The sequence below is a fragment of the Bos indicus x Bos taurus genome, chromosome 21 (assembly GCF_003369695.1).
Source record: "Bos indicus x Bos taurus breed Angus x Brahman F1 hybrid chromosome 21, Bos_hybrid_MaternalHap_v2.0, whole genome shotgun sequence".
NCBI lineage: Eukaryota > Metazoa > Chordata > Mammalia > Artiodactyla > Bovidae > Bos > Bos indicus x Bos taurus.
This window is the reverse complement of record NC_040096.1, coordinates 60,118,134-60,241,991: the sequence shown is the minus strand read 5'-3', so window position 1 is coordinate 60,241,991 and position 123,858 is coordinate 60,118,134. Positions and strand designations below refer to the sequence as shown.

At 50.3% G+C, this 123,858-nt stretch overlaps 1 protein-coding gene across 2 annotated transcripts; it reads left to right on the top strand.

The window, feature by feature from the left end:
* The first annotated feature begins 10,739 nt into the window (after positions 1-10,739).
* On the top strand, positions 10,740-117,705 carry SYNE3 (spectrin repeat containing nuclear envelope family member 3). Of its 2 annotated transcripts, XM_027520926.1 has the most exons (18): positions 10,740-10,837; positions 57,918-58,075; positions 63,636-63,808; positions 65,077-65,386; positions 73,936-74,097; positions 76,267-76,614; positions 79,445-79,581; positions 81,809-81,983; positions 86,922-87,104; positions 88,218-88,361; positions 89,219-89,353; positions 91,493-91,654; positions 91,804-91,976; positions 92,412-92,544; positions 94,683-94,844; positions 99,349-99,498; positions 101,300-101,338; positions 115,297-117,705. In XM_027520926.1, exons 2-18 carry the CDS (start codon positions 57,932-57,934, stop codon positions 115,495-115,497), a joined length of 2,931 nt encoding a protein of 976 aa, XP_027376727.1. In that variant the 5' UTR covers positions 10,740-10,837; positions 57,918-57,931; the 3' UTR covers positions 115,498-117,705. The 2 variants fall into 2 exon arrangements, with proteins under 2 accessions (XP_027376727.1, XP_027376728.1); XM_027520927.1 differs by lacking the exon at positions 94,683-94,844.
* Positions 117,706-123,858: the final 6,153 nt, after the last annotated feature.

Sequence of the window (123,858 nt, the reverse complement as noted above, 5' to 3'; positions counted from 1 at the left end):
GTGAAGGTCACCCGTGTAAGCCACATCCCACACTTTGAAGGCTGGGTTGGTGTCCTCTGGTGACTGGCTGGATGTGGGGAGGGGGCTGGGAAGAAGAGGCGGGACTCAGGCTTACCCCCAGGTTCTACCTTAGCCCTGGAGCTCCTCCTGGCTAGAGAACAAGAGGAACAGAGGAAGAAGGGTTGGAGGAGTGAGGCACAAGTACTTGCAGACATTCTATGTCTGAGGAGTCTGAGGGGCATCTATCTAAGTCATTAGGTTATATCTGAAATACCGGGGGAAATTACTCAGATGATTGCCCCGGAAGGTCTGGATCTGATAATCAAAGAGATCTGGGGACTTCCCTGGTGGTCCAGTGGCTACCAGACTCCGCGCTCCCGATGCAGGGGGTCCAGGTTCCCCTGGGGACCTAGATCTTACACGCTGCAGCTGAGAGTTCACACCCCGCAACTAAGAAGTCTTGCATGCCACAACAAAGATCAGGATCCTGAGTGCTGCAACCAGGACTCAGTGCAGCCAAAGTAAGATATTACAAAGAGAAAGATTTGGGCAGAGAGAGCAAGAGAAAGGGGAAAACCAGCGATGCAAGCTGGGAGATGTATGCTGTTAGGGAAGGATAGGCCTGAAGACTAGAAAAGAGGCCAGAGGTGAAACAAGCTTCCTTCCAGGAGAGAGGCCCCATCAGGGCGGTCAGAGCGACAAGAGAGGCCAGGTAAGAACCTAGTGTCCCCTGGGTTTGGCAATGGAGGTAAGTGTGACTGTGGGCTGAGCCATGGCGGGGCAGGGGGGCGGTGCGCGTGTTCCCCGACCTTGGGCAGCTCCCCAACCTCTGAGTCTCTGGAACACGAAGGAACCAAGCCAGGGAATTTCTAGAGTCTTCTGGCTGCTATTTGTGTCTGTGCACCTGTGTGTCAGGCTGTCTTAGAGTCTGTAAACTGAGCAGACAGGGTCTCGGCCTTTGCCCAGATTCACCAGTGACACAAATATTTCAGCTTGGATGATGAAACAGCCTTGATTGCTGAAGCCGGTGAACTAACGCCACTGGCGCTGCACCAGCAGGACCTGTAAATACCCAAGGACACAGGGTGTGTGCGCTGCTCTCTCTCCTGCCCGTTTACAGGGGCTGCTTCTGTCCCCCGAGTCCGGCTTTTGTAGAGCCAGGAGGTGTGCTTGGTGCCCCTTGCCGTTTTTCTCTGCAGACCATCTCGACAGCAGTAAAAAAAATTGAGTATTAAAGCTCTTTTAAGATCGTAGGCCAGGTGCTGGGCCTCATGCAGAGCAAGGACTTGAGGTGGTTGGTTTGAAAAGTGTTCGTTCAGCATGTGTCTGGGGCCAGTTCACAGCAGGATTCTAACATTTGATGGAAAGAGGCTTCTGCGGTGAAATGACCTTCACGGCTGGGAAAACATCAAGAGTTGTCATCAAGAGCAACAGGTTTCTTACAGGCATGTGGACCTGTTTGACCCAAGCCTCTGTCAGTCCAGGAGAGGGGCCAGCTGTGCCCCAGATGTGGGCTTCCCCCAGTAGAGCCCAGCCCGCTTGCATGGTGCTGATGGGGGAGGGGCACAAATGCCTGGCTGCTCTGAGTCAGGTGCAGGCCCCCGCCGCCCCTGCCCCCGCCGCCCCTGCTTCCTGGGCATGCTGCCCATTACACTGCACCTCTAATACCACACGTTCAGGACAGCCAAGCCTGCCCAAAGCAAGGAGGGAACACTGCAGCAGAATTCAAAACCCTGTCTCCAGGAAGCAAAAACAAGAAAAGTTCTCTCTTCCTCCTTAGTGGAGATTCCTCCTTACCCACAGCTTCTTCCTGAGTCGGTCTCAGTCGTGAACTCTGATTGGCAAGGCTAGTCATGGGAGGATTCCATTTCCCATGACAGCACACACTTGCACAGAACCTCAAGTTCATAACACATTCCCATGGCCCTTATTCTCTGCAATCCTGAGGACAGCTCCTATGGGGAAGTCGGGACACAAAGCGGCCCCATTTTCTAGATGTGGAGACAGGGGAGGGGAGATGGCCCACCCTGGACCAGCCAGCCAGGGGATGCTGAGCCCGAGGTACCATGGCAGAAGATTTCCTTCCGTGAGCTTGCCCCTTTGCTATGCCTGCCCCCTCCCCACCCCTCTCCTTCTCCCTCCCTCTCCTGACCACCCCTGGGTTGGCAACACTGACATTCTCAAGGTTGCATTTAGGTTTCAAAACAAAACTGAACAAAGAAACCAGGTTCCTAGTGCTGTGCTGCCATTGTTCAGGCCAAAACAGTGAAGCTGGAAGGCTGAGCAGCAGTCAAGTCTGTTTACGAAGAGTAATCACACATCCCACCTGTTCAGCAACCAAGGAAATCGCTAAGCGTGGCTGTGACTTCCCTGGTACAGAGCGGTTCGGAGAACACAAAACCACAGTCATTATTAGAAATGATCTCAGCCAGCCCTGCGAGTTTCCCGGTACGTTTGAAGCTGAAGCTCTGATGTTTTTCTCACTGCAGCTAAGCAGTGTGACTGGAGGGTTTGGCCCTGCTGTTTGCACACGCTGATACACACACACACACATACACACACACACACACACACACACACAGAGCAGACCTCCAGGCTGGTTCTCTCCCTCTTGTAGCGCGTGCACTGTGCACAGGCTTTCTCTTCTGTTACTGAGGCTGGTGCTATTCTTTACAAAGTAATTTCTCATCAATAACGTGGACCCATAAGGAACTCATCACATTAGTGGGGCCAGAGCTGTAACATTTGGGGTTCAGTGTGGCTCTGTGTAAAAATATAACCTAAGAAACAGATTGGAATTCAATCATGACCAGAAAATGGCCCTCCACTATTGCTACCAGGCAGAGAGTAGGGGCAGTTATCCATAACAGTCGTGAGCTGAACCGTAAGAGTGGTTATTCATAACAGTACCTGGGTTGTAGCTCAGGGCAGCCTCATGACAGATGTGTTCCCTTGTTTGTAAAATTAGATAATAATAGCTACAGACTGGTTCCGAACAGGAAAAGGAGTACGTCAAAGCTGTATATTGTCACCCTGCTTATTTAACTTATATGCAGAGTACATCATGAGAAACACTGGGCTGGAAGAAGCACAAGCTGGAATCAAGATTGCCGGGAGAAATATCAATAACCTCAGATATGCAGATGACACCACTCTTATGGCAGAAAGTGAAGAAGAACTAAAGAGTCTCTTGATGAAAGTGAAAGAGGAGAGTGAAAAAGTTGGCTTAGAGCTCAACATTCAGAAAACTAAGATCATGGCATCTGGTCCCATCACTTCATGGTAAATAGATGGGGAAACAGTGGAAACAGTATCAGACTTTATTTTTCGGGGCTCCAAAATCACTGCAGATGGTGATTGCAGCCATGAAATTAAAAGACGCTTACTCCTTGGAAGGAAAGTTATGACCAAACTAGATAGCATATTCAAAAGCAGAGACATTACTTTGCCAACAAAGGTCCGTCTAGTCAAGGCTATGATTTTTCCTGTGGTCATGTATGGATATGAGAGTTGGACTGTGAAGAAAACTGAATGCCAAAGAATTGATGCTTTTGAACTGTGGTGTTGGAGAAGACTCTTGAGAGTCCCTTGGACTGCAAGGAGATCCAACCAGTCCATCCTAAAGGAGATCAGTCCTGGGTGTTCTTTGGAAGGACTGATGCTAAAGCTGAAACTCCAATACTTTGGCCACCTCATGCGAAGAGTTGACTCATTGGAAAAGACCCTGATGCTGGGAGGGATTGGGGGCAGGAGGAGAAGGGGACGACAGAGGATGAGATGTCTGGATGGCATCACTGACTAGATGGACATGAGTTTAAGTGAACTCCAGGAGTTGGTGATGGACAGGGAGGCCTGGCGTGCTGCAACACGACTGAGCGACTGAACTGACTGACTGATCTTAGTGAAGTGAAGTCGCTCAGTCGTGTCCGACTCTTTGCAACCCCATGGACTGTAGCCCACCAGGCTCCTCTGTCCATGGGATTTTCCAGGCAAGAGTGCTGGAGTGGATTGGCATTTCCTTCTCCAGGGGATCTTCCCAACCCAGGAATTGAACCCGGGTCTCCTGCATTGCAGGCAGACGCTTTACCATCTGAGCCACCAGGGAATCCCTGACTGACCTTGATGAGGACTAAATGAGTTAATATAGGTATAAAGGTTTAGGACAGTGCTTGGCACGTAGTAATCCCTTAATAAATGCTAAATATTGTTACTGTTCTCCATCATTCAAGATGTAACTCACATCTCACCTTATCCACAACGCCCGGGGCCCAAACACGCGACCTTCACTCTTCTCTCCTGTTTCTGGATTCTTGTAAGAGTCGACTCTGAACCCTGCCATCAAGCATCTGATCATGTGCAGTGCTGTCTTGTTATTTCAATGTTACTTCAGTGTTTCAGTTTTACTGTTGCTTCCACAATAGGTTGCAAATTCCTAATGTTAGGAACCATGTAGTTTGCTTTTGTTGAATTTCCGCAACTCACAGCCTGGTCCTGGGCAATTACTAGACACTTCAACGTCTTTGGAGTGTGTTCATCACTATAAATAAATGGGACAGAAATTGGTGGTGTGGTATTGTGTACAGGTACCATACCGGTTAAAACTTAAAAGTGTGAAGACTTACATTGACACAAAAAGCTGTACTAAATGTTCATATCTGCTTTATTCAAAATAGCCCCAAACTAGCTGGTAGGCTGCAGTCCATGGGGTCGCTAAGAGTTGGACACGACTGAGCGACTTCACTTTCACTTTTCACTTTCATGCATTGGAGAAGGAAATGGCAACCCACTCCAGTGTTCTTGCCTGGAGAATCCCAGGGATGGGGGAACCTGGTGGGCTGCCGTCTCTGGGGTTGCACAGAGTCGGACATGACTGAAGCGACTTAGCAGCAGCAGCAGCAGAGGCCACCTTGATGTCCTTCAACAGGTAAATGGTTAGATGAGCTATGGTCCATTTATACTATGGAAAAAGACTCAGCAATAAAGATATGTGGATTCTTAATACAGCAACAACCTGGATGAATCACCAGTGAATTATGCTGAGTGAAAATAGCCAGTTCCCAAAGATTACAGACTTTATGATTCCATTTGTATAACATCCTTGAAGTGGCAGAACTATAGAAATGAGAACAGGTTAGTGGTTGCCAGGGGTGAAGGAGGGGATGAGGGCAGGAGGCAGGAGCAGCAGGAAAGATCCTTGTGGTTATGGAGATGCTCTGCATCTTGATGTCAGTGTCAATATCCTAGTTGTGATATTGTATTAGCTACTTTCGCAAGATGTTGCCATTGCAGAAAACTCGGTAAAAGGTGCGGAGGACTTTCTCTGTATAATCTGTTACAATTGCATAATCCACAATTACCTCATGTAATTGTAAAAAAATAATAATAATAAAACCACTTAAGGTGTTCCTTAAGCAAAAAGCAGAGAGAGTAGATTGGCTTGCCCACTGATGAGAGAAATATGGCTGGGCTCTTTCAGAAGGATTTTATTTTGTTAAGAATAAAGTTTGTCCATTTTACCTTAACATGTTTATTTCTGTCATTACTTATGCTTTAGTGTAAGATAATAGTAGTCTTTAATAGCCATGCTAAATGGTATTATTATCCAGTACAATCAAGATGCATATTATTTGGGGACTTCCCTGGTGGTCCAGTGGTTGAGAATCCACTTTGCACTACAGGGGATGTGGGTTTGACCCCTGGTTGGGAAGCTAAGATCCCATATGCTGGGGAGCAGCTAAGTCCACACGCTGCAGCTGCCGAGCCCCAAGCTCCAGAATCCGCTTGTCACAACTCGAGAATCTGTGTGCCGCAACCAAAGAGCCCTCATGCTGCCACTAAGACCCAACACAGCCAAATAAATAAATCAGTTAAATTTGGAAAAAAAAAAAAAAGATTCACATCATTTTTTAAATTGAGAGGAGTAACTTAGAGATGATCTTTTCCAGTTCTCCCATTTCACAGAGTCAGAGACTCAGAAATGACCCATAGCTCAAAGTTACACAGCTACTGAACAGCATTTACAAGGGCTAGAACCCAGTCATCCCAGAATCCAGTCCTTGCTTCCAATACACGTTGTATTTTACTTTTATAAAAGCACCACAATTCGTGCATCTGGAAAAAGAGTCTGAATTACTTTGGTTCCCGAACTTAGTTATGGGGTGGCACAGCTGCCAGTGGGGAAGGCAGACTACTGGGAGAGATGAACAAACCGGGCTGGTGGGTCCGCTCACCCTACCAGCACACAGTAGGACTGGAGGGGAAAAGACAGACGAACACTCAGAGGAGTGGCAAAGGAGGAAACAAAGAAAGAAGCAGCTGCCAGCAGAGCCAGGGTGAGAACCAGCTTTCCACGCCCAGATGGGCACAGCTCTGATGAGGCATCCCAGAAATGGCTACCCCAGTGCAAGCTTTCCATCTATGCTTAGCCAGCAGCACTAATGTGAGTCCTCACTAAGGGGGAGGGGATGGAAAGGGATGGATCCCCCCAACCTAGAGATGAGACAAAGTGAAAGTGAAAGATGAAAGGAGCTCAGTTGTGTCGACTCTTTGAGACCCCATGGCCTATACAGTCCACGGAATTCTCCAGGCCAAAGGGAACATAAATCTCCAGAACACCAGTTACCACGCTTGGGACTGTATAGGTAGGGTCCGTCCTTCCTGTCCTCTTGCCTCAGTTTACCCACTCGCACACAAGGGTTTGGATTCGCCAGAAGACTCATTCCAGCTTTTGTTGTACTCTTTCTGTAGAGATTGACCACACAAACAACTAAGAATCACATGAAATAAGACTTGTACAGGATTGCTGTCGGAGTTAGTGAGCTGAGACAAATGTGAAACAAACCAGAATAACTTCTCCAGGCTTTTGAAATTGGCCCCTGCTTCTGGGTGTGCGGTGGTGGAGACGCTAACCACAGGGAAGAGACATGGCGGAAGAACAGTCAATATTTCACTCCTTGGGAGACCTTTTGAATGTGGCATAAATAACCCCCGCCACCAAATGAGTCAGAATTTCCAAAAGGCATCATTTTAGGGCCTCCATGTGGTTCCCTCTCTGAACTTCTGAAAGGCAGGCCCAGGGTGGGGCTTCCTGTACTCAACTCCAGAGACGGCACAGGGGCTCTCCCGTCGTCTTTGCCAGAATTTTCTTTCCAGATAAGCTTCACTCTTTTCTGTAGCAGTGGGTAATGCTGAAAAGACAAACGAGTTGAAGTTTTTATAGCCTTCCTACTTGCAAAACCCCCGTTCTCCTACATTGCTTACTCAACTTTTTCCTCTTCCATATGCACTGTTTGGAGTGGCCTAAGTTTGCCAGAGAATGAACAAGGAGGGTCTCATTTTTATGTCAGGCTTAAAGAAAGAAACAGGAGACTATCCTGAAAAGCACTAAGCCCCGTAAAGCTAAAGCTAATAATAATAATAAAACTAGTAACATCTGCATGGTATTTTGCAGTTTATAAAATATTTTAATCTCGTATGTTCTTGCCTATGAAATATTATTGCTATCCCCATTTAACAGATGGGACAAGAAGGTCCTACAAGGTTACTTGCTAAGGTTCCCTCAGTCAAGCAGCAGAACTAGGCCTGGGATTTGGTTCTTTCAGCTTTGGCTGGTGCTCTGTAGTGAGAGGGACAGCCTGTCTCTATACCACACTACCCTGTTCAGGCGACAGCCCCTTGGACACAGAATCCCTGCCCTGTGACCTCCTTCCGGGTGACTCATCCTTCTCCATGTTCCTGTGGACTAACATGTTGTAGTGCTCAGGAAATGTCTGATGAAAGGCTGAATAGGGAATCCCCTGGCAGTCCAGTGGTGAAGGTTCTGCACTTCCACTGCTGGGGGCCCAGGTTCAATCTCTTTCAGGAACTAAGATCCCACAAGCCATGTGGCTCAGAATACAAACAAAAAAAAGACTGAATAGCTGTCTACCGCGAACCATCCTGAGCCTATGGCCCCCAGAACAGTTCACGTGAGCTGGGTGCTCACAATACCAGGCACAAAACCATTCAAGAGAGCTTGCTATTATTAGACCCATTTAACAGAAAAGGAAACCAAGGTTGAGTAATGAGCTGAAAGTTGCACACTTGGGCAGTTTGGTACCAGAGCCTGAGCTTTTGGCTCCCCAGTGCAACAAACCCTCTCAGCCTCAACCTTTCAGGAGCGTTGTCAGAGCTGTCTTCATCCTCCTGGTGCAAATCACCTGACCTCTTTCCATCAGAGGAGAACTCATTAAACTTTTCATAACTTACCGAAAGGATCCTGGCAGAGATTTAACGAGGAGATACATGTGGAAGCACTGGGAAAGCAAAGCACATTATCCAGATGCCCAGGATTGTAATAATTGTTGAACGCTGTCTGTACCTTCAGCTAGACTGCTGTAACCCCAAAGCCTGTGGTAGCACCCCACAGGAGTCAGAGTGATAATAGGAAACTCAATTGGACATCTAGAACAATCAAAGGGCAAGGATGAAAGAGGCCCTTTGTGTGTATCTCCTCTGACCCTGTGAATAATTACAACTTAGTAAATGGGTTCTGAGTAGGAGGTGTGGCTGACACTCAGGCATTTAACTCAAGCTAGTTAACCCAGCCTTAACTCTTGAGCTTTGGCACTTGGAAAACAATTTGCCTTGCCCTCCATTTGGAAAATACACACACACACACACACACACACAAACTGGTCTTGCTTTACAATTTAATCTTAGGACACTGATTTCTACACTGATTTATTCAACAAACATTGATAGAGAGCCTACCAGCCTCACTAAGGAACCAAAAGAGGAACCACCCTCTGGGAAGCCTTAGATTTGGGACAGTTACTGTCACTTCATGGTAAATAGATGGGGAAACAATGGAAGCAATGGCAGACTTTATTTTCTTGGCCTCCAAAATCACTGCAGATGGTGACTGCAGCCATGAAATTAAAAGATGCTTACTCCTTGGAAGAAAAGCTATGACCAACCTAGACAGCATATTAAAAATTAGAGACATTACTTTGACTACAAAGGTCCGTATAAAGGTCCGTCTAGTCAAAGCTATAGTTTTCCCAGTAGTCATGTGCAGATGTGAGAGCTGGACAATAAAAAAGGCTGAGCGCCAAAGAACTGATGCCTTTGAACTGTGGTGCTGGAGAAGACTCTTGAGAGTTCCTTGGACAGCAAGGAGATCCAACCAGTCAATCCTAAAGAAAGAGTGAGTGAAGTCGCTCAGTTGTATCCGACTCTTTGCGACCCTGTGGACTGTAGCCTGCCAGGCTCCTCTGTCCATGGGATTTTCCAAGAAGAGTACTGGGGTGGGTTGCCATTTCTTTCTCCAGGGGATCTTCCTGACCCAGGGCTCGAACCAGGGTCTCCAACATTGCAGGCAGACTCTGAGCCACCAGGGAAGCCCTAATCCTAAAGGAAATCAATGCTGAATATTCATTGGAAGGACTGATGCTGAAGCTGAAGCTCTAATACTGTCGCCATCTGATTCAAAGAGCTGACTCATTGGAAAAGACCTTGATGCTGGGAAACATTGAAGGTGGGAGGAGAAGGGGACGAGAGAGGATGAGATGGTTGGATGGCATCACCAACTCAGTGGACATGAGTTTGAGCAAGCTCCCAGAGATAGCGAAGGACAGGGAAGCCTGGCCTGCTGCAGTCCATGGGGCCTCAAAGAGTAGGAGACGACTGAGGGACTGAACAACAACCATCTAACTCTTCATCTGCAGAATGGGCGCGGCCACACCTAAATTGTGAAGACTGGAGTCCACGTGGTATAAGGGTTCTGCAAGTTGTAAACTTCGTGTGAGTTGCTTTCATCCCCATTCAAAGGAAACGGAACCCCTCGTGCAAACTTCTAATTACTACTCTGACAAAGATCAGCGCTGGCGGGGCGGACGGTCCAAAGGCCTGCAAGTGCTGGGAGCACAAAGGCAAAGGCAGATAAGATTTAGAGGCTAAAGAGTTGGGAGTCCCTGGATCTGGGATTCGCAGAAGCGTCGGAGGAAGTGTCCGCTGGGGGCGGGGCGCACGGGGAGACCGAGGAGAGGCACATTCGTGGACCTGGGGTCTGTGGGAGGTCGATCACGGGTGGGATTCACATTCCTGGTAACTCAGCCCCCATCGCCTCCCCTCGGTATCCTGGGGTCCTCCTACCCGAGCCTGGGACGCGAACATCCCTGGCTTGGAGGCTCCGGGGACGGTGGAGTGGGAGGGGCCGGATGGGGCGCCCCCACCGTCAGGCTGGCTGATAGGTGTCACTTCCTCCTTGGATTTCGCGCCTCCGGGAGGGGGTGTCCCAGCCTTTGCCCCCACCTAGGCTCAGAGAGGACAAGACCCACCAGGCTCCCAACCCCCTCCCTAAGGCTAGGCACACAGAGGAATTCGGCAGATCGAACTTTACCCCCGGGGAGAGGCAGCTCCGCACCGTCTCTAAGGATGAGACCCAGGCGGAGGCAGGAGGGTGGCTGGGACTCAGGGCGGCTCCCGAGCCGGAGAGGGCAGCCCTGGGCGCGTGACCAGGGGTGAGAGTGGGGAGTCCTCATGACTGCGCTCTCTTCCCCCCTGCCCCCGGGGAAGGGGGTCTGCGAAGGCTCCCGCCGAGCTGAGGCCGGGCCCCGGGGCCCTCCGCCGAGCGCGCGGATCGCCGCACTCTTCTTTCTCGCCCGCCCAGCGGCCTCAGCTGGGCCCTGGGGGCGGCTCGCGTGGCGGGTCCGGAGGGGACTGGGCGGGGCGGGGGCGAGTGCCCGGGCCCCGCCCCGGCCCCGCCCCGCTCCGGAGCCGCCCGGGACGCAGGGAGGAGGAAGGTGGCTCGGCCCGGACTGCCCGCGGCGCCGCGCTCCTGCAAGCTCCCGTCCGGGTAAGTGGCGCGGGGCCGGGGGACCAGAACAGAGACCGGAGGGTCGGATCCTCAACACCCACCCTGGCCCAGCCCTGGCGCGCCCCCCCACCCCCCACCAACCCCACGCCAGGAATCGTGATCGCCGAAAGTCAAGGGGACCTGGAGAGGCGCGCCGGGGCGCGGGGGCGGGGGCCCTGGTGTGACAGCTGCGGGCGGGCGCGTATTTTTAGTTTAAACCCAACCGTTTCCTGCCGCCTGCGAAATCCCCGAACGTTTTCGCTCCCCGACCCTCCCCAAAGAAGCAGCCCGTAAGCCCCGGGCAGCACGTCCCCGCAGGGTCGGGCGCCGCCTCCAGTCTTCATTCTGCCTCCGCTTGGGGCAAGCGGACCTGTCACTGCGCCGCGTGTCCCCGACCCGGGCGGTGAACGCCGGCAGGAATACCCGCTCTCGGCCACCGCGAGCTCGCTCCGTAGTGCCTGCCTGAGATATCCCCGCACCCTCGGTGGGAAGGGGAAGTCGCACTCGCAGGCAAGACCGGTTTCATTCAGAATCTCCCGGGGCTGTGCAGCCCTGGGCAAGCCTCTCCGCCTCTCTGAGCCTCATCCCAGTATCTCTAAAGGCGGGGAGAGTGAGACCAGAAATCTCCTGTAGGGCCTGAAGGAGCCCCAGATGGTTGCAGATTCCTCTTAAGAATCTTCAGATTCCGAACAGCGGACCTGGTGGATATAGCCCTTTGGCCAACCCACTGGTAATGAGTGCCCTGCACAGCCCACTGACCTCCGCTCCAAAATTCTAAGGCGGGGATTACAACTCCGGTGGCGTGATCACGAATATCATTGTTTTACCACTTTGGCCCTGAAGCGCTGGCCCACTGCCCTGGGACCCTCTCCCAGGTTCCTCCTGGCACTAGTGATGGGCTTTTTACAGCCAAGGGCTGCCAGCTGGGGAGCCTGACATGCCCACAGGGGCATGCCACATTTCTTGGAATGAGGAAAAGAGGAGACAGTGGGAAAAGTGACTGTCCTCCTAGAAAAGGAGCATGTCACAAAATCGCTGCTTTTATGAGCCTGACGGCACAGCCTCCTTCAAACCTTAAGAGGAGAGGAAACGGGTCCAGAGAGAGCCAGTGATTTGCCCAGAGCCACACAGCCAAGAACAGAACTTAACTCTGCAAGGGTCCAGCTTCACCTCCTGCACAACTGGGGGGCAGCCAATGGCGCGATCAGTGATCAGGAGCTGGGAGGCAGAGCAGGGAGGTGCGCCGTGCAAACAGGCGGTTTTGCTCTGTTTCCTGGAACTGTGCCCCACGCGGGTCTCTCTGACACGTGTAGCTCTGTGCATTCCTCAGGCAGGACTGTGCTCAGGCAGACGGCCACAGCTGTGCCAAGCCCGCTGGCCCCCGGGCATCGTTTGCAGCCAGAGAGGCCCCTTGGAGGGCAGCTGGAGCGGGTGTGGGCCAGGAAGGCTTATTTCTGGAACTCATTCCTCTCTTGCTAGGGGTCCTGAGGATAGGCCCTGAGGATTCGCTGGTGGCTCAGAGGGGGAGTGGTGAGAATCTGGGCTCAGGTTTCTGCCTGGGGGTACAGGCTGGCCTCTAGCCCCTGCAGGCACCCTTCAGGGGAAGTTTGAGTTCCTTCCGTCTCCATGGGAACAAACCTCTAGCCCGGGTGCTTTGCATGTTCTGCCACAGCTGGGGACCTGTCCTTGTCTAGGTGGCCTCCGGATACAGAAACGGGGGCGGGGGCTTTTGGGGGATCATGGCTTGGCTGCGGGGTGACCTCCATTCTGGGGAGGCCAGAGCGGGCAGGCCCAGCGTCACCTCCAAAGCGGCTTGGAGCCCCTGGGAGCCCCGCGGGCAGAGGGGCCTCCTGTGTGGCTCAGATGTTAGAAATGAGGGTGGATGTGTCAGACTGGCTGGCCCAGCCCTGTGTTAACCTTTCCCCAGCTGTGTGACCGTGGAAACGTCACTTCACCTTTCAGAGCTTCAGTTTTCTTTGTTGAGAGGTGGGATGACCATAGCACCTGCTGAGAGAATTAAACGGGACTCGCCTTCAGGAGCGTTGTGTGGGATGTCAGACTCAGCCCCTGGGAGCAGGTGTCACAGTTCGGGGTGACAGCGGGGGTCTGGTTGGGACACCTGAGCGTCCTCCCCTCCTCAGTTCTGCCCTCTTCCCCTTTGCCTTGATGTCCCCATGTCTGTCAAATGGCGGGTGGCCTTGGATCACCTCCCTCTGAGCTCTTCCAGTCATGAAAGCTGGTCCTTGACCCGGGCGGAGAGATTAGAGAGGGGCCAGCCAGGCACTCCAGGGGACTCCCGGCTCAGGAAGCATTTCCCGTCTCTCATCTCCTAGGATTCTGACTGCAGGCCAGGCTGCCACTCCTGTACTACATCCCAGGCACAGATGAGGGGAGAGACTCCTCCAAGGCCAGGAGTGGTAGGGTCAGGATTTGAACTCAGGGTAGCCTCTTTTCTTTTTCTTTCTTTTTTTAATTGAAGTGTACCTGGTTTACAATGTTGTGTTAATTTCTGCTGCACAGCAAAGTGATTCAGTTATGCATATATATTCTTTTCCATTATGGTTTATCATGAAAGTGAAGTGGAAATGTTAGTTGCTCAATCGTGTCCAACTCTGCTCCAGAGACTTCCACTCCATCCCTTCCTAGGCCCCTCCCTTTGGCCACCACATGTCTTGAACCCAGGGCTTGATGCTCTTCACTCCAACCACACCGCCTGTCTCAGGACAATCTTATATGTTAATTATCGGGAGAACAGTATTGATGAGGCAGGATCCAGTTGCCATTAAGACTTTGGCATTTGCTGAAAGAAGTGGATTCCAAACCTTTTTTTTTTCCCCCCCTATAACATCTAAAAGTAGCCCAGCTGGATCACTGAGAGAAGAACCTGGGGGAGCCACTGGAAGTTAGGGAAGTCTGTAGCCACCCTCCCCACCTCTGCCCATCCCCCAAGGAATCTTTGCTTCAGGACTTCGGGATGAATTCCCTTGCAAAGAGCAGCTAGGAAGTACATGGGGGACAGTCCTGGCAGTGGAAGCCTTGGTTTTGTCATCTCTACAACAGAGTTAAGAGGTCCCAACACCTCCCTGTGGGATTGCTGGGAGGGTGAGTGAGACATCTGGGGACAGCGCTCAGCAGAATGCCCAGGATGGTGGGAACACGCCAGAAAGAGGCATTATCCTGGTTTTTATTAATGCTGATCCTCCTAATGTCATTGTAACAATGTAGTGTGGCCTGCATCTCTCGCTTGGATTTCTGGGCTGCAGATTTGGCAAAGGCAATCCTGCTGCTAAGTCGCTTCAGTCGTGTCCGACTCTGTGCGACCCCATAGATGGCAGCCCACCAGGCTTCCCCGTCCCTGGGATTCTCCAGGCAAGAACACTGGAGTGGGTTGCCATTTCCTTCTCCAATGCATGAAAGTGAAAAGTGAAAGTGATGTCGCTCAGTTGTGTCTGACTCCTAGCGACCCCATGGACTGCAGCCTACCAGGCTCCTCCGTCCATGGGATTTTCCAGGCAAGAGTACTGGAGTGGGGTGCCATTGCCTTCTCCAGGAAGGGAATCCTAGCATCCCCAAAATACTTTGAAAGACTTAGGGGAAAGGCAGAGAGCCGCTCAGGAAATTAGGAAGGTCAAAACACAAGCACCCTAACACGAGTTGTTTAGTGATATATATACATGAGATGTGAAATGATGGTAAAGAATCAAGAAAGTGATAACCTTGAATAAAAGTCAAGTATCATCTTGGTTGGGGGAGAGGAGATTGGGACTGAGAGGGTCATGGTAGAAGGGGGTGGTTACTAGGGAATTGACTTTGTAATTGCTTAGGAGGTATATTTCATGCACACCTCTCTATGGAGATAGTGTTTCACAGATTTAAGCAGGTTAAAAAAAAAAGGCAAGGGAATGATAACGCAAACAATCTTTGGTAGGAGGAGGGTACAGGATCAGTCGACTCCCTTCTCAGTGGGATTCCCTGTTTCTGTGGGCCTGTGGGCCTTTTCAAAAAATATTTCTGGGGCTTCCCTGGAGGTCCAGTAGTTAAGGCTCCTCGCTTCCACTGCAGGGGGTATGGGTTTGATCCCTGGTTAGGGACAAAGATCCTGCATGCTGTGTAGCCATAAATAAACTTTTTAAAATTTATGCTTCATCACTTACAAAATAAGAAAAACATTATATACGTATACAATGTGTATAATATACATACATTATATACATGTACAATGTGTACTATATATATTTATATATACACGATGTGTACAATATACATGTATCTAATATACATTATATACATATACAAGGGATTCTCTGGTTGCTCAGCTGGTAAAGAATCTGCCTGCAATGCAGGAGACCTCAGTTCGATCCCTGGGTTGGGAAGATCTCCTGGAGAAGGGAATGGCTATCCACTCCAGTATTCTGGCCTGGAGAATTCCATGGACTGTATTGTCAATGGGGTTGCAAAGAGTCGGACATGACTGAGCAACTTTCACTTTCATATATCAAATCATACATACAAATAAAATTAGAAGATAATATGGAGCATTTTCACAAAGCTATCTTAGAAAATCACTCTTCCCAGATTCAAATGTTATTCTGGCTGGATTAAAAAAAAAAAAAACCGACACAAATCCTGTTGTATAGCAGACACATGATTTCTCATTGAGGAGCAGTAACCTCCCTCTTCTGAAGCCATAACAAGAAAGTGACCTTAATGCTCTACATCTCAGATGATCAACAGGAATGTTTACAGCCCTGGCCTCACGAATTGTGCTTCTGAGTCAGAAAATCCTGACTCGTTTAGCCTGGCGGAACCTTAGGTGCTGTGGACCCATCTGCTGGTCTCACGGCCGAGGGAATGCGAGGCACATAGTTAGAGAAGACAGTTCGCTGCCACACCCGTGTGACTCTTATGAGGACACCACCCACCACACCTGTGCCGCTACGGCAAGGGCCACTGCCTCCTCCAGGCAGGGAAACCAGGAGGTTAATATAATATAACCAGGAGGTTATATCTGAGTTAAATTGATGTGATCATTTTAATTTTAAAAAGTCGGCAGAGAGCTACAACATGCGATGACCACAGCACTTCCAGGGCTTAGGTGGACAGGAGCATCATCAAAGGAAATTTACAAGCAGTGCCTTTCCTCCTAGAAGCCCTCTTAGGGCTCCCCTTACTCCTCCTGTTCTTCGCAGGGCGTGCTTGGTATATTTGTAAGTTACCAAAGCAATTTAGTGCCATGGATGTGGTGATTCCCATTTTTCAGATGGGGACATGTTCAGAGATGCTAACTGTCTTGCCTCAGATCACATAGCAGATGTGTGATGGGGCAGGAGTTTCACTCCAAGGGAGAACGAATGTGACTACCAGGAGACTTTTTAAAAATGTGCTGTGTATGAGCACGCCTTTCACTCCTCAGAAGCCAGAAGCCCCATGGCCCAGCCTTGTGGACCCAGATCCAGGGAGGCTCTGAATGCTGAAGGCGCTAACCAGCAGGCTCCCTGCTTTTCAGCCAGACTTGCTCTCTTTGTAACAGGGTGTGCTGAGAATGGGGGAAACCATCCCATCTTGGGACCTAGTGATTCCTGGCCACCTTCTCTCTGCCCAATTCAAAGATGTTCTTCTGTGTGCAGAGGTGTCTGTCCTGACCAACGGGACTCAAAGGGTGGGTGTCTCAGAACTGAAGCTTTAGGGGTTGGCTTTCCCTGGAGGGAGCCCTTGTGCCTGGACACATATGTTCACCTGGGCAGCGGGGACCTGGGGCCAGATCCCAGCACTGCTCTGTGTCCTGGGTCAGCCGGAGCTGGCCCGTGGGGCTGGTGATACCTCCCTGGAGGGCAGGGCTTTTGTGAGGACCTGATGAAAGAACTTGACACAAGGAAGGTAGCCTAGAGACTAGGAAACAAACCTTTACTGCACAGGCCTGGAGAGCTTGTGTGTGCAATGTTCAAGAAATATTTAGTAGCAACAGCTGCACTGGAGAATAAAAAAATGCCAGAACCAGCCAGAACCTGAGAGAAAATCTTATAGGAGCCCATCGTTTTACCTTTGGGGAAACTGAGTTGCCACTGCGTCTCCAGAAATGACTGGCCCAAGTGTCTTACACGCCTCAGGGCCCATCTGGGACCTGAGACGGTGTCTTCTGGCCCCTGGACCCATACCCTTTCCCCTACAACCAACCACCTTCCCTAAAAGTCTGCTTGGTGTAACACAGTTTAGGATGGTTGCACGGTGAAGATGGGGAGGCTGATCTTCTGGGTGGGTGGGGGTGGGTAGCGGGGCCCTGCCTCTGGTTGAACTTTTAAGTCAGGAGTTTAATGTGAGACCTGAAAAGGTCTGCGCGCCTCCCTAGTGACATTTGCTGAAATAATGCAACAGGACTGACTCACTGTGGGGGGCTGGGGGGGGCCTCTTTCCTTGTTATTACAAAGAGCTGGCCTGTCTGTGATGATGCGAAGAGCATGCCATTCACAGACCCACTTGACCTTCACCTGGGCCAGTCTCTGTTTCCTGCTCTTTAACTTTTAAAATGGGAGGTTGGAGTTAGAAGATCTCTAGGATGCCTTGACCCTGGAGTGGGAAGTGGCAACCCACTCCAGTATTCTTGCCTGGAAAGTCCCATGGACAGAGAAGCCTGGCGGCCTGCAGTCTGGGGTCACAAAGAGTCATACACGACTGAGCAAGGTGTCTTGAAGTTTGGATATTTCCTCTCATTCAGGAGCCACAGCCTCGAAGTAGGTGTTTGGGGACCTTCAGCCTGGCGGCTACAATCTGCCCCCTTTCTCCCACCAGGAGAGGCCAGGTCACTTAATCAGGTGATTCCCTGCTTATCTGCTTCCGATGAGCCCCTTGACCTAAGGATTAAGTCCCAGGCCTCCAGCCTACGGGCTGTTATTTCATGCTTTCCACCACTGGGCTACCTCCAGGTCCCAGGAGGTCCCATACCTATCCTCATCTTTCCCACCTCCAGACCTATGCTGTTACCTCTGCCCAGCTGTTACTTCCCCAGCGAACACCTGGCTAGATCTCACCTCCTCCGAAAAGCCATCCTCAACCATTCAGACAGGTTCTGTTTTCATGGTCTCATTACACTTTGCACGTGATAGATAATTTTCAGTTTTCATGTCTGATTCCCAACTAGCTTAGGACGTCCTTGAAGGCAGGGTCACAGGATTATTTATGCACACATCCCAGCCAGAGAGAGAGAGCATATTATTATTTAATGAAAAGTCTTTACACCACAAAATAAGATCTTACAAACTTGAGGGGAGCTGATGCTCACAGCACCCCTGAATGAAGTGGGCAGGGCACATCAGAGTAATTCCCAGGACACAGAAGAGAAAGGTGGGTTCCAGAGACGTGACCTGAGGCTGGGGAGAGAAGGTGTCACCCACCAGCTCCCTTTGCGGCCCTCCTCAGGGCACCATTTCCTTGATTGTTGTTGTTCAGTCGCCAAGTCATGTCCAACTCTTGGTGACCCCATGGACTGCAGCATGCCAGGCTTCCCTGCCCATCACCAACTCCCGGAATTTGCTCAAACTCATGTCCCTTGAGTCAGTGATGCCATCCAACCATCTCATCCGCTTGTCGTCCCTTTCTTCTCTTCCTGCCATCTCCTTGGAGAACAGTCGACTTGCCTGGCCTCTCTGGGGACTGGCCTTGAAACTCTGGGTACATCCCTTGGCTTCTCTGGGACACATACCTGCTGTTCATTGTCTGTACTCAGCATGCCCAGCGTTGCCCACTGGATCTTCCTTCCTGCTCCTCCCTCTGCCTAAAGAGTGCCTCCCCAGACCTTTCAGGGAGGCTGCTCCTTTTTTTCACGGAAATCTCATCTGACAGCCACACCCTCCAGGAGGCTGTTCTGCCCACCCAGTAAGCCTACCCAGGTCCCAGCCCCCACACCGCTCTGCCCTGTCTCCCTGTTTCTTTGTCTCTCTAGCACTTATCACTACCTGAAGTTATCTAAATTGTTTACTAAATTGTGGAGCTTGTCTTCTATCTCATCTAACTGAAAATGCCTGGAGGTGAGTTTTTTTCTGCCCTGAGAGCAGTCTGGTCATAATAGCAGCTCAACACACCTTTATGGAATGGAAGAATGAATGGATCAATGAATGAATGAAGGTCTAAGCTGATGGAGTGGACAGGGTACCCTGTAAGCTGCCTCGCCTGGTTGTCTGTCAGTTAGCATCTGGTTAGCTCTTACCCAGGGCTTGCCAGGTGGCATTAGTGGTAAAGAACCTGCCTGCCAATGCAGGACATACAGGTTCGATTCCTGGGACAGGAAGATCTGCTGGAGAAAGGCATGGCAACCCACTCCAGTATTCTTGCTTGGAAACTCCCATGGACAGAGGAGCATGGAGGGCTACAGTCCACAGGGTTGGAAAGAGTCAGACAGGACTGAAGTGACTCACCATGCACGCAGCCCTTCCTGGACTCTTCATTTTCTCTATTTTCTTAACAATTTCGTGACGTGTGCTCTGATAGTACCATTTACAATGAGGTTGACTCACCTGTCCTCAGCTAGCTAACAGTGGAGTTAGGAACTGAACTCATGTTATCTGATTCCAGGGTTCAGGCATCAGCCTTCATTGGCCTTTCCAGTCTGGGAGTGTGCACTGGGCAGGACGCGGTGAGTCAGACCCAGAGCTCAGGCCTCCTTACCAGGCTTCTAGTTCTTTCTCTGCAATTCCCAAAGGCTTTCACATTGCCAGGCCATTCCTCAAAGGAAACCCAACCTGAGTGGCCAGCGTCATAAGGGTCCAGGAATGCCCCGGGTTCCCCAGAGGTGGGGCGTGCCTTGGAACACCCTGCTCTGCCCACACCCTTTTCCAGCCTGGACCCAAGAGCTGTCAAGAACTTGGTGACCACAGCCGGCGGTTGTTGTAGGTTGGACGTGAGCCAGTTTGGGGTTGCCGGGTTAAATTCCTTTCCTCAGAACCAGGCAGCCATTGAGCCTGGTTTGCGTAACTTGCCTTTTTATCTGTTGATTTCAAACTCAACTTTGCTCAGAAGTAATTTTAGGACATGGATTTTTGAAGAAGTCCATTTTGTGGTGTCTTATCTCCACTTCCTTCTGGATAAAACCACCTGAAGGCCATATCTTTCCTTGGCGACATGCCCCCTTGAGGAGGGGAGGGGAGTCCCCGGAAGTTCCTCTACTTGTCCGCTGTTGGAAGCAGCTCCTGGCTGGAGCTGACGTTGGTTAAGGAGCCATAGAGGCACATGTTTGTGGCTGAGATCTGGGCCTTTCGGCCTGGAAGCCGCTCTCCTTGGGCACCCACGTCCCTTCAATTTGCCTGAGTGAGATGAACACATCCTTGGCCTGGGCGGGAGGAGTCTGGCTGGGGAGGTGTGTGCCTTAGATTGCCCCATTCCTGGGCCACGGCTCAGAGGGCGCAAAGCTCGGGGAGCTGGGAGGGGCCCATAGTGAGCCTTTCAATTTTGTCCCTTTGGGCCTCAGTTCCCTTCTCGGTTGGGCTTCCATGGCTCAGATGGTAAAGAATCTGCCTGCCAATTCAGGAGACGTGGGTTCAATCCTTGGGTTGAAAAGATCCCCTGGAGAAGGGAATGGCTACCCACTCCAGTATTCTTGTCTGGAGAGTCCCATGGACAGAGGAGCCTGGTGGGCTACAGTCCATGGGATCGCCAAGAGTCAAGACACAACTGGGCGACTAACACTGCCTTGTCTGTAAAGTGGGGGCACGAGTGCTACACTCCTAATTGTGCTTGGTATGTGTGAGCCTGTGTCATGAGCTGCAAAGGGATCCTAAATCAATGGTTTCACCCACAGAGCAAGGTGTCACCTGCCTTCCTATGCAATGGAGAGTTCTACTTTGCCTGATTTTTCTTCTGCTCCTTGCCCTGAGGTGTGGGGCCAGCAGCCTGGAATGATGGGATGAGACAGACCTGGGCTGGGATCCTAATCCTACCACCTGCAGTGTGGTCTTGTCAAGTCACATAAGCCCTGTGGGCCTGGCTAATTCGATGGTCCAAGGCGGCTGGTCATACCCTCCCTGCACAGCTGCTGTGAGGGCCTGACGTGGTCACAGCTGGACGAGGCATTCCCAGCGCCACGCTGGTGTTTAGTCCCAGTCCCAGACATTTCCTTCTCCAGACTCTCTGAGCACTCCCTGTTCCTCCGAGGTGCTCCCTTGCTGGGAGGTGACTTTGGTGACAGTGTGGGTCACTTGGAAGTGAGCTCGGCACTTCCACCTGCCTTCACCCTGGCACTGGGGCTCGTTGGATCTGGCACAGCTGCTGGTGAGTCAACCCAGGCTCAGGTGTTCTTGGCCATCCGTGGGTGCGTGAGTGGCTGGAGTGGACCCAGCCGAGGCTGTCTGCTTTGGAGGACTCGGGATGTACAGGGTGCAGACCGCATTCCTCAGTCTTTCATTTTCCCTCCCAAGGTCCCAGCCATTCCTAACAGCCAATGCAATCTTGTTCTTTCATAGAATTAACTATGGGAAAAAAATGTCAATGTCACCACTCCAGTTCCATTTGTCCTACTCCCAGCCCGACCTCGGGGTCCTTCTCAATACAGCACAGGGGCTCAAACTAGGTCAGAGCTCTGAGTTTGGATGTGGGAGGCAGGGGCTACCTGTAATTGACAGGATGCCTGTGGTGGCGCAAGTTCAGAGCACAGGGGATGTAATTCCCTTTTCCATCTTCCTTTTGACTTTTTCTTTTAATCTTTCTGATTATCCGATGTTCTTATAATCACCTGGATGCCACCTTAGGCTAATGGGTGACTCTCTGGACTTGGGGTTGCTTATCTGTATTTTGTAAAAGCTTCCCATGTGGTACTGTTGCACCAGAATGGTTGGGAAGCACTGGATTTTGTACGGAGACCATCTTGGTGTGGAGCTGGTCTGGCCTGACACCTCTCTGACACTTGTCCATCTGTCTCCATGCCCTGACTACCAGATAGAGTTATGTAAACAGTGTTTATATTCATTGCATTTATTCCTTTTGATGTTCTATAATGGCAATTGACTGTCACCCTGGCTTTCTATTTAAGGTAAAAATAAAAGGTCCCCTCTTGAAATAATTTTAAGTTTCAATGGGTTAAGCGTTTTACAAATGAATGAGAAAAATAATAGTTCAGGCATCCCCAGATGCAGCCCAAAGCATGGATGTGATGTGCAAATGGCCAAAATGTGTAAAAACATGGAACTAAATGACTTCCAAGGGCCCCTCAAGGCCTGACATCCTGATAGGTCCAAGGGGCGCTCATCATAGCTGCCTAAAAGCATGGACAGATGACCTGGGAGTTTTCATGCTGGGGAGTGTACTGGAGGGTGAATAGCAAAAGGGTCCCACTGTCTTCCTTTACTCAGTGGCCACCCCCAGACAGTTCACCTGGTGCTCTGTTGCAATGCATGTGTCCTCCATCACCACCTCCCTCAATCCTAGAGGAAACCTAGGGAACTCCCTGTCCAGCACTCTAAAGAAGATAGTGCTAAGTCGTGTCTGACTCCTGTGATCCCGTGAACTGTAGCCTGCCAGGCTCCTCTGTCCTTGGGATTCTCCAGGCAAGAACACTTGAGTGGGTTGCCCTTTGCTTCTCCAGGGGAGCTTCCCAACCCAGGAGTTGAGCCCAGGTCTAGCACTCACCAAGGCTGTTTTCCTGGAGACCTTGCTACACAAACCTGGAGAGTGCAAACTTACCATGATCTTGTTGCCGAATTCATGTTCAGCTGCTCATCGATGAAGAATCCAGTACTGAGAGACAGGTATTGTGTAAAAGGAAAGATACTTTTTAGAGGAAGCCGGCAATCCTGGGGAGAAGGTGGACTCATGTCCCAAAGAACTGACTTCCCCTAGTCAACCAGGGGCAGAAACTTCTAAAGGGGAGTTGCAGAGGTACACATGAGGTTAGGGGCTACATGCAGTACAGTAGTCAGCTCTGACAATCATCTTGAAGGTGGTCATGCGATGGTCTGATCAGCATTATCTTGACTGATTTAAGTACAGTTAATTTTCAGGTCCAGGGTCAGTTCCTCTTTTCTTTCTTCTCTCTTTCTTTTTTTTTGGCATGCTGCACGGCTTGTGGAAACTTAGTTCCCCAACTAGGGATGGAACCCACATCATTGGCAGTGAAAGTGTCGAGTCCTAATCACTGGACCACTAGGGAATTCCCAGTTTGTTCCCATTTTCTTGAGGTTGGTACTGGGAATTGTGGAAGATAGATCAACTTCTGTCATGGCTACAGTCTGGTCATCATGGAATTAACTTCTTCCACCTGGTGGGTGTTTCAGTATCTCAAGGCTAAAGCCTTTTAAAAAAGCTCAAAAGCTTCGGCCTCTCTGAGCCTCAGTAGTTTCATCTGTAGAGACGCAATAGTAGTGAGAAGGACCACACTGAGGAAGTAAGTGTTACAAGACTTAGCTCACTCCTGGCACAGAGAGAGCACACCCTTCAGAAAGGTTAGCCTTAGCTGTGTGCTCTCACTTCCATGGAGTTCAAGAGTACAGGTGGCCGGGGACACTTTATTCCTTTATCAGCAACCCTGCACAGTAGGTTTTATTTGGCGCTTTATGGAGGAGGAGCCCGAGGGTTAGTTACTTAGTTCGTTTGTCAGCAATATCAGGTCTAGCGTGAAGAGGGGAGGAAACTGATGGGAGAACTCCTGGGCTGGCTGTGGAAACTTGGGCAGGAGGCTTAGCCCAGAGAAGTTACAGAGCTCGTCCAAGGATGTGCGCCAAAAATGAATGGTAGAGCTAGAAGATGGTGTCTTGAAAGATCTAGCTTTTTCTATGTGATGCCCTTGCAGGGGACCAGAGCAGAGAATAAATCTAGTTTCTTTAAGGTCTTATTGGAGGTGGTTAATTTAATCATCCTTTCCTTTAGAGTTGGACTCTTGTAACTTCTCCACGCTGTGCCTCAGATTCTTGGGGAGACCAGTCTCATTTGGGGGACCTCACAGCCCTCCAACAGCTTGAGGAGGCACCAGGCTGAGGGGCTCTGTGAATATCTTAGGGGGAATTTTGTTGCTCTGCATGGAGCTCTGGTTTAGAAGCCCCAGCCTGGAAACAGGCATCCGTGCAAGACTTTTTACGTTTTTCTGAGTCCCCTTGGGAGAGAGCATCTGTGGTGTGTGTCTCTGCAGAGCTAGTGGGGAAGGTTCTGGAAGGCTGGATGAAGAATGGAATCATCAGGGTCTTGGGAAGTAAATACCAGAGGTGGGTTCCTGACCAGTTTTATGCCTTGGTTTTCGCTTCTGTAAAATGATGATGGAAAAGGCAACGTTAGCTGCCTGTTGCTTGAGCTTAACGTGTGCATCGGGCGCCTACCGTGGGTGTGGGTCTCTGAGCTCACAACGGAATGCTAGGGAGGAAGCCTGACCTTGGATCAGGGAGGCTTCTGGAGATAAAGTTCAGACAAGGGAAACAGTGACGGGATCCCAGAGCCTGCAGCCCCTGGGGGAGGTGGGCTGATCAGAGAAGGGAGGACACACAGGCACTGGACTCACCCATCACTGTGCCCTCTGTTCCCTCTTGGTTACCTGGAGAAAAGCTGCCCTTGACACAGGCTGCTGGAAACCCAGCCCCCACCTGTCAGTGGCTGAGAGGGGGAGGGGTGTCAGGAGTGTGGGCGGATGGGTGTTGGGAGGGGACATAAAGGTGGAAGTGTGACCAGCTGTTCCGTTTGCCCAGGACGGAGGGGTCTCCGGGGACCCAGGACTTTTAGGGGCTAAAGCCAGGGAGTTCAGTTCAGTTCAGTTCAGTCGCTCAGTCGTGTCCAACTCTTTTCGACCCCATGAATCGCAGCCTGCCAGGCCTCCCTGTCCATCAGCAGCTCCCGGAGTTCACTCAGACTCACGTCCATCGAGTCAGTGATGCCATTGAGCCATCTCATCCTCTGTCATCCCCTTTTCCTCCTGCTCCCAATCTCTCCCAGCATCAGAGTCTTCTCCAATGAGTCCACTCTTTGCATGAGGTGGCCAAAGTACTGGAGTTTCAGGGAAGCCCTGGGCAAACCGGGATGGGTGGGTCCTCCTAGTTAGTCAGAGTCCTGCCATCCTGACTGCAGCTCTGGGCAGCCTGGGTCATGATGGGCAGTGAGCCCCTGTGCACAAAAGATGAAGGACTCTGCTGTCCCCAAGTCTGTGAGCACATGAAGGCAGGAACCACCCCGTCCTCTGGTGGTCCCTGTCTATCCCCGTGCACAGAGCGGTTAGTAAATGTTGTAGGGACGAAGGACTGAGAGCTGAGGTTCTCTGCCTCCGTTTCCTCCATGCTGGGGACAAAGCACTCAGCTGCGGACTTCCCCGGTAGTCCAGTGGTTAAGAATCTGCTCGCCAAGGCAGGGACACAGGTTCAATCCTACCTGCTGAGGGGTCACTAAGACTCTGGGCCACGACTACTGAGCCTGTGCTCTAGAGCCTGGGAGCCGCCACTGCTGAGCTCACGTGCCACAGCTACTGAAGCCTGCGTGCCCTAAAGCTGCAAGAGAGGCCACCACAGTGAGAAGGCCGTGCACCGCGAGAGCATAGCCCCTGCTTGCCAAAGCTAGAAAAGGCCTGCTCTTAGTAACGAAGACTTAGCACCGCCAAAAAAAAATATATTACTCGGAAGCCAGTTCATGCTTTGCTACTTTGCACATGCTGTTCCCTGTCTTGCATGCCCTTCCCACCCTCGGCAGTCTTACCATGCTGTGTCCCCTCTGAGCAGAATCTTAACCCCCTAATTTCTCTGTTCGTGCATCTTCCCCCCCAACTTGTGGTGAGCTCCCCAGGGGAAGATCCTAGTTTTGTGTTTTCTCTGCTGCACTGCTTGGCACCTGTAAAGGTTTCTTGAACAAACGAGAGGTGCTGAATACACAGAGCAGAGATTCATTCATTCGCTCACCACCTCCTTGCTGAGCGCCTGCCGCACACCAGATGCTATGCTAGACAGGGATGGGAGAGTGGACACAACGATATTTTGCTCTGATGGAACTTACATTCTAGAAGATTCTAGAACCATCAGCCTTCAGCCAGCAAGCAATAAGTAAACAGACACCATCAGGAAGTCACCTGCTGTGAAGAAGATGCAAAGGAGAAGCGGCATCACCCAGCCCTGACCAGCTGCTGGTGGGCTGGAGGCCGCAGGTCCGTTGAGGGGAAGTGGTTCAGCCCCAGCGTGTGTGGCTTGCCTCCCATGGACGCAGAAAGGACGCACCTTCCCCTGGGTGGTGGCAGCCCTACTATTGAGTGTGGTCAACTCAGGAGGGTGGCATTTGCCTTTCATGCAAAGCTGGTAGGCTATCAGTCCCTGCAAGAAAATCCACTAAAGGGGACTTCCCTGTTGGTCCAGTGGTTAAGGATCCACCTAGCAGCCCAGGGGATGTGGGTTTGATTCCTGGTCGGGGAACCAAGGTACAACTTGCTGTGGAGCAACTAAGCCCGAGAGCCACAGCTAGAGAGTCCACGCACTGCAACAAAAAAATCCCACGTGATGAAACGAAGATCCTGACTGCCGCTACTAAGACCTGATGCAACCGAAGAAATAAATAAACATCAAAAAGAAAAAAAGGGAAAAAATCCAACAAAGCCAGCATTGTGCAAGAGGAAGGAAACGCAGTTTAGGCCACGTGGTGTTTTTGTGCCTGGTGGGGGGAGCCCTGTGTGTCTGCCCTGGGCCCTTGCAGTGGGAGTGCAAAGAGCCAGGCTCACGTGCTGACCGCCCCTCTCCCCCGCTGGGTGGGTGACCTTGCCCTGCAGCAGGAGGAGGGCTGGGGGCTCTGCTAAGGGGTTGTCAGAGAGCCCAGTTTCCTCCAGGGAGAGGGATTAAGGCCCCCGCATCAGGGGCATAAGGAGGGAGATAAGTCTGGCACTGCACACCACAGTAGGGTATAGTCTGCTGGGACTGATGGGGAGCTCAGCCACAGACACAGGCCCGTCGGGCGGGAGGAGTGGAGTCCAGAAGGGCCAAGCACCCCTTTCCCGGGAGACACCCTGCTCCAGAGCCCCCTGTGGCTTCTCCCAGGGTGCTGGTAGTTCCTGGTGCTGACGTCCAAGGGGGCACCTCTGCCTCTACAATGGACGTGGCTAACCCCCGCAGGTGACCCCCTCATGGTGCCCTCCCCCACAGAGAGGGAGGAACAAGCGAGTCCCCAAGGCTGATGCCCTTGGCTTCACAGAAACACATTGTGAACCTGGTGTCTGAAGCTCTGGCAGGAACCGGCCTGTGCTAATTATAATCTGCACAGCCTGCTAACGATTGACCTTGGACTCCAGGGAGGCGAAGCCTCCTGGAGGAATGTCTCGGGGTGCTCTGAGGCGTCCAGACGAGAGGCAGGGGTTCGTGGTGCAGAGGATGGGCTCTTCTGGACTCTTCAGCGGACACCACCTTGCAGCTCCGGCAGAAGGGAGACAGTTTTAAACTCCCGGGCTCTGCTGAAGGGCTGCTGGGGAGAATGAGGCAGCCTGATTGCCTTCTGTGTGACCTTGGGCAGGTCATGTAAGGACCTTGATTTCTGTATGTAAAGAAGACCATCATTCTTACTTAACAGGAGTTGGGAGAACTCCATGAGCTGTGTGCAAACACCTGACACAGGGATTTACACCTGGACGACGCTCAAGTGTTAGTTCTCAGCCTGTTACCCTCTAAAAAAGTCCTGGAGGGCTTCCTGGAGGTAGTGATGTGGAGCTGATGAGTGAATGCTGGCAGGCAAAGAAGAGCACCAAGGGGAGAGGCCACATGGTGTGTACATGGGGTCGCAGAGTTGGACATGACTGAGCAACTAACACTAATTAACTATTACCAACTGCCTTCCTTAGACTGTTCTTCTCACAACTGGGGCGCTATTGACTTAAAAAAAATTTTTTTAAGGTTTTTTTTTTTTTTTTTTTTGATGTGGACCATTTTTAAAGTCCCTGTTAAGTTTGTTACAACATTGCTTCTGTTTTATGTTTTGGTTTTTTGGCCACAAGGCATCTGGGATCTCAGCTCCCTGACCAGGGATTAAACCCACAGCCTCTGCCTTGAAAGGCAGTCTTAACCGCTGAACTGCCAGAGGAAGTCCTGTGGGGTATGATTTATTAAATGAAAGTGGAGTTCGAGTTGCTATGTATCCTTTTGTAACCCAAACCTGAAAACCATAGGAGGGGTTTTCCTGTGGTTGGGAAGTAAAGCATACCTCGTTTCTGGGGATGATAGAGACCACGGTCAGCACAATCTGGCCTGTGTGAGTCCTGTGGATCTGAGAGGTGGTGCTTTATATGGAGGGTCTACTGCGCCCCAGGCTCAGTGCCGGGCCTTTGCATGCTTGTTGGTGCCATTGGTACCCTCACTTTACAAACAAGGAAACAGGAACAGGGAGGATAATAAACTTGCCTGGGGTCACACAGCTAGTAGATGGAGAAGCTAGATTCAGTCCCATGGTGGCCACACTTCACAGACCACCTTTTCTGTGCAGCTTAATATGAAAGCTGGGCTTCCCCCTTTTAACTTATTTTTAAAAGTCTAATGGAACTGTGAAATCTCTTAATTTGTTGTTATTGATAGCTTGTACCCAGATTTAAAGTTTTTTAATTTTCTTAAAAATGGCTACCAGCCTTAAAGAAATTGACATGTAAAAAAATGTACCTGTGGTTCCAGTGCTCTAAGAGAACTTCTTCCTTTTCTTCCGTGTTCCTTTCAATCTTTATCTTTTCTGGACACAGTTTTTGTATAATTTGCCCAGCAAGGGTTGACAAACTGCAGCCCACTGTCCCAATGCTACATGACTTTGTCAACAAGGTTTTATTGGAACACGGCCACACTCATCATTTACATACTGTCTATGGCTGTTTTCACACTAGAGCTGCAAATTTGAATAATTGTGACAGAGACCATCTGGCTTTTCAAAGCCTAAAATATTTACTATCTCACCCACTCCAGAAAAAGTTTGCAACCCCTGGTCCAGAGGGCAAAGAGTTTTCATTGGAGTATAGTTGATTTACAGTGTGGTGTTAGTTTCTGTTGTACAGCAAGGTGATTCGGTTATGCACGCAGATACACCTGCTCAGTTGCTAAGTCGTGTCTGACTCTTGGCGACTCCATGGACTGTCGCCCACCAGGCTCAGACTTTGTCCACGGGATTTCCTAGGCACAAATACTGGAGTGGGTTGCCATTTCTTTCTCCAATGTATATACCTATGTATATATAAATACACATATGCGTTTTCATATTCTTTGCCATTGTATCAATAGTTTATTAGAAGATACTGATTATAGTTCCCTGTGCCACACAGTAGGACCTTGTTACCTATCTGTTTTATATATAGTAGTTTGTATCTGTTAATGCCAGACTCCTAATTTATTCCTCACCCCCGTTTCCCTTTTGGTTACCGTAAGTTTGGTTTTTTTAGATCTGTGAGTCTATTTCTGTTTTGTAAGTAAGTTCGTTTGTGTTGTATTTTAGAATCCACATATAAGTGATATCACCTGGAATTTGTTGTTGTCTGCCTTAGTGTGATAATCTCTAGGTCCATCCATGTTGAGCCAACAATTATTTCATTGTTTTTTATGGCTGAGCAGTATTCCATTGCGGAGAAGGCAATGGCACCCCACTCCAGTACTCTTGCCTGGAAAATCCCTTGGACGGGGGAGCCTGGTGAGCTGCAGTCCATGGAGTCGCTAAGAGTTGGACACGACTGAGTGACTTGACTTTCACTTTTCACTTTCATGCATTGGAGAAGGAAATGATAACCCACTCCGGTGTTCTTGCCTGGAGAATCCCAGGGACGGCAGAGCCTGGGGGTCGCACAGAGTCGGACACGACTGAAGCGACTTAGCAGCAGCCGCAGTATTCCATTGTGTCTGTGGGTGTGTGTCTGTGCGTATATGTATGCTACATCTTCTTTATCCATTCACCTGCTGATGGACATCTAGATTTCTTCCATGTCTTGGTGACTGTAAATAGTTGCAGTGTGATCTTTTTTCTCTTCAGACACAGCAGTAGTATTCATATCACGTTTCTCAGTGTAAATGGCCCAGAAAATTCAACGGGATGCATGTCACCAAATCCCCTTAACCATTTGCCTTTTGCTGGACAGTTAAATGACATCTTTTTTCCCCTCAATTTGCAGATTTGTATTTATCTAAAACACTTTAAATAATGCCTACTGCTTACCAGCACTCTTTATCAATATAGCTCAATCAGACCAATGATAAGAAGTTCATACAATTATTACTCCCATTTCACAGATGGGAAAGTGAAGTCAGAAGACTCAAATCCACCTCATTTTTCAGCAGCAGAGTTGGGTCTGAATCTGCTCGGCCAGGTGACTCTGAGTCTATGCTCCTGGCAGCTGTCAGGAAGAGTCCTGGGCGAGGCAGGCCTTTGTGACTGTGGCTGTGTGGGGGTGGAGGGGGATGTCCAGCCCAGTGACTCACCAGGAGCGAGCCCCACCCTGCCCGGCCCGGCCCAGCCCAGCCCAGCCCAGCTGGACCACCCCACATCACTCAGATTTGCTTAGTCCCTGGCCTTATTACAGGCCAGGCAGCTACGGCCATGTGACCACAAACTTTGTTTCTTCGTGGAAAACAGCCCCCAAAAGAAGGCCAGCTGCTGACACTGAGGAAAAAAATGATGTTCAGAAAAATGCCGTTTGGGAGGGATAATACAAGAATAGATGAGGCTCTCCTTTGTGGCCAAAGGAGTACTGATCTTGCGCAAACGTTAAATCGGTGATAAATTGGGAAATGTTCTAGTTGAACTGAGAGAAACAACCAGAATGGGACATAACCGTCCAGCAAAATGGCAACGGTTAAGGAAAGTTTGTGACATCCTCCTCAGGGAATATTCTGGGTCATTTACAAGGAGAAATGTTAATGATTAACACCAGGGGCTGGGTGTAGCCCTAGTCAGGGAACTTTGGGAAGCTCATGGGACCTGTAGATCTTGCCAGGAGAACAAACATAAGCACAAAATGCTGTGTGAAATTGTAGGGGCCCACGGAGCCAACATAGCCCAACTCAGGGGTCCCACCTGTTGTTGGGGGTGCATGCTTAGTCGCTCCATTGTGTCCGACCCTTTGTGACCCCATGGACTGTAGCCTGGCAGGCTCCTCTGTCCATGGGATTTTCCCAACAAGAATTCTGGAGTGGGTTGCCGTTTCCTCCTCCAGGGGATCTTCCGGACCCAGGAATCAAACCCATGTCTCCTGCATCTCCTGCATTGCAAGTGGGGTCTTTGCCACTGAGCCACTGGGGAAACCCGGGGTTGTTGGGAGAGGCAGGTTAAAACCTCTGGTCCACAGAGACATTTTGAAAAGTAAATTTAGTGAGTGCTACTCACGGGATGTTTGGGAAGTGAGCTGGTGGATTTCAGAGGGTCGCAGGCTGAGAAATGCTGTGTTGCAGAGATTGGGGGAGAGGTGGGGACAGGAGGGAGACTTCGTGTGTTGAGAACACTCTGAACACTGTGCCCACCTTCCGGCTTGAGCTATCAGGTCACCCAAGAGTGCAGGATCTGGTTGGTTCTGTTCACCGCTCTGATTTTCAGCACCAACCACAGGATCTGGTGTAGAGCAGGTGTTGAAACCAGATTTGTCACTAAATGAATTGAGCATCTCCCGAGCTCTGGAGCAGAGAGCAGTCGGCCGGGTGTGGTTCTGGGTGAGATGAGATGGCCGCCTCCCTCTGCCTGCTCACTCGGGTCCTTTGAGGGCACAGCTTTCATCATCACCCACGCGTGGATGGAGCGAGAGACACAAAGGGGGATAAGCCAGAGAGAACTCGGTTTTTCTCGGCCAGTTCCTGGAAGCCCAGGCCAGGCCCCCGCAGCCTGGCTGGTGTCCCTGTCTGATCTGATTCGTTTCGAGACTACACTGAGAGGCTTGGTGTCACCAGGCCCATCGAAGCCCCCGCAAGCCAGGCATAGCTCTTGGCTTGTGCTCCATCTCAGGCGTGCTCAGAGGGCCCAGCCTGGGCTCAGCGCCTTGTCTGTCTGATCCACTGGGGTTCACCCCCACCCCCTCCTCCGCACCAGTCGAGTGTGGGATGGGCCATCCTCCTCTGACTCAAAGAGGAACCCCCACTTCTTTCGCCTTCCTGACTCACTTCCTCCTTTTGCGGGTCACTTTGCAGCATGGCACAGCCACTGGGGCCCCACAGGCCTGGGCTCACTCCCGCCTCAGTAGCTGTCTGGCCTGAGCCCGAGAGCCAGCCCCTCTGAGCCTCAGTTTCCCCATCTGTGAGGTCACACGGTCGCCCCTTCCTTGGGGGTTGTTGGGTAATTGATGCATCATGTCTGCCCAGCGCCTGCCACTCAGCAGGTAGCCTTATACACGGGAACTCTGGGTGACATCTTCCCCAACACACAGGGGCTTCCTTTGTCATCCAAAGGTCAAGACTCGTGAGGACCTTGACACTCACCCAAGCGCAATCATAGGGTCACAGATGACCCGGGGTGGGGACGGGGGGGAGCAGGCGGAACACTGGTTACCCACCAAACAGCACTGGCTGTGGTGAGCGACTGGGGGCTTTGCTGGGAGGGGCCGTGGGGACCGGAGTCGGGGGCAGACGCCCTGGGGAGGGACAGCTGCCCCCCACTGCTCATCAGATGCTTGCACTTGCAGTCAGCTGCCAGCAGGAAAAGATCCTTGGACTTGAACTCTGGTTTCTTTGTCGATGAGCAGGTTTCCAATAAAAACAATGCCTGGGGGTAAACGGCACTTCAAGGGGTATTTCCCAGCAGCTGAGTGAAGGTGCCAGGTTGCTAGGAGCCTTTTCAGGGCAACACTGTGTCCAGATAATTGGTCAAAGGCTGCCCTCTGTTGCTTGTGAGTCTGTCACTGGCCAGAGCCTGCCCCTCGCTTGCTCACAGACCCTCACCAGCTCCCTAGTGCCCACAATAAAGTTGGTGCACCCCTTTGAATCCTGAGCTGTTCAGACTCCCCCCACCTGCCTCTCTGACACAGCGTCCTTTTTTAAACATTACGTTTGTCTTTTTTTTTTTTTAAGGTTGGCTTTATTTATTTTAAATTTACTTCATTACTTTTGGCTGGGTTGGGTCTTCATTGCTGCATGGTCTTTTTCTAGTGGTGGCATATGGGTTTAACTGCTCCTCAGCACCTGGAATCTTCCGGGATCAGGGATCGAACCTGTGTCCCCTGCATTGGCAGGTGGATTCTTTTTTTTTTTTTTTTTAATGGATTTCACCATTTTTTTAAATTTTTTTTTTTTTTTTTGAAGGATAATTGCTTTACAGAATTTTGTTGTTTTCTGTAGCAGGCAGATTCTTAACCTCTTGCCACAAGGAAAGTCATGATTGTTTCTTTAAGAAAAGAAATCATTTTATTGATATATATTTCAAAATATACAATTTAAATGGGTACATTTGAAGTGCACAATTTGATGCCTCTTAGTATATTCATGGGAGAAGGCAATGGCACCCCATTCCAGTACTCTTGCCTGGAAAATCCCGTGGATGGAGGAGCCTGGTAGGCTGCAGTTCATGGGGTCGCTAGGAGTCAGACACGACTGAAGCGACTTAGCAGCAGTAGTATATTCACAAATCTGTACAAACATCACCACAATCATCTTTAGAATATTTTTACTACCTTCCCCCCAAAACCTACACAATGCCCAGTTTGCCCATCCTCCACATGCCCAACTCCAGCCCTAGGCTGGACTCATTTTCTTTCTGTCTCTACAGACCTGCCCGTTCTACACATTTCACATAAGTGAAAGTATACGATACGTGGTCCTTTGTGATGGCTTCTTTGATTTAGCCTCATATTTTCAAGGTTCCTGTATGCTGTAGCCCCACCACTACACTACTCCTTTTTTATCGATGAGTAATATTCCTTCATATGAATATAACACATTTATCCATTTGTAAGTTGATGGACATATGAGATGTTTCTACTTTTTTGGTTCTGATGAACATTTGTGTACAAGTCTTTGGGGTCCTATATTTTCATTTCTCGGGAGTGTGCCTAGGAGAGGAATTGCTGGGTCACGTGCTAACCCTATGTTTAATCATCTGAGGAGCTACCAGACTGTTTTCCAGAGTGGCCATACTTTTTATATTCTCACCAGCAGTTGTGTTCCACTTTCGGCATCTTCACCGATACTTCGTTATTGTCTGTCTTTTTGATTATAGCTATTGTTACCGGAGAATGTAGCTATTGTTACCAGAGTGAATGGTATTTCCTTTTGGTTTGAACTTGCATTTCTCTGGTGGCTAATGATATTGAGCATCTTTTGACGTGCTTATTGACTATCCGTATGTACGTCTTCTTTGAAGAAATGTCTATTCAGATTTTTTGCATATTTGATAATTGGGTTTTTGTCTTTCTAGCATATGATTTGCCAAAATTTTCTTCCATTCCATGGGTTGTCATTTCACTTTCTGGATGGTGTCCTTTGAAACACAAAAGTTTTTAACTTTGATAAAGTCCAGGTTGTCTATTTCTTTGCTTTTGTTATTCGTACTTTTGCTGTCACTTCTATGAAATCATTTGCCTAATCCAAGGTCATGAACATTTACGCCTATGTTTCCTTCTGTGAGTTTTATAGCTGGGGCTGTTACAATGTGGCCTTTGATCTATTTGGAGTTAATTTTTGTATATAGTGTGAGGTAGTGACCCAGGTTGGAGAAGGCAATGGCACCCCACTGCAGTACTCTTGCCTGGAAAATCCCATGGATGGAGGAGCCTGGTGGGCTGCAGTCCATGGGGTCGCTAAGAGTTGGACATGACTGAGCGACTTCACTTTCACTTTTCACTTTCATGCATTGGAGAAGGAAATGGCAACCCACTCCAGTGTTCTTGCCTGGAGAATCCCAGGGACGGGGGAGCCTGGTGGGCTGCCGTCTATGGGGTCGCACAGAGTCGGACACAACTGAAGCGACTTAGAAGCAGCAGCAGCAGCAGTGACCCAGGTTCATTCTTTTGCATGTGGCTATCCATTTGTCCCAGCACCATTCATTAAAAAGACTCTTCTTTCCCCACTGAATTGTCTAGGTACACTTGTTGAAAATGAATTGTCTGTAAATATGAGAGCTGATTGTTTCTTATCTGTGGGTTATTTTGAAGAAATATAATGTTTTCCTTCAGAGACCCGGGATGTTTTTATACCAAGATGCATCTTGGCCATAACTCTGCCACTGAGCTACAGCAAGATCTTGGGTGGGTCTCTGTCCTTCTCTAAGCCTCAGTCTCCCCATCTGTAAAATGGCACAGCTAGATAAGAGGATTCCCAAGAAGTGGCCCAGTTATTACATGATGAAATGCAGTGAGGTTTCCACAGTACTTTTCATTGGCTCCTGGAGGTGTCTATCGCTAGGCCTCTTGGGACAGTTTCAGGAACTCCCTATCCTGGTCTGACCTCATGGGAGCCAACCTTGCTTTTTCAAGAAAGTTAGTGTAAGGCTCACTGAGTAAGCATCATTGTTATCCTTCTGCCTGCTGTCTGTGCTCCAGCCCTGGGTACACAGAGCAGGTGGGACACGGCCTCCGCCCTTGAGAGCAGCAGTCTAATGGAAAGACAAACATCAACAACGGTCGTGGAGGTGAGCTGGGCATGCTGGTTGGCTGCAGGTGCAAGGAGGGGCAGGGGCGGATGGTGAAACTTGGTTTAGCGGATTGGGCCACAGGCCTGGGCCAGATGTGAACGCTGGCGGTGCTCTAGGCAGTATCTGGGAACAGTAGGGTGAACTGTATAGTGTATGTCACAGCCCTTTCATCCATCCAGCAGCAGCTGTTTCTTACCATCATCTAATGAGTCCTAAGGCCCTGACCAGGTGACCGCTGACCACTTGTCTCCAGGCAAGGCACTGTGGTTAAAGGGAAGGCTCTGGGCGGGGATGAGTAGACTGGGAGTTTGGGATGAACATGTATACGCTGCTTTTTTTAAAAGAAAACAAAACAGAAAACCAACAAGGGCCTACTGTTTAGCACAGAGAACTCTGCTCAATATTCTCTAATAATCTAACTGGGAACAGAGTTTGAAAAAGAATAGATACATGTATGTGTATAACTGAATCACTTTGCTGTACGCCTGAAACTAACACAACATTGTTAATCAACTATATTCCAATATAAAATAAAAACTTTTTTAAGAAAGATGGTGCGGGGAGGCTCCAAGCTGCTCAAGTTTCAATCCCGCTCTGGATGCTTTGGGGAAAGCATTTAACATCTCTGTGCTTGCAGGAGAATTCTTTACTGAGTCACAAGGGAAGCCCAAGAATACTGGAGTGGGTAGCCTATCCCTTCTCTAGAGCATCTTCCTGACCCAGGAATCGAATTGGGGTCTCCTGCTTTGCGGGCGGATTCTTTCCCAACTGAGCTATCAGGGAAGCCCTTATCTACAATCAGTTCAGTTCAGTCACTCAGTCGTGTCCGACTCTTAGCGACCCCATGGACTGCAGCACGCCAGGCTTCCCTGTCCATTACCAACTCCCGGAGCTTACTCAAACTCATGCCCATCAAGTCGGTGATGCCATCCCACCATCTTATTCTCTGTTTTCGCCTTCTTCTCCTGCCTTCAATCTTTCTCAGCATCAGGGTCTTTCCCAATGAGTCAGTTCTTCACATCAGGTGGCCAAAGTACTGAAGTTTTCAAAGTATTGGAGCTTATCTACACTATGGGGCCTGTAATAGTACCTTCCTGGTAGGCTATTTCTTTCTAAAACATTACGTATTTTACAACATGGCCTGGCACAAAGAGGCGGCTCTTATTAAGGTCTCTGGTTATTACAGGTTGGAACTGTAGCTTGGAGCTTGGAACAGTGTAGCTTTGACTCCGGTATGCTAGGTCCACTTCATAGTATAGCCCCTGGTTATTATGCGGTGTAACATGGTAACTTGGTACAATTAGCCTGCAGGTTGCCTGAGGGTCATTATTATAGTTCTGTGCATTTGAATACAGCAGGGCTTCTTGGCAGCATATATTTCTCCTTCCTAACTGCTATTCTGTTAAAAAGAAAAAAAAGTCTGGAGATGAATTGGATGTGTTCAAAACAACTTTTCAGTTTCAAGCTCCCACATCTCTGATGGCATGCAAGTGAGTTCTTGCTCTTGCTTGACCAATAGGAAGGCTGGAGTTTGGGAGCTGGTGGGTGGTGGAGCCTGCACTGGACCCAGGGCGCCCTAATCCCATCCTGGGGCCCGCTCTGTCCCCAGCCGTGGCTTGAAGGAAGGCTCTGATGGGGGTTAGCAGTCTGTGCTGATGGCCACCCTCCCCCCATCCCTGCCTTTCTCCAGTCTCCCTGAACCTGAAGCATGTGTGTATCAAGAACCAAATAAGGCTAGAGAGATGCTCCTTCTGGCTCCATGCTTCTTCTTTCTAATAAAAAAGAACAGAACTAGCAATTATCAATTTCCTACTAACAGCCAAAGGTGGTAAATATTAGTCTTGATATTTTCCAGATTTAAGTATCTGCTCATGTATACTTGTGAGCACTGACTGTGTGTGAGTGTCCATCTCAAGTACCCTGATCAAGACAGCAGTGATCAAGATGATCAGAGGCCAGGCCCAGACACAGTTCACATTCAAATGAGAACAGCTGCCTGAGCATTCCATGGAAGTTGTTGATTTCCATCCCTGATGCTAAGAGTCCCCATGGCAGCCGGAGACCTCATTGCAGCTGCATGAGTTGTTGAGTAGACACCCAGGTTCCTTTCGAACCAGGGACACACAGAAGCATGGAATTAGGGGCCCATGGAAGCACTTTTGGGATGCTCTGAGAGCTGCATGCACACGTGAAGGACTGTTTGTTTATCTATTTTTCCACACTCCTGGCTGTTGGTTTAGGAGTCAGCTGGCAGCGCCCTTGAAATTGGAGCAGGTTCTTGTTGGCTAGTGTCTCCCCATCACTCAGCTCCTTACTTCTTCAGCCTCCATCCAGCAGGCCCAGCGCTGGGCACACCAGTAGTCTTAAAGGAGGAGGTGCCTGGGAAGTGCTGAGCGCAGTCTGGAGCTTAGGAAGTTGTCCTGAAGCAGGACTCCTCAACCCCTAGGCCGTGGACCCGTACTGCTCCACGGCCTGTTAGGAACCGGCAGCACAGCAGGAAGTGAGTGGCAGATGGGCTGGCAAGCTTCACCTCTGTTTAAGGTCGCTCACCAATCACTCTCAGTACCGCCTGAGCTCCAACTCCTGTCAGATCAGAGGCGTTAGGTTCTCACAGGAGCTCAAACCCTACCGTGAACTGTGAGTGCAAGGAATCTAGGTGGAGAGCTCTTTGTAAGAATTATCCCCAAACCACCCCCGACTCAGGCCCGTGGAAAAACTCTCTTCCACGAGACTGATTTCTGGCACTAAAAAGGTTGGGAACCACTGTCCTAAAGAACAAACACAAAGGCAATCATATGGTTCACCGTTTGGGACTGCAAATTAAAACCACAATGAGATATCATCACGGCTGGTTTAAAAGGGCTAAGATGAGAAAGACTGACCATCGAGGGCTCTGTGGAAACGAGAACTCTCACACACTGCTGATGGGAGTGAAGAGTGGTGTGGCCGCTTTGGCAGATAGTGTGACAGTTCCTTAAAAACGTACACACATACCTGCCATCAGACCCAGTCACTCCACTCCTAGGTATTTTTGCAACAGAAATGAAAGGGTATGTCTATACACATGTGTTCAGAGCAGCTTTATTTGTAAGAACAAAAACAGTCGATCAGCGAGTCTCTGCATGCTATGGAATAGAACTGAGCAATGGAAAGGAATGGACATTGAAAGGAGGCAACAGCATGAATGAATCTCAAAGTAAGTGTGCTGAGTTGGGGAAGCCAGACCCACACCCCCTGCCCCCCTCACTACATATATATATATATAATTTCATTTATGTAAAAATCTCCAGACAATGCAAGCTAACATCTAGTGACAGGAAGCACATCAGTGGTTGACTGGAGCAAGGTGTGGGCAGGAGGGAGGGGTGATTAAATGGGGTCAGGGAATTTTTGTGCTGCTGGCTGTTTGTTATCTTTGATTGGGGTGGTGGTTTTAAAGGTATATATGTTAAAACTAAAAGGTATATATGTTAAAAAAAAGTTGGCTTAAAACTGAACATTCAAAAAACTAAGATCATGGTATCTGGTCTCATCACTTCATGGCAAATCGGTGGGGAAACAATGGAAGCAGTGACAGACTTTATTTTCTTGAGCTCCAAAGTCCCTGAAGATGGTGCCTGCAGCCATGAAATTAAAAGATGCTTGCTCCTTGGAAGAAAAGCTATGACCTACCTAGACAGCATATTAAAAAGCAGAGACATTACTTTGCCGACAAAGGTCCATTTAGTCAAAGCTATGGTTTTTCCAGTAGTCATGTATGGATGTGAGAGCTGGACCATAAAGAAAGCTGAGCACTGAAGAATTGATGCTTTTGAACTGTAGTGTTGGAGAAGACTCTTGAGAGTCCCTTGGACTGCAAGGAGATCAAACCAGTCCATCCTAAAGGAAATCAGTCCTGAATATTCATTGGAAGGACTGATGTTGAAGCTGAAACTCCAATACTTTGGCTACCTGATGCAAAGAACTGACTCATTTGAAAAGATCCTAATGCTGGGAAAGATTGAAGGCAGGAGGAGAAGGGGACAACAGAAAATGAGATGGTTGGATTCTCAGCGACTGAACTGATGTTGAAACTATCAAATTGTACAGTTGAAATGTGTTTGTTGTTGTTGTTGAGTTGCTCAGCTGTGTCTAACTCTTTGCAACCCCGTGGATTGCAGCACCCCAGGCTTCCCCGTCCATCACCATCTCCTGGAGCTTGCTCAAACTCATGTCATCCAAACTCATCGGTGATGCCATCCAATCATCTCATTCTCTGTTGTCCCCTTCTCCTCCTGCCTTCAGTCTCTCCCAGCATAAGGGTCTTTTCTAAGAGATAAGTTTCTTGTTCATCAGTTTTACTCCCAATTATTTTTAAACTGTTAAAAATAAAAGCCACCCATCTGCAATCAATCAGTAGGATGAATCCAACCCTGCCCTCCTTCAGAGAACTTGTTTGTGCCAATAGTTATGAACAGAAAGGGCTTCCCTGGTGGCTCAGGTGGTAAAGAGTCTTCCAGTAATGCAGGAGACCCAGGTTCAATCCCTGGGTCAGGAAGATCCCCTGAAGAAGGGAATGGCAACCCACTTAACTATTCTTGCCTGGAGAATCCCATGGACAGAGGAGCCTAGCAGGCTACGGTTCATTGAGTCCCAAAGAGTTGGACACGACTGAGCGACTAACACTTTCACTTTATGAACAGTAAAGCATGAACAGTGAGGTCAAACTTCTGGGTCTGGTCCTGGATCCATGGCTTGCCTCCCTAAACCCCGGTTTTCTCACTGTGAAATGGAACTGATCATATTAGCTACCTCCTGGGGGTTATTGGGAGGGGAGCATGGGAGGATTTAGAGTGTTTAGTAAACAGGTTGTAATTGACAACATGCATAGGGTCCCGTGGGGACCCAATGGAAGGGGGAGGGAGCTGTTACTTTGCAGGGGAAGGAGGCTGGAAAGGTTTCTCCATTTTACTTGTTATGAACTGAATCTTGAAAGAATAGTCATCTAGAAGGAGGTTTGTGTTGGGGAAGGGGAGGCTCACCAGGCAGAACTAAGCTGGGGAGGCATCACAAAGACTCGAAACTTCTAGAAGCTTCAGTAGTTGTGCTGCAGATGGAGCTTAGAGACCAGGAGCATCCTGGTGAGTTAGGGCTGTAATTTAGGTGGGAGCCTCATCCCTGAGGGTCCCCGAGGAGTGCTGGCTTCATCCTCCAGGGCAGGGCTTCTCAGACTGGGATATGAAGAAGTTTTCTCCAGAGACTAAGAGTTCTCTGAGAAATTTTGAATTTTTTATGTAATAAAAGACAAAAATTAAAAGTCCTATTTTCATGCAATGCTTTTGAATTGAGAGACATTTTCACCTAGTAGAAAGTACTCATTTCTGAAGACGGTCTTGATAAGGGTGGTTCTGAAAGTATATTATTGTGCGGCCATAAAGGCAATGGCAACCCACTCCAGTACTCTTGCCTGGAAAATCCCATGGATGGAGGAGCCTGGTGGGCTGCAGTCCATGGGGTCGCTAGGAGTCAGACACGACTGAGCAACTTCCCTTTCACTTTTCCTGCATTGGAGAAGGCAATGGCAACCCACTCCAGTGTTCTTGCCTGGAGAATCCCAGGGACGGGGGAGGCTGGTGGGCTGCCGTCTCTGGGGTCACACAGAGTCAGACATGACTGAAGCGACTTAGCAGCAGCAATTTTCCTTTAAAATTTTTTTCACAACTATATATTTTTTAATTGAAGTATAATTGATTTACAATGTTGCATTAGCTTGTGCTATACTGCAAAACGATTCAGTTATATCAGTTCAGTCACTCAGTTGTGACCAACTCTTCACCACCCCATGGACTGCAACATGCCAGGCTTCCCTGTCCATCACCAACTCCCAAAGTTTGCTCAAACTCATGTTCATCAAGTCAGTGATGCCAACCAACCATCTCATCCTCTGTTGTCCCCTTCTCCTCCTGCCCTCAATCTTTCCCAGCATCAGGGTCTTTTCCAATGAGTCAGTTCTTCACATCAGGTGGCCAGAGTATTAGAGCCTCAGCTTCAGCATCAGTCCTTCCAATGAATATTCAGGACAGATTTCCTTTAGGATGGACTGGTTTAATCTCCTTTCAGTCCAAAGGACTCTCAGGAGTCTTCTCCAACACCACAGTTCAAAAGCATCAATTCTTCGGTGCTCAGCTTTCCTTATAGTCCAACTCTCACATCCATACATGACCACTGGAAAAACCATAGCCTTGACTAGACAGACCTTTGTTGACAAAGTAATATCTCTGCTTTTTAACATGCTGTCTAGGTTGGTCATAACTTTCCTTCCAAAGAGTAAGCGTCTTTTAATTTCATGGCTGCAATCACCATCTATAGTGATTTTGGAGCCCAGAAAAATAAAGTCAGCCACTGTGCCCATTGTTTCCCCATCTATTTGCCATGAAGTGATGGGACTGGATGCCATGATCTTAGTTTTCTGAATATTGAGCTTTAAGCCAACTTCTTCACTCTCCTCTTTCACTTTCATCAAGAAGCTCTTTAGTTCTTCACTTTCTGCCATAAGGGTTAGGGTTTCGGTTATATACATTTTTAATATTCTTTTTCATTATGGTTTATCTCAGGATGTAGAATCTAGTTTCCTTTGCTACACAGTAAGGCCTTGTTGTTTATCCGTTCTCCATATAATAGTTTGCATCTGCTAACTCCAAACTGCCTCCCCAACCCCACGCTCTTCCTTGGCAACTGTAAGTCTGTGTCTGTGAGTCTGTTTTGTTTTGTAGATGGGTGCATTTGTGTCGTTTTTTAGATTCCACATGTAACAGATAACATATGATATTTGTTTTTCTCTGACTTACTTCACTTAGTATGATCATCTCTAGGTCCATGTTGCTGCAAATGGCATTATTTCATTCTCTTTTATGACTGAGTAATAAACTAACACCCCAAAAAGATGTCCTTTTCATTATAGGGGACTGGAATGCAAAAGTAGGAAGTCAAGAAACACCTGGAGTAACAGGCAAATCTGGCCTTGGAATACGGAATGAAGCAGGGCAAAGACTAATAGAGTTTTGCCAAGAAAATGCACTGGTCATAACAAACACCCTCTTCCAACAACACAAGAGAAGACTCTATACATGGACATCACCAGATGGTCAACACCGAAATCAGATTGATTATATTCTTTGCACCCAAAGATGGAGAAGCTCTATACAGTCAGCAAAAACAAGACCAGGAGCTGACTGTGGCTCAGACCATGAACTCCTTATTGCCAAATTCAGACTTAAATTGAAGAAAGTAGGGAAAACCACTAGACCATTCAGGTATGACCTAAATCAAATCCCTTATGATTATACAGTGGAAGTGAGAAATAGATTTAAGGGCCTAGATCTGATAGAGTGCCTGATGAACTATGGAATGAGGTTCGTGACATTGTACAGGAGACAGGGATCAAGACCATCCCCATGGAAAAGAAATGCAAAAAAGCAAAATGGCTGTCTGAGGAGGCCTTACAAATAGCTGTGAAAAGAAGAGAAGCGAAAAGCAAAGGAGAAAAGGAAAGATATAAACATCTGAATGCAGAGTTCCAAAGAATAGCAAGAAGAGATAAGAAAGCCTTCTTCAGCGATCAGTGCAAAGAAATAGAGGAAAACAACAGAATGGAAAAGACTAGGGATCTCTTCAAGAAAATCAGAGATACCAAAGAATATTTCATGCAAAGATGAGCTCGATAAAGGACAGAAATGGTATGGACCTAACAGAAGCAGAAGATATCAAGAAGAGATAGCAAGAATACACAGAAGAACTGTATAAAAAAGATCTTCACGACCCAGATAATCACGACGGTGTGATCACTGACCTAGAGCCAGACATCCTGGAATGTGAAGTCAAGTGGGCCTTAGAAAGCATCACTATGAACAAAGCTAGTGGAGGTGATAGAATTCCAGTTGAGCTATTCCAAATCCTGAAAGATGATGCTGTGAAAGTGCTGCACTCAATATGCCAGCAAATTTGGACAACTCAGCAGTGGCCACAGGACTGGAAAAGGTCAGTTTTCATTCCAATCCCAAAGAAAGGCAATGCCAAAGAATGCTCAAACTACCACACATTTGCACTCATCTCACACGCTAGTAAAGTAATGCTCAAAATTCTCCAAGCCAGGCTTCAGCAATATGTGAACCGTGAACTTCCTGATGTTCAAGCTGGTTTTAGAAAAGGCAGAGGAACCAGAGATCAAATTGCCCACATCCGCTGGATCATGGAAAAAGCAAGAGAGTTCCAGAAAAACATCTATTTCTGCTTTATTGACTATGCCAAAGCCTTTGACTGTGTGGATCACAATAAACTGTGTGGATCACAATAAACTGTGGAAAATTCTGAAAGAGATGGGAATACCAGACCACCTGATCTGCCTCTTGAGAAATCTGTATGCAGGTCAGGAAGCAACAGTTAGAACTGGATATGGAACAGACTGGACATGGACAGACTGGTTCCAAATAGGAAAAGGAGTACGTCAAGGCTGTATATTGTCACCCTGTTTATTTAACTTATATGCAGAGTACATCATGAGAAACGCTGGACTGGAAGAAACACAAGCTGGAATCAAGATTGCCAGGAGAAATATCAATAACCTCAGATATGCAGATGACACCACCCTTATGGCAGAAAGTGAAGAGGAACTAAATAGTCTCTTGATGAAAGTGAAAGTGGAGAGTGAAAAAGTTGGCTTAAAGCTCAACATTCAGAAAACGAAGATCATGGCAACCGGTCCCACCACTTCATGGGAAATAGATGGGGAAACCGTGGAAATAGTGTCAGACTTTATTTTTCTGGGCTCCAAAATCACTGCAGATGGTGACTGCAGCCATGAAATTAAAAGACGCTTACTCCTTGGAAGGAAAGTTATGACCAACCTAGACAGCATGTTAAAAAGCAGAAACATTACTTTGCCAACAAAGGTCCGTCTAGTCAAGGCTATGGTTTTTCCTGTGGTCATGTATGGATGTGAGAGTTGGACTGTGAAGAAGGCTGAGTGCTGAAGAATTGATGCTTTTGAACTGTGGTGTTGGAGAAGACTCTTGAGAATCCCTTGGACTGCAAGGAGATCCAACCAGTCCATTCTGAAGGAGATCAGCCCTGGGATTTCTTTGGAAGGAATGATGCTAAAGCTGAAACTCCAGTACTTTGGCCACCTCATGCGAAGAGTTGACTCATTGGAAAAGACTCTGATGCTGGGAGGGATTGGGGGCAAGAGGAGAAGGGGACGACAGAGGATGAGATGGCTGGATGGCATCACTGACTCGATGGACGTGAGTCTGTGTGATCTCCGGGTGTTGGTGATGGACAGGGAGGCCTGGCGTGCTGCGATTCATGGGGTTGCAAAGAGTCGGACACGACTGAGTGACTGATCTGATCTGATCTGAATATCCTATGGCATATGTAGATTTAGATATAATATATGTACACCACATCTTCTCTATCCACATCCATTTATCTGTCACAGGACATTTAGGTCTGTTGATGTGTTATTCAGGTTTGAGGGCCACAGGAAGTGTGTGTGGTCATTGTGGTTGAACCCGCTCCCTTGGGCTGCTTAGAAAGATAGGGCAAGTCTGGGGGGTTCAGGGGTGACTGTTGGAATCGCCCCTCCTGGGGGAAGGTTCCTACCTGAGGAGATGGTCTGAGGCGCTGGGGGCTTGGCATGGGCTCTCGATTCCCAGGGCCAATAAGAGAGAGGCCTGGTGGTGGTGGCCGGGTGGGGGTGGGGGTCTTAAGCATCTGTCACTGCCATGCTGTCACGGAGAACACTGCCCTGGGCCAGTGGGGAAGGAGGGGGAGGGGAGGCGCAGGGACAAGGGGTCAACATCGCATCCTGGAAGCTCTCCACCCGCTTGGCCAGGTCTTCTCCAGGCAGGGGGCCTTGGAGGCTGGGGCAGTACCTGGGATGCGCCTTGCCACGGGCCAGATGGAGCTCTTTCTCTAGGCCCTTGGAGAGTTCATCTACAGGGTACTCGGGAGTGCAGCTGGCGTTTTCACTGCCAAGGTCTGGGGTTGGGCCACGACCCACAGTGTGGCCAAAACTGACTCACCAGAACTGAAAAACCAAACTGACCCAAAGCTCCTGTTTCCAAATCAGAGTCCGAATGGGCAGCGTTGATTGGCCTGCCCATCCTCATGCCTGCCCTCTGCGACACTCAGCGTCCTTGCCAGGCCCAGACTAAGTCCCTGATGCCCTGCCCACCCCCGCTCTGTGACCCGCAGCTGATGGCCAGTCCCTGCCTCCCCGTCCTCTGGTTGCCCTTCCACGCAGCCCCCAGCAGGTAGGATGCTCTCCTGGATCGCCGCAGGGAGCCCTCCGGTTCGCACCCTCTGATTGGCTGCCTTCCCGGCAGCTTGAGCCAATCACACCTGGCCTGAGGATCCGAAGCTCCACCCCTCGGAGTCGCTGGTTTGCCCAGGGACGCTTTTCCTCTCTGGGCAGTCCAGCCTTCTGTCCCTCCTTCTCTCATGCTTGCCCTGCGCATTCTCTTCCCTCCCAGAGGTTCATATTTGACCATGCATTGCCAGGTCAGCAGGCCAGCATTTCTTGCGTAGAAATCCTAGGTCCTCCACACTGTGCCTTTTGATGGAGTGCTCGGGTTTTGTTAATTTCAGTGATTGGAAATACTGTTTTATAGTCAGCTGCCTGGGAAAGGAGGTGGGCCAGAGAACAGTGGTACCAAACACCATTTATCAGTGATGACAGAGCACTTGTCTTGAAAGCAGTCCCTTTGTGGGAACTCTTGGCCTGTCCCCTTTGCGGCTAGAATTGTAAAGTGGACCCCACAACCCTATTCCTAAATGACGTTTCTTGTATTAACATTTACAAAGCCCTGGACGAGGATGGGCTGTGGAACCCTGCAGTCTGTGTGGCTTTGATCCATCCAGTCCCCAGTCTCCCCAAGCCGGTGGTTACCTCTGATGGGATAAAGCCCAGCAATTGTTCCCAACTCTAGCTTCAGCTACCTTGGAGGCTGGTTGTAAGTTTCAATAAGATGATGTGAGAATTCCTGGTCCAGTGACCCATTAAGATGTTGTGGAGAGTTCTGGCCCCTGATATTCATTTATTTATGGCTGCACTGGGTCTTTGTTGCTGCATGGGCTTTTCTCTAGTTGTGGCATGTGGACTTCTTATTGTGGTGGCTCCTCTTATTTTAGGGCATGGGCTCTAGGTGCACAGGTTTGGTAGGTGTGGTTCACGGGCTTAGTTGCCCTCAGGCATGTGGAATCTTCCCCTACCAGGGATTGAACCCATGACCCCTGCATTGGCAGGCAGATTCCTAACCATTGGGCCACCAGGAAAGTCCCTCCAGCCCCTGCTTTTTACACACTCGCTCTCAGAATCACCTTCCACGAATGCCAGGTGAGAGAGAAGGGCCGAGGACCACCCTGGTGCTCTGAACGATGCTCTGAGCCCTGGCCTCTCTGCAACGTTGTCTGACAATAAGTAAACAAAAAAGAGGTCCCGGAATCCACTCGGAAGAGGCTCGGGGATTAAAACCAGCTGTCCACTTGCTTCCTGAAATTCCATCTGCAAATGTGAGAGCAGTGGGAGCAAGTAGGGTGGAAACTGTGTGGCAGGGCACGAGTGAGTCACGGGAAAGGCGAGCGTGTCACAGGAAAGGGAGTGAGCCCCATGCCAGGGCTCTGGGTCAGTCTGTGGTGGGGCCCCTGGCCAGGTTGGCGGAGGAGGCACACCGGGCTCTAACTGCTTCTAGGTCCTGCCGTGGGAGCTGGGGTTTACTCAGGTCTGGATCCTGAAGCTTCTTTATTCTAGAGCTGAATGCCAGGGGGCAGCTGGATTGGCAGAGGGCCAGAGTGACTGGGCATTACAGGACTGGGGCTGCCCGGCAGTTCAGGCCTCAGTCTGTAATCTCCAGGTCTAGATTCTTAAGCTGAGAGGCCCAGATTTCCACACTGCAGTCTCCTTCCTGGAGCTCAGATGCTCGTAGAAGATGACCTCAGAGGTTCTGGGAGGTACAGGCAGGGGCATGGAAGCTAGATGGCACCATGGTGTTTAAGAACATAGGCTCTGGACTCAGCCATTCTGGGTTCCAGTCCTGCCCTCAATATTTAACACCCATCTGGCTTTGGGCATTGTTCTTAGTATCACTGATCCTCAGACTAAGATGGGAAAGAATCTGCCTGCAATGCAGGTGACCCGGATTTGATCCCTGGGTTGGTGAAGGAAGTGACAACCCACTCTAGTATTCTTACCTGGAAAATATTAATACCATGGACAGAGGAGCCTCGTGGGCTACAGTCCATGAGGTCACAAAGAATCAGCCACGACTGAGCAAGTAACAATTTCCTTATAAAGTTGGGCTAAGTATCTCACTGGTCTTTGTAGGATAAATGAATGAATAACTGTCAGGCCTTTATCATAGACCCAGGCACGTACAGAATGCAAGACACATGTGGGCTGTTACAATTATTGTTAATCTAGGATCCACCACTTTCTGGCAGGCTATTTGCTTTACTGAGTTTCAGTTTCCAGCTTTATAAAATGGTACTAATAATGTCAGCCAAATAATAGTCAACCGGTAGTTCACTCTGGGAACCGGACTTTGCCCCTCTCTTTGCTAGGAGGGGTCTGGTGTCATGCTCTAGGAGCATTCACTATGGGGATTTGGCTAGGTCTTAGGCAGGATTCTTAGAGCGTCTGGATCACTGAATGGCACGCGAGTTCCCTTTTGTCTCCTGGTGACTTCTCAGCTCCTTTACCTGCATGTTGTCAGGCCCCTCTGGTTTGCAGCTGGACTCAGAATGGATTCACCTTTCCTAGTTGGACCCTGCTCAATCAGAGTCACCATCCTTCCCGGGACAGTTCTGCCAGCTGCCCTGACATGCAGAGGGGTTGGACTTGGTTTTAGAAGCAGGATGGTTTAGTGAGATGAGATGAGCAGGGGCTTTAGAATCCAACAGAACAAGGTTCAAAGCTCAGTGCTGCCCCGATGGGCTGTGCCCTGGACTGGTCACTCCAGCCTCAGTGTTCTTATCTAGGGTTGTGCCCATTGAGTGCCTGGTCCTGAGGAGGTGCCCGACAACTATCCCCAGATCCTAAGAGAAAGGTGCTGTGGATGGGGGAGGCGGGGAAGGAGCTCTCCCCAGTGTTCAGTCGCTAAGTCGTGTCCTACTCTTTGTGACCCCCCTGGACTGCAGCACGCCAGGATTGCTTGTCCTTCACTGTCTCCAGAGTCTGCTCAAAGTCATGTCCATTGAGTTGGTGATGCCATCCAACCGTCTCATCCTCTGTCGTCCCCTTCGCTTGCCTTCAATCTTTCCCAGCATCAGGGTCTTTTGCAATGAGTCGACTCTTTGCATCAGGTGGCCAAAGTATTGGAGTTTCAGCTTTAGCATCAGTCCTTCCAATGAATATTCAGTATTGATTTCCTTTAGGATGGACTGGTTTGATCTCCTTGCTGTCAAGCGACTCTCAAGTCTTCTCCAGCACCACAGTTCGAAAGCATCAACTCTTTATGCTCAGTCTTCTTTATGGTCCAGCTCTCATATCTGTACATGACTACTGGAAAAACCACAGCTTTGACTATATAGCTCTTCTCTCAGTCCCAGAGGAGGCCCTGCTGCTCAACCTCTGCTGCCTCCTGCATGACCTATGACTTGTAGACAAATGCTTAGCACGACGTAGGCCTTTCATCATTACAGAAATGGCAGCACCCTTCTCTTCGCAGGTTGGTTTTTTCATTTTCAAGTCCGCATCATGTTTTCCAGCACCCTCTACCTGCCACACACTTCTTGAGCATTTCTGCCTCCTCATTCAGCCTGAGCCTTTCCTGAGACTCTAACTAAGCTCTCCCCTTTGACATGATGGCCCAGGCCTGGAGCTCAGATTCTGATATTGTCTTGGCCTCCTTTGAAGGACAGCCTTACAGTCCATTCCTGGGAGAGTTGTGTCCTTTGCCACACGTGGGGGTCTTGTCCAGCTCCTGTGGGTGCACTGATCTCCCAGGCTGGTGCCTTTGACCCGGGATCCATCTAGGCACATGCCCTGCCTTGAGTCTGCTCCTCTGCTCCATCGTCTGCCCCGCCCTGCCTTGTCTGTCATCAAGGAAGAAAGATCATTTCTCTTCCGGCTGCTGTTTGTGATAACCAAACGGGATGCTGAAAACCAAGGCTGCTTCCTTTCCAAGCGTCTCCTCTGGCAGACCAGCGCCAGTCTGAACCAGAAGGGGCCTGCATCCTGTCTCTTGTTGCTCAGGGACAGCCCAGAGGCACACCCGGAGCCCTACTGCCTTGCTGCCTGCAGCCACACCCCAGGGCTGGACTGTGGCCCAAGAAGGGGCCGCATGGAAATGGAAACAGCTTTTTAAAGAATGCCTGAGTACATTTTTTTTTTTTTTTTGGCAAAATGTTTGAAAAATGCATAGTTCCTTTTTTTTTTTTAATCCTGTGTCCACTCAACCAATCCAAGAAGGACAAAGTCACGGGAGGTGAGAACTCTCCCTTTGCTCCCAGAGGCCTTCCCGCGTCATCCTCAGCCTCCTGCGGCTGCTTGACTCAGCACCTTGACTCTGCCTGACCCCATCGCCCCCGCCTGAGAGTGCCTCCACCGACCCCATCAGCAAGGGCTTCCATTCTGCACCTACCCTGGCCAAGGTGACTCACCCGAACCTCAGAATCAGTCTCTTCACCCCCGCCTGGTATGTGTTGGCTCCTGATCGCCCCCGGGGGCCAGCCTGGATGTGGCTCTGAGCTGGCTCTTGCCCCCCACCCCTCTTCCTCCCCCTGATCCTCATGCTCCAGCCTCCCCATCCCACATTGTGTCCAGAGTCTTCCCAGTATCCCAGACTGCAATGCTTCCCACTCAGCCTGCACTCCCCTCCTCTCAAAGCTCACTGTGGTCCCCTCACTGGACACAGAACCCTCTGGGCTAGAGCACCACCTGGTTCATCCAAATCCTCGGGACCCAGCAGCTGTAGAGATGCACAGACGCATTCGTCTATGCCCACTCACCTGCATCCTACCCTACACCCAGCCATGGGATGGTGTGAGAGCCACTGTCTGGATGCAGCTTCCTAAGGAAGGAACGCCCTCCACCTGACTCAGAAGAGTTGGGGGTTAAAAAGAACTGCTTCCAAGGATGGAGTGTGTTCCAGGGTGGGAGGTTTTTTCATTCATCAGATCTAGGTTTTGTTCCCATGCTATGGTCTGAATATTTATGTCCCTCCCAACCCCTCACCGGAGAAGGCAATGGCACCCCACTCCAGTACTCTTGCCTGGAAAATCCCATGGACAGAGGAGCATGGTAGGCTGCAGTCCATGGGGTCACTAGGAGTCAGACACGACTGAGCAACTTCCCTTTCACTTTTCACTTTCATGCATTGGAGAAGGAAATGGCAACCCACTCCAGTGTTCTTGCCTGGAGAATCCCAGGGACGGGGGAGCCTGGTGGGCTGCCGTCTCTGGGGTCGCACAGAGTCGGACATGACTGAAGTGACTTAGCAGTAGCAACCCTTCGCTGGAATCCTTACCTTCAATGTGATGGTGTTAGGAGTTAGGGCATCTGGAAGATAATTAGAACGTGAGGGTGGAGCTCTCATGGATGGGATTAGTGTCCTTTTAAAGAGTCCCCACAGTGCTCCCTGACCTTCCTCCACGTGAAGATACGATAAGTCTTCGACCAGAAAGAGGACCCCTCCCCGACCAAGCTGGAGCCCTGATCTCTGGCTTCTAGCCTCCAGAACTGTGAAACGTACATTTCTGCTGTTTATAAGTCACCCAGTCTGTGATATTTTATTATAGCAGCCCAAACAGACTCAGACACTCCATTTCCGAGTGAGGAGGGGGGAACTCAGAGAAGTTAAGTGACTGGCCAGAGGTCACACAGCTCCAGAAGAGTGGGGCCAAGACCACCAGGACCAGTGATAGGTCCTTCTGGCCTCAAACGTCTGTCCACTTCCAGGACACGTGCCTGTGGGTGGCTTAACCAGCTAACTGTGCCTGCTGGCCTCTGTGGCTCCTGCAGCTGCTGGTTGTAGCCTTGGAGCATCTAAGACTGTGGTTGGCAAACTAGCCCATGGGCCATATTTGGCTGATGGTCTGTTTTGGTGTGGTGAACGTGAAATGGGCTTCTTCTTCTTTTTTTTTTTTTTTGCTGCGCTGGGTCTTCACTGAGGCATGTGGGCTTCAGTAGTTGCAGTGTGTGGGCTTTGTTGCCCCACGGCGTGTGGGATCTTAGTTCCCTGACCAGGGATCGAACCCACATCCCCTGCATTGGAAGGTGGATTCTTAACCGCTGGACCACCAGGGAAATCCCAAGAGTCTTACATTTTTTGCTGCTGCTAAGTCACTTCAGTCGTGTCCGACTCTGTGCGACCCCATAGACGGCAGCCTACCAGGCTTCCCCATTCCTGGGATTCTCCAGGCAAGAACACTGGAGTGGGTTGCCATTTTCTTCTCCAATGCATGGAAGTGAAAAGTGAAAGTGAAGTCGCTCAGTCGTGTCCAACTCTTAACGACCCCATGGACTGCAGCCCACCAGGCTCCTCCATCCATGGGATTTTCCAGGCAAGAGTACTGGAGTGGGGTGCCATTGCCTTCTCTGTTACATTTTTTAGGGGCTGTAAAATCAAAGAAGAATATGTAGCAGAGACTGTATGTGGCCTGCAGAGTCTAAAGATATTTACTACCTGATCCTTTACGAAAGAACCCCACCCCCTATATAAAAGGTGGACATGCATGGGTGCTAAGTCGCTTCCAGGCTTCTCTGTCTATGGAATTCTCTAGGCTAGAATACTGGAGTGGGTTGCCATGTCTTCCTCCAGGGCATCTTCCTGACCCAGGGACCGAACCCGTGTCTCCTGCATTGCAGACAGATTCTTTACTGTTGAACCACCAGGGAAGCCCAATATAAAAGGTCCCTAGGACCATCTCCCAGAGAAGGCAATGGCACCCCACTCCAGTACTCTTGCCTGGCAAATTCCATGGACCGAGGAGCCTGGTAGGCTGCAGTCCATGGGGTCGCTAGGAGTTGGACATGACTGAGCGACTTCACTTTCACTTTTTACTTTCATGCATTGGAGAAGGACATGGCAACCCACTCCAGTGTTCTTGCCTGGAGAATCCCAGGGACGGGGGAGCCTGATGGGCTGCCGTCTCTGGGGTCGCACAGAGTTGGACACCACTGAAACGACTTAGCAGCAGCAGCAGCAGCAGGATCATCTCCTTCAGAGCTTACATGTAGCCCTGGGAGTTTAAGGCAGGCCTTGCAGTTTATCTTGGCTTGCCTTAGAGGGGCCAAATGCTGGAAGGGGTGCTGGCTGAGGAGGGGCTCCGTGGTTGGAGAGGGGAGCCAGAGCCCAGAGCAGGCTGACAGTCTGAGAGTGGAAGCTGGTCCCTAGACCCAGCTCAGAGCTGGACTTGGCATGGCTCATGGAGACCTTAGTAATATGAACCCTTCCAACCCACAACCTCAGAGACCCTTTGTTCAGTACTCAGGTGTGCAGATGGGGACACTGAGGCCCAGAGTCAGACTTACGTGCTCAGGGTCAGTGTGCAGATTCCAAGCCCAGGGCCATCTCCTACCTTCCCTGCCGCATTTTGGAAGCCTTCTCGCCCTGCACAGCCCAGGTCTATGGGCCATTTCCTTGGCTTCTTTGCTTCTTCAGTCGACATTAGTGAAGGGCTGGTAACTGGGTTCACTAGCACTGGGGTGCAGAGGTGGAGAGGCGGCAAGAGTGGAGGCAGCCTGCCCAGAAAGTGTAGCTTGCGACCACAGATGCTCTGGGGCCCTGCGCCTGAAGGCAAGGCTCTGGGGAGGGGCCTGCTTCTAGCAGAGGGAGCAGAGGACAGTCTTGGTCTTGGCTGTGTCAGAGAGGAGGGAAGAACCGCAAGTTTGCCCTGGGGTTGCTGTGAGGCGATACAGTAGGAAGCAAGGCTGGAAACAGGATCAGGCTCAGGGCTTGGGGGTCGGTTGGAAGACCACACCTCACTGTAACTCGTAAACAGGGCACGGATCAGCTGACGTGGTGTTTCGGGAAGCCCCCTCTGGTTCCCACCAGGAGGGATGGGGGCTGGGCAGAACCTTATTGGAGTCCACTGAGGTCACAGAGGGAAAAGTCCATGACCTTCCTGGTGAGGAAGGTCTTCTTGGTCCATGAACCAATTGTGAGTGGGTTTTTCTGGAGCTGCACATTTACTTTTCAAGTTTAAAATTTTATTTTTAATTTACTTTAAAAAAAATAATTTCGGGGCTTCCCTGGTGTTCCAGCGGCTAAGACTCCATGCTCCCAAAGCAGGGGGCCAGGTGTGTTCCCTGGTCAGGGAACTAGATCCCACATGCTGCAACTAAGACCCGGCAGAGCCAAATAAATAATTAATAAAGAAACAATAATTTGAATTAATTAAGTATTTTTGGCCACTCTGGGTCTTCGTTGCTTTGCTCGGGCTTTCTCTAGTTGCTCCGAGAGGGGGCTACTCTTCGTTGCGATGCGAGGGCTTCTCATGGCGGTGGGTTCCCTTGTTGCAGCTCGCAGGCTCTAGGCACATGGGTTTCAGTAGCTGTGGTTCACGGGCTTAGATGCTCCGAGGCATGTGGAATCTAACCAGACCAGGGTTTGAACCCGTGTCCCCTGCATTGACAGTCAGATTCTTAGCCACTGTGCCACCAGGGAAGTCCAGTCTTAAACTTTTAAATTTCCGTAAGGAAATAGGCTGTCCTTCCTGTCAGCCGTGAGAAGGCTTGCAGCAGGATTCTTACCCAAGTCCATGGACTGATGGAAGGCAACAGATTGAATTACTGCTGACCTCTGACTGAGGCAGTTTCTTCAGTTGCACAGGAGGCCAAGCCAAAACCAAGCCCACTCTGCTAATAGCCTGGCTGTACTTTGTCACATATATTTTTATGTTGCATTGCGATCATTGTAGATATCTCGAAATGTAGTTTATGCCCATCACTATTTCAAAAGCCTGGTAGTTATTAGGCCCATTGTTATTAGATCTTGTGATTTAGTGTGTTGATAAGATTGTGTGTGTGTGATGAATTTGATTTTTAGTATTTTTTTTTTTTTAGTATTTTATAATAATTATTTTTTCTTTGTGAATTCTGTTTATTTAATGTCTTTATTATTTTGGCTGCACTACTCAGCTTGAGGGATCTTAGTTCCCCAACCAGGGATTGAACCCAGGCCCTCAACAGTGAAAGCGTGAAGTCCTAACCACTGGACTGCCAGGAAATTCCTGCTTTTCAGTATTTTGTTGACTACATTTTAATATGATTGGTTTCCTTGTAATTCTAGCTTTTAGTCTCAGCGTTTAAAGCCTTCATTATGAGAAGGGGTGCACAGTAACAGTCCATCCCTCTCGCCTCAAATCCTCAACCTGGCTGCAGCCCTTACACATGTTCAAATGTAACTTTTCTTCTGGAAACTTCCTGGGGCAGGGATGGTGCCCACTTATTTGCTCCCTAGATTGTAGCATCAAGCCTAGCTAGGGGCATGTGCTTAATTCCTGTGTGTTTCATTGACCTGGAATGAAGTGGTTTGGCAGAACCGGCCAACAGACCCTGGTCTCTTGAACTCTGCCTGCAGCTTCACCAAGCTTACCATTAGTGATCCCCCATCCGAGGTTAGAAGCCCGCCTCTGAGACTGGTTCGTGGGTCTGGGGCCCCTCTGCTCCCTGCCCGACCCTGCTGGACCCCTAGTGTACTATGCGACGTGTTTCCAGGTCTCCAAACCACCACGCCTCCCAGGCCCCAGGCATTTCCAACTGGAAGAAGCAGTCTCCAAAACCACAGTGCCCTGTGGTGCTTAGAGCTTCCCTGTGCCTTGTCATCCGAAACTCTGGGAGCTTGCTTCTGCTCCTCCCATTCATCGCTTTGTAAACACATAAAAGCTGAGCTTTTGGAAGCCAGTCAAGTCACACATCAGACAAGAGATTAAAGCCACAATGAACCAATTTAAACGCCTGCACATTCTAATGTGCTTTTCAAAGGAAGCTTTCAGAGGCAGGGGGTGGCTGCAGGGAACGTATTAAGTTGTTAGAAAAACATCAAAACAGCTCTGAAGGAGAAACAACAGGTTGGGAGACTGAGCTCTGGGAGCCCAGGTCCCAGAGGGAAGCCCACCCTGGGCCCCCCACTGCCTTCCCCTTGTCCAGCGTGCATCTTGCCCTCTGATGGCAGAGCTCCCAGTGCAGGGCCGGGGTGGGGCAGGATGCCCAGATTCCCAGTTAACCCCTGTTGAACAACCAACTGATGATTGAGAAACAACAAACAATTCAGCCAATGTTAAGGAATTTCTTTTTTTTTTTTCATTTTAATGATTGCCTTTCTGGAAAATTCACAAAGTGCCTGAGAAGAAAAATAAGGAAACAGAAAAGCTTCCAACTGTGATTCCACCAACCAGACAATGGTCCTTAACCACATGGCCTCCACGGACAGCATGCTGGGAGCAAAGAGGCCTGAGGTCACGTGGGATGTGGCTTCTGCCACTTGCCCACACCCCTCTCTCCAGTTCATCACGTGGACATTGTTTTTTGTCTGTTTGAGCTGCATTGTGAGGCTGTGGGTATCTTAGTTCCCTGACCAGTGATCAATCCCGTGCCCCCTGCGGTGGAAGCGTGGTGTCCTAACCACTGGATCACCAGGGAATGGGCTTTGTAATGATGAGACTTAACCAGCCTTTTCTAGGCATAATCTTTTGTGGTTTTGGTCTTTTTGTTTGTTGTTATTTTTTACTTTTTTAGCCACGCCGTGCAGCATGTGGGATTTTAGTTCTGAAACCAGGGATCAAACCCACGCTCCCTGCAGTGGAAGCAAGGCCCACCAGGGAAGTCCCTTTGTTTTTATTAGCTGTAGACCCAGGGCTCGGTCGTGCCTGACTCTTTGCAATGGACTATAGCCCGACAGGCACCTCTGTCCATGGGACAACCCGGGCGAGGATACTGGAGTGGGTTGCCATTTCCTCCTCCAGGGGATCTTCCCGACCCAGGGATTGAACCCACATCTCCTGTGTCTCCTGCATTGGGAGGCGAGTTTCTTACCACTAGTGCCACCTGGGAAGCCCTTTGAGCCAGGGCTGCTAAAGATAAATTTTGTTGCATTTTTTTTATATTATCATTAGAGCCTAAGCACTCTCCATCACAAATTCATTTCAAGCTTACTTTTTGTTGGCCGCATAATATTCTGAAGTACAAGTATGTGATACTTCCCTTAATTATTCCTGTTGCTGGGCATCTGGGTTGTTCCTAGTTTTGTCTGGCCATTTTAACAAATACTGTGGTTGGTGTGGGGTGCATGACAGTTTATGCCAAGGCAGGGCTGTTTCAACATTGATGGAGGCTTTACTCTGTGCAAGGCATTGTGGAAGAGTGGAGGATAAGCTAGACACAATCCTTTCACCTAAGATGCAGATATAAATAACTAATCCGAAGTGGGTTATAGTTGCCATAAGCAGACAACTAGAACTGAAACACAGAAGAGTTTTTCCTGGGCTTAATGGGATTTTAAGAAAATTACAGGAGAAAAATCTGAAACTTTGTATCCACAGCTAGAAGGTAAGAGAGGAGGGGGCAGGATGGCAAAGGGATTGGTTTAGCCGGGAAGACCTCTGCCCAGGGGCGGGTGTCCCTGAAGGCAATGGGTCTCAGCTCAAAGGCAAAGTCAGTGGGTTGTCAGTGGCTGCCAGGTATAGGTTGTGTATGCTGTTTTGTGCTCAGTCAACTGAGCCTGAGTCGTGCCTGACTCTTTGTGACCCCATGGACTGTAGCCTGCCAGGCTCCTCTGTCCATGGATTTTCCAGGGAAGCATACTGGAGTGGGTTGCCGTGCCCTCCTCCAGGGGATCTTCCCGACCCAGCGATTGAACCTTCATCTCCTGAGTCTCCTGCATTGGCAGGCAGAGTCTTTATCACTGCGCCCCCTGGGGAAACCCCAGGTGGTTATGTAGGTCAGTGAAAGTGCTTAGCCAGTATCTGCCTGGGACCCAGGTTGGTGAAGCAGTAGAAGTAACAAGACACCAGGCTTGCAGGGGGTCCCCGGCCTGAGATGCTCATTCCAGCTGAGGTTTAGGGGCTGGCGTCAGCCTGGCCGATGCCAAAAAATTGTGTTTTTTTTTTTAGTTTGAGGGTTTTGATCCATTCCAATCAAGATTCAGTATCTGTCACAGACATCTCAGCCTGTGCATGTTTTAGGACCGGCTTTTGAAAGGGTTTCAAACCAAAGAGAAGAGAGTGGCTCCTGAGTCCCACGGTAGCATCAGAGGGGCGCAGGGAAGCTAGGACAGAGTCTTTGCCAACCCAACACACTGGGCCTGCTCTCCCTGCCCAGGCCCTCCCGAGAGGCCAGACCTGTTTTTCCTTCTCGGATCATTTTGTGTCCTGTGGCTCTTTGACAAACACAATTGCCTCTGGCTGTGTCACCAGTGTCAAGCATCAGAGCATCAGGAAGGGGTTGGGGGTTGGGGGTCTGGGCCCACCCCCAGGGTCAGCCTCCCTTATCCTTGCCCACTGCCCATCAGCCAGCCAGGGCCCCTCCACAGCACCCCCTTCCCCCCTGCCTCCCTGTTCCCCCCACCCCGCCCCCAAGCACTCTCACCTGTCTGTCTGATCTCACCTGTCCTGTCTTCAGCCCCCGCAGGTGCCATGACTCAGCAGCCCCAGGAGGGCTTCGACAGGAGTGTGGAGGATGCCCGCCGGTGGATGAGGGCCGTGCAGGAGCGGCTGCAGATCAATGACAACACCCAGGGGCCCCGCACGGCGCTGGAGGCCAGGCTGCGGGAGACCGAGGTATGCGGAGGCTGTGGCCTCGATAACCCTGCGGCCTTGGCCTTGTCCCTCCGTCTCAGGCCTCAGGTTACCCACTGGTCTGAGAAGTGGACAGACCAGTGTTTCTCAAACTCTGCTGTCTTGGAGTCTCTGAGGTTTAAGTGCAGGTTCTCAGCCACGAGGTGGACGTGACATTTCTGACACACTCCTGCCGAGGGTCCTAGGATCGCGCTTTCATTGTAAGGCTCCAGAGGCCACTCTCTGGCTTGCCTGTCCTGCCAGGAGGCCCCATGCAGCCAGGTGGTCTCTGCCCCTAGCTGGCCCCGGCCCTGCTTCCCACCCCGTCTTTGCTTCCCTCTGCCTGAGGTCCCTGCCTTGGCTCTTCTCGGGCTGGAGTCCGGCTCTACCCACCACCTGGCACAAGGCAGAGATTGGGAAGGCCAGGGTTGAAGGGAGGGGGCAAGCCTGGTGGGGAGAGGAGTTGGCAGCCAAAGTCCCTTCCCTTGTCAGTCTCGGTCTTTGTCATCATTATCACATCATTATCACCGATTGTCGTTTATCAATGGGTGCCTCTGCCAGGTCAGTGGGAGAAGGGCGGTGACGTTCATTCAGCTGCTATTAAGTGCTCGAGCCTGTGCTGTCAGCTTTCACCTTTAGCTTCCCAGAAGCCCCGAGATTGTGATGTAGTGTCCCCACTTTTCAATAATGAAATGGATCCCTAGACACAGCGATGGGCCAGAATGAAAGGAATTGCTCTTGTCAGGGCTTGAACCCAGGGCTGAGTTCAGAGCATCACTGGCCATCTCCATGTAGGAGCCTGGACCAGTGGAAGGGATGCAGCACACGCTATGCTTGGGTTTATGGCCTCACAGGGACAGGTATACATGTAGTCTAGCAGCCACACAAGTATGGAAGAGGTACGTCCCTAACATGGGTTCATGATACTATTCTCCTCCTCTGCAACCTTCCGTGGCTCCCCATTGCCCACCAGAGAAAAGCCAGCTCCACCTGACATCAAAGGTCCTCCACCATCTATCTACACGACCCTATTCTCTAGCCTCAGCTTCCCCTGCCAGCCCACCTCCCAGGCACCCATCCTCTCCTGTTGGCAGGAAGCCTAGATTCCCTGCCACCAAGCCTTGGTGCGTGCTGTCGCCTCTGCTTGGAATCCCTTCGTTTGGGTCTGAGTGTGCAATGTGAAGTGAAACGCCTGCCACCTTGCCCACGAGTCTCTTCTGACCCTCTCCCCCAGCCCCAGTCCCAGCTCCTGATGCTCCCTGTCTGTGAACAGCCCTGCACGGCACTTGCTGTCTTAGCACGCTATCCCTTTGCACCTTGCATGGTTTGGGGGCAGCTCATCACCCCGTGGTGGTGGGTCAGGCTTAGTTAGGTGAAGGCAAAGGTGATCCTTACGGAAGGGCTGTTGGCAAGGGCAAGTGAACGGGCCCCGGAAGCCTCAGGAGCACTTCCATCGGGTGAAACCCTGAACATTGGGCCAGGAGCCTAGGTGGAAGGAGCCGCATCCTGGGCACCCCACCCTGTGCTCTCCCACGGGGCTCAGACCCCCTCGGTGACAGTGCTGCCTCCTCATGAAGGCTTCTTGGATTGCCCACACCCCTCCTTGGAGCTCCACTTTTGTGGTCTTTTATGGCTCTTTTATAGTCGTCTGTGCTCTTGTCTACAGACCCCACCACAGCCTGCAAGCACTGGGTCATGTTTGTTTTCATCCTGGATTCTAGAACCCATCACATTGCTCAGTATAGTACCCATCCTAGTACTCGGCATAGAACTTAGCATAGTACCCACCATAGTACTCAGCACAGTACTCAGGAGAGTGCCCATCATAGTACTCAGCATAGCACCCAGCATAGTACTCAGCATTAGTACTCAGGGGAATGCCCGTCTGGCCTTGACTGCATAGAGGGAAAGCCCTCACTACATTCCCCCAGCTTTCCTGACCTGCTTCTCCTCTCACTGAGCTTTTTCCTCCACCCAGCCCCACCTAACTGTTGCCCTCACCTGGCTCCTTTGAATCAGAATTGCTTTGCGGCTGCAGTTCTGTGATGCCATCCCAGCTGGCTCGAGTCTCTTGGCAAGCTCTCCTGGACTTCGTCCTTGCTGGGGATGGGCTGTGGAAGAACCGCACACCAGCCAAAGAGCAGAATCACTGGGCAGCGAAGGAAGTGGAATCTGCTTCTCAAAAGCTGTTTCAGCTCAGCCCCAGCCTCTGGTCCCCAGGCCCGCAGCAGACCTGCCTCTGGCTGATATTCTGGTTTGGGGCCAGAGGTTTCTGCATCAGGCCAGGTGGGGCTTGTGAGCTGCCAGCCTTTGTGACCAGCTCCACTCTCTTTGGCAGGAGGCAACAGGCAAACCCCCCTGCAAAGGGCAGTGAATCTTGAGGTCTCCCACGTCCGCCTGGTCCAGCCTGTACCTCCCTGGCCAGAAATCGGAGGGCAAAGGTCCAGAGGCCTGGGGCAGTTCACATGCTCAGGACACTGGACATTGGGGGAGGGGCCCTTGACCTCACGGGGCCTTTCGAGGCTTGGCTGGTTCCTTCTGGTGTAGCAGAGATTGAACTTCGCTTCTTCCCCAAGCTGCTCGTTCTCTTCATTCACAGAGCTGGGTTCTGACTGAGCTTAAATTGGGCAGCAGCTGTAGAGGGGGCCTCATGAAGTGCTGCAGAGAATGGTTCTCTGCAGAGAAGTGTCTGCGGGTTCCCAGCACCCCGCTGGTAAAACTGGAATCACTATGGTGCCCATCTTGCCAGCTTAGGAGTGGATGTCCGGTCTCCACAGCTCTGGGTGTCAGAAACGTCAGATTCTTTTTTTTTTTTTCTAATTTATTTTTGGCTGTGCTGGGCCTTCATTGCTGCACATGGTCTTTCTCTAGATGCGGTGAGCACTTCACTGCGGTGCTTGGTCTTCTCACTGTGTGTGGGTCTAGAGTGTGCAGGACTCGGTAGTTGCGGCCCATGGGCTCAGTTGCCCCCCAGCACAGAAAAATCAGATTCTTAATTATTATTATTATTTCTAATCAAAATAGGTCTCCCTGGTTGACAAGATATTCATCCTCCGCCACCCTGTGGGAGCCCTGCTCCCGAGTGGTGTGGAATGTTCTGGGCAGGGGTTGGGTGATGATCTTACTTAGTCCAGAACATTCCATGGTGACCTTGGAGCCGCCAGTCACTATGGTGTCTCTGTCTTCCCCTTTGCTGTTCGCTGCTGAGCGGGACTTGGGGATCCCTGTTGGGTGTTTGCTGCCCCCATTACCTTCTGGACCTGCAAATCCTGCTGCTCCGCCTGGCTCCTAAACCCCAAACATAAGCTGTTTCCTTCTTTTGAGGAATCTCCCCATTCTTCACCCTGCAGATCCCAACCCCACCCCACTCAGAGCACACAGACACAGCCCTTGGAAGGAGCTTGCTTAATCTCACTCTTTGTTAATACCTGTAGGCGGGGAAGCCCTCTGTACTCTAATGATCGTTATCATCATCATCATTAACCATTCTCATGTGAAAGTCACTCAGTCGTGTCCAACTCTTGGCGACCCCATGGACTATACAGTCCATGGAATTCTCTAGGCCAGCACACTGGAGTGGGTAGCCTTTCCCTTCTCCAGTGGATCTTCCCAACCCAGGGATTGAACCGGGGTCTCCTACATCGCAGGCAGATTCTTTACCAACTGAGTTTATCAGGGAAGTCTCATATTAAGTAACAAAAAGGATTGGGATCATTGCCCATTTGCACATGCATATGCATAATTCAGTTCAGTCACTCGGTCTTGTTTGACTCTTTACGATCCCGTGGACTGCAGTACGCCAGGCTTCCCTGTCCTCCACCATCTCCCGGAGCTTGCTCAAACACATGTCCATCGAGTCGGTGATGCCATCCAACCATCTCATCCTCTGTGGTCCCCTTCTCCTCCTGTCTTCAATCTTTCCCAGCATCAGGCTCTTTTCTAATAAGTTGGATCTTTGCATCAGGTGGCCAAAGGACTGGAGCTTCAGCTTCAGCATCAGTCCTTCCAGTGAACATTCAGGGTTGATTTCCTTTAGGATTGAGTGGTTTCATCTCTTTGCTGTCCAAGGGACTCTCAAGAGTCTTCTCATAATTGCTCAACGGTTCATAAAAGTATACTCAAGTATCAATGATCTAATTAATAGTGTTTTTAAAAAGTAATTTTATAACCCTATGAAGTGGACAAAGCAGGGTGTTGTTATCACCATCTCAGAGTGATTGAGTGACCTGCCTGGGGCCTCACGGCTATCAGTGGGGCAGCATGGTACAAGGCAGGAGGCCCTCCCCAACCCCACCCACAGGGAGGGCTCAGATGGGCCAGCCCACTGGGACATCAGTCTGAGAAATCCAGTTGCCAGCCTCAGGGAGACAGGCTGGGGAACAGCTGGAGCTTTAGGCAAAGGCTGTGCTGTCAGCAAATACAATCAAAAGGCAGGTAAAAGGTAGCAGTAACAGTGAACAGCTGTGGGGAGTGATGGAGTATCCAGTGTGGGCCAGGCCATGTGCTAATGGCTCTCCTATCATACAGGTTACCACAACCCTGGGTAGCGTAACCATTGTCTCCCCCCATTTCACAGCCCTACCAAAGGTCACACAGGTAGCCGTAGAATTGGAGTCCAGTTGTGTTTTGACTACAGGGGCCAGGCTTTATTTGCCAAACAGCTGGAATAATAACAATGAGTAATGACAGTAGCTGATGCTGATCAGAGTTGTACTATTTGCTAGATGTTGTGTGTCAGCCTTAGTCCTCCAAAAAAGCCAAGGCCAAGATGACATTAAATGTGCAAGAAGTTTAAGAGGGAATCATCTGTGAGAGAAAATGAGGCGGGAACCCGGGAGGCTGGGAGGGACCAGGTCAGTCCAGTGCAGGTCTGACCCCGAGTCCAGGAGGACAGGAGCTTCTTAGGCTGCCCTGCGAGTCTAAGGGAGTTTGGTAAGACCGTGGGGCATCCTGAGCCCATCCGAGGAGCCCAGGGTCCCCTAGGGACAGGCCTGCCCTCACGTTCCTATTTGTGGTCACTGGTGGCAGCAGCTGAGGGACTGAGGCCTTGGTGCCAGCTCTAAAGTCAGAAATAATTCTGGAGTCTCAACAGGGGGCCCTGGCCAAGCCTGCTCTGGGCAGTAGACCTGAGAGGCAGATTCTCACGGCCCCGCATCCTGGGACATGCACTTTGGGTGCATTTTCTCAGTGAAGTCTGAAAAAAAAATTCTGAGAGCTGAGTATGACTATACTCCCACTTTACAGACAAGAAAACCAAGTTCAGGGAGACAGTGACACTTGTCTGGATTTACACAGCTGAAAATAGGCCAGCCTTGGAAGGAAAAGAACTTCTATCATCAGACAGCTCTGGCCGGTTCTGTGCTAATTAATCTCCATCACAGCTCGCTCTCACCCAGACCCCTCAGCAGGCTGCCCAAGGTCACGGGAGAAGGGGCAGGGGCTGTGATTCGAACCCCAGCTCCTTTGGTCTCCATGTCCTGCCTCTTTCTGCATCATGCCACCATCTTCCCAAGGCTCTGGCTGTTGTCGTGTTGTCTAACTACTGGCTTCGTGTCCACAACAGAAAATATGCCAGCTGGAGCCAGAGGGCCGTGTGAAGGTGGATGTGGTGCTGCAGGCAGCCGAAGCCCTTTTGGCATGCTGCCACGAGGACCAGAAGACCGAGATCCTGGCTCGGCTGAGAGACATCAAGGCCCAGTGGGAGGAGACGGTCACCCACATGGTCCACTGTCACAGGTAGGGCGGCCGGGGCCCTGCCAGGCCTTCATCTGCAGGCCTGCTGCCGGCCTGCCATGCCCACCCCTGTGCTGGCCTGGGGCTCCCTGCCCGAGCGACAGCTCTCAGGTCCAGGGATGGCTGGGAACAGGATGCTCTCTTGGGATGTCAGCCAGCCTGCCTGCCTCTTTCTAATTATAATCGGGCTTAATGATAATAATAGACAGTGGGAGCCCATCGTGTTTTGCCCACAGTGAGTTCTTAGGAGCCTTGCCTGGTGTGCGCCCTCCAGCAGAAGGGGCCGAATGGCCCCGGGGGGAAGAAGCCCTGTTGCCTTGTTAGCACTTTAGTCCAGATTTTCTCTTTGTACCAGGCAGCCTGGTGGGGGTGGGCTCTGACCTGAGGTTGCTTTTTGCTCTGCTGGTTACTTGCTGTGTGGCTTCGGGAAAGCTCCTTGACCTCTCTGAGCCTCATGCGTCTCATCTGGACAATGGATATCATTAAGTGTTTCTTAAAGAAAGTTATTAGGAGGATGGCGGGAGATACAAATGTCAAGAGCCAGGCGCAGCCCTCGGCATGCAGGAGGTCTTTGATGGGCAGAAGCTACCAGCATCCTCTCCATCTTAATAAAATCAGAATGAGTGGACTGGGAGGACTTCCGTGCTTTCTGCTTTTCAAGCTCTTTCACTGGAATTCCAAAGTGGCTGGATGTTGGCTGCACCAACAGCCCATCTCCATGTTACAGATGGGAAACTGAGGCGGGTGCAGAGGCCGGGTGAGGCAGAGTTCGTGATGTGCCTGGGAGCCACACACAGGCCCCCAGCCCTCTGTCACTGAGCAGTGACGAGCCCACAGATTCTATTTCCTCTGCAAATGATGATATACACACACTCCCCATGGCAGCCTTCTTGGGACAGCTAGTGGGCACCCATGTAGTAGGAGACGGGGTGGCTATGTGCGGAGTCCAAACACCAGAGAGAGTGACTGGAGGACACTGCATCACTAATGGGAGTTTCGGGCTCGGATTTGGGGTTCTGGTGGCCAAGGGCATCAGCAGGCTGGGGGTTCTCAGAACAGGTCTGGAATCTGAGCTACCCCAGTGGTCAGCCCCATGGGGCTTGCTTCCCAGACAGGAGGGTCTTGTCTAGTAGATCTAGGGTGAGGCCTGAGAGGGTGTTCTTGTGCCCCCCACCCACAACCCTCCTGTACCGGGGAGGGGGCAGTGGTACGGACTCCCCGCCCTGAGCCAGGTGGGGGATGCTCACGGCGCCCGTGGCTTCCGCCCGCAGCCGGATCGAGTGGGTGTGGCTGCACTGGAGCGAGTACCTGCTGGCCCGGGATGAGTTCTACCGCTGGTTTCAGAAGATGACGGTGGCGCTCGCGCCCCCCGTGGAGCTGCAGTCCAGCCTGAAGGAGAAGCAGTGGCAGCTGAGCCACGCCCAGGTGCTGCTGCGCAACGCGGACCACCAGGCGGTGCTCCTGGACCGGCTGCTGGAGGAGGCGGCCTCCCTGTTCAACAGGATCGGGGACCCCAGCGTGGACGAAGATGCCCAGCAGCGGATGAAGGCTGAGTATGACGCCGTGAAGGCCAAAGCCCAGGTGGGTGAGAGTGATGGGCTGTCTTCACCCATCCATCCGTTTATCCCATCTACCCATCCAGCCACTCATTTGCTCTCTAAACATCTATCCTTCCACCTATCCAACATCTACTATCAACCTACCACCTCCCATCCATCCATCTCCCTACCCTCCTATCCATGTTTACCCACTCACTACCTATCTCCCCACTAAACTCCCAAAGCTCCCATTCACTGTCTACCCACTCACCACTGCATCCGCTTACCTACCCAACCTTCCATCTACCCACCCTCTTTTTCACCCATCAGTTTACAAACTCGTCCATCTACCTTCCCACTGACCTAACCAGATCTCCTATTCCTCTATACAGCCACTTAATCACTCAGCCACTGGTCTGTTCATTCACCTGCTCATCAACCCACCCTTGTGCTCTTCACGCACTCATGTACGCATCCATTTCTCCACCACCCACTGTCCGCCCTTCACCCACGTACGTGCTGTCTGCTTGTCACCTGTCTCTTCACCCCCATCAATCTTCCCCCTACCCATCCACCCAGCCCTCCACCATCCATCCGCCCACTGCCACATTATCTACCATCCAGATGGCCAGTGTTGCTCATGCTTAATACACATGTGGGTACTTAGTATGTGGGTGTTGACTGACTGATGGACGGTGAGCTTCACTTCCGCCTGTCTCTCCTCTCCTCTTCCTCCCTCTCTCCTCTTTTCTTTAGTCCTTCTTCTTTGCTCTCTTTCTCTTCCCACAATCCCTCTGTTCACTCTTTGTCCCTATCTCTCATCTCATGCTTTTTTTAAAAAAATTAATTTATTCATTTTAATTGGAGACTAATTACTTTACAATATTGTAGTGGTTTTTGCCATATGTTGAGATGAATCAGCCATGGGTGTACATGTGTCCCCCATTTGGAAACCCCCACCCACCTCCCTCCCCATCGCATCCCTCAGGGTTGTCCCAGAGCACCGGCTTTAAGTGCCCTGTTTCATGCATCCAACTTGGACTGGTCTTACCTCATTCTTGCCTTGGTTTAAACCGTTCATTGAGTTATTATGTTCAATTTTGTTTCAAGAAATTCTGTTTGGTTTTGTATTATGTCTGTTCTTTGTTCCATTGTCCCTTTTCCTTTAAACTTTGCACTCCACCCAGATAAGGATCGGAGAAGGCAGTGGCACCCCACTGCAGTACTCTTGCCTGGAAAATCCCATGGACGGAGGAGCCTGGTAGGCTCCAGTCCATGGGGTCGCTAAGAGTCGGGCACGACTGAGCGACTTCACTTTCACTTTTCACTTTCCTGCATTGGAGAAGGAAATGGCAACCCACTCCAGTGTTCTTGCCTGGAGAATCCCAGGGACAGAGGAGCCTAGTGGGCTGCCATCTGTGGGGTTGCACAGAGTCGGACACGACTGAAGCGACTTAGCAGCAGCAGCAGCAGCAGCAGATAAGGATGCTATCTGTAGGCATTCTAAGCATGCATATTTTACAGTCATCAGGCTGCTCAGGTAGCTGAAGTTCAAGCCCGATGCTTCTGTCTGTCTGGTCTCCTAACATGGTGGATTGTTTCTGTGGGGGCTTCGTAATTCTGAGCTCTGAGCTCATCCTATTTGAACCCCATCTGCAGAACCCCGTGGCTGGGTCTGGCACTCAGAGAACTTGTGTTTGTTCCAGCCAGGGTGCTGTGGGAACTTACCTTCAGGATTTCTGTTTTCATGTCACTAAATTGTCTTGGGGGTCCCTAAATCAAGTGGGTTCTCTGCACTTGAAGCCCCAGCAAAAATGGTGCAGAGGCTCCTGGCTGCATACTCTGAAAGGTAAATGTTTCTTCCTTTGCTTTCTTAGACAGAGCCCAGGCCGAAAGACATGTGCTTCTTTCCTGGATTGTGCTGGTGGGAAGGTTTTTTCTCTAGTCACCCTTTGACAGAGGGGGAGCCTCTGAGGGTTCTGCCTTTGGGCAGTGGTCTCCACCCTCCGGGACCCAGAGTCTTACCTCTTCCCGCAACCTGAGCAACCAAGGAGATGTCAAGCACACTTGTGAGTTTAGTAACCTGTTTTCTGGAGCACCTTTCCATCTGGTCCACGGGAAATCGCTTACCTTGGCATGTGGGGGGTGTGTGTGTGTGGTTCTGCATTTAAAACACACCTGCTACATTTTATCCAGCATTTCTGGCTGTGGTAGAAGGGTATTCAGGCTTCTAGTCTCCTGTGTTGCTGGAGCTGGAAGTCTCCTGGGTCCTTCAAGTTATGGGAGATGGTTCTATAATAAGCCCAGATCTGGGAATTTGCGAGCAGGAATAGGATGCTAGCCTCTGAATGCTTGGGGAGGGACCTGGGTTCCAGGCAGGCTCTGCTGCTTCCCAGCTGTGTGGCCCCAGGGCCGCTCACCCTGAATGAGGGTGCATCTGAGCTCTTTGAAGGCTGGAGAACATTTTCCCAGCATAAAGGATGACATCTGCTCTCAGTAGCTATGATAAAAAAAATAGCCACAACAATGGTGTCTGCCGCACAGCAGGTGCTGGGAGCCATTCACTCAATGAATGAGAACCCTGCCCCTGCAGCTTGGAGGCTTGGAGGACAGGCAGGTGGGTGGAGCTTGTCTCTAGGAAATGTTACCAGTTGGCCCTCCCTCACCGCATCCAAGTGCCTAGAGCCAGCCTAACAGCAATCCTCTCTCCAGGTCTGCCCCGCAGGCCCAGGCAAGGAAGATGCCTGCGCATGGCCTCCTTGCTGTGACTTTACAGGAAACAGGTTCTTGTGTCAATCAACAGAGAGCTACTCATGCAGGAATCGGAAAGTGGCTTTGTGTGTGTGCGTGTGCGTGTGTGTGTACACGTGTGTGTGGAAGGGACATACTTGGGGCACCCATGAGCACCAATTCTGAAAAATGATCACCTCAGAGGTTCTCATCGTCCCTCCAGGGGACTCTCCCGCCATCGGATCCCCCCCCCCCAAAAAAAAAAAAAAATCAAAGAAAGCACAGCTCTTATTGGCGATCGCTTCCTTTTCTAAGTCCCTTCGTGTCTTTGACCTCACTTGCTAAGATCATGGCATCTGATCCCATCACTCCATGGGAAATAGATGGGGAAACAGTGGAAACAGTGTTAGACTTTATTTTTTGGGGCTCCAAAATCACTGGAGATGGTGATTGCAGCCATGAAATTAAAAGACGCTTACTCCTTGGAAGGAAAGTTATGACCAACCTAGATAGCATAGTGAAAAGCAGAGATATTACTTTGCCACCAAAAGTCCATCTAGTCAAGGCTATGGTTTTTCCAGTGGTCATGTATGGATGTGAGAGTTAGACTGTGAAGAAGGCTGAGCGCTGGAGAATTGATGCTTTTGAACTGTGGTGTTGGAGAAGACTCTTGAGAGTCCCTTGGACTGCAAGGAGGTCCAACCAGTCCATTCTGAAGGAGATCAGCCCTGGGATTTCTTTGGAAGGAATGACGCTAAAGCTGAAACTCCAGTACTTTGGCCACCTCATGTGAAGAGTTGACTCATTGGAAAAGACTCTGATGCTGGGAGGGATTGGGGGCAGGAGGAGAAGGGGACGACAGAGGATGAGATGGCTGGATGGCATCACTGACTCGATGGACGTGAGTCTGAGTGAACTCCCGGAGTTGGTGATGGACAGGGAGGCCTGGCGTGCTGCGATTCATGGGGTCGCAAAGAGTCGGACGCGACTGAGCGACTGAACTGAACTGACTGATCCTCTCTGTCTTCTTATGTAGTAAATAGAGAAGGTGTGTGTGATTGGGACCCCTTTTTCTAACTTAAAAAATAATCCACAGATAAACAGCAAGGTCCTACTGTATAACGCAGGGAACTATATTCAATATCCTGTGATAAACCATAATGGAAAAGAGCATGAAAGCGAATGTATATATCTGTATAACTGAATCACTTTGCTGTGGAGCAGAAATGAACACAAAGTTGTAAATCAACTATAATAAAAAAAATTTTTTTTAATAATTTAAGGGTGGGATACCACTGGCCCTTAGAAAGAACTAGAAGTCCTGGCGACTTCCTACATGGGCTCCTCCTTTGGTGGAACCCCAGGTCCTGGATGAGCTGCTGCACCTGTGCCCATCAGAGGAGAGTGGAGGGGAGCAGCTGGAACTCTTGTGGGTCAGGCTCAGAAAGTGGAAGCAGTGGTACACAGGAGGTTTTGAGTTCCTGGATGAGGGAGCAGGTTTTTTCCCCAAGGGTTTTCCCAAGGCAGAGCCCAGCTGGCAGCCTCCTGGGCTAGGAGTGTGGGGGCTCTGCCTTGTAAGGATGGGGTTGGGGTGGCGTAGGGGGAGCTGCCGCCTTGGCTGAAGCGCTTGGAGTTGCCAGATGAACTGATGAATTCTGACCTTAATGTGGAAACTGGGGGGTGGGAGGGGGTGTTGCAGGATGATTGGACCCCATGAAAGAAAGCAGTTTGGTTTGGACTTTGGGGCTGTTGGCTGAAGCTCACAGATGCTTGATTTTCTCTTTCTGGATGTCAGAAGTTTGGGAGCTCTGTTGTAACTCATGGAAGCCCAGGTAGCTCTTGGAAGGGGGCTGGGATGGGGATGGCAAACGTGGAGCTGTTTCTTGTCTGTCCCAGAGCAGGCTGCAGAAGGTTGAAAGGTGCTGGGTGGGGAGGAGCCAGAGCCGGCCCCTGCAGAGCCTCTGAGGTTATATTCAAGCTGTCATGTGAATGTGCATTTTGCTGGAGAACAACCATAGTATCCATTGGATTCTGGATGGCGCCGTGACCTTCAGAAGACAGAAGCTACAGAGAGGGGCAAACTTTTGCAACACCCTTACAAGGTTCCTCATTAGTAAAATAGGGAGTAGCCTTCCCACATCCCCTGACATCAGCCTCCCAGGCATACCCCATACCGGGCCTTCAGCCCCAGACAAAAGGAGAACACTCTGGCTCCATCCTATGCAGGGTGGGGGACGTTGCATGTCCAGTAGCCCTGAGGTTCTTGGTGACCCGGATGCCTCCTAGTCACCTGCTCTCTGCACATTTGATGAAGGCCTCACCTTATGTTAAAGGCAGATGAGAAAGCCACCCTGAGGAGGCAACTGAAATCCTCCTACCCCAGTGACGAGAGCCGTGCAGGGATCCCTAGAGGTCCAGGCCTATTCTCAGGGTGGGCAGGGTCCCTGGGATAGTGTCTTAGCCTGCTTGGGCCAGACAGAAAAGTACAGCATAGACAGAGCAGCTTTAAAAGCAGGAATCTCTTTCTCACAGTTCTGGAGACTGGGAGGCTGAAACTCAAGGTGTCAGCAGATTCGGTTCCCACTGAGGAGTCTCTTCTTGACTTGCGGACATCTGCCTTCTCGCCGTGTCCTCACAAAGTGGAGAGGGAGGTGTCTGCAAGCCCTCTGATATCTGTTCTTATAGAGGCACTAATCCCATGGCGAGGACCCCACCCTCATGACTTCCTCTGATCCCGATTACTTCCCAAAGGCCCTACCTCCAGATATCATCACTTTGAGGGTTAGGGCTTCAACAGGTGAATTTGGGGAAGCTGCATCTCAGTCCATCGGAAATACCGTATGTATTACTTTTATTTATTTATTTACTTCTGGCCGCCCTGGGTCTTCATTGCTGCTCATGGGCTTTCTCTCGGTGTGTGGGCTTCTCCCGTTGCCAAGCATGGGCTCTAGGGCACACAGGCTTCAGTAGTTGTGGCACATGGGCTTAGTTGCCCCACTGCATTTCTGGAATCTTCCCAGACCAGTGATCAAACCCGTGTCCCCTGCATTGGCAGACAGATCCTTAACCACTGGACCACCAGGGAAGTCCTATTAACATCTCAGCTTTCACCAAGGAGTTCTTTCCATCATTTCTTCTGCTAGTTAACAGGCCATTATCTTTGCCTCTAAAAATCCAGTTTTGACTTCTGATATGTTAATTAGCAAGGCCTCTGGTGTTGGTAGGGACAGGACCACAGAAGCATGGTAGGGGCCACTCTGGACTGGGGCCTTTGAGACCACCCTGTGGCATGGGGTGGATTCTTGACCAAGACAAAGGGCTGAGCCCGGGGATGAGCAATGGCACAGTCAGCCGAGAGCAACTGAAAGTCAGGAACGGACAGAGCAGGCTGGTTGCCAGGAGGCGGGGCCTTCTTGTTTACTTTGCCAGTGGTTTTCAATCCAGTGATTCTGTTTTCGGAGGGCCAGGCAAATAGTAGCATCCGCCTCCTCCCTGCCTCCCGGGGCAGGGGCCCTGTTTGGCATCTCGGCCAGGAATCAGGGCCCTTCCTGCAGCTCTTTGCAGAGGCGTGATTGCACGCTGCCCTTGTTAATTGGTTGGGTTTTGACATTCCTGACGACTCTGCCCACACAGATGGGTTAATTGTTGGGTCTAATGAGAGGAGGTGGAGTGCTCTCTCATTTGTCAGGCACATTCCTCCGACGTGGCCTGCCGGGCCGCAGCTGAATTGTGTTCTGTGATCTTGTTCTGCCTGGCATGGAGCGCGGCTGGATGCCTGCCCTACTCGGCCGCGTTCCTCTCTGAGCGCCTGCTCACCATCACAGAGGCTTTTGTTTACTCTGGATTTCCCCGAGCGCCAGCACCTCGTCCTTCACACACGCAAAGCCACCAGCCGGCACTTTTCTTGGACAGTTGGCTTCGGTACATTTATCACCGTCAGCGTCAACCAGGGGCCCAGCCTTTATTCTCTGCTTAGTATTCTTGACCCACTTTGTTTTATAAATGAATCTTCCCGTGGAGGGAGGAAGCTGGGAAGGATGCTGGTGGATGCACATAACCCCGGGAGGAGGAGGAGCCAGCGAGGGAGACCTGAAAGAGCCAGTCACCGTGCCTCGGTCCACTTTCGGAATTCGAGCAGCCCCACGTTTCCCATCCACCAAGCGCTAATGTTGAAGTTCTGAGCCTCACTCCCATAAGAGAATTTTCAGCTCTTTACTGAAAGACTTGGTCTTGTACCTTGATTTCCCCATCCCTGAAATGGGGAGATTATTTCTCACTTGCTATGGTAGTTGCAAAGGTTTAAATGGGCCTTCCCAGGCGGTGCTAGTGGTAAGGAACTCGCCTACCAACACAGGAGATGCAAGATGGGTTCCATCCCTGAGTCAGGAAGAGCCCCTGGAGTAGGAATTGGCTACCCACTCCAACATTCTTGCCTGGAAAAATTCCATGGGCAGAGGAGCCTGATGGGCTACAGTCCATGGGGCTGCAAAGAATCATGTATGACTGAGCATACACATAGCCATGCTTAAATAGCTAGAGACTATCTTAATAAAACATATTTTTAAAAATGGTTTAAATGAATCAGTATTTCTAGATTTGGTGAGGAGCTTCTCCACGGGAGGTGAAGGCACATACAGATAGCCAGGGAGGTTATTCAAATCCACGTGTCTATCTACCCTTCCCAGTTGAGAATTGTTGACTTAGCATCATAGAAGGTCAGGACCTTCCTGAACTCGGCCTGGCCCCATGGCTGAGAGCTGAGGTCAGCAAACTATGGCACGTGGGCTCAAGCCAGCCTAATGCCTGATATTTTTATGATCTGTGAACCAAAAAGAGTTTTTATAAAGTAAAACAGAATATTTCATAAATTGTGAAAATGGTAGAAAGTTCAAACTTTAGTGTTCATTATTCATTTGACTGGAATACAACCCTTCTTTATGGACTTGCCTGTGGTTTCTTGTGTCCGACAAAGTAACTAGCACATAAATGGTTGAGAAGTTGCAACAGAAATCATGTGGCAGGCAAACCCCGGGGTATCTACCATCTCCCAGAGAGAAAGAGTCTGCCACCGTCTGGGCCTGCGCAGTGATTTTGGAGTCTGAAGCTTGCAGTAGTGATCATGTACACAGAGGTCTTAGGGCAGCGCCGGTGCCTTGGGAAGTGCTCGGGTGGTAGTGATATGTAGTTGTTGCTGTTCAGTTGCTCAGTCGTGTCCGACTCTGTGACCCATGGACTGCAGCCCGCCAGGCTTCCCTGTCCTTCACTGTCTCCCAGAATTTGCTCAGATTCATGTCCCTTGTGTCGGAGATGCCATCCAACCATCTCATCTCCTGTCACCCCCCTTCTCCTCTTGCTGTCAATCATTCCTAGCATCAGGGGTCTCATCTTCTGTCACCCCCCTCTCCTCTTGCTGTCAATCATTCCTAGCATCAGGGGTCTCATCTCCTGTCACCCCCCTCTCCTCTTGCTGTCAATCATTCCTAGCATCAGGGGTCTCATCTCCTGTCACCCCCCTCTCCTCTTGCTGTCAATCATTCCTAGCATCAGGGGCTTTGCATGTAATTGTTGCCACGGCTGCATTCCGAGGACGTGGCAGGGAAAAGACCCAGCTGTGTGGTTGACAGACCCAACGTTGACATGCTGTGCTCTGCAAAGCCAAGAGTGTCTTGGCTGTTAGCTAATAAGGCAGAGAAGAGTGTCTGGGATCTTTGTGTCCAGTGAAGGGGTTGAGGGTCGGTTGCATCACATGCTCCCTACACACACACACACACACACACACACACACACACACAGAGTCAGGCCTGGGAGGCCAAGGACAGCCTGGGCTGGGGACCCTGGTGACCCGCTTCTCCCCTCCCACAGGACAGAGTGGACTTTCTGGAGCAGGTGACCCGTGAGCATGAGTGTTTCCAGGCGAGCGTGGACGAGTTCCAGTTGTGGCTGAAGGCGGTGGTGGAGCGGGTGGATGGCTGCATGGGGCGGAAGTGCCGGCTGAGCACCCAGGACCGTCTCTTGGCGCTGCAGGTAACCCCGCGCGAGTCTCTGCTGGAGGAGGGAGGGATGCTCAGGGCTGGTGGGTCTCTGTTAGGGTTTATTTACTAGGATGGGGCCGGGAGGGAGGGGAGCCCAGGAGATACAACCATCCCCACATACAGGCCCGGAATGAGGATAAGCATGGGATCTGGTATAGAATGTGTCTGGGGCTTCAGCTGCTTTATGGAAATCTCTGAGCCAGCAGGATGTTTAGACACCAAGACCGCGACAGCATGGTCTCACATGGGGACATCTGGCCATGGAGATGTCTTTGGCTGTCACAGCTGGGGGCAGGAGTGCCCCTGGCATCTGGTGGATGGAGGCCAAAGATGTTGCTAAACACCCTGCAATGCACCGGACAGCCCCCGGCAGCAAAGCGTTATCTGACCTCACATGTCAGTATGTGAGCATAAGAAACCCTGGCGTAGGCATGGAAATTGCAGTGGGGAGAAGCTGCGTCCACTCTGGCCTCCCTGACTTCCATGACCTCAAATGTGCTCTGACGCCCACTGTAAAGTGAGTGGGGAGATTCTCTTCTATAATGCCAGGACCACTTTATAATTTTTGCCACAGTTCTACAGCATCTGTACCGTTTATTTGGTTTTCTCCAGGCAAGAATACTGGAGTGGGTTGCCATTTCCTACTTCAGGGGATCTTCCCAACCTAGTCATCAAACCCACGTCTCACATGTCTCCTGCAATGGCAGACAGGTTCTTTACCACTCTGCCACCCGGGAAGCACGTACAAAGGCGTATTTGTCAGTAAAAAGGAATAAAGTGCTGTTATACAGGCCAACATAGAAGAATCTAAAAACAGTATACTGAGTGAAAGAAGCCAGTTTCAAAAATTAACTTACTCTATGATTTCAAATAGATGAAGTTCTAGAATCTTCTGGCATGTTAGACGTGCTCTGTATTTTGATAACAAAGTGAACTTCAAGGGCATGTGTATTTCTCAAAACTCTTTGAACAGTAACACTCAGGAGCTGCATAGATTTCCTCAGCTTACAGCGTGGCTGTGTTTGAACGAGCCCATCATTAGTTGAAAATATTGTAAGCTGAAAATGCATTTAGTATACCTTGCCTACGAAGCACCATAGCTTAGCCCAGCCTACCTTAAGTGTGCTTAGAACATTGCCATTCACCCAAACCCTTCTAACATGAAGCCTGTTTTATGATCGTGTTGAATATCTCAAGTAATTTATTGAATGCTATAGTGAAAGTGAAAAAGATTGGTTTACACTCATTGCCACTGCCCAGCATCATGAAAGAGCATCATGCTACTTATCACTAGTGTGGGAAAGGATCAAAATTCAAAGTGAGATTTCTGCTGAATGCATATTACTCTCATGCCATCGTAAAGTCAAAAAATCGTTAAGTCGAACCATTTTAACTCAGAGACTGCCTGTATTTTACTCCATGTAAATTACACTTCAATAAAAGGTGAAAAAAAGATTTTGAAGGTATTTTCAAGTAAACCAGACTTAAAAGTGTTTATTTAGGAAGTTTTATAAAAGTGTTTATATTTTTAAAGTTAAAAGTTGATGAACATTTATTTTGAATGAGAGGTTATATCATTGTTATGAATGAAATACCAGTTCTCATTCATAATTAGTAGATAACTATACAAATACATGTAATGACGCCAGATGGGGTCATTAGGTTCTATTTAGGTCTGTACTTTTGCCAGCTGAAGGCTCCAAGCCTGAGGCTGCCTCTGTCTTTGTTAAAAATGAAGATTAGGGACTTCACAGCAGGTCCGTTGGTTAAAGATTCCACACTCCCAATGCAGGAGGCATGGGTTCCATCCCTGTTCAGTGAATGAAGATCCTGCATCCTGCATGGTGTAGTCAAAAATTAATACGTAAAAATTTAAAATAAAATAGAAAGGAAGATTAACAAATGTCAGAGAGTGTTGAAAACAGAGAAGTACCCAACAGAGACTTTCCCTTTGACTTAATCAAATAGCTTGTAAATGACATGGGAAGGGAATTACATCCTTCATGTTATACAGGCAGGCAGTCCACCCCTTGGAAAGGTGCCCAGGCCCCAGCCCAGCAGTAGGAATTAGCACTTGGCATGATGTTCCCAGGGGCTTGGGAAACGCGGCAAATGTTTCCTTTTCCCCTCATGTTTTTTCCTCATCCTCTCCCCGCTCTAGGGCATTGCCAATGATTTTCCTAAGGGTGAGGAGTCCCTGAAGAGGCTGGAGGAGCAGGCCGTGGGGGTCACCCAGAACACCTCTCCTCTGGGTGCAGAGAAGATCACCAGAGACCTGGAGGAGATGCGGGACGTCCTGGAGAAGCTGCGTGGGCTCTGGGAGGAGGAGCAGGGAAGGTTGCGGGACCTGGTCAAGTCCAAGGGAGCCTGCGAGCAGCAGAGGGGGCAGCTGGAGGCCGAGCTGACAGAGTTCAGGAAGGACCTTCAGAGGCTGGCGGAGGAGGGCCTGGGGACCACGGCCAAGGCTGCGACCGAGGATGAGCTGGTGGCCCGCTGGAGACTCTACTTGGTAAGCAGAGTTTGGCGACACCACGGGGCGATCCAGGTGCTGTGTGTGCCTCAAGGCATCCCCACTTGGAGCTCCTCCATGTAGTGGAAAGATCATGCTACGTCTCAAGCACACTTGCTCTGGTTTTCTTGATTTTGGATCATCTAAGTTCCGAGTATAGTAGGCAAGTTGAGTGCTTGTACCCATTTTCCAGATGAGGAAACTGAGACCTAGAGATATTTTTTTTTTCCCTCTCAACACCCCCAAGATGACATAGTAAATTGGTGGGTAAATAAGAGGTGTATTGACTCCAAGTTTGCCATTTCCATCCCTAATAGTGGGATATGGGGGGGACACTTTCTGAGCACAGAGCAGGGACTATGACATCAAGGGAAGGCTCTCAGTGTAGGGAAGATGAGGTACGGACACAGCAGGATTTCTGAAGAGGCCGAGCAGACGATGCCTGTCCTGGGGAGGGTGGAGTGGGTTCCAACCCAAACACGGCATCCAATCAGAGCACCCTCCCCCTGTGCACACCCACCCTCGTGCACACTCGTGAGAGGTTTGGCTTGAGGACAGAAATTTTTCAAGTAAGGATTGCCACCACTCCTTTCTTTCCTTATTACATCAGCAGGCTAGCTCGTCAGTTCCGTTAGGAGAAATACCTAAAAGAAAAGCCCTCGGGCCTTACCTCCACTCCACACTGTTCTGTTTTTTTCTCTCCCTTCTAATGTTGCTCATGCGCAGAAATATTTGTGTGTAGATAGAAACAAGGTACACACACACACCGTAGCGCCAGTCAGCCTTGCAGGAGACCAGATTCACCTCGAGGGTCAACTTGGTGCCATGGTGGGAATTCCATCCTCTGTGGGATTGTCCTCCTCGGCACAGGGCAGGGGTGGTGTGGTGCAGCGGTGAAGGGCGAGGACTTGTGGATCAGACTACCTGGGTTCAAATCTCAGCTCCTCTCCTTGCCAAGGCTCTGACTTTGGGAAAATTGCTTTAATCTCAGTTAAACGTGACGTGTTGGTGATGATAACAGGACCTGCCTCTCACATTCCTCATGAATGCGTGAAGACAAAAAGTGCTCAGAACAGCAGAGAATCAGCACTCAGGGAGTGTATGGCTTTTACTAGGAGCTCTAGGTGAGGGACAAGGTCAAAGGGTGCAAACTCGGCAGGTTGGGGGGAGAGTAAGTTCTGGAGAGCCTCAGCAACACTCCCCTGTCCTGACAGTCACCAGCCTATGAAAGTCACTCATTCGTGTCTGACTGTGACCTCATGGACTATAGCCTGCCAGGCTCCTCTGTCCATGGAATTCTCCAGGCCAGAATATTGGAGTGGGTAGCTGTTCCCTTCTCCAAAGGATCTTCCCAACCCAGGGATCGATCCCAGGTCTCCCACATTGCAGGTGGATTCTTTACCAGCTGAACCACCAGGGGAGACCTGTGCCCAGCTATGATTCAGGAGGCCTTTCCCAAAGCAGGAGGCTGAACACATTCCCACAGGCGTTGTCTGTCCCTCCCGATTCAGGTGTCAGTTATGACCAAGATATGACTAACTGGAAATCAGTGAAAGAGAATTTCAGGACTTAGTAGAGGACTTTTCTACTTAAGCAGTGCTTATGTTGTAAGAAGCACTCCTGCTCTGTACTCAGCGCCTGACAAATGGTGTGGCTCCCTGTTACCATGGCAGCCGGGAAGTGGGTTCTCAGGCCAGCCGGTGTCCTGCCAGAGCCCATTCGCTTTCCACTTCCCCACCCTGCCTCCTGCTGAGTGTGGACCCTGCAAGAGTCAAGGTCAAGGTGGAACTCATCACTTCCTGGGACAGCAGGAAAAGGCAGCATCTAAATGTGATCAGGGCTTCCCGGGCAGCGCTAAGTGGTAAAGAACCTGTCTGCCAGTGCTGGAGAGACATAGAGATTTGGGTTCAATCCCTGGGTCAGGAAGATCCCCTGAAGGAGAAAATGACAACCACTCCAGTATTCTTGCCTGGAGAATCTCACGGACAGGGGAGCCTGGCGGGCTGCAGTCTATAGGGTCGCAAAGAGTTGTACATGACTGAAGCAGCTTAGCCTGCATGCACTCAAACGGTTGAGGGGCATGGTTCGGGGTTGCCGGGTGGAAATATCCTGTTGACTTGCTGACAACAGTAACTGCATCCGCAAATCACCTTTTATTTTTTTTTAATTATTTGTAGTTGTGGCAGGCAGGATCTTGAGTCTTCATTGCAGCATGCAGAACCTTTCTCTATCTTAATTTCAGCATATGGGATCTAGCTCCCTGACCAGGATTGAAGCCACGCCCCCCTGCTTTGGGAGTGTGGAATCTTAGCTACTGGACCGCCAGGGAAGTCCCACAAAGCATCTTTAGATCACTGTCTCCCTCAGTGCAGGTGGGAAGTGTCGGGGGGGCAGCTCCGACATCAGGTCCACCGTTTCCCAGCTCTGCAACTGTGAGAAAACTCTTAGCCAGAGTTTCCTTGCGTATAAAGTGGAGACACAGAGGACTACCCTCCAGGATCACAGCAAGACTTGAGTGAAGGGGACTCCAGGGCACTGAGCACATTGTCCCGGCTCCCTAGGTGTTAGTTATCTGTGTGATTCGGTGCCAGTCCATGGCCACGTGTTGAGGTAGGTGATGAGAAAGAGAAAAACCAGCTCATCAGAAGTCAACGTTATTTGGGGGTCACAGAGTGGGAACAGAGGGCGCAGGGGCTGAGCTCTCGGGGCCCCCGTCACTGCCCTGGACGACCGTGTTCCCCCAGGCTGGCCCACCCCCACGGCCCACGTTCAGCCCCCTGCTGTCTCAGAACCTCACCCCCCTGCCCCTCGGTGTCATCTGTTGCTGCAGGCAACCCGGGAGGCACTGGCCACGGAGGAGCCGCGGGTAGACCGGCTGCAGGCCCAGCTGAAGGAGCTCATCGTCTCCCTCCAGGACCCGAAGCCACTCTCGGACAGCGTGGTCGCTGCCGTCCAGGAGTACCAGAGGTACCGGGCGGGCTGAGGGCGGGCCTGGACCCCACGCTCAGGGGCCTCTGCCCATCTGGCACCAGCTGCAGCGGACTTGTGCCCTCTCGCTACCTGATAACCAATAATTCTTGCTCCTCTCAATGACTGGCTGTTATAGGGTCTCCCTGAGCTCAGGCACTAACCCCTTTCCGTAATATTTTGCATTCTGCTTCCAGAAAGAGACCTGAACTTCGCTTTTTCCTGTGCTAAGTGGCCTTTTCACTCATTTCCATTCAGTCTCCTTATGCAACTTTGCACCAGAGACGGGTCTCCTATGTAATGGTCCAAGGGGAGGGCGTTCCTCTAGGCCAGCATCGTGCCGCCACCTGCTGGCGGTACTGATGGAAGCACCTGGGCCTGACTTCAGGCCAGTTTCTACCTCCCGTCAGCCCATGGGCTTGGGCACAGACGGGGATCAAGGCTCTTAGCTCAGCAAAGACCAGCAGATCACATATCCACCCTGTGTAGAACTGGGCACAGTGTAAATTTGGAATCAGTGCCTGTTTTTTACTATGTGAGGCTCAGAGGGGTTTGGAACACAGCCCAATGGTTCCCATCTCTGTTGCTGTTGTTTTAGTCACTCAGTTGTGTCCGATTCTTTGTGACCTCATGGACTATAGCCCGCCAGGCTCCTCTGTCCATGGGATTTCTCAGACAGGAATACTGAGGTAGGTTGCCACTTCCTTCTGCAGGGGATCATCCCCCACCCAGGGATCGAACTTGCATCTCCTGTGTTGGCAGGTGAGGTTTTTTTGTGTTTTTTTTTTTTTTTTTTTACCACTGAGCCCCCTGGAAAGCACCCCCATCTCTGTAGCATCTCTCATTCCCTTGTCTGATACAGGAGGTTCCTCGAGAAGGAACTCAGGGAGCTCCCCCCTTGCTGGGTGTCTCTCACCCCACAGTGTTAACAGGCCACCCTTCTATACATCCAGAGCTGGGACCTGGTTCCCCCCAGGGTGCTAGTGGGCAGTGGGACAGGGTGGCTGAGGTCTCCTTTGCTGCTCTTGCTGAGGTGGCAGGTGCTGGTTATCTATGACTGGGTGCTAGATATTCTATATATACATATGTATATACATAATATATATATACCTATGGATATACATAATATACATATACATATGGATACACATAATATACATATACATATGGATATACATAATATACATATACATATGGATATACATAATATACATATACATATGGATATACATAATATACGTATACATATGGATATACATAATATACATATACATATGGATATACATAATATACATATACCTATGGATATACATATGGGCTTTCCAGGTGGTGCTAGTGGGAAAGAATCCACCTGCAATGCAGGAGATACAGGTTCGATCCCTGGGTCAGAAAGATCCCCTGGAGGAGGGTTCCGCAACCCACTTCAGTTTTCTTGCCTGGAGACTCCATGGATAGAAGAGCCTGGCGCAGTACAGTCCATAGGGTTGCAAAGAGTCAGACACGACTGAGCGGCTTAGCAAGGCATGGCACGTGTAGTTGGTTTATAGTATTTTGTTAGTTTCAGGTGTACAGCAGAGTGATTCAGTTATACATATATATCTATTCTTTTTCAGATTCTTTTCGTCGTAGACTATTATAAGTTATTGAATATAGTTCCCTGTGCTACACCATGGGCATTATATTTGAAAAATTATCTGTAGGAATTATTTGGGCCTAGTGTTCCCTTTTGCTTTTCACTTTCATGCATTGGAGAAGGAAATGGCAACCCACTCCAGTGTTCTTGCCTGGAGAGTCCCAGGGACGGAGGAGCCTGGTGGGCTGCCGTCTCTGGGGTCGCACAGAGTCAGACACGACTGAAGCGACTTAGCAGCAGCAGCAGCAGCAGTGTAATGGCATCTTACTCAAGAAGGGATTTTGTTTGCTTTTGTGAGTTGTTGGGGGCAGGCAGTCTGAGTCTGAGGTCTCCACAATTCCTCTTCGAGGCTTGTTTCTTTCCCTAGTCTGGAAGCTGGGCTGCATGTCTGTTGGAGGACTGGCTTACCTCCAGAGCACTTGTATCCGGAAAGCCTAGGCCTCAGGGTCCCCTGGACACCATGGCAGCCTATGGAATAGGGAAGAGCCTGCCCTGGGAGCAGCACACGCGAGGTGCTCTGGGAGTCTGGGGGGAGCTCTGGCCCCTGGACTGACTCACTCTTCTCTCTTGGTGCCCCTTCTCCTGTGCTCACAGAATGAAGGCCAAGAGCAGCAGGCTGCGCAACGCCGCGGCCACGGAGCTGTGGCAGCGTTTCCAGCGGCACCCCCAGGACCTGCAGCTGTGGAGGGAGCTGGCCCAGAGACTCCTGGATGTCACCGCCAGCCTGCCAGACCCGCCCTCCATCCACACCTTCCTGCCACAGATCGAGGTAAGCCTGGTTCTGTCGGGAGGGATGGTGGGTGCCCCTGGGGGAGACCACCAGCCAAATGTGGCATTTCAGCCATCCCCGCAGGGAAAGAAATATCTCTCGGTCCTCCGGGTATCTGGGTGGAGCTCACTGTAGCAGTCTGGCAAGTCCCACGTTCACACTTGTAATTATCAGGGACAAAAGTCACCCTCAATTCTTAGAGAAAAGGCGAAGCCTGGTGCCTGGTGTGGCCCCAGGACTCTGCCCACGCCGGTTCTCTTCCCGACCCTGCTGCAGACAGTCCTCTGCTGGAAGTCTGAGGATGTCAGGCCGTTATCTTTACTGTGTACCCATTGGGATGCATGTGACAAGGGGCAGAAAACCTGACTTTCTGGTGGTTCCAGAGCTGGCTTGATAGCTCAATGGTATGTTCCAGAACCCAGGCTCTTTCCAGCTCTAAACTGCATCTGCCTTCATGGTCCTGGGGTGGCTGCCAGCACTGCCTGTGTGCATCCTCACAGGTGTATTGGGCTCATGATATATGGCTGTTTGTCCTCGTATTTTCAGTTGACACATCTGAGCTTTTTCTCAGCATCCTGTAAAATGGTTCAATAGCATGGCTCAATAATTCACTTTAAATGGATGCAGAATATTCCATTTGGGGGCATGCCCTTTTATTTATTTTTTAAAGTAGCCATAATTCGATTGTTGAGGTTGTTTGCAATTTTCACTGTCATAATGAATGTACACTGAATATGTATGTACACTGATTTTTATTTCCATTGCTACCATTCTCCTCATTTTACTGATGAGGGATCTGGGCCAAGGAGAAGTGAGAGAGTGTGTTCAAAGTCTTGCTGCTCAAGAGAAGCAGAGCTGGGGCCAGAATGGTGGGTTATAGAGTCTTGGCTAACATTCTCAGCCCTGTTTTCACTTTGGCTTCTGGAAACAGCTTTGCGAAACAAGCAGAACGATTCTTATCATTTGACTGTTGAGGAGCCACTTGCTTGAGGTTAACACAGCCGTTAAGTGACAGGGCTGGCTTTGACCCAGGCCTGTCTAGCTTTCCCTGCTGTGTCAGGATATTGCCTCCTGTGCTTCCAACTGGGGCAGAAAGCAAACTGGGACCTTCTTGAGGCAGGAGAGAGGTCCTGTCGTTCTAGAGTGGGACCCAGGACTCCAGGGCAGGACTTTCACTGAGCAGTGGGTTGGAACACGTGGGGCCAGGACTTTGACTTACTCACCTTTGGAGTCTGTTTGCTGGTTGGGAGTGTGTCTTGCGGAGAAGGCAATGGCACACCACTCCAGTACTCTTGCCTGGAAAATCTCATGGATGGAGGAGCCTGGTGGGCTGCAGTCCATGGGGTCGAGAAGAGTCAGACACAACTGAGCGACTTCACTTTCACTTTTCACTTTCATGCATTGGAGAAGGAAATGGCAACCCACTCCAGTGTTCTTGCCTGGAGAATCCCAGGGACGGGGGAGCCTGGTGGGCTGCTGTCTCTGGGGTCGCACGGAGTCGGACACGACTGAAGCGACTTAGCAGCAGCAGCAGTGTGTCTTGCATCACGCCCACTGGCCTGCCTGGGCAGAAAGGATTTCACAGGTCAGGGCTTGAGCTGCCAGCCCTCTCTTTTTTGGCCACACCATGCGGCATGTGGGATCCTAGTTCCCCAGCCAGGAATTAAACCCATACCCCTGGCACTGGGAGTGCAGAATCTCAACCACTGGACTGCTGGGGAAGTCCCACCCCTCTCTTTTCTCAACTCAGCTTCTGCATCTAGCCTCAGAGCGGCTTGTGGATTGAAAGTGAAAGTGTTAATTGCTCCATTGTGTCTGACTCTTTGTGACCCCATGGATTGCAGTCCTCCCAGCTCCTCTGTCCATGAAATTCTCCAGGCAAGAGTACTGGAGTGGGTAGTCATTCCCTTCTCTAGGGGATCTTCCTGATTCAGGGATGGAACCCAGGTCTCCTGCCTTGCAGGCATATTCTTTTCTGTCTGAGCCACCAGGGAAGCCCTGTGGATAAGCAAACCTCCAGCCAAAACCTGGGCGTGGCTGGTGTGTTAGTTCTCTAGGGCTGCTGTAACAAAGCACCAAAAAGTGGTGCTTTTATAAAAAAAAAGAAAACAACAGAACTTCATTCTCTTAAAGTTCTGAAAGCTGGAAGTCCAAAGCTGACGCATCAAGAGGATCTTGCTGTCTCCAGTGGTTCTAGGGGAAACTCCTCCCTTGCCTCTTCTAACTTCTGATGCTCCCTGCCAGTTGCTGACATTCATTGCCTTGTAGGTCCAGCACTCTGATCTCCGCCTGTCATCATGTGACTATCCTCCCCCTAAATATCTCCACCACCTCTTTCCTCTGCATGCATCTGGATCTAAGTCTTCCCTTTCTGTAAGGGCACCAATCACTGACCTCATTTTAACTTGACTCCTCTGTAAAGCCCCTCTCTCCAAAGAAGGTTGCATTCTAAGGTAGTGGAGTTGAGACTTGACCATATCTTTTTTTCCCCCACCATTTCTCTTTTGAAGGTCACAATTCAACCCAGAACAGCTGGTTAAATAATAATGGTTGAGAAGATCTATCTTTTCTTGTGAGTTCAGTGAGGGTCCTGCACTGTGTTAAGTGCCTTTTAGGCATTTAAGCCTCATGACAGCCCCATGAGCTGGGATGTGCCTATTGGTCATTTACCGATGAGGAAACTGAGGCTTGGAATTACCCAGGTTCTCCCCGTCAGTGATGGTGGTGGTGGTTTAGTCACTAAGTCGTGTCTGACTCTTGGGATCCCAGGGACTGTAGCCCTCCAGGCTTCTCTGTCCATGGGATTTCCTAGGCCAGAATACTGGAGTGGGTGGCCAAGTCAGTGTGCCATCCAAACTCATGATTGCAACTCCCTAGCCTGAATTCTTCACCCTTGTGATATTGTGTCTGAGTCTGGCAAAAAGGGAATGAAGGTGGCCCCTTATCTCAAGAGGCTTGGCCTCTGTGTGGCTGACCGCAAGCTATACACGTCATCAGCAGGTCACCTACCTGGGCTGCAGCCTTACTTTTTCCTCTCCCAGCCCCATGATCAGCTCATTGTCTCTGTAACATCATCAGATATCAAGTGGAAGGACTCTGGCCAGCGAAGACAAAACCCCTGGCCTCCAGGCTCCTGAGCCCTCGCTGAGAGAAGCAAGACATGTTTACCCCCAAAAGCTGGTTGATCAACAGGACCCTGAAGTCGGGCAAAGGGCTTTGGGGCAGGAAGAGTGAGTGTCAGGCGGGAATGTGACCAGGGCAGGCTTCCTGGAGGAGGTGGGGCCTGGGCTGTGCAGAGTTCAGGCTGTCTGCATGGGAGCTGGCTGCCCGTTACACGAGGCTGCGGAGTTCCCTGTTGGTCCTCTCTCTGCCCCATGAGCTCCTGCACATCACGACCCCACTGAGATGCCACCTCCTCTGGAAGGCCTTCCTGAATTCCCTCTGATCATGCTCCCCTAGGCCCTTTGCTTGTTGTTCAGTTGCTAAATTGTGTCCGACTCTTTGCAACCCCATGGACTACAGCACTCCAGGCTTCCCTGTCCTTCACTATCTCCCGGAGTTTGCTCAAACTTATGTCTATTGTCTCAGCGATGCCATCTAACCATCTCATCCTCTGTCACTCTCTTCTCCTCCTGCCTTCAATCTTTCTCAGCATCAGGGTCTTTTCCAATGAGTCAGCTCCACATCAGGTGGCTAAAGTATTGGAGCTTCAACTTCAGCGTCAGTTCTTCCAATGAATAATCAGGGTTGATTTCCTTTAGGACTGACTGGTTTGATCTCCTTTCTGTCTGAGGGACTCTCAAGAGTCTTCTCTAACACCACAATTTGACAGCAGTTCTTTGGCACTCAGCCTTCTTTATGGTCCAGCTCTCACATCCATACATGACTCCTGGAAAAACCATAGCTTTGACCATATGGACTTCTGTCGGCAAGGTGATGTCTCTGCTTTTTAATATGCTGTCCAAGTTTGTAATAGCTTTTCTTCCAAGGAGCAAATGTCTTTTAAGTTCATGGTTGCAGTCACCATCCACAGTGATTTTGGAGCCCAAGAGAAAATCTATCACTGCTTCCACTTTTTCCCCTTCTATTTGCCATGAAGTGATGGGGCCAGATGCCATTTTAGTTTTTGGAACATTGAGTTTTAAGTCAGTGTTTTCACTCTCATCAAGGAGCGCTTCAGTTTGTCCTCACTTTCTGCCATTAGAACGGTATCATCTGCATATCTGAGGTGGTTGACATTTCTCCTGGAAATCTTGATTCCAGCTTGTGATCCATCTAGCCCAGGATTTCACATGGTGTACTCTGCATATAAGTTAAATAAACGGGGTGACAATCTAAAGCTTTGACATACTCCTTTCCCAGTTTTGAACCAGTCGTTTGTTCCATGTAAAGTTCTGACTGTTGCTTCTTGACCCACATTCAGGTTTCTCAGGAGACAGGTGAGGTGGTCTGGTATTCAAAATGTCCCACACGCCAACTTGGGGATGGCCCTCTGTTGTCGGTGATGGAGAATCATTGAGTAGAGGATCAGACTGGTTCAGTTTGGGTTTGGCTGCAAGGTGCAGAGTCGATCTGGGGGGCAACTGGGAGGCAGCAGATGGTCAGGAGCTGCAGGGGTCCCAGTGAGCAAGGCTGAGAGTGCACCACGGTCAGTGGCAGCCAATGGAGAGGAGACAGATTTCTGACACTCACAGGAGGCAGCCTTCTTGCTCGGGATTTGGTAACAAGATGGATGTAGGGGGTGAGAAGGGACTCAGACTGACCCTGACATTCAGGGCCTCCCGCCACCTTCCCGCCTGCCTGTTTCTCCTTGCATTCACCGCTCCCTCGGCCACCAGCAGAGAGGCCCAGCCTCCCAGGCAGGTGCAGCCCGACCAGGTGAGTTCCTGCCCCAGCTTCATCCAGCTCTCCCCTTCATGGAAGCCTTGTCTCCCCCAGGCGGCCTTGACGGAGAGCTCCCGCTTGAAGGAGCAGCTGACGATGCTGCAGCTGAAGAAAGACCTGCTGGGCAGCATCTTCGGCCAGGAGAGAGCCACAGCCCTGCTGGAGGAGGTGGCGACTTCCGTGAGGGACAGAGACTTGCTGCACAACCGCCTTCTGCAGAGGAAGAGCAAACTGCAGGTGAGTCCCATCTTGGCCCTCCGCTCAGCCCTCCTGCAGGCACAGCCCTGTATCCTGACCCCAGCCCTGCCACTCACCACCGCGTGGCCCTGGGCATATCCTTTGTTCCATACAACCTCAGAGCCCTCATCTATATCATCTGGGTAGGATTATGGTGGGATCCTTCTCATTTGTCTGCCTCCTGCCTCTGCCCCCAAATCCCATTCTATACTCATCAAATCAAATTGTCTTCTGCAGAGATCTGGGGGGCAGTTAGATGGGAAGATGCAGAGAAAAACACTTGTAAACTTTAAAGCAGCAGAGAGCTGGAAGCTATTTTTGTTGTTATTGTTGTTAAGTTGCTCAGTTGTGTCTGACTCTTGCAACCCCATGGACTGCAGCACACCAGGCTTCCCTGTCCTTCACCAACACCTGGAGCTTGCTCAAACTGACGTCCATTGAGTCAGTGGTGCCATCCCACCATCTCATCCTGTTTCCTGCCCTCAATCTTTCCCAGCATCAGGGTCTTTTCCAGTGAGTCGGCTCTTTGCATCAGGTGGCCAAAGTGTCGGACAGTTTCTCCTTTTAGGTAACAATTATTTGCTAAGCATCTGAGAATGATGATAGTGACAAAGCGATATCTCTAGGACACTGACCAGAGGCCAGGCACCTGCGAAAAGCCCCACATCCATGGTCTGACTTATTCAACGGAGCAGACATTTAGCATACATTTTAGGGTCTGCAAGGCCTGTGATCTCTGTTGCAGCTTCTGAACTCTGCTGGTGTAGCAAGAAATCAACTGTAAATGAATGGGCTTGATTGCATGTCAATACAACCTTATTTACAAGCACTGGCCTCTGGTGGGACTTGGGGTATGTGATAGGAGATGCAGTTTGCCAGCACCTATTCTAGAAGCAGAACAATTGTTAGGTGATTACACAACGATCCTCACAGAGGGGCATCAGATCCTCTCAAGGACTCCAGGAAGGCTTCCTGGAAGGGGTGGTTCCTGAGTGAGTAGGAGCCGGACAGGAGAAGACTGGAGAAAAAGCAGCCCGTCTGTGAGTGTCAGGCTGTGCCACAGGGAGACCGAGGGGAAGGCTGAGCTGTGTGCTGCCTGTTGTGTCTCCGCAGAGCTTACTTGCTCAGCACAAAGATTTCGGGGCGACTTTCGAGCCTTTGCAGAAAAAGCTCTCAGACCTCCAAATCCGGGTCCAAGCTGAGAATGGGCTTCGGCGGGACCTTCCTGAGAAACAGGCCCAGCTTCTGAGGTTGCAGGTAAGAGTCTGACCCGAGTCACCTCCACTCAGATGTTCAGCTGTGCCGGAGCAGCCCCCTTGCAGTCATAGCGGCCAGCCAAGCGGCAGTCAGCCCAAGCCAGAGACTGTGATCCCTCTCTGGCCCCTGAGATCTGACCTTTCATCTCAGCTGAGTTTCTGCTGGTATGCCTGATGGTTCCTGGCCTGCCTCCAAATGACTGATACTTGAGCCCAACAAAATGAGAAGTTTTTTGCTTACTCTGTGGTCCTAAAGTCTAACATGAATATTTGCTTCTAAAGTTGCTTTGCTAACTGTTCCTAATGAGGCCAGAGGCCTTCAGTTAAATAAGTGATTTGAGGATTAAGAATAAATATTTTAAAACACAGGGACTGTAGGTAGGCTGATCACTAATCATTGTTGGCTGGGTGAGGAGCTGGCTGGTTTTTAAAATGCACGTGAAACAACAGTTATCTTTTTAAAACCCAGGCGCAGCTCTTACAAAACTGGGAGTGTTCTTTGGAAGGTATTAAAAAGGATGCATTTGGGGGCTTTAAAACTAAAGCTAAGATGCGATTCTCCGTAAGAAGAGATGGTCGTCAAGTAGGAGTCCAGATATGAGTCTGTTCCCCAGCGATGCCTTCTGGTCTTTAGCAGTTTATTTTCATGGTGTCGCAGAATATTTTCATCTCATTTTTAAAATTCTCACCAGTCCTAAGAGTGGGCCCATCAGACAGCCATACGGTGTGGCCGATGGAGTTGGGGACTCCTAGCATCCCTGAACTCTCCCAGTCTTTTGCATTCAGGGTCCCCACCCTGATCAGCTTCCATGAGAAGAAGGAGAAAGGATGCTCCACTCATTCCTTCCTCTACTGCAGGGGCTGCAGGAGGAGGGGATGGACCTGGGGTCTCAGGTGGAGGCCATGAGGCCCCTCTTCCAGGGGAACCCTAACCACCAGCACAAAATGGACCAGCTTTCCGCTGCCCACCAGGCCCTGCAGAGGTCTCTGGAGGTAAGGGGCCAGCAGAGGGTCTGTGTTAACAGAGGCCAGGTCCCTGGAATCTGTCCGCCCCTCCTAAGGACTTTCTCCCTCTTTTCTTCCGTCGTTCCTTCCAACCCTTCTTTTTCTTTCTCCCTTCCTTTCATCCCTTCCTCATTCGTTCATGATTGAGCGCCTCCTGTATGCCAGGCAGGATGCTGGGTCCTGAGGATGGAGGAGCAGGACAGCAGGACAGCGAGCCCCCCGCCTTCCTGGGGTTTAAGTGCCGGTGGGTAGATGCACAATGAGTCAGCAACAAGTTAAACATACGATTCCACATGTCAAACATACGCATCCACAAATGAAACATACAATTCCGCACATGCCAGGAGACCAGAGCACGGAGCAGGCCGCACCCACGCAGGAGCCCCCGTCGTGTTTGCTGCGTTCATCATGCCAGGTTGCAAGTTGGGTCCCGGTGGCCGTGAGCTCTGTCTGCGGCGCCCTCTAGTGGCCACCCGGATCCTTCTTGTGTCTGTGCTGGACTGATGTCCCTTTAACGGTGGGACCCCAAGGTGGTCTGGAGAGTGAGATGGCTCCTTCAAAACTGTCCTGAGCACAAGCTGAAATGTCTGTCCCAGCCCTACCCTGACAACACTGATTCAAGTGAAGTCCTGGGTCTGCATTTGTAACAAGAGCCCCAGGTGTGCAAAGCCAGCTCTCAGGCATCCACAGCTCAGGAAAGTGTTTAGTTTAAGGCAGGATTTCTCACCCTTCCGAACCCTGTGTGTCCTATTTTAATAACAAGTATTTCTGGCATCGTCTTTGCAATCTTGAAATTCATAGATAGTACAAATTACCCACATGATTTACAAATTTAATATAATGCTTTTTCTATCATCAAAAAGAGAAATAAAAGCAAATTATAAGAAAATAATATCTTAATGCTGCTGCTGCTGCTGCTAAGTCTCTTCAGTCTTGTCTGACTCTGTGCGACCCCATAGACGGCAGCCCATCGGGCTCCCCCGTCCCTGTGATTCTCCAGGCAAGAACACTGGAGTGGGTTGCCATGTCCTTCTCCAATGCATGAAAGTGAAGAGTGAAAGTGAAGTCAATCAGTCATGTCTGACTCTTAGCGACCCCATGGACTGCAGCCTACCAGGCTCCTCTGTCCATGGGGTTTTCCAGGCAAGAGTACTGTAATGGGGTGCCATTGCCTTCTCCGTAATATCTTAATAATAACCTATAATGGAAAAAGACTCTGAAAAAGTAAATGTATATATACAGACATCTGTATAGATGTATACATATTTATATTGATAGAAATTTAACAAAATCACATTGCTGTACACCTGAAACATTGTAAATCAATTATTGTTGTTGTTCAGCCGCTCAGTTACTCAGTTGTAGTCAACTCTTTGCGACCCCATGGACTGCAGCATGCGGGCTACCCTATCCTCCACTATCTCCTGGAGTTTGCTCAAACTCATGTCTATTAAGTCAGTGATGCCATCCAACCATCTCATCCTCTGTTGCCTCCTTCTCCTCCTGCCCTCAACCTTTCCCAGCATCAGGGTCTTTTCCAACGAGTCAGCTCTTCACATCAGGTGGCCAAAGTACTGGAGCTTCAGCTTCGGCATCAGTCCTCCCAGTGAATAGTCAGGGTTGATTTCCTATTCAACTATATGAAAAAATAAAATAATGCTTTTCAATAAAGTAAGTGCTTCTAGATGGCCAAAGACACAGGCGGCGACCAGAATACACCCGCTCTCTTCAGCCGCAAAGTGCCGTTCGCGCCTGTTGTGCTACATGCAGGGGTGAAGTGGTTGTGCCGCACAGATGCCTGTGTTCGGCTTTAGTAGGCACCGACTGATGGTCTTCCCAAGTGGTTGTACCAGTTTACACCCCACACTGGTGGTGGATGAGAGCACCCATCGCCCACACCCTCACCCAGACTTGATACTTCCCATGAAAGCAGAACAGGCTTAGAGGCACTTTAAAACAGACTTGGTCTTTCTGGGGTCAATTTCTTGCACTGTGCAGAAAACATCAACCTCTCATGGGTGGGGAGCCCTGGAAACCATCTCACCCTGGGGTTCTGGCAGGGCTGAGGGTCCTGCAGGGTGGGGTAGCTGAGGGTTTCAGCCGGGTTCCCCTGGGGCTGTTCCACAGGACCTCCTGGAAGGACGCCAGCAGAGCCTGCGGGAACACTGCACCTTCAACCACGAGCTGCTGAAGCTGCGGCATTGGATCTCTGTGATCACACAGAAGCTGGAGGCTCATCGTGGGGACACGGGCCCATGGGACGCCCAGTCCCAGGAGACTGAGGTTGAGGTAAGATGACTCTCCCGACAGAGGTGCTTATTCTCTCCCCTGCATCCCAAAGGCAGGTTCGGGGGCAGAGGGTGGTGAACGGTACTCTCATACCAGGGAGCAGACACCACCCCAGGACTTAACTCTGTGTGTGTGTGTGTCTCCTTTAGAGACTGCTGGCTGAATTCCCGGAGAAGGAAGCCCAGCTGCTTGAGATGGAAGCGCTTGGCCGGCTGGTGATGGAGGCGTCTTCTCTGGAGGGAGCTGCTCTGGTCCAGGGGGAGCTGGAGGAGCTGACCGAGTCATGGAGGGCCTTGAGGCAGCTGGAGGAGAGCCTGCTGAGGTGAGAGGGCCTCCTGGGTTGGAGCCTGGTCTCGGAAAACCCTCCTTCCCAGTAGGGAGAGCTCAGCCGTGTTCTTAGAACAGATGGCTGGGGTTCTGCTGTGTGCCAGGCGTGGTGCCAGGCGCCTCCGGGTATCCCCAGGCAATTCTAAGTAGAGGCAGTAAGAGCAGGGAAGCGTCCCAGCTTAGCCTCCAGCCCCTGCTGGCTGGGGCCTCACCTGCATCGATAGATATATGCCCCTTGATGACAGTTACATGAGTCTTGAGCAGGGAACTGGAAATGCAGGTGCCCTGGGGAGCTTCTGACCAACCTGAAGGACAGGCATGGGCTTGTTAGGACCAGAAGTCACCTCCCTCCCCAGTTCTGTTACTTCTCCTGTGATCTGGGAAGTCCCTATCTTGTCATCACGTTGACTGGGCGGATTTGACTTCTCAGCCTCACCAGAAACCGGCAGCTGCAGAGGATGACAGAAGTGGATTCAGGGAAGAAAATGATTTTCACCAACAACATCCCAAAGACTGGGTTTCTCATCCTCCCCACGGATCTTACTTCCCGGCATCGCCGTCAGGTAAGTCCATCTCATGGGCTTCTGAGGAGGGCCCAGATCCGAGTCAGTTGATGGTGGGAAGGTGTCACCAGCAAAGCCCCCTCCCCATCTGGGGCCACATGCTCAGCTCAGGACTGGGCCCTGTCCTGTCTTGGGTGAGTCTGCCCAGTGGTGACACAAGAGTGCCCTGTGCCACTGGGCAGAGGGACTCTGGGACCCCAGACCCAGTGTCTGCACTGAGGAAGGTCCTGGGCATCTCCAGGGCAGGCAGGCCCTCACCCTCAAAAAATCCGACTGCTTCCCTTGCAGGGAAGAGAGTGTCAGAGTGTGAAGCTTCCTAGCAGCACTAGACTGCAAACTAAAAGTACTCAAGATAGGTGTTTTTGGTGCCCTGATGGCTCAGATGGTAAACAATCTGCCTGCACTGCAGAAGACCCGAGTTTGATCCCTAGGTTGGAAAGACTCCCTAGAGAAGGGAATGGTAACCCACTCTAATATTCTTGCCTGGAGAATCCCATGGACTAGAGGAGCCTGGCGGGCTCCAGTCTGTGGGGTCGCAAAGAATTGGACACGACTGAACAACTAACACACAACACACACAAACTACATTTTGTAAAAAGAACGAACCTCACTATATCATATCATCCATTTCTCTCCTTGACAGGCTTTAAAAAACAGAACCACAGTGAGAAGAAATTCATCCCTTGTTCTGCAAAGACAGTACACTAATTCATTCATTCTTCCCTTCCTTCTTGCATTTCCCCATCCAGAAAGCTCTTACTGAGTCTTTCTGTGTTCTGAGAACTGTGTTTGGAGCTGGGACACAGCTGTAAATAAAACAGAGATACATTCAACCCTCAGAGAACGTAGCATCCAGCACAGAGCTTTTCAGATTGTCATGTGCATCCAGATCGTACCAAAATGCAGATTCTGATTCAGTAGGTCTGGACTGGGACTCCTCACCCTGCATTTCTACAAGCTTCCAGGAGATGCTAAGCCTGCTAGGCTTTGGAGCACATTTTGAGAAGCAGGGAAGCAGGAACCGCAAAGCAATAGAATAAGGGTTTACAGAACACGTGGTTCATGGAGGCAGAAGACCCAGGGGCCACAGCAGCCAGCTGCAGAGTGAAGGACTTGGGGTAGCGAAGCCCTCCCCGGAGAGATGGAAATGAGATGTCCAGGGCTCCTCACAGCTGAGTGGGAGTCAAGGAGAGGCAGAACGGAGTGTGTTCCATGCAGACGAGACTGTGCACGCAGGGACCCGAGGGAGATGGCACTAGCGCCGGGTGCTGGATGTCTGTGGGCCCTGGCTCAGACGATGGGGCAGGCCTCATGAGCCGCAGAGCCAGGCAGGGCCAGAATTGAGGCTCTCCGGCCGCATTGAGTATGAGAAGCCACTCAGCTGTGTAAGTGATGCTGTGACTGAGAGGACTTGTGTTTTATTTATTTATTATTTTTACTTTTGTTTTCTAATTGTCGTCTTCACTGGGTCTTTGTTGCAGTGCATGGGCTCTTCATTGCCATGCACGGGCTTTCTCTAGTTGTGGCAAGCAGGGGCAACTCTTCGCTGCAGGGCACGGGTTTCACACTGAGGCAGCTTCTCTTGTTGCAGAGCACAGGCTCCAGGGCATGCGGGCTTCAGTGGTTGTAGCATGTGGGTTCAGTAGTTGTAGCTTGCGGGCTGTAGAGCAGAGGCTCTAGTAGGTGTGGTTCATGACTTAGTTGCCCTGCGGCGTATGTGATCTGAGTTCCCAGACTAGCGATCGAACCTGGATCCCCTGAATTGACAGGTGGATTCTTAACCACTGGACCGCCAGGGAAGTCCCTGGACTTGCATCTTAGACAGATCACTCTGGCCACCTAACTTGAAGAGGGACAAAAGTGGCAGAAGGTGATCACATTGTAGATGTCCTGATAAGGGGTGATGCTGGAAGCCTTCAGGAGACCAAAGAGGTGGCAATGAGGAATGTTCTTGGTCCCTAATCATGTCTACATTGAGTAGAGATGCTTTCCTCATCCCCTCGCCCCCCAGGTGCCTCTTATCTCCCTCTGGGCATCCTCATCCCCCACCCTCTGCTTGGATGGAATTCCCAGGATACACGGCCAGCGGGCTGCTTTCAGAAATTCTGATGCTTTGACCATGCTGTGCCTTCCTGCAGGCAGGTCTGCTCCAGGGGCAAGGAGGCAGCCATGAGGATTATTCCCAGTCCCTGAGGAACTTTGAGGACTGGTTGCAGGAGGAAAATTCCAAGCTGGTTAGGATCATTGCCATGAAAACTGCCACCGCCGAGGACTTGAGGACCAGAGCAACAAAGCTACAGGTTTGTGCCCAAGGAACAGCCCATTTTTTCAGAGGATTTGCCCCCCAAAGATGTGTTCGCTGCCAGAGAGTTCTCACCAAAAAAAAAAAAAAAAAAGAGCACACACCTAGCTTATGAGCTGTTATGGCTTATGTATAAATAATATATATATTTTTAAGATTATTTATTTACGGCTGTGCGTGGGCCTTCTCCATCTGCAGCGAGTGAGGGCTGCTCTCCAGTTGCTGTGCCCGGGCTTCTCATTGCGGTGGTCTCTCTTGTGGAGCGGGGGCTCTAGGTGTGCAGGCTTCAGTGGTTGCAGCACTCGAGCTCAGTTGTTGTGGCTCACAGGCTTAGTTGCTCCGCACCATGTGGAATCTTCCCAGACCAGGGATCGAACCTGTGTCCCCTGCATTGGCAGGTGGTTTCTTATCTACTGTACCACCAGGGAAGTCGTAAATAATAGTTTAAAAATGTTTTTGCTTCCAGTATTATGGGAAAACCATCCATCCATTCATTCAAGCCTCCTGCTGTATTGCCCAACTTGGAAAATATCACCACTAATCACAACTCTTCTAATCAGTTCACTCTTGCTATGTAACAAGCCATTCCAACAGTTTGTAGCTTAAAAGAACAGCTGTTTGTTTAACTCACGATTCTGAAGATTGGCAGTTTACTCTGAGGTCCGCTGGGCAATGCTTCTGATCTTGGCTGGGCTCCCTGATTTATAGACCAGCAGGGTGGCTATACTACTGGAGGTTGGTGGGCTATTCTAGATGAGCGTGGGATGGACCACACATCTCTTATCCTCCTATGGGATAGCCCGGACTTCCCAGAGCAGGGGCAGGTCTGAGAGAGTGAGTGGGAACATGCAGGCCTTTTCAGGCCAAGGCTAGGAACTGGCACATCACTTCTCCTGCATTCTGTTGGACAAAGAAAGTCACAATGCCAGCTCAGATTCAGGGAGAGAGAAAACAGATTTCACTTCTTGATGGGAAGACCATATTGCAAGACCATATTGCAAAGGGCATGGATATAGCAGGGGGGTAGAAAGACAGTCCTTCTACCACAAATCTCTCTCCTCCACTCCCACGTCGAATTAGTCACCAAGTCCTTCTTGATTCCACCTCTTGGGTTCGTTGTTTCTGTTTCCCCTCACTACCACTGTCTTCATCTAGACATTTATCATTTTTTATCTTGACCTTGACAGTAGCCTCCAAGCTGGCCTCCCTCATTCTTTTTGGGTTCCCATCTCAGTAATGACTCATTCTGTAGCCAGAGTGACCCTTCAGAATCCTAAAGATGACCTTGTCCCAGTAATGAAAACTTTTTAGGATAGAGTTCAACTTCCCAAGTTTATCATCCACAGCCTTTCTCAATCAGACCCCAATCTACCTCTCTTTTTCCTAATTTTTTCTGAAATTTACCTTAATACCTTAGAGTTTGGTTTTATTTTTATTTTTCTTGCTTGAGATTCATCTGGATTCTTGAATCTGTGGCCTGGGATCTTTCTGGAAAATTCTGCAACATTATCTCTCAAAATATGGCCTCTGCCTTTTCCCCTATTTCCTCACCTTCTGAGATGCCTTTTAAACATATGCGCTTTCTTCTCACTAAGTGTTTCACTGTGTCTTGTGTACTTTTTCATCCTTTTGCTTTTTTATATTACTTTCTGAATACTTTTTTCTAACTCATCTTCCACTTGACTAATCCTCTCTTTAGCTGTATCTCATTTGCTATTTCACATGTTTATTAAGTTCTTAGCTTTTAATATTTCATTTATTATTCCTAGAAATTCTCCTTGGTGCTTTTTAAAATCTGCTTTGCCACTTTTCACAGCTTTTGGGGCCTTGCTGAAAATTTTCAGTTTGTCTTTTAATTCTTTCAACACAGTAAACAAAGTTGGTTTAGCAAGTGTGTCTGATAATTTCGGTATCTCAAGTCAAGACTGTTTCTGTTGTGTATTGTCTCTGCCTCTTCCTCATTAATTCATTAATTTTATTTGCATTTGGCTGCACTGGGACTTTGTTGCTGTGGCTGGGCTCTCTCTAGTTACGGTGAGTAGAGGCTGCTCTTAGCTGTGGGGTGAGGGCTCCTCACTGAGGTGGCTTCTCTTGTTGCAGAACAAGGCTCTAAGCACATGGGCCTCAGAAGGTGTAGCAAGTGGGTTCAGTAGGTGAATCACATGGGCCCTAGAGCTCGGGCTCAGTAGCTGTGCCATACGGGCTGAGCTGGTCCAGGGCATGTGGGACCTTCCTGGACTAGGGATAGAGCCTACTTCCCCCGCATTGTCAGGCACATTCTTAACCACTGGACCTCCAGGGAAGTCCCAGTTTCCGCCTCTTCTCGGAGTCTTATATCTGTGTGTGACTGCTTCGATTGTGTGCTGGATATTGTGTTTGACAAATAGGTGCGAGAATAATTTGAGATTAAGAATAATCTTTCCTTCAAAGAGGATTTTGTTTGCAATAGCCAGGCCAGTGGGGGCTTTTATCAATCTAGAACCACTGAATCCAATTTCAAAACTTGAAGCTCTCTGGACTCCTGAGATGACTTGGCACTGGCCTGCAAATCCAAATAAGGTGTGGGTTTACTTCCTATTCACCTTTAGGGGCTTCTGCTAAAGGCAGCAGTTTTTCAGAGTCTCCACTTCTGTAGGGCGCAGACTTTGACTTCTGTCTCCTGAATCCTGCAAGGCTGCCAGAAGCATAGATCTGTTTCACAACTGTTTTTTCCAGATTAACAAATATCCTAAGTGCAAGAGGAGGTCTGAGCACTGGGCTTACTTCTCTGCATCTTAACCTTTCGCATGTCTTGCCTCACTCTTTTTGTTGTTGTTGTTAACTCTTTGATGCCTTCAGTTCAATTCAGTTCAGTTCAGTCGCTCAGTCGTGTCCGACTCTTTGTGACCCATGGACTGCTGCACGCCAGGCCTCCCTGTCCACTGATGCCTTAAGAATGTTTTTAACGTTTTGTCCTCAGTGGGAGCTTTGGTCCCAGCTACCTAGCTCTCCCTGTCTACCTCCTACCTCATATTCAGCCACTCCTCTCATCCCCTGCCACCACCACCCAGCCCCAGGCGTATCAGAGATGACTTGCAGTTCCCCGGGTTACGCGTCTTTGTTCTTGTAGAGTCCGCACTCTCGAGGGCTCTGAGAAGCTAAGCTGTGTGCCTGTATCATGCAGCTGGTGGGATGGGACAGATACTGGATGCCAAGCCAGAATTTAAACTCAGGCTCTTGAACTTAGAACCCAGATCGTATCCTCACATGGCACTACCTCCCAGAAGTCCTGAGGATAAAAGATGCCATCCGGGGCAGGGACACAGTACTGTATTCTGATAGAAAAATCTGCCCTGTCCCAACCTCACTCTGCCAGGATTGAAAATGCCAATAGAAAGACATATTCAATAATGGTAGCTTTTTATAAAAAACAAACAAACCAATTTTAATTTTATATTGGGGTTTAGCTGATTAACAATGTTGTGGTAGTTTCAGGTAAACAGGAAGAGACTCAGCCATACATACACATGTATCCATCTCCCCGAAACTCCCCTCCCATCCAGGCGGCCACATTACACTGAGCAGAGCTCCATGTGCTGTACAGGAGGTCCTTGTGGATTATCCATTTTAAATATAGCAGTGCGTGTATGTCTATCCCAAATTCCCGAATTATCCCTTCCCCTTATCCTTCCCCCTAGCACCAAGTTTGTTCTTCAAGTCTGTGAGTCTCTCTCTGTTTTGTAAGTTCTTTTGACTCATTTCTTTTTTTAGATTCCACACATAAGGGAAGTCATATGGTATTTCTCCTTCTCTGTCTGACTGACTTCGCTCAGTATGTCAATCTCTGCTTCCATCCATGTTGCTACAAATGACATTATTTCATAATTTTTAATGACTGAGTCATATTACATCGTATGTATGTACCATATCTTCTCTATCCATTCCTCTGTCGATGAACAATGGTAGCTTTTATAATGATGATAACTCTTATGTCAAGCCCTCTGGAGAACTTGGTTCTAGAATGCCAGAGGGCTTCCCTGGTGGCTCAGTGGGTAAAGAATCTGCCTGCAATGCAGGAGATCTGGGTTTGATTCCTGGGTTGGGAAGATCCCCTGGAGAAGGGAACAGCTACCCACTTCAGTATTCTGGCCTGGAGAATTCCATGGACAGAGCAGCCGGGCGGGCTACAGTCCATGGAGTCACAGTGTCGGAAGTGACTGAGCGACTTTCGCTTTCCCTAGTCATACATAGTGTAAATCTATGTCGTACTTATAATCGAATGCCAGAGCTAGAAGTGACCATGGACGTCAGCACGGCAGCTCCTCTTTCAGGCAGAAGTCCATTCTGCAACACTGAATGCAATTCCTGGCCTTGGCTTCCATTTATTTGCACAATGAGATTCTCTCTTTATGTGTTCTGTTGGCTGCCCCCGCAAATGGAACTTGATTGGCTCCTCCTTACCAACGAGGTGGGGCCTCCTCAGCCATTTGGAAGGTGCACGTGACCCTGTCTTTTCCCTCTAGGAACTGGAGGCTCGAATACCAGAAGGTCAGCATCTCTTCGAAAACCTCCTTCGTCTCAGGCCAGCCAGCGAGTCCTCGGACGAGCTAGAGGATCTACGCTACCGATGGATGCTGTACAAGTCCAAGCTCAAGGACTCCAGCCACCTGCTGGTAGGTGCTAAGGCTGCACAGGTCCCAGGCCCCGGGGAGACATAGCTCAGTCTGCATCCACTCCACCCCATACCTCAACAGACCGGACCGAGGGGGTCATTCAGGGAGAGGTGATGGAGACTCGTGGGTCCTAGGCACTTGACGTGCAATTTGTCATTTGGCCATTCTGCCGCCCAGTGAGGCTGAGTTCCAAGAACGACAGCTTTGCTCTACCAGCCTGAAACCTCTGTGTACATCATCCCAGTTCAGTGCTCACAGCAGCCGTCCACCAGATTGATTGCATCTCCAATTGCCAGAAGGGGGATGAGGCTATGAGGAGTTAAAAACTCACCCGAGTTCACCCGGATAGCCAGGGACAGAGCCAGCATCAAACACACCTTGATGGAGGCATCACACAGGGAACACTGGAGTTGGGGCCAGGACCCCTGGGATCTAGGCCGCCTCCTCCACTGACCTGCTTGTGACATTGAGGAAGCACCTCCCCCTGGGGGACCCCGTGCATGCTGTCGCTTCACTAGTGTCCAACTCTTTGCAACCCCGTGGACTGTAGCCCACCAGGCTCCTCTGTCCATGGGATTCTCCAGGCAAGGATACTGGAGTGGGTTGCCATGCCCATCTCCAGGGAGTGTTCCCAACCCGGGGATTGAACCCACGTCTCTTATGTCTCCTGCATTGGCAGGTGGGTTCTTTGCCACTAGTGCCACCTGGGAAGCCCCCTAGGGGCCCACCGTCTCACACAAAACAATAACACCTAGACTAGTAGTAGCCTTTATTAAATGCTATATCCTCATTCAGTTCAGTTCATTTCAGTTCAGTTCAGTCGCTCAGTTGTATCCAACTCTTTGTGACCCCATGAGTCGCAGCACGCCAGGCCTCCCTGTCCATCACCAACTCCCGGAGTTCACTCAGACTCACGTTCATCGAGTCAGTGATGCCATCCAGCAATCTCATCCTCTGTAGTCCCCTTCTCCTCCTGCCCCCAATCCCTCCCATCATCAGAGTCTTTTCCAATGAGCCAACTCTTTGCATGAGGTGGCCAAAGTACTGGACTTTCAGCTTTAGCATCATTCCTTCCAAAGAAATCCCAGGGCTGATCTCCTTCAGAATGGACTGGTTGGCTCTCCTTGCAGTCCAAGGGCCTCTCAAGAGTCTTCTCCAACACCACAGTTCAAAAGCATCAATTCTCTGGCACTCAGCCTTCTTCACAGTCCAACTCTCACATCCATACGTGACCACAGGAAAAACCATAGCCTTGACTAGACGGACCTTTGTTGGCAAAGTAATGTCTCTGCTTTTGAATATGCTATCTATATTCCATTAGGAATATATCTATATCTTCATTACAGCCCTATAAAGGAGGTACTGTTATTATCCCCTGAGAACTGATAGGGAAACTGAGGCATGGAGGTTAGTCCAAGGAAAGAGTGGTTGGGATGGCCACTGAGGGCCCTTTAAGCCTGCCGACCCCAGACTCCAAGCTTTGGGGCTCCAGCTCTGCCGGCCCTGAAAGCAGCCGCGTCAGCCACTAGGTGTCAGCCCAGCCCCAGCCAGGTCCGTGCGCCCGTGGCCTTGGCCCAGGCCTTCCCAGACAGGATCCCACCTGGGCCCCAAGTGCGTTAAAAAGCTCATTAAATTGAATCACCTGCTGGTTCAGCCTGTCCAGATGACCAGAAGTTTTAAAGAAACATTCCCCTGACAAAATGAATATTCCATTACAGGCTCTGCTGGGATTTAAGTTTCACTCACTTAACTTCTTTTTTTTTTTCCTTTCCCCTTTTCCTCTCCTTCCCTAAAATAACAGACGCAGAGTCCTCTAGGGGAGCCGACTGGATTCCGAAAGGTACGGTGTCTGCCGTCTGCTCCACACGGGTAGAGGGCAGGGCATCTGGAGGGTTGGTGGGCCTGGGATGCTGGGGCAGGACCCCTGGGCTTTCTGGAAGGTTCCATGAGAAAGGCTCCTGGAGACTCGGTTCTGGGCTGCCCTGTGGTGGTCCCGGGGGGTCCTTGTTCTGCAGGACGCACAGTGTGTACTCAGCTGAGACAGGACGCGGGGGTGTGAGCAAGGACACTGTTTGTGATTATGCTGTGACAACAGGCGTAAATCGGGCCGGCCCACGGAGACCTGGGCCACTCCAGGGCATTGGACCTCGCGGCCGCCTGAGTAGTGGACGAGCATCTGGGGTCCATGGGGACTGAAAGAGGAAGGGGGCTGTGCCAGTCATGTTCGACCAACCAGTGTCTCCAACTGCCAGCCTCTGAGAAGTGCTCAGAGCCTCTCCCTGGGGGCTTGCTGGCCAGAGCCATGGCAGTAAGAGCTGTACTTACAGAAATAATGAGGAATAATGATTGTTACTATAAATGCTGCGTGTTGACCATCCACTCTGTGCCAGGAACTGTGCCAGATCGTGCCTAGGGCGTTTCACGTCACCGTCCCCCAGACATCCAACAGGCATCATTACCACCACCCTAGGCATGAATGAAGCAAGGAATGGCAAGACTTCAGTGACGTGTTCGCTGGAGGCACACGGCTCCTGAGCGGTCTCTGCCTCAGACGCTAAGCCCACTCTTGCCCTTCCACACGGTGCCTTGGAGAAGGCATCCCTGGGCCTGCGGCTCTCCCCACTTGTGGAAAGGTCCAGTGTACATCGGCGTCCCTGGCACCACCTTTTCTGGGAGCAGGCTTGCTTTGAAGGAGTTCCGGTTTGAGATTGTATTTGAGAGCTTTCGGACGCACTGGGTCTTGGTTGCTGTGTGTGGGCTTTCTCTAGTTGCGGCAGGCGGGGGCTGCTTTCGAGTGGCGGTGTGTGGGCTTCTCATTGCAGTGGCGTCTCTTGTTCCAGATGGACTCTAGGTGCCTGGGCTTCAGGACTCACAGCGCGTAGGCTCTGTAGTTGGGGTGCGTGGGCTTAGTTGCTCTGCAGCACGTGGGATCTTCCCGGACGAGGAATGGAACCCATGTCCCCTGCATTGGCACCGTTTCTTATCCCCTGGACTACGAGGGAAGCCCTCTAAGAGCGAGCTTGTTGTCCTGCTGAGCACTGGCTCATGATGACATAAGCCTCCGGCGTGCTCTGCTCCCGAGAGCCCTGGGGCCTCGAGATCTCTAGGGCCATCAAGTCTGTGTTCCCAGGGGCTCTGCCCACCCAGACGTCTTGGTCTCCAGCTGGTGTTCATGTCTCCATCTGCAGTATCGTGTGTGTCCCCAGGACTGGACGGGGCAGTCACCAGACCAACGCTGTGCTCTGGGCCTGGCGTCCCCCAGTTTTGTGGCCTTGGGCAAGTTGCTTTGACTCCGGGGACTTTCTTTCCCTATCTGTAAAATGGAACTGTCAACGCTGACTTTATTGACTTCATGAATGAATTTTGAAGATCATGTGAACTGTTGTTCTTTCTTGAGAGGAGAGCCTGAAGCCCAGTTTCCCCTAGAAGAGCAAAGGGCTTCTCGTGAAGTAGGGGAGTGCATCAGGAAGACTGGGCCTCCACACAGCCCAGCCTGTGAGCCTGGTGGCACCTGAGGGCCCAGGGCCAGGTGCCAGGCTGCCTCCAGCCCCTGCCCTTTAAGTCCCGCTCTGGTTGGGAGCCCCCGTCTAAGGAGCTCCCAGGCCAGAGTTCAGGGGGAGTTGTTTCTGGGTCCCCTGGTGTTTCTGAGTCGGGGCTTGATTGGCTGGCTGACACCAGCCCTCCAGGGCAGGCTCCTGTCCCTGGCAGCCTGTCACCGGGTTCATATGGAGTGTTCACAGCTCTGTGTTCATTGGCTGTCTCCTCGGTCACTGACTCACTTCACAGATGTTTGCTGAGCTCTGACTTTGTACCAAGCACTGATGCAAGTACCTGGGGTAGATTACCAGAGAAAGGCCTGCCAGGGTAGGCTGTGCATGCCAGCGGGATGGGCGGGGTGGAGAGGGGAATGGGAGAAAGGCTCTCCCCACAGCTGGTGTTGCCCAGCACAATAGCACGTTTCTGGCCAGGGAATGTCCGAGTACAGCAGTGGCTTGTGGTCTTTACAGCTACAGGTGTGTTTGTTTTTTTTAAAATAATTTTATTTATTTATTTTTGGCTATGCTAGGTCTTCATTACTGTGCAGACTACTCTCTAGTTGCTGTGTGCAGGCTTCTCATTGCAGGGGCTTTTCTTGTTGCAAAGTACAGACTCTAGGGCACACAGGCTCAGTAGTGGTGGTGCATGGGCTTAGTTGCCCAGCGGCACATGGGATCTTCCCCAATCAGGAATCGAACCTGTGTATCCTGCATTGGCAGGCGGGTTCTTTTATCCCTGGACCACCAGGGAAGCCGCAGATGCAGGGTTGATCTTATCTATCGTCAGGAAGCAACAGTTAGAACTGGACATGGAACAACAGACTGGTTCCAAATAGGAAAAGGAGTTCGTCAAGGCTGTATATTGTCACCCTGCTTATTTAACTTATATGCAGAGTACATCATGAGAAATGCTGGGCTGGAAGAAACACAAGCTGGAATCAAGATTGCCGGGAGAAATATCAATAACCTCAGATATGCAGATGACACCACCCTTATGGCAGAAAGTGAAGAGGAACTCAAAAGCCTCTTGATGAAAGTGAAAGTGGAGAGTGAAAAAGTTGGCTTAAAGCTCAACATTCAGAAAACGAAGATCATGGCATCCAGTCCCACCACTTCATGGGAAATAGATGGGGAAACAGTGGAAACAGTGTCAGACTTTATTTTTCTGGGCTCCAAAATCACTACAGATGGTGACTGCAGCCATGAAATTAAAAGACGCTTACTCCTTGGAAGGGAAGTTATGACCAACCTAGATAGCATATTCAAAAGCAGAGACATTACTTTGCCAACAAAGGTTCATCTAGTCAAGGCTATGATTTTTCCTGTGGTCATGTATGGATGTGAGAGTTGGACTGTGAAGAAGGCTGAGCGCCGAAGAATTGATGCTTTTGAACTGTGGTGTTGGCGAAGACTCTTGAGAGTCCCTTGGACTGCAAGGAGAGCCAACCAGTCCATTCTGAAGGAGATCAGCCCTGGGATTTCTTTGGAAGGAATGACGCTAAAGCTGAAAGTCCAGTACTTTGGCCACCTCATGCAAAGAGTTGACTCATTGGAAAAGACTCTGATGCTGGGAGGGATTGGGGGCAGGAGGAGAAGGGGACGACAGAGGATGAGATGGCTGGATGGCATCACTGACTCAATGGACGTGAGTCTGAGTGAAATCCAGGAGTTGGTGATGGACAGGGAGGCCTGGTGTGCTGCGATTCATGGGGTCGCAAAGAGTCTGACACGACTGAGCGACTGATCTGATCTGATCTGATAGCTGGCAGATGTTGGACTCCATTTTGTGGGATATGCAAAGCAGGCAGGCTCTAAATGGCCCCCAAATGTGCTTATTTGGCTACATTTAAAATCAAACGGATGTGTGAAAGTTTTGAGTTTGGTGCTGGCTGGCTTTTGAGCTCTTGGGTCTCAGCTCCCTGTGAAGAAGCAAACAACCCCAGAGGCCAATATTCAGAGGCCATCTGGGGCCCCTTTATATCACAGCTTGTTTAAGCACAGATTTCTGGGTTCCACCCCCAGAGTTTCTGATGCATCAGGTCTGGGGTGCCCCGAGGATCTGCGTTTCCAGCAAGGTCCCAGGTGATGCTGCTGCTGCCCTCGCAGGGGCCAGACTTGGAGAACCGTTGCTTTATGTTCTCGATTTGCATCCGGGATCCACCATTAGTGTGTGTTCCCCTTCGCAAGGCTCTTAACCATGGTCTTCCAATGAATGAAATGCAGGTCCTCAGAACTAAGTTCTTATAAACCAGAAGTTTCTGAATTGCTTCGTACATGAGGACCTGGATGCTAGCAGACAATGTTCTGCTTCTCTTTCAGACGGAAGACGGCTAATGCCCCTTCTGGGAGTGGAGATCGATGGGGGTGGGGGTGGAATCCTCCCCTTGGTGCGGTTCTCACGTTGTTTGCCGGGTGGGGTGTGCATACGCGTGTGTGAGGGTATGCACACATGTGCAGGTGTGCACAGATGCACGCAGGTCTGACAGGTAGAAACTAGACACTGTCTTCTGGTCTTGTAATCTTGCCAACTTAAAAACATTTCATATATTATTTTTAGTCCAAAGGGAAGGGGGAAAAAAAAACCTGCTCCAAAGCTAATTATTTATGAGCCGTCGGCCCTCCACACTTTTTTTTTCTCTCCACACCCCAAGCCACTGAAAGCTCCAGCTACGTCAGTGGCTTCAGCCTGCTTGTTTATATAAACAGAATAATTAAGATTTATTAAACTTGCAGCTGCCTACGCACTTGCCAGCTTCGTGCCACCGGATATGTCTGCCTGCAGCTTTCAGACACATGAAAGGTCAATTGCTTTTTGAGTTGTGACTGGGCTGTGAGTCAACTGAATTCCTGCCTTGGTGCAGGGGAGCGGTCCTACCTGAGGGAGCCTTCGAGTTGAGGAGCGGATGCGCCAGTGTTTGCGTTTACCGGGGTGAACTAAGCAGGCCCATGTGCAGGCGTGGAGGGCAGATGCCACTAAGCATGCCGTGCTGTGGACTCTGGGAGGTGGGTCCAGATGGGAGAGACCGGACAGCGACATTTTCTCCACTTGCCCGTATTTCACAGATTTTAAGACTCATGGTTTTCCCACGTTTTCACATCTTTGGAGTTGCCACTGTTAGTCACTCAGTCGTGTCCGAGTCTTTGTGACCCCGTGGACTGTAGCCCACCAGGCTCCTCTGTCCATGGCATTCTCCAGGCAAGAGTACTGGAGTGGGTCAAGGGACCTTCCTGACCTAGGGATCGAACTGGGTCTTCCGCATTGCAAGTGGGTTCTTTACCATCTGAGCCACCAGGGAAGCCTTTCCTATTACGGTCCAGTAAGAACTGGAATTTGCCTTCCTCTGCCACCCAGAACACTCTCCACCTAAGCTTTCTTTAAATTAAAATCTCTGCGTGAGGGTTGGATTTTGGAGGTTTTTTTTGGCTGCGCCGTGCAGCATGTGGAATCTCAGTTCCCCAACCAGAGATGGCACCCCCGCCCCCTGCAACGGCAGCGGGGCGTCTTAACCACTGGACCACCAAGGACGTCCCACGGGCTGTATTTTGTTTTGTTTTCCTTTGGACCACACCGACTGTGCCGACGACCCAGCTCTGGGAGCTCCGGCCTCCGGTTCAAGTTCTCAGGGCAGAGTTTTGTTTCTCGCCCTTTCCGGGTGCCAGGATAAGACCTAGGATTTCCTTGTTTCCTGTTTCAGTGTGGGGGAGATTAGCCCTCGGTTTCCCTGGCCCTGAAGGTGCAACCCTGCGGTGCCCCCGCCTTATGTGGGGTCTCCAATCAGATGCTCCATCTTCACCGGTGGGTTTTTTCTTTCTTGCTTCTGCTGCTGCTGCTAAGTCGCTTCAGTTGTGTCCGACTCTGTGCGACCCCATAGCCAGCAGCCCACCAGGCTCCCCCATCCCTGGGATTCTCCACTTAGTGGTATATAAAATAATAGTGCTCCTCACAATGAGCCCGGTAGAGCAGATGGAATATTGTAATACCGAATCCAGGAAAGCAACCACTAGGTTTTTTCCATGTTAGGCAATAACTTTCTCTCACAATAGCTACAGTATTGTTATTTTTTAAAAAATATATTTATTTATGCTGGAGAAGACTCTTGAGAGCCCTTGGACAGCAAGGAGATCAAACCAGTCAATCCTAAAGGGAGTCAACCCTGAATATTCGTTGGGAGGACTGATGCTGAAGCTGAAGCTCCAGTACTTTGGCCACCTCATGCGAAGAGCTGACTCATTAGAAAAGACCCTGATGCTGGGAAAGATGGAAGGTGGGCTGGAGGAGAAGGGGACGACAGAGCATGAGATGGTTGGATGGCATCACCTACTCAATGGATACCAGTTTGGGCAATCTCCGGGAGATACTGAAGGACAGGGAAGCCTGGCGTGCTGCAGTCCCTGGGGTCACAAAGAGTCGGACACAACACAGTGACTGAACAACAACAATTTGTTTACGTCTTTGTTGGGTGTCAGTTGCAGTGCACAGGCTTCCCTCTAGTTGAGGTGCTCAAGCTCAGTAGTTGGGGTGCACAGGCTTATTGGTTGCCCCCTGGCATGTGGGATCTTAGTTTCCTGACCAGGGATTGAACCCAAATCCCCTGCACTGGAAGGTGGATTCTTAACCACTGGACCACTAGGGAAGTCCCTGTTATGATGTTTTAAAAATCATCATTATTGGGACTTCCCTTGAGGTCCAGTGGCTAAGACTCTGCACTCCCAGTGCAGAGGTTTGGTCCCTGGTCAGGGAACTAGGTTCCCCATGGTGCAGCTAAGATCTGGTGCAGCCAAATAAATTAAAAAATTAAAGAAAAAATCATCATTATTAACTGGAGTTCCTAGTTGACATTAGGGTGCACTGTTTGGGTTGTGTATCCTATGGGTTTTGACAAGTGCGTAGTGACATTGCAGACGAGTGTCACCGCCTTAGGCGTCTCCCCAGAATTTCCTCTTTACGCCTCTGCCCTTCCCCAGAGCCCCTAGCAACCACTGACCTTGTTACTTCTTTCATTCAGCAATATGCACTTGAGTTTCCTCCGTGTCTTTTTGCGGCTAATAGTTCCTTTCCTTTTTCCACTGAATAACATCCCTCTGTGGGGATGTACCATTCAGTCTCTCATAGCCCTTTCCCCTGAGTCCAGGATCCGGTCTGAGATCACACATTACATTCAGTCATCGCACTTCTTTAGTTTCCTCTCCCGAGACCAGTCCTTGGTTTTCCTTGACCTTGACCTTCTCTAGTACAGGCCAGATATTTTATAGAATGTCCCTCAGGTTTGGGGTTTCTGGGGTGTTTCCTTGTTGTGAATTTCTGGAAAGAGTGTTCTAGAAGCGATGCCGTGTTTTTAGTGTATCTTACTGGGAGAGTGCGATTTCGATACACCCACCTCAGGACTGCAGATGCTGACTTGGATCACGTGACTAAGGTGGTAGCTGCAGGGATTTCTCACCATTTCTTTTGTAATTAAAGAGTCCTAACTGCTCAGCGACCCTGGAAATACAACACCTCTTTCTCACACGGTCGCGTCTTCCAGCTTCCCTGGGCCTCTTTCCCTCCCATGACTCACTCCCTGACGGTTCCCTCCTGCCAGCTCTGGTCCCCGACTCTAGGCCTCTCACACTCTCTGATCCATTTCTTGTCCAGGTCCCTCCTTCCAGCTTCAGTCCCAAGGCCCAAACCCGAAGGGCATCAACTTGAGAGACTGCTCAGACTCAGTGTGTATGAAGCTGACCTCACTGTGTTCCCTGCGTCCAGCCAAACCCCGGTCTCCATAAAAGCAAAGCATTATGACCACACAGTCTTCCAAGCTGGATGCCTCTGGATCACCCTGGACCGTCACTGACCTTAGTTCTGTCCTAGACGCAGAAGAGCCTGGATGGTGCATGGATGTCAGATGAGGAAAAATGAGGGAAGGAAAAGCAGGGAAGGGAGCCTTGTGTCCATATATCTCCTGCTGAATGGGGCTCCATTTTCACTTGAGTAATGACAAGAACACCCCTCGCTCCAATTGTTTCACCCAGAGGTTCTTCTCATCGATTAACCAAACTGCCCCAAAAGGCAAGCTCAGATGGCCTCACTGCCATCTGGTCAAAAACCAAGCCATGCGTGCAAACTCAGTTGCTTAGTCATGTCTGACCCTTTGCAACCCCATAGATTATAGCCTGCCAAGCTTCTTTGTCGATGTCCATGGGATTTTCCTAGGTAGGAATACTAGAGTGGGTTGCTGTTTCCACCTCCAGGGGATTGTACTGACCCACCCAAATCTTCTGCATCTCCTGCATTGGCAGGCAGATTCTATGTCACTGTACTTTCTGGGCCTCCCCAAAACCAAGCCAGGGGGCTGGAATAACACAGTTCTGTGGCCTGACCATCACATGCAGAGCTGCCCCGGGGAGGATACAATGTTAACTCAGCCCCACCCAGCCACTACCATTCTGTCCCTGGGTGGGAGCTCTCTGCAGCCTCTGAGCACTCCTGGGAAGTGAGTTTGGGCTCTAACTCAGTGCTTCGGCACTGAGAACATAGTGAAGAAGATATTCAAAGTGTGTAGGTGGAACCCAGCCTGGGATCTGTGATACCCTCAGACTCCCTGGAGCATCAGGGAGATGCCCTTTCTGGGTTCCAGAGGAAACCCAGGGAGGGGAAGCCAGCCAGTTTGAGGCTCTGCATCAGTGAGAGGGACCTTGAGGGACTGAGCTCATCGCTAAGTGAGAGTTAGTGATGGCCACTGGTGGGGCCCATCTTGAATTGCCAGAGAAAAGCTGACCCCTGCCCATCACCTTGAGCTCTTGGCACTGGTCTGGAGGCATCTTTGAGCTGGAGAACGAGGCCCAATCAGCTCCCGGAAAAGACCCTGAAAGCCCAAGTGGTGATGCCACGTGACTTTCACACTCAGGGCCCCAGGTCAGGGTGAAACCAGCTTCAACGGAGGCCCAGGGGGCCTTTGGTCATTGTTGCTGCTGTTTGAAGAGTTCATTCATTCGTGCATTTCTGTCTTTGCTGGATCTGTATTGCTTTGCGTGGGTTTTCTCTAGTTGCGGCAGACGGGGGCTACTGTTCATTGTGGTGCACGTCCTTCTCACTGCAGGGGCTTCTCTTGTTGTGGAGCACAGGCTCTAGGGTGCGGGCTCAGTGGTCGTGGGGCACGGGGTTAGCTACCCCACAGCACGTTGGATCTTCCTGGATCAGGGATCAAACCTGTGTTCCCTGCATTGGCAGGTAGGCGCCTAACCACTGGGCCACCAGGGAAGTCCTTGCTGCTGTTTCTTATGAGAAGTGCCATGTAGGGTGGGAGAAGGAGCCGTGCTGACGATTTGAGCCTGTCCCTGTGACCTTGGGCTGCTTATTTCCCGTGGACTCAGTTTCTTCCTCTGAGAAATGGGCACAGGGTACCTCCAGAGCTGGGCAGCAGCTCAGGAAACCCGCGAGCGTGGAGGTGAGCTGAATGTGGGGCTGGAGCACGCGCGGTGTTGTTCATTAACGTGTGGAGTCCGAATGTTCTGGGGAGCCATCGGGATGGTGTGGACAGTTCACAGACAGGTCAGTGAGCGTGTGCCTGGTCACATCATGGCACTAAGGGAGGAGCAGACAGTCAGACGCCCAGGAAGGGAAAGAGCCTTTTATTTCATTAACTGAGCAGATGTTTACTGAACATTACTGCAGATACAGCAATGAATCAAACTAGTGTAGACCCTGCCTCCAAGGATTGAAGGGGAACACAGACTTTGAAATCAGTAACCCAAAGGAAAGGTGTTGATCCATGAGAATATGTAAAGGGGCTTTTTTTGGTTTAGAGGCAGGGAAGTTCCCTCTGAGGAAGTGACTCACAAATTGAGATTAGAATAAACAGTAGGAGTGAACTAGATGCATTGGAGAAAGAAAGCAAATGGGTCTTCCAGCGGAAAGTATAAGCTTTGCAAAGGCCCTTTGGTCAAAGAATGTGAGGGCCTTTAAGGGACCAAGAAGGGTATTTAGGGAGAGCAGTGTTTTTCTCTCTGATGGGGCCGAGGATCTGGTCCTTGGAACCTGGGTGCAGGGGAAGCTTAGGGGGCTTGTAGAAGCCACCCGTCTTCCCTGGGGCCCATCACTTGGAGGAGGAAAGGAATGAGTGTTTGCCGAGCACCAGCTATGCATGTGAGTGTAGCCTCTGCTGCCTCATTTATCCTTGTGATTCTGGTAGGCAGGTGTCAGGCTCCCTTTGCCTCAGTAGAAGAAGGCTCTGAGGCTCAGAGAGGCTGAGTGACTTGTCCTAGGTCACACAGCTAGGAAGTGACAGGGCCAGGGTTAGAACCCAGGACTCCAAATCGTTTCTTTCCCCCACATCCTTTTTCTTCAATGGCAGAAGATTCAATCACCCTTACTGTGATAAATTCTTCCTGCCAGGATTCCTCAAAACTCTAGAGCCCCAGGTTCATGGGAGATATTGAAGGACTCAGCATTTAATCACCCTCTGTAATATGACCTGTTCCCTCCCCACCACCACATGATGTCGACCCTCTACCTACTTCCACGCCCTAAGCGGTGGGGAACGTCCTGAGGAAGCCCCTTCTCTCTTAGTTTTGTTGTGGTTCAGCTGCTCAGTCGTGTCCATCTCTTTGTGACCCCCTGGATTACAGCATGCCAGGCTTCCCTGTCCTTCACCATCTCCTAGAGTTTGCTCAAACTCACATCCATTGAATCAGTGATGTCATCCAACCATCTCATGCTCTGTCTTCAATCTTTTTCCTCCCGCTTTCAATCTTTCCCAGCACCAGGGTCTTTTCCAATGAGTTGGCTCGTTGCATCAGGCGGCCAAAGTATTGGAGCTTCAGCATCAGTCTTTCCAGTGAATATTCAGGGTTGATTTCCTTTATTTATTTTTGGCTGCATTGGGTCTTAGTTGCAGCCTGCAGGATCCTTTGTTGGCGCACGTGGGCTTCTCTTTAGTTGTGGCACGTGGGCTCCAGAACACGTGGGCTCAGTTGTTGTAGCACATGGGTTTGGTTGTGTGTGAAATCCTAGTTTCCTGACCAGCGACTGAGCCACATCCTGCTGCCTTAGAAGGTAGATCCTAAGCACTGGACCTCCAGGGAAGGTTCGCCCCCTTCTCTCTGTGGATGGTTGTAACTGCACAGAACACACGTAGTACTTTCTATGGGGAAACTCAGGCACAGAGAAGCTCCCAGATCTGCAAAGAGCTGAGACTGTCCATTTCTTTATTGGCTTCTTAGACAGTAGTTCATGCCTATTTATGTGTGTGTCTGTGTGTGTGCATTCACATATGTATTTTCTAAGTATGTGACAATAGTATTAAAATGTGTCTTCTCTTTTAAAGGGGATTTTAGAATCCAGGTCCCTTAAAGTGAAGATGTGAGATCTAAGTGAATAGACACATGACAGGCAGTAGGAGTCATTGAAAAAGACCACTCTTTGTCAACACTTATAAATGCAAGAGAACTTTGGACCTTCAAAGACATTTGCCCCAGAGGATTGTGGCCAAGGCACAGCTCCTCACTTACATAAGCAAGGTAGTAGCTCTGAGAATGGAGAAGCAAACAGAAACAGGACCCTTAGACACAGATCTTCACTGACTGCTAAGTCACTTCAGTCGTCTCTGACTCTTTGTGACCCCGTGGACTGTAGCCCGCCAGGCTCCTCTGTCCATGGGATTCTCCAGACAAGAATACTGGATTGGGTTGCCATTTCTTTCTCCAGGGGATCTTCCCAACCCAGGATTGAACCCATGTCTCTTACATCTCCTGCATTGGCAGGCGGGTTCTTTACCACTAGTGCCATCTGGGAAGTCCACCTCCACTGGGGAGACCATTAATTACAGGTTTTCAATTGTAGTGTGAACCTAGGTTAGGGTGTACCTATGTCTCACCCTCTTTCGCTCTCTTGGGTGGGTCAGAGATTTGGAGTCGGGCAAAGTCAGCATGAAATGTCAGCAGTCAAGTTAGAGCACTCATAGACTGAGGCATCAGTAGGTGAGCCCCTTAGTGGGGGTCAAGAGCACTTGGCAGCCAGGTCTGACCCTGCCTGGAAGCTATGGGAAAGTCTGTCTCCTCTGTGGACATCATTCAGCTATTTAAATTACTTAAATGGCACCCCACTCCAGTACTCTTGCCTGGAAAATCCCACGGATGGAGGAGCCTGGTAGGCTGCAGTCCATGGGGTTGCGAAGAGTCGGACACGACTGAGCGACTTCACTTTCACTTTTCACCTTCCTGCATTGGAGAAGGAAATGGCACCCCACTCCAGTGTTCTTGCCTGGAGAATCCCAGGGATGGGGGAGCCTGGTGGCTGCCGTCTATGGGGTCACACAGAGTCAGACACGACTGAAGTGACTTAGCAGCAGCATTACACACACACATACACACACACTCCTGAAGTCACTGCTGAGATAAACCCAGCCAGGAGTGCTTCTCCGTTGTGTGGGTTATAGGAAGTCTGTTTTTTATAAAATCAGTGCCTGGGATCTTTGGTGAGTGAGAACACTCGAAGCTGGAGGCATAGGGACAAGTGTGATTAACCTGGAGGAGATAGCTGGGACAGGAGAGTGGGTGAGATCATTCAGGCATGAGGGAGAGAGACAGAAGTGCTGAGGTCAGACCATCCCAGGAACACCTGCGTGTTTCCTGTTACCACCATGCCCACCACCACCACCATCACTGCCGTCATCCTCACCAGTATCCCCATCACTATCATCAGCACCCTTCGCATCAGCATCATCACCATCACCGATATCAACACACGTGCCATCAGCACCCTCACCGTCACTGTCGTCACCATCATCATCATCCTCCTCCTCGTGACCATCATCAGTACCATCATCATCATCACTTGACTTGGTACCCTGGAAAATGACTCTTTGGTTCCTCACGGAGCTAGTAGATATATTCTATAATAATAGTACTAGTCATAAGAGCATATATACTTTTTAATTGGTGTGTAATTATACTTTGCATCCTCGCCAAAACCTGGAAAATAGAGGTAGGTGTTTGATCCCCATTTTGCAGAGAAGGAAGCTGAGGCTCAGAGAAGTTACTGACTTGCCCAAAGGCACATAGCTATTGTGGGACAGTGTGCACTGGAGCCTAGATGGCCAAGTTCCTGAGAGCTGGGCCTCTGCCCTGCACCATGCTGTCCCTTGACGGTGGGGCCTCCACTTTGAGTGGACAGCTGTTGGCCCTGCCTGCCCATGAAGCTGCAACTCAGCCAGTCCCTTGAGAACTTGGGAAATATTCTTTGGCTGCTTTCACGGATGTTGCCGCAAAGAAGCTCATTAGGTATTTGGACATGTGAGGGTGTTGATGATGAAGATGGTGATGAGGAGCAAGGAGAGGGAGGAAAAGAAGAAGGAAGAGGGAGAGGAAGATGAAGAAAGTGATGATGGAGAACACAGTGATGGGTGGCAGCGACGGTGCTGCTGGTGGTCATGGTGATGATGGTGATCATCATGGTGATGATGGTGGGGATGGTGGTGACTGTGACCTAGATAGTGGCAATAATTTTTGTGTTTTTTTATTGTTATTTTTTCGAACTTTTGTGTTAAGAGCTGACTTTTCCCCCCTTGAATGTGTCTTGTGTAACAGATGAGGGGGACAGCCTCCTTTCACCAGCAACCCGTTTTTCCTGGGAACAGGGGGGCTCTGCATTGGGGCACATGGTGAGCCCAGAGGGGCACTGGCTATCCGAGGCCAACTGGGGCCCTGCAGGGCTGCTGTATGGTCTTGCCTGGGAGGGATTCTGACACAGAGGTCTTTAGTCATAACCCCGCAGATGGTAGCTTCACCCCACTGGCCAAACACATACACGAAAGATGGTGACTATAGTAATGATGCATAATAATCACGGCAGCAGCTTTGAGTCCCTACTATGTGCCAGGCTCGGCTTCATTGAATCCTCACTACAACTCTGTCAGGTAGGTACCATTATTCCTCCTATTTATAGAGGAGAAGTCTGAAGTTTAGTGAGGTTGAATGCCCTTCTTCAGATTCACACCCAGGATTCTTATAAACCAGGCAAAGATTAATGTGACAATGGACAAAGCCTGTAACTGTTTTATCCTCTTCCTCTCTTGCCTTGAGTGGTTTGAGAAAACTGGAGATCTTTGTTTCTGGGAGAACGGACATTAGCCCCACTTCACAGATGGGAAAACTGAGGCCGGGTGCAGCTGGAGAGTCAGCCCGGAGCCAGTGTGGCTCCTCATGTCGCCCGGGGGCCCTCCCCGCCCCTCGCCTCCCGTGCGGAGCCCCGAGCCCGCTCACGTCTTCCGCTCTGATTTTGCAGGCCGCGCGCTGGCGAGGGCTCAGCTCGCTCTGCCGGAAGGTATGCTGCGTGGCGCTCCCCCTGCAGCTGCTGCTGCTGCTCTTCCTGCTGCTGCTCTTCCTGCTCCCAGTCGGGGAAGAGAACCGCAGCTGCTTCCTGGCCAACAACTTCGCCCGCTCCCTCACGCTCATGCTCCGCTACGACGGGCCCCCACCCACCTAGCCCCCTTCGCCCCACCGGGGGCACTCGGGGGATGCTCTTCTCCAAACTTCCAGCTGCCCCAGCCTGGGGGACCTGGAAACAGAGGCAGGCCAGAGCCCTCTGGGCTGCATCCATGTAAATACTATATCGATGTTCTCAGAACAAAATTACTTTTTTATACAGTGTTGTCTCACTCTATTTATACTAAATGTGTACTGCGTGTGACTGAGGGGATAATGCATAGCCATTTCTTTTATATGCTCTGTATGTAAATGCTCAGTATGTATCATTTCACATATGACCTCTATTTGTCATTGGGAAAATTCCCAACAGTGTTTTTGTCCCATGGGATCTTGTAGCATTTTGGCCTTGGTCTGCAGTCAGCCCTGGAAAGCAGGGACAAGAACGTGTCGCTTGTATGGCCATCTCCTATCCAGAAACCAAGCCCCACGTCCAGATGTTCGTGAAGAGGACTCTGAGCCGTCGACACGGAAGAATGGCGTTGGCCCTCGCTCAGAGCCCACTGACTCTTGGTCTAGGTACAGTCAGGACAGCCGTGCTCCTCTAGGCTTCAGAGTGACTGCAGACTAGACGCTGTGGGTGAGAAGCAGAGAAAGGGCTGATTCGGGGCTGGCCCAGGAGCAGCAGTGAAACATGGCAAGTGAGAGTGAAATTAATGGAGGAAAGAAGAACTCCAAGGAGCATACCCGGAGCTAAGCAAAGCACAGCAGAAGGGGGACCTCGGGGAGCCTGAATAGCCCAGACCAGTGAGAAAGGTCCGTGGTCTGAGTCCTCAGGGAACGGTTAGGTCATGCTGCCCATGTTCTCTGCTCTGCTTGGGAATAAAATGAAGGAGAAGGAGCTTATTGTCAAGATTCCCACGTGGAAGGATAAGCACAATGTCTGTAGCACCCAAGTGGCTGACAGTGCCGGAAAGATGTGTTACCTCCATGGCGCCGAGGCTGAGTTTTTCATCATCTACAGCTCCGGCTGAAGGGACACAGGGAAGCATCTGACCCACCAGGGACCAGAGATCGGGGGTCCAAGACAGAGAGGAGGGGTCATCTGCAGAGCTCAGCCAGTCTGGAGGGCTCTCTCCTCCTTCCAGAAGGGACTTTGGAGAGAGCTGGGTCCTGTGGGCCACGAATGTCCCACACAGGTGCCCACAAGGGACCCAGGGTCCAGATGCCCCAAACCAAGCCCTCTCTGCAAGCGGTTGGCAGTCGGGCCCATGAGCCACCTGGGCCTTGAGGCTGGAAATATTGCATTGGCCAAAAAGTTCATTTGGGTTGTCTGTAACATCTTATGGAAAAACCAAACGAACTTTTGGGTCAACCCAATACATCCCTTCCTCCCCAGGGAGTTCTGGAATGGTTCCTGTGTTTCATCACTGGATCCTATTTTCCCCAAATCAACACTAAAGTTTCCTTTTTAAAAAATGCTTAGTGACCATTCTTTACTGATTGATTTTGTCTGTTCGGCTATGCATAGGAGACCAAGAGGGGATTCTTCAGGCCTTTGAAACCAGTGTCACAGACGCAGAAAGGCCTTTAAACAGAGGGGAAGCTGAAGACCCCGGAGGGTCCAGGCCCCCAGCACTGTGCCCCCCTCCCCCACACTGCCCTCTGGGCCTCACAGAACTGGGAAGAGCTGGACACTCACAGGGCAGGAAAGCAGGGTCACAGAGAGGAGACCTCCAGGCTGATGTATAAAGTGAGCTTTCCTCCAGATGTTCAGAGACCAAGCCACAAGGCCATTCTCCATGGGTGGCGGCTTTCCTGGAAAATCTGGGGCTGCGTGAACCAAGACCTCCGGCCCAGGCGACTGAACCCAGATCCTGACTGGGTTGACTGTGGCGGGGCCTTTGAACATCTCCATGCAGGCGGAGACCCAGAGAGGGGAAGTAACTTACCCAGAGCCACACAGCGGCGGCGGCTAAGGCCAGAGCGGATCCTGGTCACTGTTGCCTCTGGGTGGTACCCGGCTCACTGTCGTGCCCCACCAAATCTGTAACTTCAAACAGGCTTGAGTGACATGAATTCAGTTGGGTCACGTGTCCTACATATCAGGGAGGGAGAATCTGTAATGTGTGGGCTGGTGGGAGGAAATGAACATATATTTTTTAAACTTTGATACCATAGAGCTTGTTTGCATAACTTTTTTTTTACAAAAAAAGGAGAATTGATATTTTCATTACTTTCATATAAAGACAGTTGTGATATGACATAACCATTGTGTACTGGTGCTTCTCAAGTGTTATCTCTTTTGTTTAAAAGTAGGTGCAGATAATTATGAATTTTATGATGTTCTAGCTTCCTGAGGACCAACCTCAAAGAGCTTTCACGTGCCTTTTGAGAAGGTGTCACGGTGGGACCTTCATGCATGTATTTTTGTCTGTCCCCTGGAGGATGAGAGGTGGTAAGACGTGTCAAGTTCACTGCCCAGTCCAGTGGTGTGTGTCTGTGTGTTGTGTGTGTGTGCACATGTGCAATGTGTGTGAGAGACAGAGACAGGGAGAGAGGAAGGGAGAAAGAGAGAAAGAGGGAGAGAGAGAGAGAGAGACAAAATGATGGAGAGAGGGGGGCGGGGAGAGAGAGACGAGGAAGATGAAGAAGAAGTGGGGGAGGGAAGGGGAGGGGAAGGAAGACAGAAACACAGGGGATCCTGATCAAAGCTGCCCCTGCCCTCCTGAGCTGTCTCTCGATCACCTGATGCCGGGCTCCCTGCCCCAGGGTGGCCTTATCTGGGCGGTGCGGGTGGGGCGGGGAGGGGTCCCTGCCTGCTCTGTGAATCCGCGGCTTCCTTTGAGGGTCTGTTATCTGTGTGTCCCACTGGGGCAGCACAGTGATCTCCAGCAAGCCTCTCACATCCCTGGCCCAGTCAGGACTGAGCCCTAATTTCTTCTCTCGTGGGAACTCAGCTACCAGGGTTGGGGCTCCGCCTGTTCCTCTCACTCCAATAGGATTGTCACCTGTCTGGGTCAGCAACAGAGGAGAGGGCATGAGGCTGTGAGCGATGGGTGCAGGTTCAGCATGAAACACATGGGCATCTGCCCCCATGACTGCATCCACGGCAGACATCAATAATCGACCAGCAAGCCCTTCCCCTCCCCAAGGACCTCAGAGATCTTCACAGTCCTTCTCAAAACCAGTCCAGGCAGCTGCTGCCAATCACTCACATTTGTCATGTGAGAAAAACCCGTTTGACATCCTTGTACCCAATCCTAGTGCCCTCAGAAAACTCTCAATTCTGGCCTCCTTTTTAATTTTAAAATTAGGGTGTCCCCAGTCACTTCCCTTTCGTCCAGCCCCTAGGGGAGACAAACTAACCCCAGAAAGCAGGTGATGGGCTGAATTATCACACAGGACTTTTCAGAAAAGCAGATAGAGTAGGGAATGCTAGATTGCCAGTGTTGGTATAGACTGTCTTGGGCCAACTTTTTGCCCATTTTACAGATGAGAAAACTGAGGTCCTGACAGCTCCTCCTCACCCAGTGAATTCAGAGAATTCGTTCAAGAGGTGAGGATAGATCTCTGCACCCACTGAGTGACAGAGTGACCCTGCTCAGTGCTGAGCAAGGTGGAGCTGGAGCTCTGGTGTTAAGAGATTGTGACCTTTGGTAAGTCACCTGCCATGTCCCAGCAGCCCCTGGTAAAAGGGGAAATTAACCCCGGAACATCCCATCCCTACTTGCAATGTTGGATATTCTGGGAAGATGATGGTGGGCTTCTGTCTTGAGGCAGAATCTCTAGAGTCAGCCATAAACGTCAGAACCTCTTCTACCAACTTGCACTTAAATCGGGATATTGCTCATCCCTCATCGTGAGAAGTCAAGAGGTGGGCAGCTGTTGGTATCATTTCCTCAGTTCAGAGATGTCAGAAACAAGGTTTCTGAGGCTCTCTTTTCTTTCCCTTATGATTACCTCATGGCCCAAGATGCTTGCTCTACCTCCAGATTTTTCATCTGGATTCCAATTGGAAGAAGGAGAATGAGCTGGCTAGAAAATTTTCAGGAGCTTTCCCAGAAGCCCCATCCAGACACTTCTGTTACATCTCATAGATCAGAACCATGTGACATGGTTCCTTGACATTTGCAAGGAGTCTGGAAATACATCCCCCCAACAAAACGGGCAGCTCTTAGCAAGAAGGAGGGGTTGAGTGGATTGGGGTATCACTTAGGTGTCTCTGCCTAGTCATCTTGACCCTCTGTGTCTTGGTTTCACACTCTCAGCAGAACTCAGGGGCATTCATCACTGAGGGGTGAGAATGACCTTACCAACACTGTCCCCCACCTGCCTCCCCAGGTGACGGGGGTCCCTGAGTCCTTCGAGTCCCTCCCCCTTTGGAAGGCATCATAGCTTTTCCCTCTGTACTCAGGACACTTCTAGACCCACTTTCTTGCAAATAAATCAAGTGCCCTTCTTGACCAGAGTGTGTGCAAAGGCAATCCCCTACCCCCCCACCCCATCCTGTCTGTGTAGACCCAGGGATAAGCTTTTTAACACTTTTGTGTTTGAATTCAGCCCAGGAAATTTATAGTTCCTTCAATTTCTTCTGGAACGTGAGTTACTCCTGGGGACACATCCTGAAAAGAGAAGCTTTCTGAGATTTTCCAGGCTTTCCTCCACCCATTTTCCAGCTAAGCCCCCAAAAGAGAACTTGGGAGGACACACAGCCCAGGTGGCTCCCAGCATCCGCCTGATGGAGCCCACGGCACCTCCAGCAGAGGGGCAGATTCAAAAGACTTAGACCATCACTTCTTAGTTTCAATTATAAGAGAAAGGCCTCCTGTTTGTCAAAGTGAGAAAAAGTGGAAATCATTTTTTTTAAGAAGTTAAAAAGACAAAAGCTCACCATCTAAAAACAGATCAGGCAGAGCACCCAGAGCCTTTGAGAAAAGTCAGCCTATTCAGCATCCTTCAGTGCCTGCCTTTTGGTTGTCATGGTAACGGGACGGCTGCTTACAGGTTGGTACCCAAGCACCTTGTCCAGACGGGGGCCAGGAATCCTACAGAGGGACCTCAGTTTTCCCAAAAGGCCCCAGGCTTCCTTTCAGGAAAGTTTACTTCTGAGCTTGGCAACCAGAGCTCAGGGAGGCAGCCCTTCTTCCTGTTCTGATGGAAATGAGAGGGAAGAAACAAACAGGGCCTGCAAGTGGACCCTGACTTCTTCCAAAAGCCCATGGCATGAAGTCCTGGTCTTGTTTTTAGGTGATGAAACCAGAGAACAGAGAGGGTTAGCAGTCTCCCTAAAAGCAACCAGCTAGTGGGCGAGTGGTCGAGCTGGGACTTGCACCATGGATGATGGGCTCCAGGCATCTCCTCTTCAGCCTCAACTGCTTTTCTTTCCTTGACAGGCCTGGGTTGCTGCTGCTTTGCTAGCTGGTTAGCTAGTTGAAGGGCTTCCCAAATGGCTCAGCGGTAATGAATCCCTCCACCAATGCAGGAGATGCAGGTTCAATCCCTGGGTTGCGAAGCTCCCCTGAGAAGACAATGGCAACCCACTCCAGTATTCTTGCCTGGGAATTCCCATGGATGGAAGAGCCTGGTGGGCTACAGTCCATGGGGTCGCAAAGAGTTGGACACGACTGAGCGTGTGTTCACAGCGGCTAGTTGAGGGTAATGTCCCAGAGCAGGACTTCTTTCCGATGCCCAGTCCCCCAGGGAGCTGGCAACACCAGGGTGACATGCCGGGAGACGGAGGCAGGGTGCTTCCCTCCCCTGCAAAAATAGAAACAGACCGCCTCTGCAGGGCAGCTGGAGGGCAGGGTCGGCTTTGGGCTGTGACTGCCTGTAGGCCTGTTCTGATTCCTTCTACTGGAGGGAAGAAAGAGGCATTTTCTCTGCAGAAACAGTAGCCTTGCATGTTCTAGAAGTTTCATGGGTGAGGAAGAAATGGACAGAAAAGTTTTGTGTGAACGTGGTGTGTGTGTGTACACGTGTGTGTGGGAGGCGGGAATGGGTGTGTTCTACACACTCCTCTCCACCCAGAAGCACAGAGGCGCAGCCCCTGTTTCCTGCCCTGGGCTTGTGGACGACAGATCCATCAGCCCGTGGTCTCTGGGACCCTCAGGGTGACCACGCTGGACCCAGGATGTGTCCCCTCATTCCAGCATTTTATGCCTCTTGAGGGGAGCCACCGGCTGGTCTCCACACAAGGGGAGGGCAGCTGACCCCCGAGGTCTCTGCCTTCTGACAAGCTCCCTAAGGCTGGTTTGGAAACATGCCTTCGCTTTTTACTGGGCTGGCACGCAACCTGCTCAGAGAGGAGGACTCCATTCACGGGGTCCTAGTTTGCCCATTTCTATCTTACTCTGTCTGTTAGAAACCCGTGATGTTCAAAGAGGCTAAAAAAAACAACAGGAGATCATCATCGAACAGCTCGAGAATGCTGGCTTCTGTCCATTTTTCTGCTCTCAGCCACTATTTCTTAAAACATTTATGATCTCAATGTATGTGGTTGAGGAATGACTAGCTCTGTGTTCACTTTTCAATTATGTTTGATTTTGTAGGGCTCCTCTGAGGAAGGATCAGCTTTGATTCTTTTCATTTGCTTATGTATATTCATTCCATGTTTTCTTCCAGGAAAGGTTTAAGGCAAGATTTGAGTGTATACATGGTTAACATGGTCATTGTAGGGCTAGAAATAACCTCTTTTTTGAGCATACAATCTATTTTTAACCAATCAATGGACTGGCTAATTTAAAAAAAAAATGTATCTGGGATCCAAAGGAAGAAAGGAAGAAACCAGTGGCTGATCATGGAATATGTTGAGCACCTAAGATGACGGAAGCAGGAAAAATGGCAAGTTTTTAGTACGAGCTTTGGAGGTATCACTATCCCCCACCCGCCCATTTCAAGTCCAGAAGACCAACCCTCTCATCCCAGAACACACGAGCTTGATAGATTTGTTAGTTTCTCTTGTCCCCCTCTCCCAAGTCGGGGCTCGGGAACCAGAGGGTCCCACACCTCCCCAGAACTCCACGTGGAGGCATTGCCACCTTCCTGCAGTCTGTCTACCATCAGTCAAATCCACAGAGGCAAAAACCAGCCCATCCTTGCCCTTGAAACCCGATGACACTAGCCGAGTACCGACCAGCTATTCATGTGGCTGGACTGGTCTGGTTAAGGCTGGGCGAGCCAGGTGAGGGCATGGTCCGGTGTGTGTGTGTGTGTGTGTGTGTATGTGTGTATGCTGTGTCGTGAGTTTTGTCGTCAAAAGCAAACTAATTTTTTATCATTGTTTAAAATGTCCTACTATGTAAACAGTAGGCACAGGGACCATATTCACTCCTGTCGTATTGTTTGTGCTGGTGAAACACGCATTTGTAACAAATTAAGCTTTCTGGGAAGGCAAGCAGAGGGGGGAGCCCAGTGACTGCCTTGGAACATGTGTGTCTTATCTCAGTTCATATCAAGTCCAAAAGCAGCCAAGAACCTCCCCTGCCTTCCCTGCTGGGGACCAGGAGGGACTCCAGGGCCCTTGGAAATTCTCCTCTGTGCTCTGTTTTAAAGTCGCGTGAAGCTTCCGTCCCCTTCCTGTTGTTCAAGCTGGAAATGACCATGTTCTCAAAGATGGCTCGACATTTTGGCAGTTGCTTTATGTTTCCTACAATGTATCTGCCTTATGTTTGGAAATAAAAATCTCTATTTTGGCCTATGAAGCATTGTGTGGTTTGCAAGTTTCTTTTTCTGAGATTAAGGGGTGTGTCTGAAGAGGTTATAAGGAGAAAGATGCCATGTGGCCAAGGCTGACTGAGGGATGAACCCTGATTTCCGGGCAGAATGCGGGCCCGGTTTATGCAGGGGTTGGGGTCAAGGCAATAGCATCTCTCAGTCCAGCGTGAGCGTCGCATCAGCTGGGAAGCATCTTCTAAAGCTCTGCCTGCATCTCCCCAGATCTCCTGGGTCACAGGGTCAGGGATGGGGACAGTCCAAGCAAATTTTAGAAATTCCAAAATGCACGCTGACTAGAGAAATGGCCCCAAACAGATCCAGGCACAAGGAGCTAACAGAAGGTTTCTTCTAACACTGCTCCCAGCCCCTGGATCAGAGCCCCATTGTGAAGGTTTGTTTAACAAACAGTTCTTAGGCTCCGGGATCTGGTTTCCTAACCCACAGCGCATTGAACGCTACAAGCAGAGGACACATTTTTAGAATCAGGAGAAGGGCAATCCCGAGCCCAGTTTCCAGGAAAAGTCTTAAACCAGCAAGGAAACCCAGTTGATGAAGGCTCCTAATTTAGGGCCCCAGCTTGCCAAGAAAAGGGAAAGTTACATTCAGAATCTGCTGACAAAGGCAGAGATGTGTGTACTTCAATCTAGAACACGTTCCAGGAGAAGGATTTAAAACAGAAAGGCTAGGACTTCCCTGGTGGTCCAGT

Coding starts and splice junctions, on each gene's coding strand:
- SYNE3 (XM_027520926.1), top strand. CDS start 57,932: ATGACTCAGCAGCCCCAGGAGGGCTTCGACAGGAGTGTGGAGGATGCC. Junction 79,582..81,808: donor GCCGTCCAGGAGTACCAGAG/GTACCGGGCGGG, acceptor CTGTGCTCACAG/AATGAAGGCCAAGAGCAGCA. Junction 91,977..92,411: donor CTGGAGGAGAGCCTGCTGAG/GTGAGAGGGCCT, acceptor TTGACTTCTCAG/CCTCACCAGAAACCGGCAGC.